Raw genomic sequence first — 142,755 nt, forward strand, 5'->3', positions numbered from 1 at the left:
TTTTAAAGTTTGGCAGTTGTAGGCCTCCTTGTTTATACCATTCTGTAAATTTATCTAGTGCTATCCTTGGTTTCCCCCTTTTCCATAAAAATTTCCTTTTTATTTTCTTTAACTCCTTGAAGAATTTCTCCGTCAAGTGTATTGGCAATGCCTGAAATAGGTATTGTATCCTATTTTAATACAGTTTACCCTTCCTATTAGTGTTAGTGGTAAGTCTTTCCAATGCTCCAAGTGGTCCTGTAATTTTTTTCATTAGTGGATAATAATTGAGTTTATATAGATGGCCGAGGACTTCTAGAAACTACTTGGACGAAAAAGGAACAAATGATGTATGAAGTTGTGCTTTCAAAAATAGACCATGATGATATAGTTGAATGAAGAAACACCTTTCTACCACGATGTTGCAATATATGATTGGAAGAGTGAGAGCTTGTAAAAGACACCTCTTTCAGGAACTTGAAAATGTGTTCATGACAACTTTAAGAAAATTGTATAAACGGGGGGGAAATGTGGAAGAAATTGAATTAATGTTGGACTAAGCAAAAGGGGATGACTCAGCTTAAAACATGTTATTGCAGGGAATGATTAATCAATAGGGGTCTTCCAAGAACAAGCACGTCCAAACAAACTGTTAGATGAGAACAAAATGCTCTCTAATCACCAACCTTTGTGTGTCCTCATGATCACGTTAAACACGTCTTCCTGTAAAGTCGTTTGTCTCAGTAATTTCGTGATCATGTCAAATATGAAAAAAAGGCCTATAAAAGACTCCCATAACATCGGGTCGGGCGAGACTCATGCAGACGCTGGACCTCTGCGGGACACTCCCTCAATAAAACAGAGGCTTGAATCTTACCACTTGCATTAGTTATTTAACTAAGTCGAGAAGAATTTTCGTGACATATTCTAATTCTGATTCTCCTCGAAGCTGGAGGATCTCAGATACTAGATAAACACACTCATATCCTGCCCCGCATTCCCCATTTCACACTCTTAATCCCTTACTTGCGTTGCTCCAGGCCTAGAAACATGGCAGGGTGCGGGAGAAACTGTTGGTAAAATGTGCATGGGAGTGTTTAATTAGTGTCCCTTGTAGCATTGAGCCGTGCCTGCACTGGGCCAAGGGGTGGTGGGGCATCGTAGTGATTTTCCCCTGATCATTGTACGTACCAGTTCATAGTGTGCATGTGTGAGTGTGAGTGCACGTGCCCCTTCCTCCCTCCTCTCCTCCTCCCCACCTTTTCCCTCCTCTCCTCTTCCCCCCTCTCCTGCTCCTTCCTCCCTCCTTTCCTTTTAAAGTTCACCCCTCCTCTGCCCTCCTTCCCTCCCTTCTCCACCTATTACCTCCTGCCTTTGAGTCGGTGTTCCTCCCTCCAGCATTTTGTTCGGGCGCCTGTCGACATTAATCCTCCCCTCGGGCCGGAACCTTGGTTATTTCTCTCTGTCTTTGCTGTATAAAGTTCACTATCTGACCTGCTGAGTCTGCAGACTTTCGTGTTTTACTTCTGATTATCGTTATTTTTAATCAACAAAATCTACCCCTTTAAAAAGCGACAATGAAACCCCTGCAGATTCAGACTGCACGCAAGATGCGCAGCTATGGTAGGGCCCGCCTCCCGCAATGCCTCGCGGCTCGGAAAACGTCCCGTCTCCAATTGGCCAGGTGTGTGCCGAGGCCCGCATGCGCGCGGCCCGGGCGTTGGCCAGGCGCAGGTGGTGGGACGGACGGCAAAGTTGGGAGGGGGCTGAGGGGTGGCGGAAATTGGAAAGAAGACTTGGACGGAACCTCGTTGGACGGCGTGAACGGGCGAGCGGCGACGAGACAAAAAGGCATTTCGGTGTAGGGATTTCGAAAAGCCTGAGCGAAGCGGAGCCTTGGGAGAGGCGTCTTTTCAGCTGTAAGTAACTGGGAGACAATAACAATTTATATCGTCACGTTTTCATTTTAAAAATATTTTATTTATAATACGCGTTTAATTTTAATTGCAAAGGCAACCTGGATTAATTTCAAATCAACGTATAAAATAGTGCAAACTGAATCTTGTTCAATACAGGTTAATAGTCTTATTACAGAGTGAGAGGGAAGGAGAAAGGGGCAGGGGAGGAGAAGAGGAGAGAGTAAGGGGAGGAGAGGTGGGAGGAACGGGGAGGAGGGGAGGGAGAAGGGGTAGGGGAGGGGGAGGGAGGAGGTTGGTCGCGGTTGGGGAGGAGAGGAGGAAGGGGCAGGGGAGGAGAGGAGGAAGGGGCAGGGGAGGAGAGGAGGCAGCGAAGGGAGGAGGGAGGGACAGGTGAAGAGGGAAGGAGAGAGGAAGGGGCGGATGGTGGATAAGGGAAGGAGAAAGGGGAGGAGAAAGGGGAGGAGGAAGATGAGGGGAAGAATGGGAGAAGGGAGACGATGGGAGGAGGGAGGGAGAAGAGGGAAGGAAAAGAATGAGGTAGGAGGCAGAGAGAGGGATGGAGGGAGGAAGAGAGGAAGAGTGGAGAGGGATGGTGGGAAGTGGGAGGGAGGAATGGGGGAAGAGGAAGAGAGGGATGGTGGGGGAAGAGGAAGAGAGGGATGGTGGGGAGGGGGAAGAGGAAGAGAGGGATGGTGGGAGAAGAGAGAGGTGGAGGTGTGGGGGCTGGATGGAGGGAGAGGGGGAGGAGGAGGAGAGAAGAATGGTGGGAGGAAAGGGAGAGGGGGATGGAGGGAGGGGGAGGAGGATGGTGGGGGAGAGCGATGTAGGGAGAGGGGAGGAGGAGAGAGGGATGGATGGAGGGGAGGAGGGAGACAGGAGAGAGGGATGGAGAATAAGGAATGGAGGGAGGGATGAGAGAGGGAGGGAGGTAGGGGAGGATAGGATGAAAGAGGGGAGGAGAGAGGGATGGAGGGAGAGGGGAGATGGAGGGGAGGATTGGAGGGAGAAAGGGCAGGGAAGGGGGAGATGAGGGGCAGGGGAGGAGGGAGGGGCAGGGGAGGAGGGAGGGCAGGGGAGGGGCAGGGGAGGGGCAGGGGAGGGGCAGGGGAGGGGCAGGGGAGGGGGAGAGGAGGGGGAGAGGAGGGAGGAAGGGGCAGGGGAGAGGATAAAGGAAGGGGCAGTGGAAGGAGCAGGGGAGGAGGAGGAGAGCATGGAAGAAGGGGTAGGGGAGGAGGGAGGAAGGGGTAGGGGAGGAGGAGGAAGGGGTAGGGGAGGAGGGAGGAAGGGGCAGGGGAGGAGGAAGGGGGAGGGGAGGAGGAGAGGAGGGAGGAAGGGGTAGGGGAGGAGGAGAGGCGGGAGGAGGAGAGGCGGGAGGAGGAGAGGCGGGAGGAGGAGAGGCGGGAGGAGGAGAGGCGGGAGGAGGAGAGGCGGGAGGAGGAGAGGCGGGAGGAGGAGAGGCGGGAGGAGGAGAGGCGGGAGGAGGAGAGGCGGGAGGAGGAGAGGCGGGAGGAGGAGAGGCGGGAGGAGGAGAGGCGGGAGGAGGAGAGGCGGGAGGAGGAGAGGCGGGAGGAGGAGAGGCGGGAGGAGTTGAGGCGGGAGGAGGAGAGGCGGGAGGAGGAGAGGCGGGAGGAGGAGAGGCGGGAGGAGGAGAGGCGGGAGGAGGAGAGGCGGGAGGAGGAGAGGCGGGAGGAGGAGAGGAGAGAGGGAGGAAGGGGCAGGGAGGAGGGAGGAAGGGGCAGGGGAGGGGGGAGGAAGGGGCAGGGGAGGGGGGAGGAAGGGGCAGGGGAGGGGGGAGGAAGGGGCAGGGGAGGGGGGAGGAAGGGGCAGGGGAGGGGGGGAGGAAGGGGCAGGGGAGGGGGGAGGAAGGGGCAGGGGAGGGGGAGGAAGGGGCAGGGGAGGGGGAAGGGGCAGGGGAGGGGGGAGGAAGGGCAGGGGAGGGGGGAGGAAGGGGCAGGGGAGGGGGAGGAAGGGCAGGGGAGGGGGAGGAAGGGGCAGGGGAGGGGGGAGGAAGGGGCAGGGGAGGGGGGAGGAAGGGGCAGGGGAGGGGGAGGATGGGGCAGGGGAGGAGGAGAGGAGGGAGAAAGGGGCAGGGGAGGAGAGGAGGGTGCAAGGGGTGAGGAGGGAGGAAGGAGCAGGGGAGGAGGAGAGGTGGGAGGAAGGGGAACGGGAGGAGGAGAGGAGGAGGAAGGGGAAGGGATGAAGGGGTAGGGGTGAGAGGAAGGAGGAAGGGGCGGCGAGGAGGAGATGAGGGAAGAGGGGCAAGGGGAGGATATGAGGGAGAAAGGGGCAAGAGAGGAGGGATGAAGGAGGAGAGGAGGGAAGAAAGGGCAGGGGTGGAGGGGAGAAGGGGCAGGGAGGGGGGAGGTGAGGAGACGTGAGAGGGAGCGGCAGGGGAAGAGAGGAGGGAGGAAAGGCATGGGAGAAAGGAGGCAGAGGAGGAGGAGAGAAGGAGGGGAGGAGAGGTGGGAGGGACAGGGTGGGGAGGGGGTAGGGTGGGGCAGGGATGGAGGGAGGAAGGGCCAGGGGAGAGCAGAAGGGAGGAAGGGCCAGGGGAGAGCAGAAGGGAGGAAGGGGAGGGGAGGGAGGAAGGGGAGTGATAATGGAAGGAGAAAGGGGAGAGGAGGGTGGGATAAAGGAGAAAGGGGAGGAAGATGTGGGGAGAGAAGGAAGGGAGGGTTGGGGAAGGAAAGAAGAAATGTAGGTAGAAGAGAGGGATGGAGGATGAGAGGAAGAGGAGAGAGGGATGGTGGGAGAAGAGGGAGAGGAGGAGAGAGGGATAGTGGGAGAAGAGGGAGAGGAGGAGAGAGGGATGTTGGGAAGAGGCAGGAGAAGGAGGAGAGAGATGTAGGGAGAAGAGGGGAGGAGAGGGATGGAGGGAGAAGAGTATAGGAGGTGGAGAAAGGGATGGAGGGTGGAGGGGAGGAAGAGGAGAGAGGGGTGGTGGGAGGAGGAAGAGGAGGAGAAAGGGATGGAGGGGTGGAGGAGTGGGGGCTAGATGAAGGAGAGGGATGGAGGGGAGGAGGAGAGAGCAATGGAGGAGAGAGGGATGGAGGGAGAGGGTGGAGGAGTGAAGGATGGTGGGAGAAGGAGAGAGGGATAGGAGGGGAGGAGAGAGGGTTGGAGGGAGAGGAGTGGGGATGGAGGGAGAAGTGGGTTGGAGGGAGGGGAGGAGGAGGAGTGAGGGACCGAGGGAGAGAAGGATGATGGGAGGAGAGGGGAGGAGGGAAAGCAGGAGGAGGAGAGGGATAGAGGAGTGAGGGATGGAGGGAGGAGGAGGGAAGGGGGATTGAGGGAGGAGAGAGGGATGGAGGGAGGGAGAAGAGGAGAGAGGGGTGGAGGGAAAGGGGAGGATAGAGGGAGGAGGAGAGAGGGAGGAGGAGAGAGGGATAGGGGGAGGAGAGGAGAGAGGGATAGAGGGAGGAAGAGGAGAGAGGGATAGAGGGAGGAGAAGGAGAGAGGGATAGAGGGAGGGATAGAGGGAGGAGGAGCGAGGGATAGAGGGAGGAGGAGGAGAGGGATAGAGGGAGGAGCAGGATAGAGGGAGGAGGAGAGGGATAGAGGGAGGAGGAGAGAGGGATAGAGGGGAGGAGGAGAGGGAGGGAGGGGGAGGAGGGTGAAATGGACGGAGAGGGAGAGGAAGGGATGGAGGGGAGGAGAGAGGTGGAGAGAGGGGAGGAGAGGGATGGAGAGAGGGGAGGAGGGAGAAAATGGAGGGGAGGAGAGAGGAATGGAGGGGGAGGAGAGGTGGGCACTTGTAGCAGTAGGTGGGAGGGTGTAAGGGGGCACTGGGGAGTTTGGCCGGTGGCTCCCTCCTGTCCTGCAGCCTCTTCACCTCTGGAATCACTTCCAAACTCCCTCTCATTCCCGCAGGATATCCATTTGGTGCCATGGGAGACCAATATTCTGATCCATCCTGCATGCGCCTGCGTAGTGGGCTCAGAATCATCGCCCCGCGACGCCGCCAGTGGCCGGAGGGCGAGTCACCAGCACGGAGCATGCGCGGAAGCACCGGGAGGACCCGGCTGCAGCGCCCCTGCCACCCGGAGGCCGGCGGTGCAACCCAGCCGTGGATGACAGTCAAACCGACACTTCCCCGTGGGACCCCGGGAGGAGTGTCCGACCCACGGCGGAGCCGAGGCTGCAAGGGCCTGGGCCTTGTGGGGAAGGGGCGGCCGCACGCATGCACGCTGTGCGGTCTCAGCTTCGGACGACGGGCGTCACTGGAGGGCCACAGCTGCCGAGGGTGTCGGCGAGTGGAGGGCGGCGCATGCGGACTGAGTCCGGAAAGTGCTGGCAGCCCGGAGTGCCGGCGGGTGGAGACCGATGCATGTGCAACCAAGTTGGATGGCCCCGGCGGCCGAGAGCGCCGGCAAGCGGAGCACGGCACATGCGGGATGAGCCCGGAGGGTCGACAAACAGAGCCTGGCGCTCACGCAATCAGCCCGGCGCAACCCCACGTCTGTGCCGTATGCGGCCAGCGGTTCCGGCAGGCCAGCACCCTGCGGTCTCACCGTCTGGTGCACACCGGTGAGCGTCCCTACCGGTGTCATCTGTGCGGCAAGGCCTACGCCCACCGCTCCTCGCACCTCTACCACCGGCGGCTCCACAGCGGTGAGCGGCCGCATCGGTGCCCAGAGTGCCATCAAGGCTTCCTCACCGCAGGTTCGCTGGCACTGCATCAGCTGCAGCATGCCGGCACCCGGCCCTTCCCCTGCCACTGCTGCCCACGGGCCTTCCTCCGCTCGTCGGCGCTGCTGCTCCACTGGCGGGTACACACCGGCGAGCGGCCATATAAGTGCCCGGCATGCGGCCACACCTTCACCCAGTCGTCCAGCCTACACGTGCACCGGCGCCGGCATTGCCCAGTGGAGAGGGTGAACGGCTCTGGCACTTCCCGGCGGAGAGAGGGAGCATCTCTGTCACTGCCTGGCGGAGAGAGGGAACATCTCCAGCACTGCCCGGCGGAGAGGGGAACATCTCTGGCACTGCCCGGCGGAGAGGGGGATCATCTCCGGCACTGCCTGGCAGAGAGAGGGAACATCTCTGCCACTGCCCGGCAGAGAGGGGTAACTGGCTCTAGCACTGCCCGGTGGAGAGAGGGTACATCTCCGGCACTGCCTGGCGGAGAGAGGGAACATCTCCAGCACTGCCCAGCAGAGAGGGGAACATCTCCGGTACTGCCCGGCGGAGAGGGGGAACTGGCTCCAGCACTGCCCGGCGGAGAGAGGGAACATCTCCAACACTGCCCGGTGGAGACAGGGAACATCTCCGGCACTGCCTGGCAGAGAGGGGAACGTCTCCGGCACTGCCTGGCAGAGAGAAGGAATGTCTCCGGCACTTCCCGGCGGAGAGAGGGAACATCTCCGGCACTGCCTAGTGGAGAGAGGGAACATCTCCGGCACTGCCCAGCAGAGAGTGGATTGTCTCTGGCACTGCCAGGCGGAGAGGGGGAACATCTCCGGCACTGCCCAGCAGAGAGAAAGAATGTCTCCGGCACTGCCCGGCGAAGAGAGGGAACATCTCCGGCACTGCCCGGCAGAGAGACGGAACATCTCCAGCAATGCCCAGCGGAGAGAGGGAACATCTCCGGCACTGCCCGGCGGAGAGAGGGAACAGCTCTGGCTGCCAAGCGGAGAGCGAAACATCTCTGGCACTGCCCAGCGGAGAGAGGGAACATCTCCGGCACTGCCCGGCGGAGAGCGGAACATCTCCAGCACTGCCCAGCAGAGAGAAAGAATGTCTCCGGCACTGCCCAGCGAAGAGAGGGAACATCTCCGGCACTGCCCGGCGAAGAGAGGGAACATCTCCGGCACTGCCCGGTGAAGAGAGGGAACATCTCTGGCATTGCCCGGCGGAGAGAGGGAACATCTCTGGCACTGCCCAGCGGAGAGGGGGAACTGGCTCCAGCACTGCCTGGCGGAGAGAGGGAACATCTCCAACACTGCCCGGTGGAGACAGGGAACATCTCCGGCACTGCCTGGCAGAGAGGGGAACGTCTCCGGCACTGCCTGGCAGAGAGAAGGAATGTCTCCGGCACCTCCCGGCAGAGAGAGGGAACATCTCCGGCACTGCCTAGTGGAGAGAGGGAACATCTCTGGCACTGCCTGGCAGAGAGTGGAATATCTCTGGCACTGCCCGGCGGAGAGGGGGAACATCTCCGGCACTGCCCAGCAGAGAGAAAGAATGTCCCCGGCACTGCCCGGCGAAGAGAGGGAACATCTCCGGCGCTGCCCGTCGAGAGCTAAACATCTCCGGCAGTACCCGGTGGAGAGGGGGAACATCTCCAGCACTGCCCGGCGGAGAGCGGAACATCTCCGGCACTGCCCAGCAAAGAGAAAGAATGTCTCCGGCACTGCCCGGCGAAGAGAGGGAACATCTCTGGCACTGCCCGGCGAAGAGAGGGAACATCTCTGGCACTGCCCGGCGAAGTGAGGGAACATCTCCGGCACTGCCCGGCAGAGAGAGGGAACATCTCCAGCAATGCCCAGCAGAGAGAGGGAACATCTCCAGCACTGCCCGGCGGAGAGATGGAACAGCTCTGGCTGCCAAGCGGAGAGGGAAACATTTCCGGCACTGCCTGGCAGAGAGAGAGGGAACATCTCCGGCACTGCCCGGCGGAGAGCGGAACATCCCCGGCACTGCCCAGCAGAGAGAAAGAATGTCTCCGGCACTGCCCGGAGAAGAGAGGGAACATCTCCGGCACTGCCCGGCGAAGAGAGGGAACATCTCCGGCACTGCCCGGCAGAGAGACGGAACATCTCCAGCAATGCCCAGCGGAGAGAGGGAACATCTCCAGCACTGCCCGGCAGAGAGAGGGAACAGATCTGGCTGCCAAGCGGAGAGGGAACATCTCTGGCACTGCCCAGTGGAGAGCGGAACATCTCCGGCACTACCCGGTGGAGGGGTAACATCTCCGGCATTGCCTGGCGGAGAGCGGAACATTTCCGGCACTGCCCAGCAGAGAGAAAGAATGTCTCCGGCACTGCCCAGCGAAGAGAGGGAACATCTCTGGCACTGCCCGGCGAAAAGAGGGAACATCTCTGGCACTGCCCGGTGGAGAGAAGGAACATCTCCAGCAATGCCCAGTGGAGAGTGGGTACATCTCCAGCACTGCCCGGCGGAGAGAGGGAACATCTCCAGCACTGCCCGGCGGAGAGAGGGAACATCTATGGCACTGCCCGGCGGAGAGGGGGAACTGGCTCCAGCACTGCCTGGCGGAGAGAGGGAACATCTCCAACACTGCCCGGTGGAGACAGGGAACATCTCCGGCACTGCCTGGCAGAGAGGGGAACGTCTCCGGCACTGCCTGGCAGAGAGAAGGAATGTCTCCGGCACCTCCCGGCAGAGAGAGGGAACATCTCCGGCACTGCCTAGTGGAGAGAGGGAACATCTCCGGCACTGCCTGGCAGAGAGTGGAATATCTCTGGCACTGCCCGGCGGAGAGGGGGAACATCTCCGGCACTGCCCAGCAGAGAGAAAGAATGTCCCCGGCACTGCCCGGCGAAGAGAGGGAACATCTCCGGCGCTGCCCGTCGAGAGCTAAACATCTCCGGCAGTACCCGGTGGAGAGGGGGAACATCTCCAGCACTGCCCGGCGGAGAGCGGAACATCTCCGGCACTGCCCAGCAAAGAGAAAGAATGTCTCCGGCACTGCCCGGCGAAGAGAGGGAACATCTCTGGCACTGCCCGGCGAAGAGAGGGAACATCTCTGGCACTGCCCGGCGAAGTGAGGGAACATCTCCGGCACTGCCCGGCAGAGAGAGGGAACATCTCCAGCAATGCCCAGCAGAGAGAGGGAACATCTCCAGCACTGCCCGGCGGAGAGATGGAACAGCTCTGGCTGCCAAGCGGAGAGGGAAACATTTCCGGCACTGCCTGGCAGAGAGAGAGGGAACATCTCCGGCACTGCCCGGCGGAGAGCGGAACATCCCCGGCACTGCCCAGCAGAGAGAAAGAATGTCTCCGGCACTGCCCGGAGAAGAGAGGGAACATCTCCGGCACTGCCCGGCGAAGAGAGGGAACATCTCCGGCACTGCCCGGCAGAGAGACGGAACATCTCCAGCAATGCCCAGCGGAGAGAGGGAACATCTCCAGCACTGCCCGGCAGAGAGAGGGAACAGATCTGGCTGCCAAGCGGAGAGGGAACATCTCTGGCACTGCCCAGTGGAGAGCGGAACATCTCCGGCACTACCCGGTGGAGGGGTAACATCTCCGGCATTGCCTGGCGGAGAGCGGAACATTTCCGGCACTGCCCAGCAGAGAGAAAGAATGTCTCCGGCACTGCCCAGCGAAGAGAGGGAACATCTCTGGCACTGCCCGGCGAAAAGAGGGAACATCTCTGGCACTGCCCGGTGGAGAGAAGGAACATCTCCAGCAATGCCCAGTGGAGAGTGGGTACATCTCCAGCACTGCCCGGCGGAGAGAGGGAACATCTCCAGCACTGCCCGGCGGAGAGAGGGAACATCTATGGCACTGCCCGGCGGAGAGAGGGGAATAGGGCTGGCACTGCCTTGTGGAGAGGGGAAAGGGCACTAGCACAGCCTGGCAGAGAGGAGGGATGGCTCTGGCACAGCCCGGCGGAGAGGTGGGACAGCTCCGGCATAGCCCAGCAGAGAGGGAGAATGGGCTCTGGCACAGCCCGGCAGAGAGGGGTATCATCTCCGGCACAGCCCAGCAGAGAGGAGGAATGGGCACCGGCACAGCCCAGTGGAGATGGGAACATCTCTGGCACAGCCCGGTGGAGAGGGGGAACATCTCCGGCACTGCCCGGCAGAGAGACGGAACATATCCAGCAATGCCCAGCGGAGAGAGGGAACATCTCCAGCACTGCCCGGCAGAGAGAGGGGACAGCTCTGGCTGCCAAGCGGAGAGGGAACATCTCCGGCACTGCCCGGCGAAGAGAGGGAACATCTCCGGCACAGCCCGGCAGAGAGACGGAACATATCCAGCAATGCCCAGCGGAGAGAGGGAACATCTCCAGCACTGCCCGGCAGAGAGAGGGAACAGGTATGGCTGCCAAGCGGAGAGGGAACATCTCCGGCACTGCCCGGCGAAGAGAGGGAACATCTCCGGCACTGCCCGGCAGAGAGACGGAACATCTCCAGCAATGCCCAGCGGAGAGAGGGAACATCTCCAGCACTGCCCGGCAGAGAGAGGGAACAGCTCTGGCTGCCAAGCGGAGAGGGAACATATCCGGCACTGGCCAGTGGAGAGCGGAACATCTCCGGCACTACCCGGTGGAGGGGGTAACATCTCCGGCATTGCCTGGCGGAGAGCGGAACATCTCCGGCACTGCCCAGCAGAGAGAAAGAATGTCTCTGGCACTGCCCAGCGAAGAGAGGGAACATCTCTGGCACTGCCTGGCGAAGAGAGGGAACATCTCTGGCACTGCCTGGCGAAGAGAGGGAACATCTGTGGCACTGCCCGGTGGAGAGAGGGAACATCTCCAGCAATGCCCAGTGGAGAGTGGGTACATCTCCAGCACTGCCCGGCGGAGAGAGGGAACATCTCCGGCACTGCCCGGCGGAGAGAGGGAACATCTCCGGCACTGCCCGGTGGAGAGAGGGAACATCTCTGGCACTGCCCAGCGGAGAGAGGGGAATAGGGCTGGCACTGCCGGGTGGAGAGGGGAAAGGGCACTGGCACAGCCTGGCAGAGAGGAGGGATGGCTCTGGCACAGCCCAGCGGAGAGGAGGGACAGCTCCGGCATAGCCCAGCAGAGAGGGAGAATGGGCTCTGGCACTGCCCGGCAGAGAGGGAGAATGGGCTCTGGCACTGCCCGGCAGAGAGGGAGAACATCTCCAGCATAGCCAGGCAGAATGGGGGGTAAATCTCTGGCGCAGCCCAGCACAGGGGGAACATCTCTGGCACAGCCCGGCGGAGAGGGGTATCATCTCCGGCACAGCCCGGCAGAGAGGAGGAATAGGCACTGGCACAGCCCAGCAGAGAGGGGGAAAGGCTCCGGCATTGCCTGGCGGAGAGGGGGAACACCTCCAGCACTGTCTGGCAGAGAGGGGGTTCGGCTCCAGCAACATCTGGTGGAGGAGGATCAGCTCCAGTACTGCTCGGTGGTGGGGGGAGATGGGACCAGTACTGACTGGTGGAGAAGGAGGAGGCCGGCAACTGTCTCGTTACCCCCTCCCCTGTACTTAGCCCCTCCTTATGCTGTTAACCCCTCCCCTTACCTCCCCATCCCAGAAACCCCTTCCTTGTTCCTGTTAACTCCTCCCCATCCCCATTAACCCATCCCCATTCTTTTTGCTCCTCCTCATGACCCCTGTCCCATTAGCCCCTCCTCCCCATCCTGTTAGCCCCTCCTCCCCTTCCCATTAGCTCTTCCCTATCTTGTTAACTTCCCCCCTGGCCCATTAACACATCCCTGTCTTGTTAATATCCGACCCCCTTCCCCCAGGACCTCTCCACTTTCCCCCATCCCGTTCACACCTCCCTGAACTCTTTTTGACAAATCTGAGCAAGTTTATCGAAGATGAGGCCATAGAAGGGGAAGAGTTGTAGATGTCGTATATCAGCAGTGATCTGGAATGTTTTTAACAGTGTGGAGGAGCAGAGGGACCTTGGGGTCCAAATCCATACATCCCTCAAGTCGCCACACAGGTTGATAGGACAATTAAGAAGGCTGATGGGATGCTGGGCTTCATTAATAGGGGGGTTGAGTTCAGGAGTTGGAACTCTACAAGTCTCTGGTGAGACCCCACTTGGAGTACTGTGTTCAGTTCTGGTCACCTCATTACAGGAAGGATGGGGAAGTTGTGGAGAGGGGGCAGAGGAGATTCACCAGGACGTTGCCTGGATTGGGAAACAAGTCTCATGAGCCAAAGTTCGCAGAGCTGGGACTTTTCTCTTTGCGGCATAGAAGGATGAGAGGAGACTTGATAGAGGTCGACAAGATTCTGAGAGGCAGAGACAGGGTGGACAGCCAGCACCTGTTTCCCAGGGTGGGATCAGCAAACACCAGAGCACGTCTGTACAGAGTGAAGGGAGGGAAGTTCAGGACAATGGTTCTCAACCTTTCCACTCACAGACCACTTTACATAATCCCGATGCCATCGGTGCTCTGTGATCAGTAAGGTGTTGCTTAAGTGGGATGTGGGTGGGAAGGGAAGGTTGATAATCAATTTTCTAGATCCATTTGGGACTGAAATATTTTGCTTGAGAAAAATGGTCATTGGCCAATTCCCTTTGGAGTTCCGAAACCGGGCACATCACAAGTCAATGAGGGACAATTAAAACAGCAGTTCTTGACCTTCCCAGAAGGAACCCCTTACTGAGCACAGAGCAGTGATGGGATAGGGATTATTTAAAGTGATCTGTGGGTGGGAAGAGAAAGGTTGAGACCCACTGGTCTCGGGATAAGTTTTTATTTAAGTAAAAACTCAATGCTGGAGAAACTCAGCAGGTCAAACAGCGCACTGTACATCATAAAGATCAAGATCATTTAACCGATGTTTCAGGCCTGAGCCCTTCATCAGGATACGAGCAGGATGTGGGCAGGCAACCAAACAAAAGGGTGGGCAATCCCACAGGTGGGAGGTAATTGGTGGAGGGCACAGCTGCGAACAGGGGGAGGGGGGACGGCTCTGTGAAGGGGGTGGAGAGCTGGAGGAAGGAAGAGGGAAAGGGGGCAAACATGGAGTGGGCTAGCGGACGCCGGAGAGGTGGATGTTAATTCCCTCTGCTTGGAGAGCGCCCAGACGGAATCTTTTACACAGTCATGGTTGCCTGGAACACCTTGCCGGGGGGGGAGGGGAGGGTGGTGGTGGAGGCTGGTACAATCGGGGGCATTTGAAAGGTGCCCAGATGCAAGAAAAATAGAGGGTTGCGGGAGTGAGGAAGGGAAGGTCTTGTGGGGTCGACTTGCATGGGTTCAGCGTAATCTCGTGGGCAACAACGAGGGCTCAGGGTCTATGTATTCACCTCCTGTGGACATTGTGAGACCTGGTGAGGTTCTCCAGCCTTTTTGCTTAACCTCAAGATTCAAGAACCGTCTCCTCAACAGAATGTATATAAACCCTGTCACCAAAATCAAGGAGCTGGTTGGGCGTTGTGTTTTGGAAAATTTTATTTAATTCACATATGCATTTTTTTAAAAGCCTCTACATACGAGTATACTAAAAAAATTAATACAAAGTGATTTTAAAGTTTTTCCCCTCCCCCCCCCCCCAACAACCCACTAGAAACGAAGAAAGGAAACATCCAGATAGTGATTATAAAAACTTACTAAAACTATCCAATAAGATCTAACGTATCTTGATTTGATTTTTAGAAGTCAGAAGATTCAGGTTGGGTGATCACCACTCAATTCGGAGACGTGATTCCCAGTTTTTTTTTAATTTCAAATTTGTTATGGAAATTATATGTTAACCTTTCCAAGGGGGTAAATGGCGACCTATTTCAGTCTGGCTGTATACCCGCTCCCAAATACGCACCTGACTTCCAAGTTACTGCCATACGTTTTCAATCTACCGCTCGGGCTATTCTAACAAATTCTTTTTAATATTTTATGTAAAACCAACACATATGTAACAAACAAAAACAAAACGATATTATTACAAAGCTATTATTAAACCCATGCTGATTTATATAAAAAAGAGAAAAAGGAAACTATAAAAGAAGCCCCCAAACCCCTTCTACCCCTCCTCACTAAAAAAGACAACAAAGAAACTAATTATATATTGAATTTGCCTTAGGAAACGTTCAAAGATCCCAAAAAGCATTTCACAATATTTATTTATTAAGGGAAGACTTCTCTGGTCCAGAGGATTCAAATTAATTATTTATAAATTCAAACCTAGTGTTGGAGCATATAGATATTTACCTCTCAAATTATATGTGTTCTTTTTCTAATCGAATACAACTTTGAATTTCTGTTTGCCATCTTCCTAATGTTAAATGTTGACTATAAATTGTGGCAAAGATAACTGTAATAGAATATTTAGGAATATTCTGGGGAGATAAGTTGGTAAAATAAGAGATTACATACATGCACACACTTTAAACCAGATCTTATTTGAAATATTGGAGAATTCACATTCAGTGACTTTACAGAAACTATGGAGAATGCTATGCACATTTCACAAGTGGCTGTTAATTGAAGTGAATGAATGGACTATTGTCTTTAAAAGCCACAGCAAGAGATAAGCTGTTTCCTAATACCTCTTCACAGAAAGGCCATTGAGAGGTTCTTGTTTACTAAAAAAAAAACACTGACCAAACCCCTACTGTTTGCTGGAGAAGGTTGGGGGATTTGCAAGTGAGAGAGAGAGAAGACAGGCTGTCTGTAAGTTGAGTCTGAGAGAGAGAGAGATAGTGTGTGACACAGAAAGCTGCAACAAGCCAGGAAAAGCTTGTTGGAACTGAAACAGAAGCTCTAGAGTGGCGATGCCTGGAAGTGCTATCTGTCTTGGAATAAGTGGAACAGAAAGGAACTCTGTGGTAGCCAGAATGAAAGAGATTATCGTCTGTAGAACCCTGATGGGGCACATTTCATCAGCAAGACATTGAGGTGATTAATGGTGGTACCTCATTTGTGGAAATCCTGGAACAACACATATCTCTCTGCAAACCTATAATAACTTTCCAGAGTGGTAAACGTTTACCTTTCGAACACCAAAGCCTAGTGAACTTTATACATGTTAAATTCTGTGCACAGTATAAGAATTGCCTGCAACTAGAGAACTTGGAAGAAGGAGAAGTGAGATTGAATTGATCTTAAGAACAGTTCTTAAATTTACACACACATTACATACATGTGTGCTTAGAATTGGAGGGGGGTTAAGTTAGGTTAGTTAAGTTAATAGTGGCAAAGTTAAAGTTTGATTCTGTTTTCATGTTTAAAGATAATCAAAAGCAACTTTTGTTTAAGTAAATATTTGTCGTGAATATCTATTACTGCTGGGTTTTGGGGTCCTCTGGGCTAGTAACAATACTTGCAAATAGAATAAACAATTATCTTCCTGAATTAATTAATATGGATCAAACGGGCTTTGTTAAAAATAGACAAACTGTAGCAGCAGCTACACTGCTACTGAAAGAACACACAACCAGATGGGTTGAGCTCAGTGAGCAGAAAACTGGTTTATTGCTGGGTGCCGGGCTGGACTTATACTTCCACCCTGGACCTGGCTGAGAAATACACTGAGGGGCACCGACGTCACTCAGGCATCACGTGGTCCCCCAGCGCGGGCTTCTGAGCCCTGTGCTGAGAAGGGGAAATCCCCCAACGGCGCCATTTTGGCCGGCTGCCCCGCCACAAGGATTACAAGAGGGGCCGGTTCGCCTGCCTTATGGTAAGCTGCCACACAGTCCCCACCAGAACTGGCGCCAATGTCCTTTTTAGCTGGGCGGCCTCGCTTCTTGGGCTGGGCCACAATTACTGGTTCAGTGGGATTGAGGTGAGCTGGCTTCAGCCTGTCCACAGTAAACAGCTCCCGCCCGCTGCCTTTGTCTAGCGCGAACATAGACTTTAAACACTGGACAACCCTGTACGGTCCTTCATAAGGTCCTGCAGAGGGGCCATGGATGGGCCCTGCTGAATAAAAATGTACTCTGCGGAGTGCAGCTCACTGGAGATGTAAGATGGCCATGTACCATGTCTGGGCAGCAGTGAGGGTGCTAAGGAGTCTAAGTGGGCCCGGAGGTGGGGAAGTAGCTCATGAGGCGACCGCTGGGGTTTGCGAGGCGCATTGATGAACTCACCGGGCAGTGCCAGCAGTGTGCTGTAGACCAGCTCAGCTGATGATGCCTGCAGATCCTCCTTGGGCGTGGAGTGGATGCCCAGGAGCACCCAAGACAGTTCATCCACCCAGTCAGGACCGGTGAGTCAGGCCATAAGTGCCAACAAGGTGGTGGTGACCTCAACCAGGCCATTGGCCTGCGGTGATAGGCTGTGGTGCAGTGTAGCTCTATCCCCAACCTGTTGGCGAGCTGTGCCCAGAGCACAGAGGTGAACTGGGCGCCCCAATCGCTGGTGAGGTGATTCAGAATGCCAAACTTGGTGACCCAACCGTGCAACAGTGCTTGGGAGCAAGAGTCTGTGGAGGTATCTGGCATCGGGATCACCTCGGGCCAACGAGTGGTGCAGTCTACTACCGTGAACAGGTAACGGTTGTCCCGGGAAACTGGGTAAGGGCCCGATTATGTCCATGTGAATGTGGCTGAACTATTCCCGGACATGCTCAAACTCTTGCATAGGTGACCTGGTGTGCCTGTGCACCTTGGACATCTGGCAATGGATGCATGTTCTGGTCCAGCCTGTGATCTGCTTCCACTATGCCACCATACGGACCGAGGACCTGATGAATGGGTGCAAAAGGTCGTGGATGTGATGGAAGACTTTCCTGCGCCATTGCTGAGGAACCACTGGCCGCGGGGTTCACATGGACACATCACACAGGACAGTGCCTTCGCCACTAGGAGTCGGGAGGTCTTGGAACCACCGGCCCATGATGGCAGTCCTGAAGGCTCATGTCTCCTTGTCGGACTTCTGGTCCCGGGAAAGCTGGTTGAGGTCGAGGCCAGGTGTCAGCACGCAGATGGCCGGTCATGAGAGTGCATCGGCGACCACGTTGTCCTTCCCTGCCTTGAGCTGAATGTCGGTGGTAAACTCCGACACGAAGGAGAGGTGATGCTGCTTGCGGGCCGACCAGGGATCTTTTGCCATCACAAGTCCCTGAGTGAGAGGTTTATGGTCAGTGAAGATGGTAAAAGTCCTCCCCTCCAAGAAATAGCAGAAATGTCGCACTGCCAGATACATACCCAGTAATGGTCGAAGGTGCTATATTTGTGCTCTGGTGGGCAGAGAAGCTGGTTGAAGAATGCCAGTGGCTTCTATTGTCCATTCACCTGCTGCTCCAGGATGGCACCGACAGCTATGGCAGAGGCATCGACGGAGAGCGCCATATGCAGGTCGGTGTGTGGGTGGGCGAGCATGGTAACCTTCGAGAGGGTGTCCTTGGTGGCCTCGAATGCACTGCAGGCCACTGGGGTCCAGGTGAGCGTTTTGTGTTTGACCGTGATGAGGGCGAAGAGCGTCTGCATGATGCGCGCGGCTCCTGAGATGAATCGGATATAGAAGTTGACCATACCCGTGAACTCCTGCAGCCCCTTGAGGTTGTCTGGGCCTGGGAACTCCTTCATAGTGGCGACCTTCATAGCGGCGGGCATGGCTCCTTTGGCCGTGATGGTATGGTCCAGGAACTGCATGGACTCTCCCGAACTGGCACTGGGCTGGGTTGATCGTGAGTCTGAAGTTGGCCAGATGGAAAAAGAGGGCATGCACCCGATCCCTGCTGGCAACAAGGATGACATCCAAGAAAATGAAGACGAAATCCAGGTCCCTGCCCACTGAGTCCATGAGGCGCTGGAAGGTCTGAGCAGCATTCTTTAGCCCAAATGGCATGCGAAGGAATTCAAACAAGCCAAAGGAGTTGATGATGGCCGTCTTGGGTAGGTCCTCAGGGTGCACCGGGATTTGGTGATACCCGCACACCAGGTCAACCTTGGAGAAAACCCTCGCACCATGCAGGTTGGCCACAAAGTCCTGGATGTGAGGGATGGGGTAATGGTCAGGAACTGTTGCCTTGTTGAGCCATCGATAGTCTCCACAGGCGCGCCAGCCACTGGACGCTTTCGGAACCAGGTGGAACGGCGAGACCCACGGACTGTCAGAGTGCTGAATAATCCCCAGCTCCAGCAAATGCAAAAATTCTTCCTTCGCCATCTGGAGCTTGTCAGGCAAGAGCCAGCGTGCCTTGGCATGAACCGGTGGACCCTGGGTCGGGATGTGGTGAAACACCCCGTGGTGCGGTGAGGCAGCGGAGAACTGTGTCCTGAGGAGGGCCAGGAACTCATCCAGGATTCGCTGGAACTCATCTCTGGGTGAGCTGATCATGGCCATCTGTGGCTGCTCTGTGCGGAAGGCGTTGAGGTGAGTGGCCTGGAAAGTCCAGGTGTCTAACAGGCACCTACCTCAAATGTCCACCAAGAGGCCATGGGCGAGGAGGAAGTCGGCATCCAGGATGGCAGTTGGAAGGGATGAGATGGTGAACATCCATGAGGACTTTCGCCGGCCAGTCTGAAAGTGGACTGTCTTGTACCCATACATCCAGATCTCTGTGGCGTTGGCCGCACGGAGGGGAGGTCCTTGAGGTCAGTTCCTGGATTCTATGGCCGTGGCCGGGATAATGCTGATCTGGGCCCCAGTGTCAACGAGGAAGCGCCGGCCGCTGACTGAATCCTGCAGGTAGAGGAGTCTGTGTCCTTGGCCAGCTGCCGCAGCCATTAACAGCAGCCGGCCTGGTCGTTTCCCTGGAATGTGCAGGGCTGACAACACTTCCGAGCCTTGGCTCCCCACCATTGGTGGTAGAAGCAGAAGATTGGAGCAGATGCTGTGCCCCTGGTTATACTCTTGGTGGCCCCTGCAGGGTTAGGGTGTTCTACCATAGCGCTAGGGGCAGGCTTGGCATAGTCATGATCTGCTGGACTACCGAGCCCTCTGGGAATCGCTTGAGCCATAGCACTTGGGCCTTCTGAGTAACCTTCCTTGGGTCGGTAAAGCTCTCTTGGGCCAGTAACGGCTGGATGTTGTCAGGGAGATGGTTGAGGAAAATTCGCTCAACGAGTGGACAGTTGGTGTGATCACCCATGAGCGCAGGCATCTCGTCCATCAGCTCCACCGGGGACCTGTCCCCCAAGGCGTCGAGGTGCAGCATCCGAGTGGCATGCTGACACCTGGATAGTCCGAAGGATCCAGTGAGCACTCGCTTGATGGTCCTGTATTTGTCTTCAGTGAGCGGGTGCTGAACGAGGTGCAGCACACGTTTGGCTGTGGCCTGGTCCAGGGTGGTGACCACATGGTAGAATTTGGTTGTGTCAGATGAAATCTGGCGGAGGTGAAACTGTGCCTCCACATGGTTGAACCAGGTCTCCGGCTCCTGACTTAGAAGTCAGGCAGCTTGATGGCTATAGCACTGATCCCAGGTTCGCTCATGTTGGGTTCAAAGATGTTTGAACCAATCAGGGTCACCAATTGTAGCGGCAGCTACACTGCTACTGAAAGAGCACACAACCAGACGGGTTGAGCTCGGTGAGCAGAAAACTGGTTTATTGCTGGCTGCTGGGCTGGACTTTTTACTCCCTGCCCTGACCTGGCTAAGAACCGTGCTGGGGGGGGGGGGGCAACGTCACTTGGGTGTCATGTGGTCCCCCAGCGTGGGCTTCTGAGCCTGGTGCTGAGAAGAAGGGGAAATCCCCGACGGCGCTGTTTTGGCCGGCTGCCCCGCCGCATTGATTACAAGCGGGGCTGGTTCACCTGCCTAGTGGCATGTCGCCACAAAACTTCTGAAAATATAGTTAGGTTATTAAGTATAATTCATTTAGCACAAAAGAAAAAAAGGATTTAAGTGTTGTAGTTACATTGGATGCAGAAAAAGCTTTTGATAGATTAGAATGGGGTTAGATTAGAATGCAGTTTGGTCTTGTGAAAAATTGGGATAATTTTGGGAAGACTTCAATATATTAGTGGGACAGATACAGATTTGTATCTATGAAGATACAGATACCAAAAGATCCCAGAATATTTTTGCTGGGTGATTTATATGACACTGATACTAAATTGAAGTTAGACAAATATCAATGAAAATATTTGAGTGCAGCAATAGCGGTGGCATGGAAATGTATGGCAGTAACATGGAAGTCAGATAATTTTATAAGGTTGGATAGATGGCAGACAGAAATTCAAAATTGTAGACCATTAGAAAAGATTGAACCTTGAAAACAATATTTTATTGTCTTCATTTCTTTGTTAGACCAAATATCAAAAAGTTTATAATTTATTGTGAAAGGATTACACCAATTCTAGTTCAATATCATTTGTGGTGTCTAAAGATTTCTTATTCCCGTTTCGAAGTGTATTTTACTCCATATTTTAGAGAGATGTTTGAATGAAGGAATATCTCTATCTCTATCTCCAATAAAAAGCTTTTCATTCCATTTATATATAAAATTCTCTGATTTCCCTTCTCCTATTTTATTACATTCCAAAAATAGTAGATGGAAACCTCAGCTGTGCTTCTCTGTAATCATATTTAAAATTTGGTCATTGTTGTCTTCCTAATCCAGATTTCTGTTAACTTTTCTAATGCAACTCTTGCTATTTTCCCTTTCCAAATAAATGTCCTTACATACTTATTTAGCACAGAGCTGCTGGCTGACTTCAGGAAGGGAAAGCCAGAGGTGAACGATCCAGTGATCACTGGGGGATCAGAGGTGGGGAGGGGGAGTACATTTAGGTTCACAAGAGTCACCATCTTGGAGGATCTTTCCTGGATCCAATACACCAATGAAATCATAAAGAAAGCCCGTCAGCGCCTTGATTTCCTCGGGAGTTTGCGGAGGTTTGGTTCGACACCAGAACCCCTGGAAAATTTCTACAGAGGCGTGGTGAAAAGTGGAGAGCAGCCGAGTTCCTCCAGCATTTCTAGGTGTTTGTAGACGACATGGAGGATTGGTGGAGGAGCAAGTTGAGGAAACACTGAGGCTGCAGAAGGGCTTGGGACAGATTAGGAGAACGGGCAGAGAAGTTGGAAATGAAATGGTGTCGGAAAGTGGATGGTCACGCAGTTCAGTGGAAAAAATAAACAGGCAGACTGTTTTCTAAATGGGGGAGAAAACTGAAAATCCCCAGATATAAAAGGATCTGGGAGTCCTCATGCGGAATGGCTTGAAGGGAAACTTGCAGGTTGGGCTGGTGGTGAAGAAGGCAAATTAGATGTTGGCGTTTGTTTCAGGAGGAATACATTACAATGTGATGTGGGGGCTTTATAAGGCCCTGGCAAGTCCCGGATGGTAATTGATTACAGTCAAACCATCAACTGCTTCACCTAGTGGGACGTGTACCCACTCCCCCATAGAGCCAACTTGGTCAGTAAGGTCACCAAATACAGAATTTTTTTGACGATTGATCTTAAGTCGGCCTACCATCAACTCCCCCTCCGTCCGACCAATCGAATCTATACCAGATTCGAAGCCGACGGGAAACTCTTCTATTTCCTGTAGATACCCTTCGGTGTTACTAATGGTGATTCTGCCTTTCAGAGAGTAATGGACCGGATGGTGGAGGAACACAGGCTGATGGCAACGTTCCTCTACCTCGACAATGTCACCATCTGCGGCCATGACCAGCAGGACCCCAATGCAAACCTCGCCAAGTTCTTGAGTACGGCTAAGTTACTTAACTTGACATTCAACAAGGACAAGTGCATGTTCAACATGGAGCGCCTGATCCTTGGATGCGTTGAGGCACATGGTGTCATTGCCCCCGACCCTGACCGCATGCAACCACCTCCTGTCCCGAACATCCTGAAGGCGCTGAAAAGATGCCTAGGGCTGTTCTCATACTATGCGTAGTGGGTGCCCAACTATGCCGATAAGGCCCATCCCCTAATTCGGTCAACCACTTTTCCACTATTGGTGGAGGCCCAAGCTGCTTTCAATCAGATTCGAGGAGACATCGCTAAGGCCACGATGCAGGCCGTGGATGAGTCCATTCCCTTCCAGCTGGAGAGAGATGCCTCTGATTTCGCACTGGCTGCCACATTAAACCAGGCAGGCAGGCCGCTAGCATTTTTTACCTGGGCTGCCAGACTCACAGTGCTGTTACATGCCTGTGCCCCCTGGTTTTGAAAATCAAACCTGGAGACAAAGATTCTGTACACAGTATAAACAAATAAAAGAACTGTGAGCAGATAACAAATGTAACAAACTGACTGTGCAATACAGAGAGAACAAAGAAAATCAATAGAGTTCACTTGAGTCCTTAAACAAGCCCGATTGAGTTTGCTGTTGAGGAGTCTGATGGTGGAGGGGTGGCAGCTGGCGGCACCGATTCCTCTTTCCACTAAAGTTCCAACCTATAGACCGGCTGAAGGGAATGCCAGGAGTGGGGACTGGGACTCGAGAGGGCGCTGAAGGCTTCCCGATCGTGTCAGAGGTTGGGATCTGGAGCTCAGCACACTCGCTGACTCTGGGGGGAGGGTGTCTCTCTTTTGCTTCTCTTTCTCGGACTGCAAGAGGCGCTTGCAGGCAATTTCTGCCGATGGTGAGTCTGTCCGCCTCATGGCAGAGGAAAACGAGCTCTGTGCAATATTATGTGAAAATAAATTGCATCTTGCTTCTTGAAACCTCTCTCCTGCCCAGAAATGTCAGCTGAAGCTTGGCTGCATCCCTTCCCAATTTGTTGACCTTCTTGCGACATCTCGGTGACTGACACTTTCCCCAGCCTTTTCATTCAGATGCTGCCTACATTTTGCTCATACCTTGATGAAAGGCTAAAGCCTGAAACATTGGTTATGTATCTTTATCTTTGCTATATTAAAGTACGCTGCTTGACCTGCTGAATTTCTCCAGCATTGCGTTTTTATTTATTTGTTTTGGTGATGGTGTTTGAGGAATATTGGTCACGGGAACCTGCTTGCACTTGAAATGTCGCTGTGGAATCATTTGTATTCAAGAGACATGTTCACCAGAGTGTGATCATACATGTTTAAATCTCAGGGATTTGTGTCACAACTTTGGGTCTTAAAGGACAGGTTGACACAAAATAATCATGAAGAAAGCCTCTACTTCCTCAGGAGTTTGCGGAGGAGAGTCGAGTTGTTCAAGTGACTTTTTTTTTTAAATTTTTTATTTTTCACACCATAAACCACATTAACCATGATACATACATTTTCCTTTTCAAATATATACAGTGTCATTTTCTCCCCCCCTTCCCTCCTCCCATCCCACCCTCCCTACCTCCCCCCCCATCCATTTAAAGTACAAAATCTAAGGTACATTAAACCAGTCAAACAATGTTGTCATTCAATAAAAATAAACAAGAAATTCCACTGAGTCAATTCTTTTCATTTCCTTCTCCTTTCGTTAATTTAGGTAGTGAATGTCCCCGGTAGGTTTTCTCTATTGTGTTTCATGTAAGGCTCCCATATTTGTTCAAATATTTCAATATTATTTCTTAAACTATATGTTATTTTTTCTAATGGAATACATTTATTCAATTCTATATACCATTGTTGTATTTTTAAATTATCTTCCAATTTCCAGGTTGACGTAATACATTTTTTTGCTACGGCTAGAGCTATCTTAACAAATCTTTTTTGTGCACCATCCAAATCAATTCCAAATTCTTTGTTTTTTATGTTACTTAGGAGGAAGATCTCTGGATTTTTTGGTATATTGTTTTCTGTAATTTTATTTAATATTTGGTTTAGATCTTCCCAAAATTTTTCCACTTTCTCACATGTCCAGATTGCATGAATTGTTGTTCCCATTTCTTTTTTACATCAAAAACATCTATCAGATACTGTTGGGTCCCATTTATTTAACTTTTGAGGTGTAATGTATAGCCTGTGTATCCAGTTATATTGCATCATACGTAACCTCGTATTTATTGTATTTCTCATCGTTCCAGAGCATAATTTCTCCCATGTTTCCTTTTTTATCTTTATATTTAAATCTTGTTCCCATTTTTGTTTAGTTTTACCATTTGTTTCCTCATTCTCCTTTTCTTGCAATTTAATATACATATTTGTTATAAATCTTTTGATTATCATTGTATCTGTAATCACATATTCAAAGTTACTTCCCTCTGGTAACTTCAGACTGCTTCCTAATTTGTCCTTCAAGTAGGATCTCAATTGGTAATATGCCAGCGCTGTATCTTGAGTTATATTGTATTTATCTTTCATTTGTTCAAAGGATAATAATCTATTTCCTGAAAAACAATTTTCTATTCTTTTGATCCCTTTTTTCTCCCATTCTCTAAAGGAAAGGTTATCTGTTGTTAAAGGGAGTAACTTATTTTGCATCAATATTAGTTTTGGTAATTGGTAATTTGTTTTATTCCTTTCTACATAAATCTTTTTCCAAATATTGAGTAGATGATGTAATACTGGAGAACTCCTATGTTGTACCAATTTTTCATCCCGTTTATATAATATGTGTTCAGCTATCTTTTCCCCTATTTTATCTAATTCTAATCTAGTCCAATCTGGCTTTTCCCTTGTTTGATAAAAATCTGATAGGTATCTTAATTGTGCGGCTCTATAATAATTTTTAAAGTTTGGCAGTTGTAAGCCTCCTTGTTTATACCATTCTGTTAATTTATCTAGTGCTATCCTCGGTTTCCCGTCTTTCCATAAAAATTTCCTTATTATTTTCTTTAACTCCTTGAAGAATTTCTCTGTCAAGTGTATTGGCAATGCCTGAAATATGTATTGTATCCTTGGGAAAATGTTCATTTTAATACAGTTTATCCTTCCTATTAGTGTTAATGGTAAATCTTTCCAATGCTCTAAATCGTCCTGTAATTTTTTTCATTAGTGGATAATAATTGAGTTTATATAGATGGCCGAGGTTTTTGTTTATTTGTACACCTAGGTATCTTATTGCTTGCATTTGCCATCTGAATGGTGATTCCTTCTTAAATTTTGAGAAATCCGCATTATTCATTGGCATTGCTTCACTTTTATTTACGTTAATCTTGTAACCCGACACTTCTCCATATTCCTTCAATTTCTTATATAATTCTTTTATTGATAGTTCTGGTTCTGTTAAGTATACTATAACATCATCCGCAAATAAACTGATTTTATATTCCTTGTCTTTTATTTTTATCCCTTTTATATTATTTTCTGTTCTTATCAATTCTGCTAGTGCTTCTATAGCTAACGCGAACAATGAGGGTGATAGTGGGCATCCCTGCCTTGTTGATCTGCTTAAGTTAAATTGCTTTGCTATCTATCCATTTAACCGGTATGGACTTGAAGGGCCGACATGGCCTGTTTCCGTGCTGAAAACGGTTATATGGTTATATGGATGCCTGATGCTTTTTTCCTAGCACCTTAAAGTAGGGTTTAGGCCCAAAGTTTCGGGCTTTCTGTCGAGCGTGCAAGACCGACCGGCTGAGTTCCTCCAGTACAATTACAGCGCCTGCAGACTTTTGTGTTTCAACTCTGTCAATCAACACCACTCACGTGTCAATCATTCTACCAATCAATCAACACCTAAATGTGGTCAATCATTCTGCACCGTCATCTGTCAATCAACCCACCCATCTGTCAATCATTCGGCAACCTGACTTGTCAGTCAAACCCACACTCACCTGTCAATCATTCTGCACCCTCACCTGTCAATGAAACTTCGTCCCAAGCACGAGAATTTATCCTCGCCTCCGGTCCTCAACCACTCACCCAGCTAATTACCATAGTGACGTCACGGCGGGCGCAGACCTCACCTCCCGCTGTGACGACACGGTGCCGCCCCGCCGAGGAACGGGCGAGACAGGAAGTAGGCGCGCGGAAGCGGAAGCGGAGCCATTTTGTTGCGGTGAAGACGGAGACGGGGCTGAGGGTGCGAAGCCGCAGGAGGCTGAGGTGGGGGGGGGGGAAAGAGGGGATGGGGAGAGGAAAGGGGGCATGGGGTGGGAGGAGAGGGGTTGGGAGAAGAGTGGGAGGAGAATGGGGTGGGAGGATAGGGGGTGGGCAGAGGGGTGGGAGAGGAGTGGGCAGGAATGTGGGAGGAGATTTGTGGGGCGGAGTGGAGTGGGCAGGGCAGTGAGGCGTGGGATGAGGGGAGTGGGCAGAGCTAGAAGTGGGGAGGAGAGAATGGGAGGATGGGGAGGGAGATGGTGAAGTGGTAGGGTCGAGAGAGAATGATGGGGAGGGGTTTGAAGAATGGGCAGGAGGAGGGTGCCGTGTAGATAGGAGTGGGGGTTGGGAGCGTTGGGAAGTGGTAGTGCATGGTGGTTGAAGAGGGTATAGGGGTCGTGCGGAGGTGGGAAAAGTGTATGGGGAGAGGTGGGCGAAGGGAGGGAGGGGACAGATGTAGGGAAGAGTGAAGTTGGGTTGTGGTAGAGGAAAAGGGAGGAGTTGGGATGGGAGAGGATGATGGGGAGTGGAGGGGACGGATCGGGGTAAGGATGGGAAGTGGGTGGAGGAAGAGAGAGCTGGGAGGAAGTGGGGTGAAGAGGGTCGCGGGGGACTGGATGTGGGGAGGGAAGCAGGAAAGGGGAGGTGGAAGGGAGATGGGCAGGCGAGAGGGGTGGATGGAGTGCAGAAAGACTTGCTTTGACTGTTTCTTGCACGACTTTATTTTTGTATGGTGGTTGATGTGAATATTTGCACTGTGATACTGCCACTAAACGAACTTCGTGACATGTTCATGACAATAAATGCTGATTCTGAGAGAGGAGGCGGGGAGGAAGGAGGGGAGTGTAAGGGGGATAGTTAGAAGGGGCTACAGTGACAGGGAGGGGGGTTTGAATGGGGAACGAGGAGAGGAGGGGGTTACAGTGACAGCAAGTGGGGTTTGAACGGGTGACGAGGAGCAGAGGCGGTTACAGAGACAGAGGAGGGTTTGAACAGGGTACGGGGAGTGGAGGGGGTTACAGAGACGGGAAGGGGGGGTTTGAATAGGGGAACGGGGCGTGGAGGGGGTTACAGAGACGGAGGGCGTTTGAATGGAGACGGGGAGTGGAGGGTGTGATGGAGACCGGGTGGATTTTGAATCGGACGAGTGGAAGGGGTTACAGATAAGGAGGCGTTTTGGGTCCATGGGACAGGAGAAGGTCAGGGTGGGGAGGCCCCTGCCTGCCTGTGTGGGTGTTGGTTTCTCTTGTAATCTCTGTTGCTCAATGAACATCTCTGACCTTGGACTGCACATCCGATTTAAAAAGGCCTTCGACCTCAGCACCTGAGCTTTTGAGCTGAGGCTGTTCCTTGGTTAAAGAACCTCTGGACTTTAGTTCCCCTCTTCTCCCTCTCTCAATGGCCCAACTTTCTCCCTCTCTTTTCCCAATCTTCAGTCGGAAGGAGAGGTGCTCCCTGCTCGTCAGGAACTGACCTTTATTTGTTTGACTGCATTCAACTGAAGGATTGTGGGGGGGCAGGGTCACAGACATGGGGCGGGGAGTGGAAGGGGTTACAGAGACAGGGAGGGGGTTGGAACAGGGGAATGGGGAGTGGAGGGGGTTACAGACAGGGAGGGGGTTGGAACAGGGGAATGGGGAGTGGAGGGGATTACAGAGACAGGGGGGGGGGGGTTTGAACAGGGTGAGAACGTGACTGCACTTGGTTGCAGAAATTCAGGAGTAAAGGTCAACAGATGATTGATTACTCAGTTCCGGCCCTGTAGAATGTGTGTCTGGATTATGGGCACTGGTCCCGGATTATATACATTTCCCTCTGACAGTGGCACCCGCAGTCCCAGCCCCAGGGAGGGTGGGCCTGGATTATGGGCTCCAGTCCCGGAGTATATACATCTCCCCCGACAGTGTGGCTCCCTCAGTCCCGGCTTCGGGGAGGGTGGGCTTGGATTATGGGCCCTGGTCCCAGAATATATACATCTTCCCCCGACAGTGTGGCTCCCTCAGTCCCGGCTTCGGGGAGGGTGGGCTTGGATTATGGGCCCTGGTCCCAGAATATATACATCTTCCCCCGACAGTGGGGCTCCCTCAGTCCCAGCCCTGGGGAGGGTGGGCCTGGATTATGGGCACCTGAGTACATACACACACACACACATATATATATATATATATATATATATATATATATATATATATATATATTTATTCCCCACAGTGATACGGTTCCTTTCATCCCTCACAGAAAGCAGCCATCCCCAACATGCCGAAGATGATTCCCTGGCCTGCTGGCTCCTGAAGCCCCGTCTCCGACACAGCCTGCTGATTCTTCGCCGGACTTTGCAGAGCCCCCTCTGCCTCCTTCAACACCTGAGCCCCATCCAGCCCCTCTCCTGCTCCAAACACCTGCTCCCTCCCGGTCTTTCCTCTTTTCCTGATCCCTCCCTCTTTCCTCCCTCTCATTCTGAACCTCTCCCCTCCTCTCGCTCTCTTCCCCTCTCATTATTCCCTCTCTCCTGTCTCCCACTACCTCTCTTTCCTTCCCCCCTCCTCGCTTTCTCTTTCTCTCTCAACCCCTCCACTCCCTCTCACCAACATGTCGACCTCCTCCCTGCGCCGCCAGATGAAGAACATCGTCCACAACTACTCGGAGGCAGAGATCAAGGTGCGTGAAGCCACCTCCAACGATCCGTGGGGGCCCTCGGGCTCGCTGATGTCTGAGATTTCCGACCTGACCTACAACGTGGCGGCCTTTGCAGAGATAATGGGCATGGTGTGGCGCCGGCTGAATGACCACGGCAAGAACTGGCGACACGTCTACAAGGCACTGACGCTCGCCGAGTACCTGGTGAAGAGCGGCTCAGAGCGGGTGGCCCACCAGTGCCGGGAGAACATTTACGCCGTGCAGACACTGAAGGACTTCCAGTACATTGATCGGGATGGCAAAGATCAGGGAGTCAACGTGCGGGAGAAGGCCAAGCAGCTCGTGGCACTCCTCAAAGATGAGGAGAAGCTGAGGGAGGAGAGAGCCCATGCCCTCAAGACCAAGGAGAAGATGGCGCAGGTGGCTACAGGTACACCTTCCCCCTCTCCCCACCCACTGATACTGCGCTTCCTTAGTCCCAGCCCCAGGGAGGGTGGGCCTGGATTATCGGCCCAGGTCCCAGAGTATATACATCTCCCTCCCGACAGTGTGGCTCCCTCAGTCCCAGCTCCGGGGAGGGTGGGCTTGGATTATGGGCCCCGGTTCCGGAGTGTATACATCTCCCCCCGACAGTGTGGCTCTCTCAGTCCTGACCCCGGGGAGGGTGGGTCTGGATTATGGGCCCCGTTCCCGGAGTACATACATCTCCCTCTGACAGTGTGGCTCCCTCAGTTCCGGCCCCCTCAGTCCCGGCCCTGGTGAGGGTGGGCCTGGATTAGGGGCTCCAGTGTGTTTTCAATGTTTGGGACAAAGACACTTTTTTTCCCTTTATTTGCCCATGTGCTCCATTGTTTTAAATTTGTCATCAAACGATTCATTTGTGATTAAAGTGCACACTCCAGATTTTATTCAAGGTTATTTGTAGACATTTTGAGCATGTAGATATTACAGCACTGTATACTCATCTCAGGGCACCATTACTTCACCAGGGTTTGTAAGTACTTGGGTATGTTTAATTGCTTTGTTGGTGCAGGTATTGATGCTCTGTGATCAGTAAGGGGTTGCTTCAGGCGGTCTATGGGTGGGAAGGGAAGGTTTGAAAACCGCTGTTTTAATCGTCCCTCATTGACCGGGTTGTGCCCAGTTTCAGAACTCCAAGGGAAATGAGCCAATGACCATTTTTCTCAAGTAAAATATTTCAGTCATAATTGAGTCTAAAGCAGCGATTCTCAACCTTCCCTTCCCACTCACAGACCACCTGAAGCAATCCCTTACTGATCACAGAACACCGATGGCATCGGGGTTACTTAAAGTGGTCTGTGAGTGGAAAGAGAAAAGTTGAGAACCACTGGTCTAAGCTTTTGATCACCTCTGGAGTCTGTAGTTGCCATTTCTCAACATGAGCACCAGGGCTGTGGAAGTGAAAGTCAAAGAAGCCATTGTGAGGCTAATTGTAAGAATAAAACTGGAGAGACATTGCCCAAACCCAAGGGTTACCAAAATGAACAAGTTTGGATCATCATCAATGACGACTGTCCACCAAAGACTTCAAGGACAGAGGTGGAGAGGTTCCCCTGCAAGAGGCAAACCCCCCCCAGGAGGGCATGAAAACAGGGCAGTCAGCTTCCCATTGGCCAGGACGTTTTTAAAAGAGCCTAAAAGGTTCTGTGGACAGATGAGACCAAGATGATTCTGTATCAGAGTGATGGCAAGAGCAGAGTGTGGAGGCCTAAGATCCAAGGCCTACCATGTCATCTGTGAAACGTGGTGGTGGAGGTGTTATGGCCTGGGCACGTCTGGCTGCCACAGGTACTGGCACACTTACCTTCACTGCTGATGGCAGAAGCAAAATGAATTCAGAGGCGTAGAGAAACATTTTGTTGGCTCAACTTCAAGCAAATAGCCCCAAATCATTGGACGGCTCTTCAATGATCCCAAACACTGCTAAAGTAACATCCCAAAAACTGGAAGCTCCTTGAAGGGCCAAGCGGGTCACCAGGTCGAAATCCAATTGAGCACATCTTCCATCTGGTGAAGAGAAAGCATGAGGGGACAAGCTCCTTGAAGTAAGCAGGAGCCGAAGATGGCTGCTGTCGGGCCCTGACAGGCCATCACCAGAGAAGATACACAGCACCTGGAGGTGGTGGTGTTTCAAGCAGTCATTGGATATGCAGCAAAGTATGAAACAGGACTACCTCAATGTGCTGTGCATATCATTCCTACAGCACGGAAACAGCCACTCTAGTCTGTGCCGACCCTCATTTCCCTAGTCCCACTGACCTGCTCCCATTCCTTAACCCTCCCGTCCACTTATCCATCCAATTTAATCTTAAAATACATGATCAAGCCCACGGCCCCCTCATCAGATGGGCAGCTCATTCCACACCCCCAGCAACTCTCTGAGTGAAGAGTTTTCCCCTAATATTCCCCCTAAACCTTCCCCCTTCAGTTTAAAATGATGACCCCTCATATTGATCTCCCCCCCACCCCCCCCCAATCTAAGTGGAACAAGTCTACTCACATCCACTCTCTGTACCTCTCATAACCTTGTAAACGATCAAATCTCCTTTCATTCTTCTATACTCCAGGGAATAAAGTCCCAACCTGTTTAACCTTTCCCTGTAACTCAGTTCCTGAAGTCCAGGCAACATACTCTTATCAAATTTCCCCTTGTTCTTCTAGGCTCCAGGGAATAAAGTCCTAACCTGTTTAACCTTTCCCTGTAACTCAGTTCCTGAAGTCTGGGCAACATCCTAGTAAATCTTCTCTTCCTTCTTTCAATCTGATTGATATCCTTCCTGTAGTTCAGGGACCAGAACTGCACACAATATTCCAAATTTGGCCTTAAACAACTTCAACAGAAAATCCCAATTCAATATTTTGATTTATAAAGGCCAAGATACCAAAAGCTTTCTTTACAACCCTGTCCACCTGTGACATCTCCTTCAGGGAACAATGTCTCTGTATTCTCAGATCTTCCTGCCCCTCCACACTCGTCAGTGGCCGACCTTTCACCGTGTACGTCCTTCCTTGGTTTGCCCTTCCAAAATGCAACACCTCACACTTCTCCGCATTAAACCCCATCTGTCACCTTCCAACCCATTCTCCCAGTTGGTCCAGATCCCTCTGCAAGCTTCAAAAATCTTTGCTGTTCACGACATCTCCAATCTTAGTGCCATCTGCAAACTTGCTGATCCAATTCCCCACATTATCATCCAGATCATTGATGTAGACAACAGACCACAATGGTCCCAGCACCGATCCCTGAGGCAACACCACTAGTTCGAGAAGCCAATACTCTCTGATTTATCCCATCCAGCCAATTACGAATCCAGTTTACAACCTCTCCTTGAATACCCAGTGCCTGAATCTTCTGAACTGTGAGACCTTGTCAAAGGCCGGACTAAAGTCCACGTAGACGACATCTGCAGCCTTTCCTTCATCGACCTTCCTGGAAAACTCTACAAGACTCGTTGATTTCTCACTCACAAAGCCATTCTGACTGTCCTTAATCAGCCCCTGACTTTCCAAATACCATCTCTCAGAACTCCTTCTGATAATTTACCCACTACTGACTTTTGGAGCTTATTTTTATACAGCGGGACAACATGAGCCAATCTTCCAGTACCTCCCCCGTGGCCAAGGACAGGGCCCCTGAAATTTCCACACCAAACTCCCTTTATTTGCTGTAAGGCAGCAAGAACCTCCTCCTCCTCCTCCTCCTTAATCTCCATCTGTTCCATGAACCTCCTGCTTGTTTCCCTTCCTTCCTTACACACGATGCCAGTTCCCGAGTAAATAATGATGGAAAAAAACTTTACAATCTTCCCCCCCTCGTGAGGCTGCGTACAGAGATGATCACCCTGATTCTCCAGGGGACAAATTTTGTCCCTTAACGTTTTTATAGAACCCCTTTGGAATTACTTGCCAGAACAGCCTCGTGTCTTCCTTACCCTCCTCATTTCCTCCTTAAGTATTTTCTTGCTTTTTCTGTTCTCTTCAAGTACCTCGTCAGCTCCTTGTCCCCGATACTTGTTATACACCTCCTTCTTTCTCTTAACCAGATCACCAATGTCCCTTGAAAACCATGCCTGGTAACTCTGCCTTTAATCCTGACAGGAACATGCAAACGAGGCTCCCTCAAGATTTCGCCCTTGATGGTCTTCCACTTACCGACCACATCCTTCCCAGAAAACAACTCACCCCAATGCTCATTATGGTGCCGTAAAATGAGGGGATTATGTAAAAAATGCTGTAATTTCTACACAGTCAAACTAAAATGCAAATAACTCTCAATAAAGTCCGTAACATGCACATCAATCACATGCAAGTGGTTTGATTTTATAAATTTAAAAATGTGGAGGACAGAGGCAAGGAAAAAAGTGCCTTTGTCTGAAATATTGTGATGTTTCTCTACCCAACTCACTCTCTATTCCCCACATCACCTTCCTCTCTCTCACTGCCCTCTCTTTCCCAACACCTCCTCTCTCTCTCACCACCCCATCTCTCCCTCATCGCCCCCTCATTCACCACCCTGTCTCTCTCTGTCAACCACCCCACCCCCAACTCATCACCCCCACTCTCTCACCCTCACCACCGCTTCCCCCATCTCTCTCACCCCCCCCCACCAGCCTCCCCAGGCCTGTGCTGACCCAACCCCAGCCCCAGGATGAGGCCTGTGCTCCCCTGAGGACAGGGCCTGTGCTGACCGCCCCCTTCTCCCCTCTGCAGCTTCCACGGCCCCCAGTGCCCCGTCATCCCTGCGGGGTCCAGCCGACATAGACCAGGCCTGGCCACAGAGCTCCGGTGAGGAGGAGCTGCAGCTGCAACTCGCGCTGGCCATGAGCAAGGAGGAGGCCACGCAGGTACGGGGTGGGGTGGGGGGGTGTGGGGGGCACAGAGAGAGGTGAAGGGATGCAGTGGCAGGATGTGGTGAGGGGTTGGAGACAGAAAGGTGTGGGGGAGAGGTGGGAGGAAGACGGGTGAGCAGTGGATAGGGGTGGAGGAAAAGGGGCTTTTCTTTCCAGACAACTCCAATCAAGCACAGGAATGATCGACAACACTCCCCCAGATCACTCTGCTCCACCACACTCCCCCAGATCACTCTGCTCCACCACTCTCCCCCAGATCTCTCCACTTCACCGCACTCCCCCAGGTCCCTCCGCTCCAGCGCACTCCCCCAGATCCCTCCGCTCCACCGCACTCCCCAGATCCCTCCGCTCCATCGCACTCCCCCAGATCCCTCTGCTCCACCACCCTCCCCTCAGGTCTCTATGCTCCAACACACTCCCCCAGAACCCTCTGATCCAACACACTCTCCCAGGTCCCTCTGCTCCAACACACTCGCCCAGGTCCCTCTGCTCCAACACACTCGCCCAGGTCCCTCTGCTCCAACACACTCGCCCAGGTCCCTCTGCTCCAACACACTCGCCCAGGTCCCTCTGCTCCAACACACTCGCCCAGGTCCCTCTGCTCCAACACACTCGCCCAGGTCCCTCTGCTCCAACACACTCGCCCAGGTCCCTCTGCTCCAACACACTCGCCCAGGTCTCTGCTCCAACACACTCCCCTGGGTCCCTTAGCCCCACCACACTCCACTGGAACCATCTGCCCCATCACACTACCATGGATCCCTCTGCCAGACTACACTCCCCCAGATCCATCTGGGTTACAATACACGCCCAGATCCCTCCGCTCCACCGCACGCACCAGATCCCTCCGCTCCACCGCACACCCCAGATCCCTCCGCTCCACCGCACTCCCCAGATCCCTCCGCTCCACCACACTCCCCAGTATCCTCTGCTCCAACACATTACCCAGATCCCTCTGCTCCAACACATTACCCAGATCCCTCTGCTCCAACACATTCCCTCGGGTCCCTCTGCCCCAACACACTCCCCCGGAACCCTCTGCCCCATCACACTACCCTGGATCCCTCTGCCACATGACACTCCGCCAGATCCATCTGGGTTACAATGCATGCCCAGATCCCTCTGCTCCATCACACTCGCCCAGATCCTTCTCCTCCACCGCACTGCCCCAGATCCCTCACTCCCCAGATCCCTCTGCTCTACAACACTCCCCCAGATACCTCTGCTCTACAACACTCCCCCAGATACCTCTGCTCTACAACACTCCCCCAGATTCCTCTGCTCTACAACACTCCCCCAGATTCCTCTGCTCCAAAACATTCCACCAGATTCTTCTGTTCCAATTCGCTCCCTAGAGCCCTCTGCTCGACCGCACTGCACCAGATGCCTCTTCTCCACCGCACTGTCCCAGATCCCTCTGTTCCACCACTGCCCCAGGTCCCTCTGCTCCATCACACTCCCCCAGATCCCTCTGCTCAATCACACTCTCCCAGATCCCTCTGCTCAATCACACTCTCCCAGATCCCTCTGCTCCATCACACTCTCGAAGATCCCTCTGCTCCATCACACTCTCCCAGATCGCTCTGCTCCATCACATTCTCCCAGATCGCTTTGCTGCACCACAGTCACCCAAATATCTCTGCTCCACCACACTCCCCAAGAGCCCTCTGCACCAACGCACTCCCCCAAATCCCTCTGCTCCACCACATTAGCCCAGATCCTTCTGCTCCACCACACTGCCCCAGATCTCATTGCCCCACAGCACTGCTCCAGATCCCTCTGCTCGTCACACATCCCCAGATATTTCGGCTCCAACACACTCCCCCCAATCCCTCTGCTCCAACACACTAACCCATATCCCTCTACTCCGACACACTCCCCCAGATCCCTCTGCTCCAACACACACCACCGGATCACTCTAGTCCCTCACACTCTCCTAGATCGCTCTGCTGGACAGGAGTTACCCAGATCCCTCTGCTCGACCACACTCCCCAGATCCCTCTGCTCCATCACACTCCCCAGATCCCTCTGCTCCATTACACGCCCAAGATCCCTCTGCTCCACACACATCCCAGATATTTCGGCTCCAACACACTCCCCCAGATCCCTCTGCACCAACACACTCCACCAGATGCCTCTTCTCCACCACACTGCCCCAGAATCCTCTGTTCCACCAGTGCCCCAGATCCCTCTGCTCCACACACACCCCCAGATATTTCGGCTCCAACACACTTCCCCAGATATTTCGGCGCCAACACACTCACCCAGATCCCTCTGCTCCAACACTCTCCCCCAGATTACTCTGCTCCAACACACTCCCCCAGATCCCTCCGCTCCAACACACTTCCACAGATCCCTCTGCTCCAACACACTACCCCAGATCCCTCTGCCACAACACACTCTCCCCCAGATTCCTCTGCTCCACAGCACTCACCCAGATCCCACTACTCCAACACACTTCCCCAGATCCCTCTGCTCTACATCACTCCTCCAAATCTCTCTGCTCCAAAACACTCCACCAAATCTCTGTTCCAATTCTCTCCCCAGACCCCTCTGCTCCATCGCACTACACCAGATCCATCTGCTCTACAACACTCCCCCAGATGCCTCTGTCCCAACACACTCCACCAGATCCCTCTGTTACTCTTCACTCCCCCAGTCCCCTCTGCTCCACCGCACTCCACCAGATGCCTCTTCTCCACCGCACTGCCCCAGATCCCTCTGTTCCACCACTGCCACAGATCCCTCTGCTCCATCACACTCTCTGATTCCTCTGCTCCAGCACTCCCCCAGATCCCACTACTCCAACACACTCCCCCAGATCCCTCTGCTGCATCACACTCTCCCAGATCCCTCCGCTCGAACACACTTCCCCAGATCACTCTGCTCCACCACTGCCCCAGGTCCCTCTGCTCCATCACACTCTCCCAGATCCCTCTGCTCAATCACACTCTCGCAGATCCCTCTGCTCCATCACACACTCCCTCATCCCTCTGTTCCATCACACTCTCCCAGATCCCTCTGCTCAATCACACTCTCGCAGATTCCTCTGCTCCATCACACACTCCCTCATCCCTCTGTTCCATCACACTCTCCCAGATCCCTCTGCTCCATCACACTCACCCAGATCCCTCTGCTCCATCACACTCTCCCAGATCCCTCTGCCACACCACACTCTCCCAGATCGCTCTGATCCATCACACTCTCCCAGATCGCTCTGCTCGAACACACTTCCCCAGATCACTCTGCTCCACCACTGCCCCAGGTCCCTCTGCTCCATCACACTCTCCCAGATCCCTCTGCTCAATCACACTCTCGCAGATCCCTCTGCTCCATCACACTCTCCCAGATCGCTCTGCTCCATCACATTCTCCCAGATCGCTCTGCTGCACCACAGTCACCCAAATATCTCTGCTCCACCACACTCCCCAAGAGCCCTCTGCTCCAACGCACTCCCCCAAATCCCTCTGCTCCACCACACTCGCCCAGATCCTTCTGCTCCACCACACTGCCCCAGATCTCATTGCCCCACAGCACTGCTCCAGATCCATCTGCTCGAACACATTTACACAGATCTCTCTGCTCCAACACACCACCCCAGATCCCTCTGCTCGTTACACATCCCCAGATATTTCGGCTCCAACACACTCCCCCCAATCCCTCTGCTCCAACACACTAACCCATATCCCTCTACTCTGACACACTCCCCCAGATCCCTCTACTCCGACACACTCCCCCAGATCCCTCTGCTCCAACACACACCACCTGATCACTCTAGTCCCTCACACTCTCCTAGATCGCTCTGCTGGACAGGAGTCACCCAGATCCCTCTGATCGGCCACACTCCACAAGAGCCCTCTGCTCCACTGCACTCCCCCAGATCCCTCTGCTCCACCACACTCCCCAGATCCCTCTGCCACACCACACTCCCCCAGATCCATCTGGGTTACAATAGACGCCCAGATCCATCTGCTCCACCACACTCGCCCAGATCCTTCTGCTCCACCACATTGCCCCAGATCTCACTGCCCCACAGCACTGCCACAGATCCATCTGCTCAAACACATTTCCACAGATACCTCTGCTCCAACACACTACCCCAGATCCCTCTGCTCACACACATCCCCAGATATTTCGGCTCAAACACACTCCTCCAGATCCCTCTGCTCAAACACACTAACCCATATCCCTCTACTCCAACACACACCACCAGATCCTTCTGCTCCACACATGTCCCCAGATATTTCGACTCCAACACACTCCCCTAGATCCCTCTGCTCCAATACACTCCCCCAGATCCCTCTGCTCCACACACACACACCCAGCTTTTCGGCTCCAACATGCTCCCCCAGATCCCTCTGCTCCAACACACTCCCCCAGATCCCTCTGCTTCACACACTCCCCCAGATCCCTCTGCTCCAACACACTCCCTCAGATCCCTCTGCTCCAACACACTCCCCCAGATATTTCGGCTCCAACACACTCCCCAGATTCCTCTGCCACACCACACTCCCCTAGATCCACCTGGTTACAATAGACGCCCAGATCCCTCTGCTCCACCACACTCGCCCAGATCCTTCTGCTCCACCACACTGCCCCAGATCCATCTGCTCAAACACATTTCCACATATCCCTCTGCTCCAACACTCTCCCCCAGATCCCTCTGTTCCTCCTCAGTCCCCCAAATCCCTCTGCTCCTCCTCAGTCCCCCAGATCCCTCTGCTCCACCACACTCCCCAAGAGCCCTCTGCTCCACCACACTCCCCCAGATCCCTCTGCTCCTCCTCAGTCCTCCAGATCCCTCTGCTCCTCCTCAGTCCCCCAGATCCCTCTGCTCCAACACACTCCCCCAGATCCCTCTGCTCCAACACACTCCCTCAGATCCCTCTGCTCCAACACACTCCCCCAGATATTTCGGCTCCAACACACTCCCCAGATTCCTCTGCCACACCACACTCCCCTAGATCCACCTGGTTACAATAGACGCCCAGATCCCTCTGCTCCACCACACTCGCCCAGATCCTTCTGCTCCACCACACTGCCCCAGATCCATCTGCTCAAACACATTTCCACATATCCCTCTGCTCCAACACTCTCCCCCAGATCCCTCTGTTCCTCCTCAGTCCCCCAAATCCCTCTGCTCCTCCTCAGTCCCCCAGATCCCTCTGCTCCACCACACTCCCCAAGAGCCCTCTGCTCCACCACACTCCCCCAGATCCCTCTGCTCCTCCTCAGTCCTCCAGATCCCTCTGCTCCTCCTCAGTCCTCCAGATCCCTCTGCTCCTCCTCAGTCCCCCAGATCCCTCTGCTCCAACACACTCCCCCAGATATTTCGGCTCCAACACACTCCCCAGATCCCTCTGCCACACCACACTCCCCTAGATCCACCTGGTTACAATAGACGCCCAGATCCCTCTGCTCCACCACACTCCCCCAGATCCATCTGGGTTACAATAGACGCCCAGATCCATCTGCTCCACCACACTCGCCCAGATCCTTCTGCTCCACCACATTGCCCCAGATCTCACTGCCCCACAGCACTGCCACAGATCCATCTGCTCAAACACATTTCCACAGATACCTCTGCTCCAACACACTACCCCAGATCCCTCTGCTCACACACATCCCCAGATATTTCGGCTCAAACACACTCCTCCAGATCCCTCTGCTCAAACACACTAACCCATATCCCTCTACTCCAACACACACCACCAGATCCTTCTGCTCCACACATGTCCCCAGATATTTCGACTCCAACACACTCCCCTAGATCCCTCTGCTCCAATACACTCCCCCAGATCCCTCTGCTCCACACACACACACCCAGCTTTTCGGCTCCAACATGCTCCCCCAGATCCCTCTGCTCCAACACACTCCCCCAGATCCCTCTGCTTCACACACTCCCCCAGATCCCTCTGCTCCAACACACTCCCTCAGATCCCTCTGCTCCAACACACTCCCCCAGATATTTCGGCTCCAACACACTCCCCAGATTCCTCTGCCACACCACACTCCCCTAGATCCACCTGGTTACAATAGACGCCCAGATCCCTCTGCTCCACCACACTCGCCCAGATCCTTCTGCTCCACCACACTGCCCCAGATCCATCTGCTCAAACACATTTCCACATATCCCTCTGCTCCAACACTCTCCCCCAGATCCCTCTGTTCCTCCTCAGTCCCCCAAATCCCTCTGCTCCTCCTCAGTCCCCCAGATCCCTCTGCTCCACCACACTCCCCAAGAGCCCTCTGCTCCACCACACTCCCCCAGATCCCTCTGCTCCTCCTCAGTCCTCCAGATCCCTCTGCTCCTCCTCAGTCCCCCAGATCCCTCTGCTCCAACACACTCCCTCAGATCCCTCTGCTCCAACTCACTCCCCCAGATATTTCGGCTCCAACACACTCCCCAGATCCCTCTGCCACACCACACTCCCCTAGATCCACCTGGTTACAATAGACGCCCAGATCCCTCTGCTCCACCACACTCCCCCAGATCCTTCTGCTCCACCACACTGCCCCAGAGCACTGCAACAGATCCATCTGCTCAAACACATTTCCACATATCCCTCTGCTCCAACACTCTCCCCCAGATCCCTCTGCTCCTCCTCAGTCCCCCAAATCCCTCTGCTCCTCCTCAGTCCCCCAGATCCCTCTGATCTACACACTCCCCCAGATCCCTCTGCTCCACCACACTCCCCAAGAGCCCTCTGCTCCACTGCACTCCCCCAGATCCCTCTGCTCCTCCTCAGTCCCCCAGATCCCTCTGATCTACACACTCCCCCAGATCTCTCTACTCTACTGCACTCCTCAGATCACTCTGCTCCTCAACTTCCCAGAACCCTCTGCCACACCACACTCCCCCAGATCCATCTGGGTTACAATACACGCCCAGATTCCTCTGCTCCACCACACTCCCCCAGATCCCTCTGCTCCACCGCACTCCAACAGGTCTGTCTGCTCCACTGCACTCCCCCAGATCCGCCTGCTTCGCCGCACTCCCCCAGATTCACCTGCTCCGCCGCTCTCCCCAAGAATCCTCTGCTCAGCCGCACTCCCCCAGATTCCACTGCTCCACCACACTCCCAGATCCAAGGTAGGATTTACACATTGAATCGTAGTGCAGAGCGATCTGGGAATAATGTCATAGAACTCGCTAAAAGTGGTGCCACAGGTAGATGGGGCCTTGAAGAGAGCTTTTGGCTTGTTGTCCTTCATGAATCAGAGTATTGAGTTCATGAGTTAGGATGTTATGTTACCAGACATTGATGTAGCTAAATTTTGGAATATTGTAGGCAGTTCTGGTCACTGAACTGCAGGAAGGATATCAGTAAGATTGAATGAGTGCAGAGATCATTCAGTGACTTCAGGAACTGAAATTATCAATTCCAAGAGTCTAGGGAAATGGTCCTTGGGTGGCAAGATGTGCAGGTTTACCACTTTCTTCATTAAATCCTCATCTTCTCCTTCCCCCTCTCTCCATTAATCTTCCCTCTGCTCCCCTCTCCGACCCCCACACCCCATAAATACTCTCCCACCACACCCCCCCCCGTAATCTCTCCACTTCACTCCCCCTCCAACCCTCATACCGCTCTCTCTCTCTTTCTCTCTCTCACCCAGAAATCACCTCCTGTTCAGGGGGACGACCTACAAATGCAGCTTGCACTTAGTCTTAGCAAAGAGGAACACGATAAGGTAATGTGCAGACGGGGCGAGGGGTGGGGGGGCGACTTCATTCTGTATCCTGTCCCCGGAGTGTGTGACAGGACGGGGGAGAGGGAGCTTCAATCTGTGTCCCACCCCGGGAGTGTGTGACAAGATGGGGGAGAGGGGATTCACTCTGTGTCCCACCACGTGAGTGTGTGACGGGATGGGGAGAGGGAGCTTCTCTGTGTCCCACCCCAGGAGTGTGTAACAAGATGGGGGAGAGGGGATTCACTCTGTGTCCCACCCCGTGAGTGTGTGACGGGACTGGGTAGAGGGAGCTTCAATCTGTGTTCCCCCTGGGAGTGTGTGTGACGGGACGGAGGAGAGGGGATTCACTCTGTGTCCCACCCTGTGAGTGTGTGACGGGACGGGGAGAAGGAGCTTCACTCTGTGTCCCACCCCGGGAGTGTGTGACAGGACGGGGAAAAGGGGGCCTTCACTCTATGTCTGACCCTTTCTGCTTCCTCTCTCTGTCCGCGGTGTCCTCAGGAAGAGAGGTTACGAAGAGGTGACGACCTGAGGCTACAGATGGCCATCGAAGAGAGTCAGAAACAGAACATGCACGGCACAGAAAAGGAAAAGGTCAGTGCCCCCTCCTGAGGGAGCGTTGGGAGGGTGGGGAGATGTATATACACATGGGACCAGGACCCATAATCCAGGCCCACCGTCCCCAGGACTGGGAGAGCCGCACTGTCAGGGGAGATGTATATACTCTGGGACCCATAATCCAGGCCCACACTCCCCAGGGCCGGGACTGAGGGAGCCGCACTACCAATGGGGAAGTGGCGGGGATGGATATGTCCACTGACCCTCCTTTTTTTTCCCTCCCCTCCCCACCCCTCCTCAGAGCTCCCTCGTGGATTTGGCCAAAGTCTTCAGCGGTCCGGCCGTGACAACCGACCCCTGGACCGGCGTTGCCGTGGCCCCGGGGCCACCTGTCAGCCTAACCTCTGACCCCTGGGGGTCGCCAGCAACTGCCGACCCCTGGGGACCACTGCCGCAGGTTGTAAACCCGGCACAAGAGAGTTGGGATCCCTTGGGTGAGTCGGGAAGGGGTGGGGGAGAGAGGGAATGGGCGTGTGGGGGAGAGAGGCAGAGGTTTGTGGAAGGGGGCGGATGGGGGAAGAGGGGCAGGTGGGATGAGATGGTGGGGGGAGGTGGAATGGGGAACCTGACTCTGTGGATGGGTCCACCAGGGCTAGTCTGGATGGGCCGATCATACCATTAACTCCCTCTCTTCTCCCCCTTTCCCAGGACCCCGGTCCCTCAGTCCGTCTGAGCCTTGGGCCCCTGTGCCTGTCCCTGGACCTCCTGCGGGTCCTGACCCCTGGGCCCCTGTCGCGGTGCCCGGTGGTAACACCACCACGTTGCCTGCTCTCCATGGCCCCTGGGAACCCAGCCCCTCGTCTGAGACAGGGGCAAAGGCTACAGGTACGGTAGAGAAGGGAAGGGGGAGTGGAGTGGGGTGCGGAATGGGGGAAGGGTGCAAAGGGGGAGGGGGTGAGGGAAAGGGTTAAGGTTAGAAATAGAGGGAAGGGTTGAAGAAGAGAAGGGGTAGAGGAGAAGGGGAAGGGGGTGGGGGGGGAGAGGGATAAGATGATGTGTGAACATCTCCTGGACCAGATGTCAGAAGGTGTGGAGAGAGTCGGTGTGGAAAGGTTGTTTCCCGCAGTGGGAGAGTCTGGGACAAGAGGGCATAACTTCCGGATTGAAGGGCGCCCGCTGAGAACAGAGACGTGGAGGAATTTCTTCAGCCGGAGGGCGGGGAATCTGTTACCATGGGTGATTGCAGAGGCTGGGCCTTAGGTGGATTTAAGGTGGGTTCTTGAGTAGCCAGGGTATGAAAGGGTGTGGGAGGCCGGGCAGTGGGGCCGAGTGAGGAAATGGATCAGCTCGGGGCGGGACAGACTCAATGGGCTGAATGGCTGCTTTCTGCTCCTCCGATGTCGTCTTCTGGGAGGGAGGGAGAGGGGGGGAGGTGGGGGGGGGAGGTGACACCTTGTAACTGCATTGACCCCCCCCCCCCACCCCAAGGAACGATGACCTCCGACCCATTTGTGGACCCAGCGAACCTGGACGACTTCTCAGAGTTTGACTCCTTGCGCCCGTCCCAACTCAGTGTGGAGCTTGCAGTAGGTAGGTGGGCCGGGGGATACACGGGGACAGGTGTGGGAGGTGGGGGAGGGGGAAGGGGAAGTGGGAGGAGGGAAGGGGGGCAGTCATCCCACCTCTGACCCCTCCACTTTCCCCCAACTCCCCCTGACAGCGGACACGCTCCACTCCCCGGACATCCCTCCCCCCAGACTGGGCGCCGGGAGTCCTGACCTCTTCGACCTGTCGGGGGTGGGGTCAGCCCTGCCTGTCGCCCCCACCCCACAGGAGCCCCCTGTCACCCGCAAGACGCCAGAGTCCTTCCTTGGACCCAACGCGGCACTTGTTGATCTGGGGGCACTCGTCCCCAGTGTCCCACGGACCACCAACCCTTTCCACGCAGCTGGTGAGTCGGGGTGGTGGGGAAATGGGGCAATGCTGGAGGGGTAGAAAAAGGGGGAGAGTGGATAGGGGAGATGGAACAGAAGGAGGAGAGTGGGTAAGGGAGATGGGAGGGGGAGATGGGGCAAAGGGGAAGAGTGGGTAGGAGAGATGGGAGAGTGGGTAGGGGAGAGGGGGGAGAATGGATAGGGGAGAGAGGGAAAGGGGGAAATGGGACAGGAGGAGGAGGAGAGAGGGCAGTGAAGATGGGGCAAAAGGGGAGAGGGGATGGAAGATTGCACAGGGGAGGGGGAGAGTGGGCAGGGTAGATGGGACAGGGGAGGGGAGAGTGGGCAGGGTAGATGGGACAGGGGGAGGAGAGAATGGGTAGGGGAGATGGGACAGAGGGGGGAGAGTGGGTAGGGGAGATGGGACAGAGGGGGGAGATGGGACAGAAGGAGGAAGTGGGCAGTGGAGATGGGGCAAAGGGGGAGAGTGGGGATGGGTCAAGGGGAGGGGAGAGTGGGCAGAGACAGGAGAGTGGGTAGGGGAGATGGGATGAGGAGAGTGGGTAGGGGAGATGGGGAGGAAGAGTCTGGGAGACGGGGTAGAGGGGAGGGGAGATGGGGCAAAGGGGGAGGGGAGAGTGGGGTCATGGGGGAGGAAATTGAAGTGGTATATGTGAATGGCCATTAACGCAATCTCCTCTCTCTCTCTCTCTCTACCCATCCCCCTATCCCCCCCCCCCCCCCACCCAAACAGGATCCCCCTCATCCACCAACCCCTTTGGCCGGTCAACCCCACCCCCACCCACTCTGAACCAGCTCCGGGCCAGCCCTGTCCCTCTCGCCCCCTCCGGGTCTCACCCACGCTCTGTCTCCCCACTGCCACCTGCCCTCTCCCCGCTCGTGGCCCCAGTGCTCCCCCTCTCCTCGCACAACGGCTTCCCCCACCAGCCCCCTCCCCCCTCCACCACCACCACCAACCCCTTCCTCCTATAACCAATCCGCCCTGCTGGGGAAGGGAAAGACGTGAGGGAGGAGAAGGAAGGATTACGGTGAGAGGTAAAGGTCGATCCTCTCTCCCCTCTTCCCTCCTCTCTCCCCTCCTCTCTCCCCTACCCTCCCTGCTCCCTCTCTCCTTTCTTTCTCCCAACTCTGTCCCACTTACCCCCTCTTTCTCCTCCCCTCCCAACTCTTACTCACTCTCTCCCCCCCCCACCCCTGTCTTCCCTCTAACTCCTGGGGGAAGGAGACGAAGAATTCTCAAGAATTGTATTTAAATCAGCATTGATGTATCGGCCCCTCTTCTCCTCCCTCATCACCCCCCCGTTGCTATGTCAACTCCCCTCAGGAGGAAGGGCCGAGTCAGGAGGAGGGAAGAGAAATTTATTCTGGCTTCCAGATCCTGGTTCCCGGGGCTTGCGGCTCTGAGAGAGATTCCTAGCGGCAGGCCTTGTCTCTCTACCCCTCCACAACTCCCCACCCCAAAATCGGGGTAAGAGACTGTGCTGATGGGAGTGGTAGGTGAGGGAGGGAAGGGTTGAATTTGGGAAAGTATGGGGAGGGGGGGAGAGAGAGAATATGGGGGTGGGTGAAGAAAGAGTGGGGCAGGGAGAGGGAGGGTGGAGGGAGTGAGTGAGCGGGGGGAGAGTACGGGGGCAAGAGAGCAGGGTCTAAAAGGGGCCAAGATGGAAGCAAGAGAAGGGGCTGAGAAGATGGAGGAGGGGGAGAGAGAAGGGGCTGAGGACAGGGAGCAGGGAGAGGAGTTGGGAGGGAGGAAGGGGAGAGAGAAGGGGCTGAGGACGGAGGAGGGAGAAGAGTTGAGAGGAAGAAAGAAGGGGCTGAGGACAAGGAGCAGGGAGAGGAGTTGGGAGGGAGGAAGGGGAGAGAGAAGGGGCTGAGGATGGAGGAGGGAGAGTTGAGAGGAAGAGAGAAGGGGGTGAGGACAGGGAGGAGTTGAGAGGGAGGAGAGGAAGAGAGAAGAGGCTGAGCATCGTGGGGGAATCCAGTAAGATTCGGGAAGTGGGGACCCGACGGATGTAATGGGGTCAGGGAGCGTGAGAGGAGAGCCTTCCCCCAGACCAGACCCACCCCCTGACCCTAGGGACTGACCCATCCAAACTTGCCCTCCACAACCAGCTCCACCTGGTGGGAGGTGGCCGTCACTACACCGTGACGTTTACATAGCTTTCTCAATGACCGCGCGCAATTACTCTGGTGTAAGATTTTATTTTAATATATCGTTCAGGCAGAACGGGCCTGGTGTATTTTTTGGGGGGGAAGGGGGTTGTAAGGACTGATTATCAAACACCCTTCACTAAAAAGAAAGAAATCTGTGGTAAATTCAACAATGTACAAGAAATGAAAATTAAACCATATATATATATGAAATCTATGTCAAAAATTCTGGAATATACCTTGTGTAACACATTGACAATGGGTAGATGGGGTGGGAGTGTTTGAACAGGGGGACGAGGAGTGGATGGGGTTACAGAGACAGGGAGGGGGCTTGAACAGGGGGATGGGGAGTGGAGGGGTTTACAGAGACGGGGGGGGTTTGAACAGGGGGACGGGGAGTGGAGGGGGTTACAGAGACAGGGAGGGGGGTTTGAAGAGGGGTGTGGGTAACTCTGCAGTCACGTTCCCACCTTTCCCAACTTGAGGATCTACTTCAGAGAGAGAAGGATCGTTCCAGTTTCCAAGAATCTTCCTGGGGGACTTCACATCACAATCAGTCGAAAGAATTATCCAGATTGTTCTCAGTGCAGTCTGACCCACATATAGGTCCCAGTCAATGTGCATGGTGCTCCCGGTGTGGGATACGCAGACGGAAACTGTGCACGGTGCTCCCGGTGTGGGATACGCAGATGGAAACTGTGCACGGTGCTCCTGGTGTGGGATACGGAGAGGGGAACTGTGCACGGTGCGGGGTACAGAGATGGGGAACTGGACGGTGCTCCCTGTGTGGGATACGGAAACAGGGAACTGTGCACGGGGCTTCCAGTGTGGGATACGGAGATGGGGAACTGTGCACGGTGCTCCTGGTGTGGTAAACAGACGGGAAATGTGCATGGTGCTCCCGGTGTGGGTTACAGAAACTGGGAACTGGACAGTGCTCCTGGTGTGTTTATACCCTGACATCACCATGTCAGCATTGCCCTGGTCAACCTCCCAAATAACAATCTCAATCATCATTCATAAGCTTGACTGGTGTCAGCATTACCAAGGGAGCTGGGTGTGTGGAACCAGATTTCAGACGGAGGGTTGGGGTAGGGACTATTGCAATGATTAAGGAACATAACAGCAGAGAGGGGCAGGTGGGATAGATCCATGGATAGGATGGGTTTAGAGGGATTGGGGCAGGTGGGACCAGTGTGGGTGGGATGGATCCATGGCTGGGATGAATTTAGAGGAGTAGGAGCATATGGGCCCAGTGTGGGTGGGACCAATCCATGGATAGGACAGGTTTAGAGCGATAGGTGCAGTGTGGGTTGGAAAGATCCATGGATAGGATTGGTTTAGATGGATAGGGGCACGTGGGATGGATTCATGAATAAAATGGGTTTAGAGGCTAGGGGCTGGTGGGACCAGTGTGCTTGGTAGGAGGTCCATGGGAGTGTTGTGGAGCAGAGGGATTCAGGCATCGATGTCTACCACTCTCCTGCCCTCTGTTTCAGTCAGTTCCTCTTCCATTGCCCCAACTCCTTTCCCTGTTCTCCAACCTCCCCCCCCACTCTCCCCTCCCCTTGCCTCCTTCCAGTCTCCCCTATGCCCACTCCACTCCCTCCATTCGCCCTTCCACTATACACTCCTCCCTCCCCCCCCCCCCCAGGGTTTCACTTTGACCCCAGCGAGTCACGTTTCAGGGAGCAGGAAAGCGTTAAAAGGGCCACTCCCCCCCCCCCATAGATGATGGGGTGGGTGGGGGGGTCCTCTTCTCCCGGAAGCTACAGCCACTCCCAACACCAAAAAACTCTCCTTGGAGACAAGGACAGTTCAAACAGATTGCTGATTTTTATTACGAATAAGTAAAAACCAAAATAAAGACCCCCCCCCTCGTGAACCTCCCTCCTGACCCGTCCACAGCGCCCCTTCCACTCCAGGCCTTCAAACCCCAGTCCTGGTCCTCAAAACTTCTCCCCCAACACCACACACACCCACCATCGGTTCCCTTGGGGGGGATGGGAGAGGGGGGGAATGGTGGGGACGAGAGGAGGGAGGGAAAAAAGGAGGCAGGAACAAAGGGGAGGTAGGAGAAAGGGGTAGAGAGGGGTGGGGGAGGAGAGAGGGAAGAAGGGAGCAGGTAGGGGAAGGAGGATGGATGGAGACGAACACAGGGGATGGGAGAAGAGAGGGCTTATACAAAATCAGAACTAAAAAGGCTGGTGAGCCAGGGAGAGATGGAAGGAGTGGGGGGGGGAGGGAGAGAGAGAGGAAGGGAAGGGGCAAATCTACCAAAAGTCACGGCGATGGTAACAATCTGGCTCGCAGTACTTGGTGACCACAACCCTGTTGGCAAATTTGCGTCCAGCCAGACCCTGCATTGCTTTCTGGCAGTCGAGGATTGAGACGAACTCCACGAAGATCTGCAGAGGGAACGGACAATCTGAGTATGTACCGTAAGACGCACGGGCAGAAAGCGGCCATTCAGCCCATCAAGTTTGCCACACCATTCCATCATGTGCTGATCCATTTCCCCACTTCTCCCCATAAGGACCCATCCAAGGACCTGGCCTCCACCTCCGCCCATGGCAACAGATTTCCCACCCTCCGGTTGAAGAAATTCCTCCACGTCTCCATTCTCAGCGGACGCCCTTCAATCTGGACGTTGTGCCCTCTTGTCCCGGACTCTCCCTCCGTGGGAAACAACCTTTCCACATCGACTCTGTCCATACCTTTCAACGTTCAAAATGCGTCAATGAGATTCCCCCTCATTCTCCTAAATTCCAGCGAACACAGGCCAAGATCCGTCAAATGCTCCTTCCATTCCCGGAATCATCCTGGTGAACCTCTGAACTCTCTCAGCACATCCTTTTGGAAACGAGGAGCCCAAAACTGCTCTCAACATTCCATGTGAGGGCTCAGCAGGGCCTTATAAAGCCCCCATGTCACATCCCTACCCTTGTAATCTATTCATCCTGAAACAAACACCAGCATCGTATTTGCCTTCTTCACCACCAGCTCAACCTGCAAGTTTCCTTTCAGGCCGTCCCACAAGAGGACTCCCAGGTCCTTTTTACATCTGAGGATTTTCAATTTTCTCCCCCATTTAGAAAATAGTCTGCCTGTTTATTTTTCCACCCCGAACTGCGTGACCGTCCACTTTCTGACACCGGGGCACTGTAAAAGGGCTGGATGGCTTGGAGTTTGTCAAATGTGTTTAGGAGGGTTTTCTACATCAATATGTGGAGGTAACAACGAGAGGATGAGGTACTGGATCTCCTCTTGGGGAACCACACAGGGCAGGTGGCAGAGGGGTGTGTAGGTGAATGTTTTGGGTCTAGTGATGATCATGCCATTAGTTTCATGTTGATTATGGAGAAGGAGAGAGAGAACTGCTCTTCAGGTACTAAATTGGAGAAAGGCCAACGTTGAGGAAATGAGGAAGGATCCAGGAGGAGTGGATTGGGGTGAGTTTTCTGGGAAAGATGTGGTCAGTAAGTGGAAGGCCTTCAAGGGCGAAATCTTGAGGATGCCGAGTTTGCATGTTCCTGTCAGGATTAAAGGCAGAGTTACCAGGCACGGTTATCAAGGGACGTTGGTGATCTGGTTAAGAGGGAGGGGTATAATAGGTATCGTCAACAAGGAGCTGATGAGGTACTTGGAGAGAACAGAAAAAGCAAAGATAAGGAAGACACGAGGCTGCTCTGGCAGGTAATATGAAGGTAATTCCAAAGGGGTTCTATAAAAACATTCAGTGACAAAATTGGTCCCCTGGAGAATCAGGGTGGTCATCTCTGTACGCAGCCTCACCGGGGGTGGGGGGTGATTGTAAAGTTTTTTTCCATCAGTATTTACTCGGGAACTGGTCGTGTGTAAGGTAAGGAAGAAAGGAAAACAAGCAGGAGGTTCATGGAACAGATGAAGGAGGAGGAGGTTCTTGCTGCCTTACAGCAAATAAAGGGAGATAAATCCCCTGGGCTGGACATGAGATTCCCTCAGTCCTTCAGGGAGCCTGGTGTGGAAATTGCAGGGGCCTTGTCCTTGACAGGGTCATGGGGAGTGAACAGAGAGACAGGGTCACGGAGTGAACAGGGGGGGGGGGGGGGGAACGACGACCCTGCTGACTAAGGCCAATCAGCATGGTTTTCTGCATGGTTAATCGTGTTTAATGAATCTTGTAGAGTTTATTGAGGAAGTTACCAGGAAGGTAGATGATGGAAAGACTGGATTTTGCCTACATGGACTTTAGTAAGGCCTTTGACAAGGTCCCACATGGGAGATTAGTTCAGGTTCAGACACCAGGTATCCAAGGAGAAGTTGGCTGGATGGGAGAAGCCAGCAATTAGTGGTGGATGGTGCTTCTTGGATTGGAGGCTAGTGATGAGTGATATTGCCTCAGGGATAAGTGCCAGGACCATCGTTGTCGTCTCTATCAATGATCTGGATGACAGAGTAAATCACGAAAATCTGGAGACACCGCGATTGAAGTGAAAACACAAAATGTTGGCGATGCTCAGCAGGTCAAACAGTGTACTTGATGCAGCAAAAGTAGGGCGCAAGCCCAAAACGTCGGTAACCTCGATAAAGGGCCCAAGCCCGAAACATCGGTAACCTCGATGAAGGGCCCAAGACCGAAACGTCGGTAATCTCGATGAAGGGCCCAAGCCCGAAATGTCGGTAGCCTCTATGAAGGGCACAAGGCTGAAATGTCGGCTATGTATTTTTCCCTTTGCTACACAAACAACACTGTATAGCCATGCAGGATTTCACCGGCATTCGGTGTTTTTACTGGATGATAATGTAGTGAATTGCATCAGCCAGGGTACAGATGACTCTAAGGATGGAGGCGCTGTGGACGGCGAGGAAGGTTTGCAGAGGGATTTGGACCAGCTGGAAAAATAGGCCAGAAAATGGCCGATGGAGTTTAATGCATGTTGGAAGGGCAAACAAAGGTAGGACGTGCACGGTGCCCTTCTGACACGTCTTTTCCATCTGCTGCTGTAATTTGTTGGCCACATCCTACCTACTGATTTGAGGTCTGTACATAACAGCGTAACTTACCCCTTGCCATTTCTTAACTCAGACCACAGTGAATTTGACAGTGCGGCTCCCTCAGTCCTGGCCCTGGGGAGGGTGGGCCTGGATCATGGGCTCCAGACCCGGAGTATATCCATCTCCCCCCCAACAGTGCGGCTCCCTCAGTCCCGGCCCTGGGGAGGGTGGGCCTGGATTATGGGCCCCGGACACGGAGTATATCCATCTCCCCCCAACAGTGCGGCTCCCTCAGTCCCGGCCCCGGGGAGGGTGGGCCTGGATTGAGGAGCCTGTGGATGCTCACCTTGCCACAACCCGGCACCTCAAGGCCATCGATAGGCCGGGGGATCTCGATGGATTTGACCATGCCATATTTGCTGCACTCTTCCCTGACATCCTCCACGATCTCCTCATACTCCTCGTCGTCGATCAGCTCGTCCGGGGTAATCATGTTCATGAGGCACAGGATCTCGGTGGGAAGGCCAGCCATTTGAACCTGGGTCGAGACCAGCCCCGGAACTTGCAGGGTGACAGGGGTCTGGTTTATCGTATTCTGGGAAATGGGGGCGGGGTGGGGAGGGATAGTGGGAGCAGAGAGGGAGAGGGAGGGGGGTGGGGAGAGGGGGCAGGGGGGTGAGAGAGGGGGGAGAGGAGGGGGGTAAGGGGACGAGAGAAGTCAGCGTGTTCCGATTGGCTTGATGCCCTCCCAAACTCTTGCTACCCTTCAGCCCCTTCCTCCCCATCTCTCCTTCCACCCCAGCCCGTCCTGTACACCTGTGTCCATGCCTTTTCCCTCTTCCCCTCTGCTCTGGAAATCCTACACTTGAAACAGGGTCAGTGGCTCACCCACACTCCTTCCCCAAGTTGACAGTCCCACAGACCTACACCCCGTCCCAAGGGCGCGTGTGAGAGCGTGCGAGCTAGTGTATGTGTGGCAAGATGTCCCTTTTAAAACTCTTCCCCCATTCCACGAGATCACTCTTTTCCACAGCACTCCTTATCATTCACCGTGTCAGTCCCATACCCCGAGGTCTCTCTGTTCTACAACACTCTCCCAACTGGAGGAAGTGAATAAAGGTGGTGATGAAAGTTTCCACTTTTTGACCCCCACCCTCCCTCCCCTACTCCGTCCTCAAACCCAAGCCCCCTTTCAAAAAGATTCTGGGACACTCCAGCCCGTACCGGCGTTGCATTCTTTGCTCCCACGCTGGCACGTTGTACGATAAGTTTCTTGTCACCCAGCTGCATACCATTCAGTCCCGCAATGGCCTGTGTGGAGAGAGGACAAGGTTGGGAATGGGTCAAAGAGGGTGGGCCTGGATTACGCATCCCAGTCCCGGAGTACATACATCTCCCCCCAACAGTATGGCTCCATCAGTCCCGGCCCCGGGGAGTGTGGGCCTGGATTATGCGCCCCGGTCCTGGAATATATACACCTCCCCCCCGACAGAGTGGCTCTCTCAGTCCCGGCCTCAGGGAGTGTAGGCCTGGATAATGAGCCCCGGTCAACTCCCCCCCGGCAATGCTGCTGCCTCAGTCCCAGCCCCGGGGATGGTGGGCCTGGATTATGGGTTCACTCACCTGATCTGTGACATTGATATCGACGTATTCGCAGAAGGCGTAACCTTTGGAGAGGCCAGTCGCGCTGTCCTTAACGAGGTTGAAGGCTTTTAGGGGTCCGAATGAAGTCAGTAACTCCTTCACCTGGAGAGAGGGTGGGATCTGGTCAGGGGAATGCTGAATTAAGGTCACTGGTAATGACTGAAAATGCCGTCGTAAATTTGGGGTGAGCGCAGGGGACAGGATCCCAGGGAAGAGAGTGTGAGAGGGGAGAGACGGAGTCAGAGGAGCATACAGCAGGGTGAGATGGTCCAAAGGTGTGCCAGAAGGGGGAAAAGAGAGAAGGGTCCAAGGGACTATACGGGATGGAGGGGGAGACAGTGGAAGACAGGGCCACGGGGAGTGAACGGGGGCGGGGGGTCACGGGGAGAGAATGGGGGGGAAGCGGTCACAGGGAGTGAACAGGGGTGAGGCGGGGTCACAGGGAGTGAACAGGGGGAAGATGGGGTCATGGGGAGTGAACAGGGGGAAGGCGGGGTCACGGGGAGTGATCGGGGAAGTTGGGGTCACGGGGTGTGAACGAGGGAGTCGAGGATACGGGGAGTGAACAGGGGAGACGGGAGTGAACGAGAGAGATGGGGATACGGGGAGTGAACGGCGGAGACGGGGTCACGGGGAGTGAACGGGGAAGTCGGGGTCACGGGGTGTGAAGGGGGTAGACAGGGATATGGGGTGTGAATGGGGGAGACGGGAGAGAACAGGGGAGACGGGTATACGGGGAGTGAACGGGGGGAGATGGGATCACGGAGAGTGAATGGGGGAGAGGGGGAGTGAACGGGGGAGACGGGGAGTGAACGGGGGAGACGGGGAGTCAATGGGAGAGACGGGGTCAAGGGGAGTGAACGGGGAGACGGGCTCACAAGGAGTGAAGGGGGGGGATCAAGGGGAGTGAATGGCGGAGACGGGGTCACGGGGAGTGAACGGGGTCACGGGGAGTGAACGGGGTCACAGGGAGTGAACGGGGTCACGGGGAGTGAACGGGGTCACGGAGTGAACGGGGGAGACGGGGTCACAGGGAATGAACAGGGGAGACGGGGTCACAGGGAGATAATGGGGAGATGGGGTCACAGGGAGTGAAAGGGGGAGACGTGTTCACAGGTAGTGAACGAAGGAGACAAGGTCACAGGGAGTGAACGGGGAGGTGGGCTCATGGCGAGTGAATGGGGGAGACGAGGACACGGGGAGTGAATGAGGGGAGACGGGATCACGGGGAGTGAACAGGGGGAGACGGGAACACAGGGCAGGGTGGAGACTGGGTCACAGGGAGTGAACAGGGGTAAAACTGGGTCACGGAGTGAACAGGGGGAGGTCGGGGTGACAGGGAATGAACGGGGCAGACGGGGTCACAGGGAATGAATGGGGGGGGGAAGACTGGGTCACCGGGAGTGAACGGCGGGAGAAGGGGTCACGGGGAATGAACGGGGGAGACAGGGTCACGGGGAGTGAACAGGGGAGACGGGGTCACGGGGAGTGAACGGGGAGACGGGGTCACGGGTAGTGAACGGGGATCATGGGGTCCCAGGGAGTGAACGGGACAGGCGGAGTCGCGGGGAATGAACGGCGGGAGAAAGGGTCACGGAGAGTGAACGGGGTCACGGGGAGTGAACGGGGTCACGGGGAGTGAACGGGGCAGATGGGGAGTGAACGGGGGAGACGGGGTCACAGGGAGTGAACGGGGAGATGGGCTCATGGCGAGTGAACGGGGGAGACGGGGACACAGGGAGTGAATGAGGGGAGACGGGATCACGGGGGTGAACAGGGGGAGACGGGAACACGGGGCAGGGTGGAGACTGGATCACATGGAATGAACAGAGGTAAAACGGGGTCACAGGGAGTGAACAGGGGGAAGACGGGGTGACGGAGTGAACGGGGCAGACGGGGTCACAGGGAATGAATGGGGGGTGGAAGACTGGGTCACAGGGAGTGAAAAGGGGTAAAACGGGGTCACAGGGAGTGAACAGGCGGAAGACGGGGTGACAGGGAGTGAATGGGGGGGGAAGACTGGGTCACTGGGAGTGAACGGCGGGAGAAGGGGTCACGGAGAATGAACGGGGGAGACGGGGTCACGGGGAGTGAACGGCGGGAGAAGGGGTCACGGAGAATGAACGGGGGAGACGAGGTCACGGGGAGTGAACGGGGGGAGACGGTGTTACGGGGAGTGAACGGGGGGAGACATGATCACGGGGAGTGAACGGGGGGGAGACGGGGTCACGGGGAGTGAACGGGGGAGACGGGGTCACGGGGAGTGAACGGGGGAGACGGGGTCACAGGGAGTGAACGGGGGAGACGGGGTCACGGGTAGTGAACGGGGATCATGGGGTCCCAGGGAGTGATCGGGGGAGACGGGGTCACAGGGAGTGAACGGAGGAGACGGGGTCACGGGTATTGAACGGGAATCATAGGATCCCAGGGAGTGATCGGGGAAGATGGGGTCACAGGGAGTGAACGGATGAGACGGGGTCACAGGGAGTGAACAGTGAGACAGGGTCACGGGGGTCACAGGGCGTGAACAGGGGGAGACAGGGTCACAGGGAGTGAATGAGGGAGACGGGGTCACAGGACGTGATCAGGAGAGACGGTGTCACAGGGAATGAACGGGGGAGACGGCGTCACAGTGTGAATGGGGAGATGGGGTCACGGAGTGAACGGGGTGACGGGGTCACGAAGTGAACGGGGAGACGGTGTTACAGGGAGAAAATGGGGAGACGGGGTCACAGGGAGTGAATGAGGAGATGGGGTCACAGAGAGTGAACGAAGAGATGAGGGCACGGGGAGTGAACGGGAAGACGGGCTCAAGGTAAGTGAACGGGGAGACAGGGTCACGGGGAGTCAACGGGGGAGACGGGGTCACGGGGAGTCAACGGGGGAGACGGGGACACGGGGAGTCAACGGGGGAGACGGGGTCACGGGGAGTGAACGGGGAGACGGGGTCACGGGGAGACGGGGTCACGGGGAGTGAACGGAGGGAATACGGGGTCACGGGGAGTGAACGGAGGGAGACGGGGTCACGGGGAGTGAACAGTGGGAGACGGGGTAATGGGGAGTGAATGGGGGCGACATGTTCACAGGAAGTGAACGAGGGAGACCGGTCACAGGGAGTGAACTGGGGGCGGGGGAGACTGGGTAACAGGGAGTGAATAGGGGTGAGACGGGGTCACAGGGAGTGAACAGGGGTGAGACGGGGTCACAGGGAGTGAACAGGGGGAAGACGGGGTCACAGGGAGTGAACGGGGCAGACGGGGTCACAGGGAGTGAACGGGGCAGACGGGGTCACAGGGAGTGAACAGCAGGAGAAGGGGTCACGGGGAGTGAACATGAGTAGACGGAATAACGGGGCAAGGGGGAGACGGGGACACAGGGAGAGAATGGAGGAGACGGGGATACGGGAGTGCACGGTGTCACGGGGAGTGAACGGGTGAGACGGGGGCACGGGGAGTGAACGGGGGAGACGGGGTCACAGGGAGTGAACGGGGGAGACGGAGTCACGGGGAGTGAACGGGGGAGACGGGGTCACGGGGAGTGAACGGGGGAGACGGGGTCACGGGGAGTGAACGGGGGAGACGGGCTCACGGGGAGTGAACGGGGGAGACTGGCTCACGGGGAATGAACGGGGGAGACGGGGTCACGGGGAGTGAACAGGGGAGACGGGCTCACGGGGAGTGAACGGGGGAGACGGGCTCACGGGGAATGAACGGGGGAGACGGGCTCACGGGGAGTGAACGGGGAAGACGGGGTCACGGGGAGTGAACGGGGGAGACGGGGTCACAGGGAGTGAACGGGGAGACGGGGTCACGGGGAGTGAACGAGGGAGACGGGGTCACGGGTAGTGAACGGGGATCATGGGGTCCCAGGGAGTGATCGGGGGAGACGGGGTCACAGGGAGTGAATGGAGGAGACGGGGTCACAGGGAGTGAACAGTGAGACAGGGTCACGGGGTCACAGGGCGTGAACAGGGGGAGACAGGGTAACAGGGAGTGAACGGGCAGACGGCGTCACAGAGTGAATGGGGAGACGGGGTCATGGAGTGAACGGGGAGACGGGTTCATGAAGTGAACGGGGAGACGATGTTACAAGGAGACAACGGGGAGACAGGGTCACAGGGAGTGAACGAGGAGACGGGGAGTGAACGAGGAGATGAGGTCACGGGGAGTGAACGGGGAGACGGGCTCAAGGGGAGTGAACGGAGAGGCGGACTCACGGGGAGTGAACGGGGGAGACGTGGTCACGGGGAGTCAACGGAGGAGACGGGGTCACGGGGAGTCAACGGAGGAGACGGGGTCACGGGGAGTGAACAGGGGAGACGGGGTCACGCTTAGTGAACGGAGGAGACGGGATCACGGGGAGTGAACGGGGGGAGACTGGGGTCACGGGGAGTGAACGGAGGGAATACGGGGTCACGGGGAGTGAACGGAGGGAGATGGGGTAATGGGGAGTGAATGGGGGGAGACGTGTTCAGAGGGAGTGAACGGGGAGACGGGAGTGAACGGAGGAGACGGGGATATGTTGAGTGAACAGGCAGACGGGGTCACGGGGAGTGAACAGGGGTGAGACGGGGGTCACAGAGAGTGAACAGGGGGAAGACGGGAGAACTGGGGGCGGGGGGAGACTGGGTCACAGGGAGTGAACAGGGGGAAGACGGGGTAACGGAATGAACAGCAGGAGAAGGGGTCACGGGGAGTGAACAGGGGTAGACGGAATAACGGGGCAAGGTGGAGACGGGGACACAGGGAGAGAACGGAGGAGACGGGGATACGGGAGTGGACGGGGTCACGGGGAGTGAACGGGGGAGACGGGGTCACGGGGAGTGAACGGGGGAGACGGGGTCACGGGGAGTGAACGGGGGAGACGGGGTCACGGGGAGTGAACGGGGGAGACGGGCTCACGGGGAGTGAACGGGGGAGATGGGCTCACGGGGAGTGAGCGTACGGGGTCACGGGGAGCGTACGGGGTCACGGGGAGCGAAGGGGGTCACGGGGAGCGAACGAGGTCACGGGGAGCGAACGGGGTCACGGGGAGCGAACGGGGTCACGGGGAGCGAACGGGGTCACGGGGAGAGAACGCGGGAGATGGAGAGTGAACGGGGGAGACGGGGAGTGAACGGGGGAGTCAGGGTCACGGGGAGTGAACGGGGGAGACGGGGAAAAGGGAAATGAACAGGGTAGATGGGAGTGAACGGGGGAGACGGGGAGTGAACGGGGGAGACGGGGTGTGAACGGGGGAGACGGGGAGTGAACGAGGTCACGGGGAGTGAATAGGGGAGACGGGGAGTGAACGGGGGAGACGGGGAGTGAACGGGGGAGACGGGAGTGAACGGGAGAGACGTGGAGTGAACGGGGGAGACGGGAAGTGAACGGGGGAGACGGGGAGTGAACGGGGAAGACAGGGAGTGAACGGGGGAGACGGGGAGTGAACAGTGGAGACGGGGTCACGGGGAGTGAATGGGGGAGACGGGGTTACGGGGAGTAAACGAGGTCATGGGGAGTGAACGGGGGAGACGGGGAGTGAATGGGGAGTGAACGGGGGAGACGGGGAGTGAATGGGGAGTGAACGGGGGAGACGGGGAGTGAACGGGGTGGACGGGTAGTGAACGGGGGAGACGGGGAGTGAACAGGGGAGACTGTGTCACGGGTAGTGAACGGGGATCATGGGGTCCCAGGGAGTGATCGGTGGAGACGGTGTCACAGGGAGTGAACGGAGGAGACGTGTTCAGAGGGAGTGAACGGGGGAAACGTGTTCAGAGGGAGTGAACGGGGGAAACGTGTTCAGAGGGAGTGAACGGGGGAGACGGGGAGTGAACTGGGGAGACGGGGTGTGAACGGGGGAGACGGGGAGTGAACGAGGTCACGGGGAGTGAATAGGGGAGACGGGGAGTGAACGGGGGAGACGGGGAGTGAACGGGGGAGACGGGAGTGAACGGGAGAGACGTGGAGTGAACGGGGGAGACGGGAAGTGAACGGGGGAGACGGGGAGTGAATGGGGAAGACGGGGATTGAACGGGGGAGACGGGGAGTGAACAGGGGAGACGGGGTCACGGGGAGTGAATGGGGGAGACGGGGTCACGGGGAGTAAACGAGGTCATGGGGAGTGAACGGGGGAGACGGGGAGTGAATGGGGAGTGAACGGGGGAGACGGGGAGTGAACGGGGTGGACGGGTAGTGAACGGAGGAGACGGGGAGTGAACAGGGGAGACTGTGTCACGGGTAGTGAACGGGGATCATGGGGTCCCAGGGAGTGATCGGTGGAGACGGTGTCACAGGGAGTGAACGGAGGAGACGTGTTCAGAGGGAGTGAACGGGGGAAACGTGTTCAGAGGGAGTGAACGGGGGAAACGTGTTCAGAGGGAGTGAACGGGGGAGACGGTGAGTGAACTGGGGAGACGGGGTGTGAACGGGGGAGACGGGGAGTGAACGAGGTCACGGGGAGTGAATAGGGGAGACGGGGAGTGAACGGGGGAGACGGGGAGTGAACGGGGGAGACGGGAGTGAACGGGAGAGACGTGGAGTGAACGGGGGAGACGGGAAGTGAACGGGGGAGACGGGGAGTGAACGGGGAAGACAGGGAGTGAACGGGGGAGACGGGGAGTGAACAGTGGAGACGGGGTCACGGGGAGTGAATGGGGGAGACGGGGTCACGGGGAGTAAACGAGGTCATGGGGAGTGAACGGGGGAGACGGGGAGTGAATGGGGAGTGAACGGGGGAGACGGGGAGTGAACGGGGTGGACGGGTAGTGAACGGGGGAGACGGGGAGTGAACAGGGGAGACTGTGTCACGGGTAGTGAACGGGGATCATGGGGTCCCAGGGAGTGATCGGTGGAGACGGTGTCACAGGGAGTGAACGGAGGAGACGTGTTCAGAGGGAGTGAACGGGGGAAACGTGTTCAGAGGGAGTGAACGGGGGAAACGTGTTCAGAGGGAGTGAACGGGGGAGACGGGGAGTGAACTGGGGAGACGGGGTCACGGTTGGTGAACGGGGGAGACGGGGTAACGGGGAGTGAATGGGGAGACGGGGTCACGGGAGCGTACGGGGGAGACGGGGTCACGGGGAGTGAATGGGGTAGACGGGGTCACGGGTATTGAACGGGGATCATGGGGTCCCAGGGATTGTTCGGGGGAGACAGGGTCACAGGGAGTGAACGGAGGAGACGGGGTCACAGGGAGTGAACAGTAAGACAGGGTCACGGTGTGTAAGGGCGAGAACAGAGGGAGACAGGGTCACAGGGAGTGAACGAGGGAGACGGGGTCACAGGATGTGAATGGGAGACACGGGGTCACAGGGAATGAACGGGGGAGACGGCGTCACAGAGTGAACGGGGAGACGGCATCTTAGGGAGAGAACGGGGAGACAGGGTCACAGGGAGTGAACGGGGAGACGGAGTGAACGGCAGAGAAGGGGAGTGAACGGGGGAGACAGGGAGTGAACGGGGGAGACGGGGAGTGAACGGGGGAGTCGGGGTCACGGGGAGTGAACGGGGGAGACGGGGATATGGGAAATGAACGGGGTCGATGGGAGTGAACAGGGGAGACGGGTAGTAAACGGGAGAGACGGGGAGTGAACGGGGGAGACGGAGAGTGAACGGGGAGACGGAGAGTGAACGGGGAGACGGGGAGTGAACGGGGAGACGGGGAGTGAACGGGGAGACAGGGAGTGAACGGCGGAGAAGGGGAGTGAACGGGGGAGACGGGGAGTGAACGGGGGAGACAGGGAGTGAACGGGGGAGACGGGGAGTGAACGGGGGAGTCGGGGTCACGGGGAGTGAACGGGGGAGACGGGGATATGGGAAATGAACGGGGGCGATGGGAGTGAACAGGGGAGACGGGTAGTAAACTGGAGAGACGGGGAGTGAACGGGGGAGACAGGGAGTGAACGAGGTCACGGGGAGTGAACGGGGGAGACTGGGAGTGAACGGGGGAGACGGGGAGTGAACGGGTGAGACGGGGAGCGAACGGGGTCACGGGGAGCGAACGTGGTCACGGGGAGCGTACGGGTCACGGGGAGCGAACAGGGTCACGGGGAGCGAACGGGGTCACGGGGAGCGAACGGGGTCACGGGGAGCGAACGGGGTCACGGGGAGAGAACGGGGTCACGGGGAGAGAACAGGTTCACGGGGAGAGAACGGGGTCACGGGGAGAGAACGGGGTCACGGGGAGAGAACGGGGTCACGGGGAGAGAACGCGGGAGACGGAGAGTGAACAGGGGAGACGGAGAGTGAACGGGGGAGACGGAGAGTGAACGGGGGAGACGGAGAGTGAACGGGGGAGACGGGGAGTGAACGGGAGAGTCAGGATCACGGGGAGTGAACGGGGGAGACGGGGAAAAGGGAAATGAACAGGGTAGATGGGAGTGAACGGGGGAGACGGGGAGTGAACGGGGGAGACGGGGAGTGAACGGAGGAGTCGGGGAGTGAACGGAGGAGTCGGGGAGTGAACGGGGGAGACGGGGAGTGAACGAGGTCACGGGGAGTGAACGGGGGAGACGGGGAGTGAACGGGGGAGACGGGGAGTGAACGGGGGAGACGGGAGTGAACGAGGGAGACGTGGAGTGAACGGGGGAGACGGGGAGTGAACGGGGGAGACGGGGAGTTAACGAGGGAGACGGGGAGTTAACGGGGGAGACGGGGAGTGAACGGGGAGACAGGCTAACGGGGTGTGAACGGGGGGATCACGGGGAGTGAACGGTGGAGACGGGGATACGGGAAGTGAACAGGGGAAACGGGGCCACGGGGAATGAACGGCGGGAGAAGGGGTCACGGGGAGAGGACGGGGAGTGGACGGGGGAGACGGGGAGTGAACGCGGGAGACTGAACGGGGAGACGGAGAGTGAACGGGGTCACGGGGAGCGAACGGGGTCACGGGGAGCGAACGGGGTCACGGGGAGCGAACGGGGTCACGGGGAGCGAACGGGGTCACGGGGAGCGAACGGGGTCACGGGGAGCGAACGGGGTCACGGGGAGCGAACGGGGTCACGGGGAGCGAACGGGGTCACGGGGAGCGAACGGGGTCACGGGGAGCGAACGGGGTCACGGGGAGCGAACGGGGTCACGGGGAGCGAACGGGGTCACGGGGAGCGAACGGGGTCACGGGGAGCGAACGGGGTCACGGGGAGCGAACGGGGTCACGGGGAGCGAACGGGGTCACGGGGAGCGAACGGGGTCACGGGGAGCGAACGGGGTCACGGGGAGCGAACGGGGTCACGGGGAGCGAACGGGGTCACGGGGAGCGAACGGGGTCACGGGGAGCGAACGGGGTCACGGGGAGTGAACGTGGTCACGGGGTGCGTACGGGTCACGGGGAGCGAACGGGGTCACGGGGAATGAACGGGGAGACGGAGAGTGAACGGGGGAGACGGGGAGTGAACGGGGGAGTCGAGGTCACGGGGAGTGAACGGGGGAGACGGGGAAAAGGGAAATGAACAGGGAAGATGGGAGTGAACGGGGGAGACGGGGAGTGAACGGGGGAGACGGGGAGTGAACGGGGGAGACGGGGAGTGAACGGGGGAGATGGGGAGTGAACGGGGGAGACAGGGAGTGAACGAGGTGATGGGGAGTGAACAGGGGAGATGGGGAGTGAACGGGGGAGACGGGGAGTGAACGGGGATACGGGGAGTGAACGGGGGAGACGGGGAGTGAACGGGGGAGACGGGGAGTGAACGGGGGAGACGGGGAGTGAACGGGGGAGACGGGGAGTGTACGGGGGAGACGGGGAGTGAACGGGGGAGACGGGGAGTGAACGGGGGAGACGGGGAGTGAACGGGGGAGACGGGGAGTGAACGGGGGAGACGGGGAGTGAACGGGGGAGACGGGGAGTGAACGGGGGAGACGGGGAGTGAACGGGGGAGACGGGGAGTGAACGGGGGAGACGGGGTCACGGGGAGTGAATGTGGGAGACGGGGTCACGGGAAGTGAACGGGGGAGACGGGGAGTAAACGGGTGAGTCAGGGTCACGGGGAGTGAACGGGGGAGACGGGGTAACGGGAAGTGAACGGGGGAGACGGGGAGTGAACGGGGGAGACGGGGAGTGAACGGGGGAGACGGGGAGTGAACGGGGGAGACGGGGAGTGAACGGGGGAGACGGGGAGTGAACGGGTGAGACGGGGAGTGAACGGGGGGACGGGTAGTGAACGGGGGAGACGGGGAGTGAACAGGGGAGACGGGGTCACGGGTAGTGAACGGGGATCATGGGGGCCCAGGGAGTGATCGGGGAGACGGGGTCACAGGGAGTGAACGGAGGAGACGTGTTCAGAGGGAGTGAACGGGGGAGACGTGTTCAGAGGGAGTGAACGGGTGAGACGGGGAGCGAACGGGGTCACGGGGAGCGAACGGGGTCACGGGGAGCGAACGTGGTCACGGGGAGCGTACGGGTCACGGGGAGCGAACGGGGTCACGGGGAGCGAACGGGGTCACGGGGAGCGAACGGGGTCACGGGGAGAGAACGGGGTCACGAGGAGAGAACGGGTTCACGGGGAGAGAACGGGGTCACGGGGAGAGAACGGGGTCACGGGGAGAGAACGGGGTCACGGGGAGAGAACGGGGTCACGTGGAGAGAACGCGGGAGACGGAGAGTGAACGGGGGAGACGGAGAGTGAACGGGGGAGACGGGGAGTGAACGGAAGAGTCAGGATCACGGGGAGTGAACGGGGGAGACGGGGAAAAGGGAAATGAACAGGGTAGATGGGAGTGAACGGGGGAGACGGGGAGTGAACGGGGGAGACGGGGAGTGAACGGAGGAGTCGGGGAGTGAACGGGGGAGACGGGGAGTGAACGGGGGAGACGGGGAGTGAACGGGGGAGACGGGGAGTGAACGGGGGAGACGGGGAGTGAACGGGGGAGACGGGGAGTGAACGTGGTCACGGGGAGTGAACGAGGTCACGGGGAGTGAACGGGGGAGACGGGGAGTGAACGGGGGAGACGGGGAGTGAACGGGGGAGACGGGGAGTGAACGGGGGAGACGGGAGTGAACGAGGGAGACCTGGAGTGAACGGGGGAGACGGGGAGTGAACGGGGGAGACGGGGAGTTAACGGGGGAGACGGGGAGTTAACGGGGGAGACGGGGAGTGAATGGGGAAGACGGGGATTGAACGGGGGAGACGGGGAGTGAACAGGGGAGACGGGGTCACGGGGAGTGAATGGGGGAGACGGGGTCACGGGGAGTAAACGCGTGAGACGGGGTCATGGGGAGTGAACGAGGTCATGAGGAGTGAACGGGGGAGACGGGGAGTGAACGGGGGAGACGGGGAGTGAACGGGGGAGACGAGGAGTGAACGGGGGAGACGGGGAGTGAACGGGGGGGACGGGTAGTAAACGGGGGAGACGGGGAGTGAACAGGGGAGACTGGGTCATGGGTAGTGAACGGGGATCATGGGGTCCCAGGGAGTGATCGGGGGAGACGGGGTCACAAGGAGTGAACGGAGGAGACGTGTTCAGAGGGAGTGAACGGGGGAGACGTGTTCAGAGGGAGTGTACGGGGGAGACAGGGAGTGAACTGGGGAGACGGGGTCACGGTTGGTGAACAGGGGAGATGGGGTCACGGGGAGTGAATGGGGAGACGGGGTCACGGGAGCGTACGGGGGAGACGGGGTCACGGGGAGTGAATGGGGTAGATGGGGTCACGGGTATTGAACAGGGATCACGGGGTCCCAGGGATTGTTCGGGGGAGACAGGGTCACAGGTAGTGAACGGAGGAGACGGGGTCACGGGAAGTGAACGGGGATCATGGGGTCCCAGGGAGTGAACAGAGGAGACGGGGTCACAGGGAGTGAACAGTGAGACAGGGTCACGGTGTGAAAGGGCGTATACAGAGGGAGACAGGTTCACAGGGAGTGAACGAGGGAGACGGGGTCACTGGATGTGAATGGGAGACACGGGGTCACAGGGAATGAACGGGGGAGACGGGGTCACGGGGAGTGAATGGGGGAGATGGGGTCACGGGAGCGTACGGGGGAGACGGGGTCATGGGGAGTGAATGGTGTGGACGGGGACACGGGTATTGAACAGGGATCATGGGGTCCCAGGGATTGTTCGGGGGAGACAGGGTCACAGGGAGTGAACGGAGGAGACGGGGTAACAGGGAGTGAACAGTGAGACAGGGTCACAGGGTGACAGGGCGTGAACAGAGGGAGACAGGGTCACAGGGATTGAACGAGGGAGACGGGGTCACAGGATGTGAATGGGAGACACGGGGGTCACAGGGAATGAACGGGAGAGACGGCGTGACAGAGTGAACGGGGAGACGGCGTCACAGGGAGAGAACGGGGAGACGGGGTCACAGGAAGTGAACAGGGAGTCGGGGTCACGGGGAGTGAACGGGGAGACGGGCTCACGGGGTGTTAACGGGGGGATCACGGGGAGTGAACGGTGGAGACGGGGATACGGGGAGTGAACAGGGGAGACTGGAGTGAAAAGGGCAGACGGGGCTACGGGGAATGAACGGCGGGAGAAGGGGTCACGGGGAGAGGACGGGGGAGACGGGGTCACGGGGAGTGAACGGGTGAGACAGGGTCACCGGGAGTGAACGGGTGAGACAGGGTCACGGGGAGTGAACGGGTGAGACAGGGTCACGGGGAGTGAACGGGTGAGACTGGGGTCACGGGGAGTGAACGGGGGGAGACTGGGGTCACGGGGAGTGAACGGAGGGAATACGGGGTCACCGGGAGTGAACGGAGGGAGATGGGGTCACGGGGAGTGAACGGAGGGAGACGGGGTCACGGAGAGTGAACAGTGGGAGACTGGGTAATGGGGAGTGAATGGGGGGAGATGTGTTCAGAGGGAGTGAACGGAGGAGACGGGGATATAGGGAGTGAACAGGGAGACGGGGTCACGGGGAGTGAACGGGGGGACATGTTCACAGGTAGTGAACGAGGGAGACGGGGTAACAGGGAGTGAACAGTGAGACGGGGTCACGGGGAGTGAACGGGGGAGACAGGGTCACAGGGAGTGAACGGAGGAGACGGGGGGAGACTGGGTCACAGGGAGTGAACTGGGGGCGGGGGGAGACTGGGTCACAGGGAGTGAATAGGGGTGAGACGGGGTCACAGGGAGTGAACAGGGGTGAGACGGGGTCACATGGAGTCAACAGGGGGTAGACGGGAGAACTGGGGGCGGGGGCGACTGGGTCACAGGGAGTGAACAGGGGTGAGACGGGGTCACAGGGAGTGAACAGTAGGAATACGGGGTCAAAGGGAGTGAACAGGGGGAAGACGGGGTCACAGGGAGTGAACGGGGCAGACGGGGTCACAGGGAATGAACAGCAGGAGAATGGGTCACGGGGAGTGAACAGGGGTAGACGGAATAACGGGGCAAGGGGGAGACGGGGACACAGGGAGAGAACGGAGGAGACGGAGATACGGGAGTGCGCGGGGAGTGAACGGGGAAGACGGGGAGTGAACGGGGGGGAGATGTGGTCACAGGAAGTGAATGGGGGGAGACGGGGTCGCACTAAGTGAATGGGGGGAGACGGGGTCGCACTGAGTGAATGGGGGGAGATGGGGTCGCACAGAGTGAATGGGGGAGACGTGTTCAGAGGGAGTGAACAGGGTCCCAGGGACTAAATGGGGGAGACGCGGTCACAGGGAATGAACGGGGGAGACGTGTTGAGAGGGAGTGAACGGGGGCGACATGTTCAGAAGGAGTGAACGGGGGAGACGTGTTCGGAGGGAGTGAACGTGGGAGACGTGTTCAGAGGGAGTGAATGGGGGAGACGAGGTCACGGGCAGCGAACGGGGGAGATGGGGTCACGGGGAGCGAACGGGGATCATGGGGTCCCAGGGAGTGTTCCAGGAAGACGGGGTCACAGCGAGTGAACGGAGGAGACGGGGTCACAGGGAGTGAACGGGGGGAGACGGGGTCACAGGGAGTGAATGGGGGGAGATGGGGTCGCACGGAGTGAATAGGGGAGACGTGTTCAGAGGCAGTGAACGGGGTCCCAGGGACTGAACGGGGGAGACGCGGTCACACGGAATGATCGGGGGAGACGTGTTGAGAGGGAGTGAACGGGGGCAACATGTTCGGAAGGAGTGAACGGGGGAGACGTGTTCGGAGGGATTGAACGTGGGAGACGTGTTCAGAGGGAGTGAACGGGGGAGACGTGTTCAGAGGGAGTGAACGGGGGAGACGGGAGATGGGGAGTGAACTGGGGAAACGGGGTCACGGTTGGTGAACGGGGGAGATGGGGTCACGGGGAGTGAACGGGGGAGACGGGGTCACGGGGAGCGAACGGGGGAGACGGGGTCATGGGGAGTGAATGGGGGAGACGGGGTCACGGGTAGTGAACGGGGATCATGGGGTCCCAGGGAGTGTTCGGGGGAGACGGGGTCACAGGGAGTGAACGGAGGAGACGGGGTCACAGGGAGTGAACGAGGGAGACGGGATCACAGGATGTGAATGGGAGACACGGGGTCACAGGGAATGAACGGGGGAGACGGCGTCACAGAGTGAATGGGGAGACGGGGTCACAGAGTGAACGGGGAGACGGCGTCACAGGGAGAGAACGGGGAGACGGGGTCACAGGGAGTGAACGGAGTTTCGGGGTCACGGGGAGTGAACGGGGAGACGGGCTCACGGGGAGTGAACAGGGGAGACTGGAGTGAAAAGGGCAGACGGGGCTACGGGGAATGAACGGCGGGAGAAGGGGTCACGGGGAGAGGACGGGGGAGACGGGGTCACGGGGAGTGAACGGGTGAGACAGGGTCACCGGGAGTGAACGGGTGAGACAGGGTCACGGGGAGTGAACGGGTGAGACAGGGTCACGGGGAGTGAACGGGTGAGACTGGGGTCACGGGGAGTGAACGGGGGGAGACTGGGGTCACGGGGAGTGAACGGAGGGAATACGGGGTCACCGGGATTGAACGGAGGGAGATGGGGTCACGGGGAGTGAACGGAGGGAGACGGGGTCACGGGGAGTGAACGGAGGGAGACTGGGTAATGGGGAGTGAATGGGGGGAGATGTGTTCAGAGGGAGTGAACGGAGGAGACGGGGATATAGGGAGTGAACAGGGAGACGGGGTCACGGGGAGTGAACGGGGGGACATGTTCACAGGTAGTGAACGAGGGAGACCGGTCACAGGGAGTGAACTGGGGGCGGGGGGAGACTGGGTCACAGGGAGTGAATAGGGGTGAGACGGGGTCACAGGGAGTGAACAGGGGTGAGACGGGGTCACATGGAGTCAACAGGGGGTAGACGGGAGAACTGGGGGCGGGGGCGACTGGGTCACAGGGAGTGAACAGGGGTGAGACGGGGTCACAGGGAGTGAACAGTAGGAATACGGGGTCAAAGGGAGTGAACAGGGGGAAGACGGGGTCACAGGGAGTGAACGGGGCAGACGGGGTCACAGGGAATGAACAGCAGGAGAATGGGTCACGGGGAGTGAACAGGGGTAGACGGAATAACGGGGCAAGGGGGAGACGGGGACACAGGGAGAGAACGGAGGAGACGGAGATACGGGAGTGCGCGGGGAGTGAACGGGGAAGACGGGGAGTGAACGGGGGGGAGATGTGGTCACAGGAAGTGAATGGGGGGAGACGGGGTCGCACTAAGTGAATGGGGGGAGACGGGGTCGCACTGAGTGAATGGGGGGAGATGGGGTCGCACAGAGTGAATGGGGGAGACGTGTTCAGAGGGAGTGAACAGGGTCCCAGGGACTAAACGGGGGAGACGCGGTCACAGGGAATGAACGGGGGAGACGTGTTGAGAGGGAGTGAACGGGGGCGACATGTTCAGAAGGAGTGAACGGGGGAGACGTGTTCGGAGGGAGTGAACGTGGGAGACGTGTTCAGAGGGAGTGAATGGGGGAGACGAGGTCACGGGCAGCGAACGGGGGAGATGGGGTCACGGGGAGCGAACGGGGATCATGGGGTCCCAGGGAGTGTTCCGGGAAGACGGGGTCACAGCGAGTGAACGGAGGAGACGGGGTCACAGGGAGTGAACGGGGGGAGACGGGGTCACAGGGAGTGAATGGGGGGAGATGGGGTCGCACGGAGTGAATAGGGGAGACGTGTTCAGAGGCAGTGAACGGGGTCCCAGGGACTGAACGGGGGAGACGCGGTCACACGGAATGATCGGGGGAGACGTGTTGAGAGGGAGTGAACGGGGGCGACATGTTCGGAAGGAGTGAACGGGGGAGACGTGTTCGGAGGGATTGAACGTGGGAGACGTGTTCAGAGGGAGTGAACGGGGGAGACGTGTTCAGAGGGAGTGAACGGGGGAGACGGGAGATGGGGAGTGAACTGGGGAAACGGGGTCACGGTTGGTGAACGGGGGAGATGGGGTCACGGGGAGTGAACGGGGGAGACGGGGTCACGGGGAGCGAACGGGGGAGACGGGGTCATGGGGAGTGAATGGGGGAGACGGGGTCACGGGTAGTGAACGGGGATCATGGGGTCCCAGGGAGTGTTCGGGGGAGACGGGGTCACAGGGAGTGAACGGAGGAGACGGGGTCACAGGGAGTGAACGAGGGAGACGGGATCACAGGATGTGAATGGGAGACACGGGGTCACAGGGAATGAACGGGGGAGACGGCGTCACAGAGTGAATGGGGAGACGGGGTCACAGAGTGAACGGGGAGACGGCGTCACAGGGAGAGAACGGGGAGACGGGGTCACAGGGAGTGAACGGGGATTCGGGGTCACGGGGAGTGAACGGGGAGACGGGCTCACGGGGAGTGAACGGGGAGACGGGCTCACAGGGTGTGAACGGGGGGATCACGGGGAGTGAACAGTGGAGACGGGGATACGGGGAGTGAACAGGGGAGACTGGAGTGAACACGGCAGACGGGGCCACGGGGAATGAACGGCGGGAGAAGGGGTCACGGGGAGAGGACGGGGAGTGGACGGGGGAGACGGGGAGTGGACGGGGGAGACGGGGAGTGGACGGGGGAGACGGGGAGTGGACGGGGGAGACGGGGAGTGGACGGGGGAGACGGGGAGTGGACGGGGGAGACGGTAGTGGACGGGGGAGACGGGGAGTGGACGGGGGAGACGGGGAGTGGACGGGGGAGACGGGGAGTGGACGGGGGAGACGGGGAGTGGACGGGGGAGACGGGGAGTGGACGGGCGAGACGGGGAGTGGACGGGGGAGACGGGGAGTGGACGGGGGAGACGGGGAGTGGACGGGGGAGACGGGGAGTGGACGGGGGAGACGGGGAAGATGGGGAGTGGACGGGGGAGACGGGGAGTGGACGGGGGAGACGGGGAGTGGACGGGGGAGACGGGGAGTGGACGGGGGAGACGGGGAGTGGACGGGGGAGACGGGGAGTGGACGGGGGAGACGGGGAGTGGACGGGGGAGACGGGGAGTGGACGGGGGAGACGGGGAGTGGACGGGGGAGACGGGGAGTGGACGGGGGAGACGGGGAGTGGACGGGGGAGACGGGGAGTGGACGGGGGAGACGGGGAGTGGACATGGTAACGGGGAGTGAACGGGGTCACGGGGAGTGAACAGGGGAGACGGGGTCACGTAGAGTGAATGGGGGGAGATGGGATCACGGGGAGTGAACGGTGGAGACGGGGATACGGGGAGTGAACAGGGGAGACGGGAGTGTACGAGGCAGACGGGGTCGCAGTGGGTGAACGGCGGGAGAAGGGGTCACGGAGAGTAAACGGGGCAGACGGGGTCACGGGGAGTGAACGGGGGAGACGGGGAAGATGGGGAGTGGACGGGGGAGACGGGGAGTGGACGGGGGAGACGGGGAGTGGACGGGGGAGACGGGGAGTGGACGGGGGAGACGGGGAGTGGACGGGGGAGACGGGGAGTGGACGGGGGAGACGGGGAGTGGACGGGGGAGACGGGGAGTGGACGGGGGAGACGGGGAGTGGACGGGGGAGACGGGGAGTGGACGGGGGAGACGGGGAGTGGACGGGGGAGACGGGGAGTGGACGGGGGAGACGGGGAGTGGACGGGGGAGACGGGGAGTGGACGGGGGAGACGGGGAGTGGACGGGGGAGACGGGGAGTGGACGGGGGAGACGGGGAGTGGACATGGTAACGGGGAGTGAACGGGGTCACGGGGAGTGAACAGGGGAGACGGGGTCACGTAGAGTGAATGGGGGGAGATGGGATCACGGGGAGTGAACGGTGGAGACGGGGATACGGGGAGTGAACAGGGGAGACGGGAGTGTACGCGGCAGACGGGGTCGCGGTGGGTGAACGGCGGGAGAAGGGGTCACGGAGAGTAAACGGGGCAGACGGGGTCACGGGGAGTGAACGGGGCAGACGGGGTCATGGGGAGTGAACGGGGCAGACGGGGAGTGAACGGGGGAGACGGGGTGTGAACGGGGGAGACGGGGAGTGAACGGGGGAGACGGGGAGTGAACGGGGGAGACGGGGTGTGAACGGGGGAGACGGGGAGTGAACGGGGGAGACGGGGAGTGAACGGGGGAGACGGGGAGTTAACGGGGGAGACGGGGAGTGAATGGGGAAGACGGGGATTGAACGGGGGAGACGGGGAGTGAACAGGGGAGACGGGGTCACGGGGAGTGAATGGGGGAGACGGGGTCACGGGGAGTGAATGGGGGAGACGGGGTCACGGGGAGTAAACGCGTGAGACAGGGTCACGGGCAGTGAACGGGAGAGACAGGGTCACGGGAAGTGAACGGGGGAGACGGGGTCACGGGGAGTGAACGAGGTCATGGGGAGTGAACGGGGGAGACGGGGAGTGAACGGGGGAGACGGGGAGTGAACGGGGGAGACGGGGAGTGAACGGGGGGGACGGGTAGTAAACGGGGGAGACGGGGAGTGAACAGGGGAGACTGGGTCATGGGTAGTGAACGGGGATCATGGGGTACCAGGGAGTGATCGGGGGAGACGGGGAGTAAACGGGTGAGTCAGGGTCACGGGGAGTGAACGGGGGAGACGGGGTCACGGGAAGTGAACGGGGGAGACGGGGAGTGAACGGGGGAGACGGGGAGTGAACGGGGGAGACGGGGAGTGAACGGGGGAGACGTCTTCACAGGGAGTGAACGAGGGAGACGGGGTCACAGGGAGTGAATGGGGGAGACGACATCACGGGGAGTGAACAGGGGGAGACGGGAACACGGGGCAGGGGGGAAACGGGTAAAGAAGGAGTGAACGTGGGGTGCGGGGAGACTAGGTCACAAGGAGTGTACAGGGGTAAGATGGGTCACAGGGAGTGAACAGGAGGAAGACAGGGTGACACGGAGTAAACGGGGCAGATGGGGTTACAGGAAATGAATGGGGAGGGGGGACTGGGTCACCGGCAATGAACGGCTGGAGAAGGGGTCACGGGGTGTGAACAGGGGAGACGGGGTCACGGGGAGTGAACAGGGGAGACGGGGTCACGGGGAGTGAACGGGGGAGACGGTGTCACGGGTAGTGAACGGGGAAGACGGGGTCACGGGGAGTGAACGGGGGAGACAGGGTCACGGGTCGTAATCCGGGATCATGGGGTCCCAGGGAGTGATCGGGGGAGATGGGGTCACAGGGAGTGAACGGGGGAGTCGTGTTCACAGGGAGTGAACGAGGGAGACAGGAGACAGGGTCACATGGAGTGAACGGGGAGATGGGTTCATGGGGAGTGAACGAGGAAACGGGGTCACAGGGAGTGAACAGGGGAGACAGGGTCACGGGTCGTGATCCGGGATCATGGGGTCCCAGGGAGTGATCGGGGGAGATGGGGTCACAGGGAGTTAACGGGGGAGACGTGTTCACAGGGAGTGAACGAGGGAGACAGGAGACGGGGTCACATGGAGTGAACGTGGGGTGGGGGGAGACTAGGTCACAGGGAGTGTACAGGGGTAAGATGGGGTCACAGGGAGTGAACAGGAGGAAGATAGGGTGACAGGGAGTGAACGGGGCATACGGGGTCACAGGGAATGAATGGGGGGGGGGGAAGACTGTGTCACCGGCAATGAACGGCTGGAGAAGGGTCACGGGTAGTAATCGGCGATCATGGGGTCCCAGGGAGTGATCGGGGGGAGACGGGGTCACAGGGAGTGAACGGGGGAGATGTGTTCACAGGGAGTGAACGAGGGAGACGGGAGACGGGGACACATGGAGTGAACGGGGAGATGGGTTCATGGGGAGTGAACGAGGAGACGGGGTCACAGGGAGTGAATGGGGGAGACGGGATCACGTGGAGTGAACAGGGGGAGATGGGAACACTGGGCAGGGGGGAGACGGGTACACAGGGAGTGAACGTGGGGTGGGGGGAGACTAGGTCACAGGCAGTGAACAGGGGTAAGAATGGGGACACAGGGAGTGAACAGGAGGAAGACGGGGTGACAGGATTTGAACAGGGCAGACGGGGTCACAGGGAATGAATGGGAGTGGGGGGGTAGACTGGGTCACCGGCAATAAAACGGCTGGAGAAGGATTCATGGGTAGTGAACGGGGGAGACGGGGTCACGGGTAGTGAACGGGGGAGATGGGGTCACGGGGAATGAACGGAGGAGATGGGGTCACAGGGTGTGAACTATGAGACAGGGTCACGGGGTGACAGGGCGTGAACGGAGGGAGACAGGGTCACAGAGAGTGAACGAGGGAGACGGGGTCACAGGGAGTGAACAGGAGAGACGGGGTCACAGGGAATGAACGGGGGAGACGGCGTCACAGGGAGTGAGTGGGGAGACAGGGCCACGGAGTGAAAGGTGAGACGGCGTCACAGGGAGAGAACGGGGAGACGGGGTCACAGGCAGAGAACGGAGAGACGGGGTCACAGGGAGAGAACGGGGAGACGGGGTCACAGGGAGTGAACAGGGAGACGGGGTCACGGGGGGTGAACGGGGAGACAGTGTCACGGGGAGTGAACGAGGGAGACATGTTCACGGGGAGTGAACGGGGAGACGGGGTCACGGGGAATGAACGGGGAGACGGGCTCACGAGGAGTGAACTGGGAGACGGGTTCACAGGGAGTGAACAGCGGAGTCTGGGTCACGGGGAGTGAACAGGGGAGACGGGAGTGAACGGAGGAGACGGGGATACGGGGAGAGAACGGGATCACAGGTAGTGAACTGGGAGACGGGGAGTGAACGGGGCAGACGGGGTCATGGGGAGTGAACGGGGGAGACGTTGTCACGGGGAGTGAACGGGGAAGACGTCGTCACGGGGAGTGAATGGGGGAGATGGCGTCACGGGGAGTGAACGGGGGAGACGGGGTCAAGGGGAGTGAACAGGGGAGACGGGGTTACGAGGTGTGAACGGGGAAACGGGGTCACGGGGAGTGAACGGGGTCACGGGGAGTGAACGGGGTCACGGGGAGTGAACGGGGTCACGGGGAGTGAACGGGGGAGACGGGGAGTGAACTGGGGAGACGGGGTTACGAGGTGTGAACGGGGAAACGGGGTCACGGGGAGTGAACGGGGTCACGGGGAGTGAACGGGGGAGGCGGGGAGTGAACTGGGGAGACGGGGTCACGGGGAGTGAACGGGGGAGACGGGGTCACGGGGAGTGAACGGGGGAGACGGGGAGTGAACGGGGGAGACAGGGTCACGGGTCGTGATCCGGGATCATGGGGTTCCAGGGAGTGATCGGGGGAGATGGGGTCACAGGGAGTGAACGGGGGAGACGTGTTCACAGGGAGTGAACGAGGGAGACAGGAGACGGGGTCACATGGAGTGAATGGGGAGATGGGTTCATGGGGAGTGAACGAGGAGACGGGGTCACAGGGAGTGAACGGGGGTGACAGGGTCACAGGTCGTGATCCGGGATCATGGGGTCCCAGGAAGTGATCGGGGGAGATGGGGTCAAAGGGAGTGAACGGGGGAGACGTGTTCACAGGGAGTGAACGAGGGAGACAGGAGACGGGGTCACATGGAGTGAACGGGGAGATGGGTTCATGGGGAGTGAACGAGGAGACGGGGTCACAGGGAGTGAACGGGGGAGACAGGGTCACGGGTCGTGATCCGGGATCATGGGGTCCCAGGGAGTGATCGGGGGAGATGGGGTCACAGGGAGTGAACGGGGGAGTCGTGTTCACAGGGAGTGAACGAGGGAGACAGGAGACGGGGTCACATGGAGTGAACATGGGGTGGGGGGAGACTAGGTCACAGGGAGTGTACAGGGGTAAGATGGGGTCACAGGGAGTGAACATGGGGTGGGGGGAGACTAGGTCACAGGGAGTGTACAGGGGTAAGATGGGGTCACAGGGAGTGAACAGGAGGAAGACAGGGTGACAGGGAGTGAACGGGGTAGACGGCGTCACAGGGAGTGAATGGGGGGGGGGGGGGGGGGGGGAGACTGTGTCACCGGCAATGAACGGCTGGAGAAGGGGTCACAGGGAGTGAACGAGGAAGACGGGGTCACGGGTAGTGATCGGCGATCATGGGGTCCCAGGGAGTGATCGGGGGAGATGTGTTCACAGGGAGTGAACGAGGGAGACGGGAGACGGGGTCACATGGAGTGAACAGGGAGATGGGTTCATGGGGAGTGAACGAGGAGACGGGGTCACAGGGAGTGAATAGGGGAGACGGGATCACGGGGAATGAACATGGGGAGATGGGAACACTGGGCAGGGGGGAGACGGGTACACAGGGAGTGAACATGGGGTGGGGGGAGACTAGGTCACAGGCAGTGAACAGGGGTAAGATGAGGTCACAGGTAGTGAACAGGAGGAAGACGGGGTGACAGGATTTGAACAGGGCAGACGGGGTCACAGGGAATGAATGGGAGGGGGGGTAGACTGGGTCACCGGCAATAAAACGGCTGGAGAAGGAGTCACGGGTAGTGAACGGGGGAGACGGGGTCACGGGTAGTGAACGGGGGAGATGGGGTCACGGGGAGTGAATGGGGCAGTCGGGGTCATGGGTAGTGATCAGGATCATGGGGTCCCAGGGAATGATCGGGGGAGACGGGGTCACAGGGAGTGAACGGAGGAGATGGGGTCACAGGGTGTGAACTATGAGACAGGGTCACGGAGTGACAGGGCGTGAACGGAGGGAGACAGGGTCACAGGGAGTGAACGAGGGAGACGGTGTCACAGGATGTGATCGGGAGAGACGGGGTCACAGGGAATGAACGGGGGAGACGGCGTCACGGAGTGAGTGGGGAGTCAGGGCCACGGAGTGAACGGTGAGACGGCGTCACAGGGAGAGAACGGGGAGACTGGGTCACAGAGAGAGAACGGGGAGACGGGTTCACAGGGAGTGAACGGGGAGACGTGTTCACGGGGAGTGAACAGGGAGACGGGGTCACGGGGAATGAACGGGGAGACGGGCTCACGAGGAGTGAACTGGGAGACGGGTTCACGTGGAGTGAACAGCGGAGTCGGGGTCACGGGGAGTGAACAGGGGAGACGGGAGTGAACGGAGGAGATGGGGATACGGGGAGTGAACGGGATCACAGGTAGTGAACGGGGAGACGGGGAGTGAACGGGGCAGACGGGGTCATGGGGAGTGAATGGGTGGAGACAGGAACACTGCGAGTGAACAGGGGGTGAAGGGATCACGGGGAGTGAACGGGGGAGACGGGGTCACGGGGAGTGAACGGGGGAGACGGGGTCACGGTGAGTGAACGGGGGAGACGGGGTCACGGTGAGTGAACGGGGGAGACGGGGTCACGGGGAGTGAACGGGGGAGACGGGGTCACGGGGAGTGAACGGGGGAGACGGGGAGTGAACGGAGGAGACGGGGTGTGAACGTGGGAGACGTGGTCACGGGGAGTGAACGGGGATAACGTCGTCACGGGGAGTGAACAGGGGAGACGTCGTCACGGGGAGTGAATGGGGGAGATGGTGTCACGGGGAGTGAACAGGGGAGACGGGGTTACGAGGTGTGAACGGGGAGACGGGGTCACGGGGAGTGAACGGGGGAGACGGGGAGTGAACAGGGGAGACGGGGAGTGAACGGGGGAGACGGGGAGTGAACGGGGGAGACGGGGAGTCAACGTGGGAGACGGGGACACGGCGAGTGAACGGGGAGACGGGTTCATGGGGAGTGAACGGGGAGAGACGGGATCACGGGGCGGAGGGTGGGAGACTGGGTCACAGGGAGTGAACAGGGTTGAGACGGGGTCACAGGGAGGGAACAGGGGGAAGACGGGGTCATAGGGAGTGAACGCGGCAGACGGGGTCACAGGGAATGAACGGGGTGGGGGGGAGACTGGGTCACAGGGAGTGAACGGGGGAGACGGGGAGTGAACGGAGGAGACGGGGAGTGAACGGAGGAGACGTGGTGTGAACGTGGGAGACGGGGTCACGGGGAGTGAACGGGGGTGACGTCGTCACGGGGAGTGAACAGGGGAGACGTCGTCACGGGGAGTGAATGGGGGAGATGGAGTCACGGGGAGTGAACAGGGGAGACGGGGTTACGAGGTGTGAACGGGGAGACGGGGTCACGGGGATTGAACGGGGAGACAGGGTCACGGGGAATGAACGGGGAGATGGGCTCACGAGGAGTGAACTGGGAGACGGGTTCACGGGGAGTGAACAGCGGAGTCGGGGTCACGGGGAGTGAACAGGGGAGACGGGAGTGAACGGAGGAGACGGGGATACGGGGAGTGAACGGGATCACTGGTAGTGAACGGGGAGACGGGGAGTGAACGGGGCAGACGGGGTCATGGGGAGTGAATGGGTGGAGACAGGAACACTGGGAGTGAACAGGGGGTGAAGGGATCACGGGGAGTGAACGGGGGAGACGGGGTCACGGGGAGTGAACGGGGGAGACGGGGTCACGGTGAGTGGACGGGGAGACGGGGAGTGGACGGGGGAGACGGGGAGTGGACGGGGGAGACGGGGTGTGGACGGGGGAGACGGGGAGTGGACGGGGGAGACGGGGAGTGGACGGGGGAGACGGGGAGTGGACGGGGGAGACGGGGAGTGGACGGGGGAGACGGGGAGTGGACGGGGGAGACGGGGAGTGGACGGGGGAGACGGGGAGTGGACGGGGGAGACGGGGAGTGGACGGGGGAGACGGGGAGTGGACGGGGGAGACGGGGAGTGGACGGGGGAGACGGGGAGTGGACATGGTCACGGGGAGTGAACGGGGTCACGGGGAGTGAACAGGGGAGACGGGGTCACGTGGAGTGAATGGGGGGAGATGGGATCACGGGGAGTGAACGGTGGAGACGGGGATACGGGGAGTGAACAGGGGGTGAAGGGATCACGGGGAGTGAACGGGGGAGACGGGGTCACGGGGAGTCGACGGGGGAGACGGGGTCACGGGGAGTGGACGGGGGAGACGGGGAGTGGACGGGGGAGACGGGGAGTGGACGGGGGAGACGGGGAGTGGACGGGGGAGACGGGGAGTGGACGGGGGAGACGGGGAGTGGACGGGGGAGACGGGGAGTGGACGGGGGAGACGGGGAGTGGACGGGGGAGACGGGGAGTGGACGGGGGAGACGGGGAGTGGACGGGGGAGACGGGGAGTGGACGGGGGAGACGGGGAGTGGACGGGGGAGACGGGGAGTGGACGGGGGAGACGGGGAGTGGACGGGGGAGACGGGGAGTGGACATGGTCACGGGGAGTGAACGGGGTCACGGGGAGTGAACAGGGGAGACGGGGTCACGTGGAGTGAATGGGGGGAGATGGGATCACGGGGAGTGAACGGTGGAGACGGGGATACGGGGAGTGAACAGGGGAGACGGGAGTGTACGCGGCAGACGGGGTCGCGGTGGGTGAACGGCGGGAAAAGGGGTCACGGAGAGTAAACGGGGCAGACGGGGTCACGGAGAGTGAACGGGGCAGACGGGGTCACGGGGAGTGAACGGGGCAGACGGGGAGTGAACGGGGGAGACGGGGTGTGAACGGGGGAGACGGGGAGTGAACGGGGGAGACGGGGAGTGAACGGGGGAGACGGGGAGTGAACGGGGGAGACGGGGAGTGAACGGGGGAGACGGGGAGTGAACGGGGGAGACGGGGAGTGAACGGGGGAGACGGGGAGTGAACGGGGGAGACGGAGAGTGAACGGGGAGACGGGGAGTGAACGGGGGAGACGTCTTCGCAGGGAGTGAACGAGGGAGACGGGTGACGGGGTCACAGGGAGTGAACGGGGGAGACGGGATCACAGGGAGTGAACAGGGGGAGACGGGAACACGGGGCAGGGGGGAAACGGGTAAACAGGGAGAGAACGTGGGGTGGGGGGAGACTAGGTCACAGAGAGTGTACAGGGGTAAGATGGGGTCACAGGGAGTGAACAGGAGGAAGACAGGGAGTGAACGGGGCAGACGGGGTCACAGGGAATGAATGTTGGGGGGCGGGGGGAGACTGGGTCACCGGCAATGAACGGCTGGAGAAGGGGTCACGGGGAGTGAACGGGGGAGACGGTGTCACAGGGAGTGAACGGGGGAGACGTGTTCACAGGGAGTGAACGAGGGAGACGGGGTCACATGGCGTGAAAGTGGGGTGGGGGGAGACTAGGTCACAGGGAGTGTACAGGGGTAAGATGGGGTCACAGGGAGTGAACAGGAGGAAGACAGGGTGACAGGGAGTGAACGGGGCAGACGGGGTCACAGGGAATGAATGGGGTGGGGGGGGGGGGGGAGGCTGTGTCACCGGCAATGAACGGCTGGAGAAGGGGTCACAGGGAGTGAACGAGGGAGATGGAGTCACGGGTAGTGATCGGCGATCATGGGGTCCCAGGGAGTAATCGGGGGAGACGGGGTCACAGGGAGTGAACGGGGGAGATGTGTTCACAGGGAGTGAACGAGGGAGACGGGAGACGGGGTCACATGGAGTGAACGGGAAGATGGGTTCATGGGGAGTGAACGAGGAGATGGGGTCACGGGGAGTGAATGGGGAAGACGGGATCACGGGGAGTGAACAGGGGGAGATGGGAACACGGGGCAGGGGGGAGACGGGTACACAGGGAGTGAACGTGGGGTGGGGGAGACTAGGTCACAGGCAGTGAACAGGGGTAATATGGGGTCATAGGGAGTGAACAGGAGGAAGACGGGGTGACAGGGATTAAACAGGGCAGACGGGGTCACAGGGAATGAATGGGAGGGGGGGGAGACTGGCACACCGGCAATAAAACGGCTGGAGAAGGAGTCACGGAGAGTGAACGGAGGAGACGGGGAGTGAACGGGGGAGACGGGGTCACGGTGAGTGAACGGGGGAGACGGGGTCACGGGGAGTGAACGGGGGAAACGGGGAGTGAACGGAGGAGACGGGGAGTGAACGGAGGAGACGGGGAGTGAACGGAGGAGACGGGGAGTGAACGGAGGAGACGGGGAGTGAACGGAGGAGACGGGGAGTGAACGTGGGAGACCGGGTGTGAACGTGGGAGACGGGGTCACGGGGAGTGAACGGGGGAGACGTCGTCACGGGGTGTGAACAGGGGAGACGTCGTCACGGGGAGTGAATGGGGGAGATGGCGTCACGGGGAGTGAACAGGGGAGACGGGGTTACGAGGTGTGAACGGGGAGACGGGGTCACGGGGAGTGAACGGGGGAGACGGGGAGTGAACAGGGGAGATGGGGAGTGAACGGGGGAGACGGGGAGTGAACGTGGGAGACGGGGACACGGCGAAGTGAACGGGGAGACGGGTTCATGGGGAGTGAACGGGGAGAGATGGGATCACGGGGCGGAGGGTGGGAGACAGGGTCACAGGGAGTGAACAGGGTTGAGACGGGGTCACAGGGAGGGAACAGGGGGAAGACGGGGTCATAGGGAGTGATTCGGCAGACGGGGTCACAGGGAATGAACGGGGTGGGGGGGAGACTGGGTCACAGGGAGTGAACGGGGGAGACGGGGAGTGAACGGAGGAGACGGGTAGTGAACGGAGGAGACGGGGAGTGAACGGAGGAGACGTGGTGTGAACGTGGGAGACGGGGTCACGGGGAGTGAACGGGGGTGACGTCGTCACGGGGAATGAACAGGGGAGACGTCGTCACGGGGAGTGAATGGGGGAGATGGAGTCACGGGGAGTGAACAGGGGAGACGGGGTTACGAGGTGTGAACGGGGAGACGGGGTCGCGGGGATTGAACGGGGAGACGGGGTCACGGGGAATGAACGGGGAGATGGGCTCACGAGGAGTGAACTGGGAGACGGGTTCACGGGGAGTGAACAGCGGAGTCGGGGTCACGGGGAGTGAACAGGGGAGACGGGAGTGAACGGAGGAGACGGGGTCACGGGGAGTGAACGGGGAAGACGGGGAGTGAACAGGGGAGACGGGGAGTGAACGGGGGAGACGGGGTCACGGGGAGTGAACGGGGAGACGGGGACACGGCGAGTGAACGGGGAGACGGGTTCATGGGGAGTGAACGGGGAGAGACGGGATCACGGGGCGGAGGGTGGGAGACAGGGTTACAGGGAGTGAACTGGGTTGAGACGGGGTCACAGGGAGTGAACAGGGGGAAGACGGGGTCATAGGGAGTGAACGCGGCAGACGGGGTCACAGGGAATGAACGGGGTGGGGGGGAGACTGGGTCACAGGGAGTGAACGGGGGAGACGGGGAGTGAACGGAGGAGACGGGGAGTGAACGGAGGAGACGGGGAGTGAACGGAGGAGACGGGGTCACGGGGAGTGAACGGGGGAGACGTCGTCACGGGGAGTGAACAGGGGAGACGTCGTCACGGGGAGTGAATGGGGGAGATGGCGTCACGGGGAGTGAACAGGGGAGACGGGGTTACGAGGTGTGAACGGGGAGACGGGGTCACGGGGAGTGAACGGGGGAGACGGGGAGTGAACAGGGGAGACGGGGAGTGAACGGGGGAGACGGGGAGTGAACGGGGGAGACGGGGAGTGAACGGGGGAGACGGGGAGTGAACGGGGGAGACGGGGTCACGGGGAGTGAACGGGGAGACGGGGACACGGCGAAGTGAACGGGGAGACGGGTTCATGGGGAGTGAACGGGGAGAGACGGGATCACGGGGCGGAGGGTGGGAGACAGGGTCACAGGGAGTGAACAGATTTGAGACGGGGTCACAGGGAGTGAACAGGGGGAAGACGGGGTCATAGGGAGTGAACGCGGCAGACGGGGTCACAGGGAATGAACGGGGTGGGGGGGAGACTGGATCACAGGGAGTGAACAGTGGGAGACGGGGTCACGGGGAGTGAACGGGGAAGACGGGGTCACGGGGAGTGAACGGGGGAGACGGCGTCACGGGGAGTGGACAGGGGAGACGGGGTCACGGGGAGTGAACGGGGTCACGGGGAGTGAACGGGGTCACGGGGAGTGAACGGGGTCACGGGGAGTGAACGGGGTCACGGGGAGTGAACGGGGTCACGGGGAGTGAACGGGGGAGACGGGGAGTGAACGGGGGAGACGGGGAGTGAACGGGGGAGACGGGGAGTGAACGGGGGAGACGGGGAGTGAACGGGGGAGACGGGGAGTGAACGGGGGAGACGGGGAGTGAACGGGGGAGACGGGGAGTGAACGGGGGAGACGGGGAGTGAACGGGGGAGACGGGGAGTGAACGGGGGAGACGGGGAGTGAACGGGGGAGACGGGGAGTGAACGGGGGAGACGGGGAGTGAACGGGGGAGACGGGGAGTGAACGGGGGAGACGTCTTCGCAGGGAGTGAACGAGGGAGACGGGTGACGGGGTCACAGGGAGTGAACGGGGGAGACGGGATCACAGGGAGTGAACAGGGGGAGACGGGAACACGGGGCAGGGGGGAAACGGGTAAACAGGGAGTGAACGTGGGGTGGGGGGAGACTAGGTCACAGAGAGTGTACAGGGGTAAGATGGGGTCACAGGGAGTGAACAGGAGGAAGACAGGGAGTGAACGGGGCAGACGGGGTCACAGGGAATGAATGTTGGGGGGCGGGGGGAGACTGGGTCACCGGCAATGAACGGCTGGAGAAGGGGTCACGGGGAGTGAACGGGGGAGACGGTGTCACAGGGAGTGAACGGGGGAGACGTGTTCACAGGGAGTGAACGAGGGAGACGGGGTCACATGGCGTGAAAGTGGGGTGGGGGGAGACTAGGTCACAGGGAGTGTACAGGGGTAAGATGGGGTCACAGGGAGTGAACAGGAGGAAGACAGGGTGACAGGGAGTGAACGGGGCAGACGGGGTCACAGGGAATGAATGGGGTGGGGGGGGGGGGGAGGCTGTGTCACCGGCAATGAACGGCTGGAGAAGGGGTCACAGGGAGTGAACGAGGGAGATGGAGTCACGGGTAGTGATCGGCGATCATGGGGTCCCAGGGAGTAATCGGGGGAGACGGGGTCACAGGGAGTGAACGGGGGAGATGTGTTCACAGGGAGTGAACGAGGGAGACGGGAGACGGGGTCACATGGAGTGAACGGGAAGATGGGTTCATGGGGAGTGAACGAGGAGATGGGGTCACGGGGAGTGAATGGGGAAGACGGGATCACGGGGAGTGAACAGGGGGAGATGGGAACACGGGGCAGGGGGGAGACGGGTACACAGGGAGTGAACGTGGGGTGGGGGAGACTAGGTCACAGGCAGTGAACAGGGGTAATATGGGGTCATAGGGAGTGAACAGGAGGAAGACGGGGTGACAGGGATTAAACAGGGCAGACGGGGTCACAGGGAATGAATGGGAGGGGGGGGAGACTGGCACACCGGCAATAAAACGGCTGGAGAAGGAGTCACGGAGAGTGAACGGAGGAGACGGGGAGTGAACGGAGGAGACGGGGTGTGAACGTGTGAGACGGGGTCACGGGGAGTGAACGGGGGAGACGGGGTCACGGTGAGTGAACGGGGGAGACGGGGTCACGGGGAGTGAACGGGGGAAACGGGGAGTGAACGGAGGAGACGGGGAGTGAACGGAGGAGACGGGGAGTGAACGGAGGAGACGGGGAGTGAACGGAGGAGACGGGGAGTGAACGTGGGAGACCGGGTGTGAACGTGGGAGACGGGGTCACGGGGAGTGAACGGGGGAGACGTCGTCACGGGGTGTGAACAGGGGAGACGTCGTCACGGGGAGTGAATGGGGGAGATGGCGTCACGGGGAGTGAACAGGGGAGACGGGGTTACGAGGTGTGAACGGGGAGACGGGGTCACGGGGAGTGAACGGGGGAGACGGGGAGTGAACAGGGGAGATGGGGAGTGAACGGGGGAGACGGGGAGTGAACGTGGGAGAGGGGAGACGGGTTCATGGGGAGTGAACGGGGAGAGATGGGATCACGGGGCGGAGGGTGGGAGACAGGGTCACAGGGAGTGAACAGGGTTGAGACGGGGTCACAGGGAGGGAACAGGGGGAAGACGGGGTCATAGGGAGTGATTCGGCAGACGGGGTCACAGGGAATGAACGGGGTGGGGGGGAGACTGGGTCACAGGGAGTGAACGGGGGAGACGGGGAGTGAACGGAGGAGACGGGTAGTGAACGGAGGAGACGGGGAGTGAACGGAGGAGACGTGGTGTGAACGTGGGAGACGGGGTCACGGGGAGTGAACGGGGGTGACGTCGTCACGGGGAATGAACAGGGGAGACGTCGTCACGGGGAGTGAATGGGGGAGATGGAGTCACGGGGAGTGAACAGGGGAGACGGGGTTACGAGGTGTGAACGGGGAGACGGGGTCGCGGGGATTGAACGGGGAGACGGGGTCACGGGGAATGAACGGGGAGATGGGCTCACGAGGAGTGAACTGGGAGACGGGTTCACGGGGAGTGAACAGCGGAGTCGGGGTCACGGGGAGTGAACAGGGGAGACGGGAGTGAACGGAGGAGACGGGGTCACGGGGAGTGAACGGGGAAGACGGGGAGTGAACAGGGGAGACGGGGAGTGAACGGGGGAGACGGGGTCACGGGGAGTGAACGGGGAGACGGGGACACGGCGAAGTGAACGGGGAGACGGGTTCATGGGGAGTGAACGGGGAGAGACGGGATCACGGGGCGGAGGGTGGGAGACAGGGTTACAGGGAGTGAACTGGGTTGAGACGGGGTCACAGGGAGTGAACAGGGGGAAGACGGGGTCATAGGGAGTGAACGCGGCAGACGGGGTCACAGGGAATGAACGGGGTGGGGGGGAGACTGGGTCACAGGGAGTGAACGGGGGAGACGGGGAGTGAACGGAGGAGACGGGGAGTGAACGGAGGAGACGGGGAGTGAACGGAGGAGACGGGGTCACGGGGAGTGAACGGGGGAGACGTCGTCACGGGGAGTGAACAGGGGAGACGTCGTCACGGGGAGTGAATGGGGGAGATGGCGTCACGGGGAGTGAACAGGGGAGACGGGGTTACGAGGTGTGAACGGGGAGACGGGGTCACGGGGAGTGAACGGGGGAGACGGGGAGTGAACAGGGGAGACGGGGAGTGAACGGGGGAGACGGGGAGTGAACGGGGGAGACGGGGAGTGAACGGGGGAGACGGGGAGTGAACGGGGGAGTGAACGGGGGAGACGGGGTCACGGGGAGTGAACGGGGAGACGGGGACACGGCGAGTGAACGGGGAGACGGGTTCATGGGGAGTGAACGGGGAGAGACGGGATCACGGGGCGGAGGGTGGGAGACAGGGTCACAGGGAGTGAACAGATTTGAGACGGGGTCACAGGGAGTGAACAGGGGGAAGACGGGGTCATAGGGAGTGAACGCGGCAGACGGGGTCACAGGGAATGAACGGGGTGGGGGGGAGACTGGATCACAGGGAGTGAACAGTGGGAGACGGGGTCACGGGGAGTGAACGGGGAAGACGGGGTCACGGGGAGTGAACGGGGGAGACGGCGTCACGGGGAGTGGACAGGGGAGACGGGGTCACGGGGAGTGAACGGGGTCACGGGGAGTGAACGGGGTCACGGGGAGTGAACGGGGTCACGGGGAGTGAACGGGGTCACGGGGAGTGAACGGGGTCACGGGGAGTGAACGGGGTCACGGGGAGTGAACGGGGTCACGGGGAGTGAACGGGGGAGACGGGGAGTGAACGGGGGAGACGGGGAGTGAACGGGGGAGACGGGGAGTGAACGGGGGAGACGGGGAGTGAACGGGGGAGACGGGGAGTGAACGGGGGAGACGGGGAGTGAACGGGGGAGACGGGGAGTGAACGGGGGAGACGGGGAGTGAACGGGGGAGACGGGGAGTGAACGGGGGAGACGGGGAGTGAACGGGGGAGACGGGGAGTGAACGGGGGAGACGGGGAGTGAACGGGGGAGACGGGGAGTGAACGGGGGAGACGGGGAGTGAACGGGGGAGACGGGGAGTGAACGGGGGAGACGGGGAGTGAACGGAGGAGACGGGGATACGGGGAGTGAACGGGATCACTGGTAGTGAACGGGGAGACGGGGAGTGAACGGGGCAGACGGGGTCATGGGGAGTGAATGGGTGGAGACAGGAACACTGGGAGTGAACGGGGGTGAAGGGATCACGGGGAGTGAACGGGGGAGACGGGGTCACGGGGAGTGAACGGGGGAGACGGGGTCACGGTGAGTGGACGGGGAGACGGGGAGTGGACGGGGGAGACGGGGAGTGGACGGGGGAGACGGGGTGTGGACGGGGGAGACGGGGAGTGGACGGGGGAGACGGGGAGTGGACGGGGGAGACGGGGAGTGGACGGGGGAGACGGGGAGTGGACGGGGGAGACGGGGAGTGGACGGGGGAGACGGGGAGTGGACGGGGGAGACGGGGAGTGGACGGGGGAGACGGGGAGTGGACGGGGGAGACGGGGAGTGGACGGGGGAGACGGGGAGTGGACATGGTCACGGGGAGTGAACGGGGTCACGGGGAGTGAACAGGGGAGACGGGGTCACGTGGAGTGAATGGGGGGAGATGGGGATACGGGGAGTGAACAGGGGGTGAAGGGATCACGGGGAGTGAACGGGGGAGACGGGGTCACGGGGAGTGGACGGGGTCACGGGGAGTGGACGGGGGAGACGGGGAGTGGACGGGGGAGACGGGGAGTGGACGGGGGAGACGGGGAGTGGACGGGGGAGACGGGGAGTGGACGGGGGAGACGGGGAGTGGACGGGGGAGACGGGGAGTGGACGGGGGAGACGGGGAGTGGACGGGGGAGACGGGGAGTGGACGGGGGAGACGGGGAGTGGACGGGGGAGACGGGGAGTGGACGGGGGAGACGGGGAGTGGACGGGGGAGACGGGGAGTGGACGGGGGAGACGGGGAGTGGACGGGGGAGACGGGGAGTGGACGGGGGAGACGGGGAGTGGACGGGGGAGACGGGGAGTGGACGGGGGAGACGGGGAGTGGACGGGGGAGACGGGGAGTGGACATGGTCACGGGGAGTGAACGGGGTCACGGGGAGTGAACAGGGGAGACGGGGTCACGTGGAGTGAATGGGGGGAGATGGGATCACGGGGAGTGAACGGTGGAGACGGGGATACGGGGAGTGAACAGGGGAGACGGGAGTGTACGCGGCAGACGGGGTCGCGGTGGGTGAACGGCGGGAGAAGGGGTCACGGAGAGTAAACGGGGCAGACGGGGTCACGGAGAGTGAACGGGGCAGACGGGGTCACGGGGAGTGAACGGGGCAGACGGGGAGTGAACGGGGGAGACGGGGTGTGAACGGGGGAGACGGGGAGTGAACGGGGGAGACGGGGAGTGAACGGGGGAGACGGGGAGTGAACGGGCGAGACGGGGAGTGAACGGGGGAGACGGGGAGTGAACGGGGGAGACGGGGAGTGAACGGGGGAGACGGGGAGTGAACGGGGAGACGGGGAATGAACGGGGGAGACGGAGAGTGAACGGGGAGACGGGGAGTGAACGGGGGAGACGTCTTCGCAGGGAGTGAACGAGGGAGACGGGTGACGGGGTCACAGGGAGTGAACGGGGGAGACGGGATCACAGGGAGTGAACAGGGGGAGACGGGAACACGGGGCAGGGGGGAAACGGGTAAACAGGGAGTGAACGTGGGGTGGGGGGAGACTAGGTCACAGAGAGTGTACAGGGGTAAGATGGGGTCACAGGGAGTGAACAGGAGGAAGACAGGGAGTGAACGGGGCAGACGGGGTCACAGGGAATGAATGTTGGGGGGCGGGGGGAGACTGGGTCACCGGCAATGAACGGCTGGAGAAGGGGTCACGGGGAGTGAACGGGGGAGACGGTGTCACAGGGAGTGAACGGGGGAGACGTGTTCACAGGGAGTGAACGAGGGAGACGGGGTCACATGGCGTGAAAGTGGGGTGGGGGGAGACTAGGTCACAGGGAGTGTACAGGGGTAAGATGGGGTCACAGGGAGTGAACAGGAGGAAGACAGGGTGACAGGGAGTGAACGGGGCAGACGGGGTCACAGGGAATGAATGGGGTGGGGGGGGGGGAGGCTGTGTCACCGGCAATGAACGGCTGGAGAAGGGGTCACAGGGAGTGAACGAGGGAGATGGAGTCACGGGTAGTGATCGGCGATCATGGGGTCCCAGGGAGTAATCGGGGGAGACGGGGTCACAGGGAGTGAACGGGGGAGATGTGTTCACAGGGAGTGAACGAGGGAGACGGGAGACGGGGTCACATGGAGTGAACGGGAAGATGGGTTCATGGGGAGTGAACGAGGAGATGGGGTCACGGGGAGTGAATGGGGAAGACGGGATCACGGGGAGTGAACAGGGGGAGATGGGAACACGGGGCAGGGGGGAGACGGGTACACAGGGAGTGAACGTGGGGTGGGGGAGACTAGGTCACAGGCAGTGAACAGGGGTAATATGGGGTCATAGGGAGTGAACAGGAGGAAGACGGGGTGACAGGGATTAAACAGGGCAGACGGGGTCACAGGGAATGAATGGGAGGGGGGGGAGACTGGCACACCGGCAATAAAACGGCTGGAGAAGGAGTCACGGAGAGTGAACGGAGGAGACGGGGAGTGAACGGAGGAGACGGGGTGTGAACGTGTGAGACGGGGTCACGGGGAGTGAACGGGGGAGACGGGGTCACGGTGAGTGAACGGGGGAGACGGGGTCACGGGGAGTGAACGGGGGAAACGGGGAGTGAACGGAGGAGACGGGGAGTGAACGGAGGAGACGGGGAGTGAACGGAGGAGACGGGGAGTGAACGGAGGAGACGGGGAGTGAACGGAGGAGACGGGGAGTGAACGTGGGAGACCGGGTGTGAACGTGGGAGACGGGGTCACGGGGAGTGAACGGGGGAGACGTCGTCACGGGGTGTGAACAGGGGAGACGTCGTCACGGGGAGTGAATGGGGGAGATGGCGTCACGGGGAGTGAACAGGGGAGACGGGGTTACGAGGTGTGAACGGGGAGACGGGGTCACGGGGAGTGAACGGGGGAGACGGGGAGTGAACAGGGGAGATGGGGAGTGAACGGGGGAGACGGGGAGTGAACGTGGGAGACGGGGACACGGCGAGTGAACGGGGAGACGGGTTCATGGGGAGTGAACGGGGAGAGATGGGATCACGGGGCGGAGGGTGGGAGACAGGGTCACAGGGAGTGAACAGGGTTGAGACGGGGTCACAGGGAGGGAACAGGGGGAAGACGGGGTCATAGGGAGTGATTCGGCAGACGGGGTCACAGGGAATGAACGGGGTGGGGGGGAGACTGGGTCACAGGGAGTGAACGGGGGAGACGGGGAGTGAACGGAGGAGACGGGTAGTGAACGGAGGAGACGGGTAGTGAACGGAGGAGACGGGGAGTGAACGGGGGTGACGTCGTCACGGGGAATGAACAGGGGAGACGTCGTCACGGGGAGTGAATGGGGGAGATGGAGTCACGGGGAGTGAACAGGGGAGACGGGGTTACGAGGTGTGAACGGGGAGACGGGTTCGCGGGGATTGAACGGGGAGACGGGGTCACGGGGAATGAACGGGGAGATGGGCTCACGAGGAGTGAACTGGGAGACGGGTTCACGGGGAGTGAACAGCGGAGTCGGGGTCACGGGGAGTGAACAGGGGAGACGGGAGTGAACGGAGGAGACGGGGTCACGGGGAGTGAACGGGGAAGACGGGGAGTGAACAGGGGAGACGGGGAGTGAACGGGGGAGACGGGGTCACGGGGAGTGAACGGGGAGACGGGTTCATGGGGAGTGAACGGGGAGAGACGGGATCACGGGGCGGAGGGTGGGAGACAGGGTTACAGGGAGTGAACTGGGTTGAGACGGGGTCACAGGGAGTGAACAGGGGGAAGACGGGGTCATAGGGAGTGAACGCGGCAGACGGGGTCACAGGGAATGAACGGGGTGGGGGGGAGACTGGGTCACAGGGAGTGAACGGGGGAGACGGGGAGTGAACGGAGGAGACGGGGAGTGAACGGAGGAGACGGGGAGTGAACGGAGGAGACGGGGTCACGGGGAGTGAACGGGGGAGACATCGTCACGGGGAGTGAACAGGGGAGACGTCGTCACGGGGAGTGAATGGGGGAGATGGCGTCACGGGGAGTGAACAGGGGAGACGGGGTTACGAGGTGTGAACGGGGAGACGGGGTCACGGGGAGTGAACGGGGGAGACGGGGAGTGAACAGGGGAGACGTCGTCACGGGGAGTGAATGGGGGAGATGGCGTCACGGGGAGTGAACAGGGGAGACGGGGTTACGAGGTGTGAACGGGGAGACGGGGTCACGGGGAGTGAACGGGGGAGACGGGGAGTGAACAGGGGAGACGGGGAGTGAACGGGGGAGACGGGGAGTGAACGGGGGAGACGGGGAGTGAACGGGGGAGACGGGGAGTGAACGGGGGAGTGAACGGGGGAGACGGGGTCACGGGGAGTGAACGGGGAGACGGGGACACGGCGAGTGAACGGGGAGACGGGTTCATGGGGAGTGAAAGGGGAGAGACGGGATCACGGGGCGGAGGGTGGGAGACAGGGTCACAGGGAGTGAACAGATTTGAGACGGGGTCACAGGGAGTGAACAGGGGGAAGACGGGGTCATAGGGAGTGAACGCGGCAGACGGGGTCACAGGGAATGAACGGGGTGGGGGGGAGACTGGATCACAGGGAGTGAACAGTGGGAGACGGGGTCACGGGGAGTGAACGGGGAAGACGGGGTCACGGGGAGTGAACGGGGGAGACGGCGTCACGGGGAGTGGACAGGGGAGACGGGGTCACGGGGAGTGAACGGGGTCACGGGGAGTGAACGGGGTCACGGGGAGTGAACGGGGTCACGGGGAGTGAACGGGGTCACGGGGAGTGAACGGGGTCACGGGGAGTGAACGGGGGAGACGGGGAGTGAACGGGGGAGACGGGGAGTGAACGGGGGAGACGGGGAGTGAACGGGGGAGACGGGGAGTGAACGGGGGAGACGGGGAGTGAACGGGGGAGACGGGGAGTGAACGGGGGAGACGGGGAGTGAACGGGGGAGACGGGGAGTGAACGGGGGAGACGGGGAGTGAACGGGGGAGACGGGGAGTGAACGGGGGAGACGGGGAGTGAACGGGGGAGACGGGGAGTGAACGGGGGAGACGTCTTCGCAGGGAGTGAACGAGGGAGACGGGTGACGGGGTCACAGGGAGTGAACGGGGGAGACGGGATCACAGGGAGTGAACAGGGGGAGACGGGAACACGGGGCAGGGGGGAAACGGGTAAACAGGGAGTGAACGTGGGGTGGGGGGAGACTAGGTCACAGAGAGTGTACAGGGGTAAGATGGGGTCACAGGGAGTGAACAGGAGGAAGACAGGGAGTGAACGGGGCAGACGGGGTCACAGGGAATGAATGTTGGGGGGCGGGGGGAGACTGGGTCACCGGCAATGAACGGCTGGAGAAGGGGTCACGGGGAGTGAACGGGGGAGACGGTGTCACAGGGAGTGAACGGGGGAGACGTGTTCACAGGGAGTGAACGAGGGAGACGGGGTCACATGGCGTGAAAGTGGGGTGGGGGGAGACTAGGTCACAGGGAGTGTACAGGGGTAAGATGGGGTCACAGGGAGTGAACAGGAGGAAGACAGGGTGACAGGGAGTGAACGGGGCAGACGGGGTCACAGGGAATGAATGGGGTGGGGGGGGGGGGGAGGCTGTGTCACCGGCAATGAACGGCTGGAGAAGGGGTCACAGGGAGTGAACGAGGGAGATGGAGTCACGGGTAGTGATTGGCGATCATGGGGTCCCAGGGAGTAATCGGGGGAGACGGGGTCACAGGGAGTGAACGGGGGAGATGTGTTCACAGGGAGTGAACGAGGGAGACGGGGTCACATGGAGTGAACGGGAAGATGGGTTCATGGGGAGTGAACGAGGAGATGGGGTCACGGGGAGTGAATGGGGAAGACGGGATCACGGGGAGTGAACAGGGGGAGATGGGAACACGGGGCAGGGGGGAGACGGGTACACAGGGAGTGAACGTGGGGTGGGGGAGACTAGGTCACAGGCAGTGAACAGGGGTAATATGGGGTCATAGGGAGTGAACAGGAGGAAGACGGGGTGACAGGGATTAAACAGGGCAGACGGGGTCACAGGGAATGAATGGGAGGGGGGGGAGACTGGCACACCGGCAATAAAACGGCTGGAGAAGGAGTCACGGAGAGTGAACGGAGGAGACGGGGAGTGAACGGAGGAGACGGGGTGTGAACGTGTGAGACGGGGTCACGGGGAGTGAACGGGGGAGACGGGGTCACGGTGAGTGAACGGGGGAGACGGGGTCACGGGGAGTGAACGGGGGAAACGGGGAGTGAACGGAGGAGACGGGGAGTGAACGGAGGAGACGGGGAGTGAACGGAGGAGACGGGGAGTGAACGGAGGAGACGGGGAGTGAACGGAGGAGACGGGGAGTGAACGTGGGAGACCGGGTGTGAACGTGGGAGACGGGGTCACGGGGAGTGAACGGGGGAGACGTCGTCACGGGGTGTGAACAGGGGAGACGTCGTCACGGGGAGTGAATGGGGGAGATGGCGTCACGGGGAGTGAACAGGGGAGACGGGGTTACGAGGTGTGAACGGGGAGACGGGGTCACGGGGAGTGAACGGGGGAGACGGGGAGTGAACAGGGGAGATGGGGAGTGAACGGGGGAGACGGGGAGTGAACGTGGGAGACGGGGACACGGCGAAGTGAACGGGGAGACGGGTTCATGGGGAGTGAACGGGGAGAGATGGGATCACGGGGCGGAGGGTGGGAGACAGGGTCACAGGGAGTGAACAGGGTTGAGACGGGGTCACAGGGAGGGAACAGGGGGAAGACGGGGTCATAGGGAGTGATTCGGCAGACGGGGTCACAGGGAATGAACGGGGTGGGGGGGAGACTGGGTCACAGGGAGTGAACGGGGGAGACGGGGAGTGAACGGAGGAGACGGGTAGTGAACGGAGGAGACGGGGAGTGAACGGAGGAGACGTGGTGTGAACGTGGGAGACGGGGTCACGGGGAGTGAACGGGGGTGACGTCGTCACGGGGAATGAACAGTGGAGACGTCGTCACGGGGAGTGAATGGGGGAGATGGAGTCACGGGGAGTGAACAGGGGAGACGGGGTTACGAGGTGTGAACGGGGAGACGGGGTCGCGGGGATTGAACGGGGAGACGGGGTCACGGGGAATGAACGGGGAGATGGGCTCACGAGGAGTGAACTGGGAGACGGGTTCACGGGGAGTGAACAGCGGAGTCGGGGTCACGGGGAGTGAACAGGGGAGACGGGAGTGAACGGAGGAGACGGGGTCACGGGGAGTGAACGGGGAAGACGGGGAGTGAACAGGGGAGACGGGGAGTGAACGGGGGAGACGGGGTCACGGGGAGTGAACGGGGAGACGGGGACACGGCGAAGTGAACGGGGAGACGGGTTCATGGGGAGTGAACGGGGAGAGACGGGATCACGGGGCGGAGGGTGGGAGACAGGGTTACAGGGAGTGAACTGGGTTGAGACGGGGTCACAGGGAGTGAACAGGGGGAAGACGGGGTCATAGGGAGTGAACGCGGCAGACGGGGTCACAGGGAATGAACGGGGTGGGGGGGAGACTGGGTCACAGGGAGTGAACGGGGGAGACGGGGAGTGAACGGAGGAGACGGGGAGTGAACGGAGGAGACGGGGAGTGAACGGAGGAGACGGGGTCACGGGGAGTGAACGGGGGAGACGTCGTCACGGGGAGTGAACAGGGGAGACGTCGTCACGGGGAGTGAATGGGGGAGATGGCGTCACGGGGAGTGAACAGGGGAGACGGGGTTACGAGGTGTGAACGGGGAGACGGGGTCACGGGGAGTGAACGGGGGAGACGGGGAGTGAACAGGGGAGACGGGGAGTGAACGGGGGAGACGGGGAGTGAACGGGGGAGACGGGGAGTGAACGGGGGAGACGGGGAGTGAACGGGGGAGTGAACGGGGGAGACGGGGTCACGGGGAGTGAACGGGGAGACGGGGACACGGCGAAGTGAACGGGGAGACGGGTTCATGGGGAGTGAACGGGGAGAGACGGGATCACGGGGCGGAGGGTGGGAGACAGGGTCACAGGGAGTGAACAGATTTGAGACGGGGTCACAGGGAGTGAACAGGGGGAAGACGGGGTCATAGGGAGTGAACGCGGCAGACGGGGTCACAGGGAATGAACGGGGTGGGGGGGAGACTGGATCACAGGGAGTGAACAGTGGGAGACGGGGTCACGGGGAGTGAACGGGGAAGACGGGGTCACGGGGAGTGAACGGGGGAGACGGCGTCACGGGGAGTGGACAGGGGAGACGGGGTCACGGGGAGTGAACGGGGTCACGGGGAGTGAACGGGGTCACGGGGAGTGAACGGGGTCACGGGGAGTGAACGGGGTCACGGGGAGTGAACGGGGTCACGGGGAGTGAACGGGGGAGACGGGGAGTGAACGGGGGAGACGGGGAGTGAACGGGGGAGACGGGGAGTGAACGGGGGAGACGGGGAGTGAACGGGGTAGACGGGGAGTGAACGGGGGAGACGGGGAGTGAACGGGGGAGACGGGGAGTGAACGGGGGAGACGGGGAGTGAACGGGGGAGACGGGGAGTGAACGGGGGAGACGGGGAGTGAACGGGGGAGACGGGGAGTGAACGGGGGAGACGGGGAGTGAACGGGGGAGACGGGGAGTGAACGGGGGAGACGGGGAGTGAACGGGGGAGACGGGGAGTGAACGGAGGAGACGGGGATACGGGGAGTGAACGGGATCACTGGTAGTGAACGGGGAGACGGGGAGTGAACGGGGCAGACGGGGTCATGGGGAGTGAATGGGTGGAGACAGGAACACTGGGAGTGAACGGGGGTGAAGGGATCACGGGGAGTGAACGGGGGAGACGGGGTCACGGGGAGTGAACGGGGGAGACGGGGTCACGGTGAGTGGACGGGGAGACGGGGAGTGGACGGGGGAGACGGGGAGTGGACGGGGGAGATGGGGTGTGGACGGGGGAGACGGGGAGTGGACGGGGGAGACGGGGAGTGGACGGGGGAGACGGGGAGTGGACGGGGGAGACGGGGAGTGGACGGGGGAGACGGGGAGTGGACGGGGGAGACGGGGGAGACGGGGAGTGGACGGGGGAGACGGGGAGTGGACGGGGGAGACGGGGAGTGGACATGGTCACGGGGAGTGAACGGGGGTGACGTCGTCACGGGGAATGAACAGGGGAGACGTCGTCACGGGGAGTGAATGGGGGAGATGGAGTCACGGGGAGTGAACAGGGGAGACGGGGTTACGAGGTGTGAACGGGGAGACGGGGTCGCGGGGATTGAACGGGGAGACGGGGTCACGGGGAATGAACGGGGAGATGGGCTCACGAGGAGTGAACTGGGAGACGGGTTCACGGGGAGTGAACAGCGGAGTCGGGGTCACGGGGAGTGAACAGGGGAGACGGGAGTGAACGGAGGAGACGGGGTCACGGGGAGTGAACGGGGAAGACGGGGAGTGAACAGGGGAGACGGGGAGTGAACGGGGGAGACGGGGTCACGGGGAGTGAACGGGGAGACGGGTTCATGGGGAGTGAACGGGGAGAGACGGGATCACGGGGCGGAGGGTGGGAGACAGGGTTACAGGGAGTGAACTGGGTTGAGACGGGGTCACAGGGAGTGAACAGGGGGAAGACGGGGTCATAGGGAGTGAACGCGGCAGACGGGGTCACAGGGAATGAACGGGGTGGGGGGGAGACTGGGTCACAGGGAGTGAACGGGGGAGACGGGGAGTGAACGGAGGAGACGGGGAGTGAACGGAGGAGACGGGGAGTGAACGGAGGAGACGGGGTCACGGGGAGTGAACGGGGGAGACGTCGTCACGGGGAGTGAACAGGGGAGACGTCGTCACGGGGAGTGAATGGGGGAGATGGCGTCACGGGGAGTGAACAGGGGAGACGGGGTTACGAGGTGTGAACGGGGAGACGGGGTCACGGGGAGTGAACGGGGGAGACGTCGTCACGGGGAGTGAACAGGGGAGACGTCGTCACGGGGAGTGAATGGGGGAGATGGCGTCACGGGGAGTGAACAGGGGAGACGGGGTTACGAGGTGTGAACGGGGAGACGGGGTCACATGGAGTGAACGGGAAGATGGGTTCATGGGGAGTGAACGAGGAGATGGGGTCACGGGGAGTGAATGGGGAAGACGGGATCACGGGGAGTGAACAGGGGGAGATGGGAACACGGGGCAGGGGGGAGACGGGTACACAGGGAGTGAACGTGGGGTGGGGGAGACTAGGTCACAGGCAGTGAACAGGGGTAATATGGGGTCATAGGGAGTGAACAGGAGGAAGACGGGGTGACAGGGATTAAACAGGGCAGACGGGGTCACAGGGAATGAATGGGAGGGGGGGGAGACTGGCACACCGGCAATAAAACGGCTGGAGAAGGAGTCACGGAGAGTGAACGGAGGAGACGGGGAGTGAACGGAGGAGACGGGGTGTGAACGTGTGAGACGGGGTCACGGGGAGTGAACGGGGGAGACGGGGTCACGGTGAGTGAACGGGGGAGACGGGGTCACGGGGAGTGAACGGGGGAAACGGGGAGTGAACGGAGGAGACGGGGAGTGAACGGAGGAGACGGGGAGTGAACGGAGGAGACGGGGAGTGAACGGAGGAGACGGGGAGTGAACGGAGGAGACGGGGAGTGAACGTGGGAGACCGGGTGTGAACGTGGGAGACGGGGTCACGGGGAGTGAACGGGGGAGACGTCGTCACGGGGTGTGAACAGGGGAGACGTCGTCACGGGGAGTGAATGGGGGAGATGGCGTCACGGGGAGTGAACAGGGGAGACGGGGTTACGAGGTGTGAACGGGGAGACGGGGTCACGGGGAGTGAACGGGGGAGACGGGGAGTGAACAGGGGAGATGGGGAGTGAACGGGGGAGACGGGGAGTGAACGTGGGAGACGGGGACACGGCGAGTGAACGGGGAGACGGGTTCATGGGGAGTGAACGGGGAGAGATGGGATCACGGGGCGGAGGGTGGGAGACAGGGTCACAGGGAGTGAACAGGGTTGAGACGGGGTCACAGGGAGGGAACAGGGGGAAGACGGGGTCATAGGGAGTGATTCGGCAGACGGGGTCACAGGGAATGAACGGGGTGGGGGGGAGACTGGGTCACAGGGAGTGAACGGGGGAGACGGGGAGTGAACGGAGGAGACGGGTAGTGAACGGAGGAGACGGGTAGTGAACGGAGGAGACGGGGAGTGAACGGGGGTGACGTCGTCACGGGGAATGAACAGGGGAGACGTCGTCACGGGGAGTGAATGGGGGAGATGGAGTCACGGGGAGTGAACAGGGGAGACGGGGTTACGAGGTGTGAACGGGGAGACGGGGTCGCGGGGATTGAACGGGGAGACGGGGTCACGGGGAATGAACGGGGAGATGGGCTCACGAGGAGTGAACTGGGAGACGGGTTCACGGGGAGTGAACAGCGGAGTCGGGGTCACGGGGAGTGAACAGGGGAGACGGGAGTGAACGGAGGAGACGGGGTCACGGGGAGTGAACGGGGAAGACGGGGAGTGAACAGGGGAGACGGGGAGTGAACGGGGGAGACGGGGTCACGGGGAGTGAACGGGGAGACGGGTTCATGGGGAGTGAACGGGGAGAGACGGGATCACGGGGCGGAGGGTGGGAGACAGGGTTACAGGGAGTGAACTGGGTTGAGACGGGGTCACAGGGAGTGAACAGGGGGAAGACGGGGTCATAGGGAGTGAACGCGGCAGACGGGGTCACAGGGAATGAACGGGGTGGGGGGGAGACTGGGTCACAGGGAGTGAACGGGGGAGACGGGGAGTGAACGGAGGAGACGGGGAGTGAACGGAGGAGACGGGGAGTGAACGGAGGAGACGGGGTCACGGGGAGTGAACGGGGGAGACGTCGTCACGGGGAGTGAACAGGGGAGACGTCGTCACGGGGAGTGAATGGGGGAGATGGCGTCACGGGGAGTGAACAGGGGAGACGGGGTTACGAGGTGTGAACGGGGAGACGGGGTCACGGGGAGTGAACGGGGGAGATGGGGAGTGAACGGGGGAGACGGGGAGTGAACGGGGGAGACGGGGAGTGAACGGGGGAGACGGGGAGTGAACGGGGGAGACGGGGAGTGAACGGGGGAGTGAACGGGGGAGACGGGGTCACGGGGAGTGAACGGGGAGACGGGGACACGGCGAGTGAACGGGGAGACGGGTTCATGGGGAGTGAACGGGGAGAGACGGGATCACGGGGCGGAGGGTGGGAGACAGGGTCACAGGGAGTGAACAGGGTTGAGACGGGGTCACAGGGAGTGAACAGGGGGAAGACGGGGTCATAGGGAGTGAACGCGGCAGACGGGGTCACAGGGAATGAACGGGGTGGGGGGGAGACTGGATCACAGGGAGTGAACAGTGGGAGACGGGGTCACGGGGAGTGAACGGGGAAGACGGGGTCACGGGGAGTGAACGGGGGAGACGGCGTCACGGGGAGTGAACAGGGGAGACGGGGTCACGGGGAGTGAACGGGGTCACGGGGAGTGAACGGGGTCACGGGGAGTGAACGGGGTCACGGGGAGTGAACGGGGTCACGGGGAGTGAACGGGGTCACGGGGAGTGAACGGGGTCACGGGGAGTGAACGGGGTCACGGGGAGTGAACGGGGTCACGGGGAGTGAACGGGGTCACGGGGAGTGAACGGGGTCACGGGGAGTGAACGGGGTCACGGGGAGTGAACGGGGTCACGGGGAGTGAACGGGGTCACGGGGAGTGAACGGGGGAGACGGGGAGTGAACGGGGGAGACGGGGAGTGAACGGGGGAGACGGGGAGTGAACGGGGGAGACGGGGAGTGAACGGGGGAGACGGGGAGTGAACGGGGGAGACGGGGAGTGAACGGGGGAGACGGGGAGTGAACGGGGGAGACGGGGAGTGAACGGGGGAGACGGGGAGTGAACGGGGGAGACGGGGAGTGAACGGGGGAGACGGGGAGTGAACGGGGGAGACGGGGAGTGAACGGGGGAGACGGGGAGTGAACGGGGGAGACGGGGAGTGAACGGGGGAGACGGGGAGTGAACGGGGGAGACGGGGAGTGAACGGGGGAGACGGGGAGTGAACGGGGGAGACGGGGAGTGAACGGGGGAGACGGGGAGTGAACGGGGGAGACGGTGAGTGAACGGGGGAGACGGGGAGTGAACGGGGGAGACGGGGAGTGAACGGGGGAGACGGGGAGTGAACGGGGGAGACGGGGAGTGAACGGGGGAGACGGGGAGTGAACGGGGGAGACGGGGAGTGAACGGGGGAGACGGGGAGTGAACGGGGGAGACGGGGAGTGAACGGGGGAGACGGGGAGTGAACGGGGGAGACGGGGAGTGAACGGGGGAGACGGGGAGTGAACGGGGGAGACGGGGAGTGAACGGGGGAGACGGGGAGTGAACGGGGGAGACGGGGAGTGAACGGGGGAGACGGGGAGTGAACGGGGGAGACGGGGAGTGAACGGGGGAGACGGGGAGTGAACGGGGGAGACGGGGAGTGAACGGGGGAGACGGGGAGTGAACGGGGGAGACGGGGAGTGAACGGGGGAGACGGGGAGTGAACGGGGGAGACGGGGAGTGAACGGGGGAGACGGGGAGTGAACGGGGGAGACGGGGAGTGAACGGGGGAGACGGGGAGTGAACGGGGGAGACGGGGAGTGAACGGGGGAGACGGGGAGTGAACGGGGGAGACGGGGAGTCAACGTGGGAGACGGGGAGTGAACGGGGGAGACGGGGAGTGAACGGGGGAGACGGGGAGTGAACGGGTGAGACGGGGAGTGAACGGGGGAGACGGGGAGTGAACGGGGGAGACGGGGAGTGAACGGGGGAGACGGGGAGTGAACGGGGGAGACGGGGAGTGAACGGGGGAGACGGGGAGTGAACGGGGGAGTGAACGGGGGAGACGGGGTCACGGGGAGTGAACGGGGAGACGGGGACACGGCGAGTGAACGGGGAGACGGGTTCATGGGGAGTGAACGGGGAGAGACGGGATCACGGGGCGGAGGGTGGGAGACAGGGTCACAGGGAGTGAACAGGGTTGAGACGGGGTCACAGGGAGTGAACAGGGGGAAGACGGGGTCATAGGGAGTGAACGCGGCAGATGGGGTCACAGGGAATGAACGGGGTGGGGGGGAGACTGGATCACAGGGAGTGAACAGTGGGAGACGGGGTCACGGGGAGTGAACGGGGAAGACGGGGTCACGGGGAGTGAACGGGGGAGACGGCGTCACGGGGAGTGAACAGGGGAGACGGGGTCACGGGGAGTGAACGGGGTCACGGGGAGTGAACGGGGTCACGGGGAGTGAACGGGGTCACGGGGAGTGAACGGGGTCACGGGGAGTGAACGGGGTCACGGGGAGTGAACGGGGTCACGGGGAGTGAACGGGGTCACGGGGAGTGAACGGGGTCACGGGGAGTGAACGGGGTCACGGGGAGTGAACGGGGGAGACGGGGAGTGAACGGGGGAGACGGGGAGTGAACGGGGGAGACGGGGAGTGAACGGGGGAGACGGGGAGTGAACGGGGGAGACGGGGAGTGAACGGGGGAGACGGGGAGTGAACGGGGGAGACGGGGAGTGAACGGGGGAGACGGGGAGTGAACGGGGGAGACGGGGAGTGAACGGGGGAGACGGGGAGTGAACGGGGGAGACGGGGAGTGAACGGGGGAGACGGGGAGTGAACGGGGGAGACGGGGAGTGAACGGGGGAGACGGGGAGTGAACGGGGGAGACGGGGAGTGAACGGGGGAGACGGGGAGTGAACGGGGGAGACGGGGAGTGAACGGGGGAGACGGGGAGTGAACGGGGGAGACGGGGAGTGAACGGGGGAGACGGGGAGTGAACGGGGGAGACGGGGAGTGAACGGGGGAGACGGGGAGTGAACGGGGGAGACGGGGAGTGAACGGGGGAGACGGGGAGTGAACGGGGGAGACGGGGAGTGAACGGGGGAGACGGGGAGTGAACGGGGGAGACGGGGAGTGAACGGGGGAGACGGGGAGTGAACGGGGGAGACGGGGAGTGAACGGGGGAGACGGGGAGTGAACGGGGGAGACGGGGAGTGAACGGGGGAGACGGGGAGTGAACGGGGGAGACGGGGAGTGAACGGGGGAGACGGGGAGTGAACGGGGGAGACGGGGAGTGAACGGGGGAGACGGGGAGTGAACGGGGGAGACGGGGAGTGAACGGGGGAGACGGGGAGTGAACGGGGGAGACGGGGAGTGAACGGGGGAGACGGGGAGTGAACGGGGGAGACGGGGAGTGAACGGGGGAGACGGGGAGTGAACGGGGGAGACGGGGAGTGAACGGGGGAGACGGGGAGTGAACGGGGGAGACGGGGAGTGAACGGGGGAGACGGGGAGTGAACGGGGGAGACGGGGAGTGAACGGGGGAGACGGGGAGTCAACGTGGGAGACGGGGAGTGAACGGGGGAGACGGGGAGTGAACGGGGGAGACGGGGAGTGAACGGGTGAGACGGGGAGTGAACGGGGGAGTCGGGGAGTTAACGGGGGAGACGGGGAGTCAACGGGGGTGTGAACGGGGAAGACGGGGTCACGGGGAGTGAACGGGGAGACGGGTTCATGGGGAGTGAACGGGGAGAGACGGGATCACGGGGCGGAGGGTGGGAGACAGGGTCACAGGGAGTGAACGGGGTTGAGACGGGGTCACAGGGAGTGAGCAGGGGGAAGACGGGGTCATAGGGAGTGAACGCGGCAGACGGGGTCACAGGGAATGAACGGCGCGGGGGAGAGACTGGATTACAGGGAGTGAACAGGGGGAGACGGGGTCACGGGGAGTGAACGGGGAAGACGGGGTCACGGGGATTGAACGGGGGAGATGGTGACACGGGGAGTGAACAGTGGGGAGACAGCGACACGGGGAGTGAACAGGGGGGAGTTGGGGTCACGGGGAGTGTACAGGTGGGGAGATTGGGCCAGAAGTAGTGTATAGCGCAGAGACGGGGTTCCATCACACACTCCCTGGGTGGGGCACAGAGGGAAGCACCGTCTCTCCCCAACCGTCACGCACTCCCAGAAGTGGTTCAAGAGGGTCTCACCTGGTCATCATTCAGGTAGTTTGGTAAACCCCCAATGAACAGTTTGTGAGGAGAGTCAGGGACGACAGTGGAAACCACTCCTGTGGAGGAAGAGAGGCAAGGCTCATCAGTCATTCATCAACTGGGGCATCGCGACTTCTCCGCCACACTCACTCACCTCAACAATCCTCCTTTCACACGTCTTTGTAAACTCATCCTCCTGCTCAAACCCACTCCGTCTCTGTAACCCTCTCCACTCCCCGTCCCCAGTTCAAGCACCCCCCTCCCTGTCTCTGTAACCCCATCCACTCCCCATCCCCTGTTCAAAATCCCCCTCCCTGTCTCTGTAACCCCCTCCATTCCCTGTGCCCCTGTTCAAAACACCCTTCCCAGTCTCTGTAATCCTCTGCACTCCCCGTCCCCGTTCAAACCCAATGCATCTCTGTAATCCAGTCCATTCCCCGTGCCCCTGTTCAAACTCCTCTCCTAGTCTCTGTAACCTCCTCCACTCCCCGTCCTCCTTTCAAAACCCCCTCCCTCTCTGTAATCCCCTCCGCTCCCTCTCCCTGTCTCTGTATCTGTATCCCACTCCGCTCCCCGACCCTCTGTTCAACCCCCCCCACCTTATATTCCCCAGCTTTACCAGGAACATAGACGGAAGGATTTTCAGACATTCCAGGGAGGGGCTGATAGTCGTGTGGACGCCGGATCTTAAGCGACTGCCCCTGAAATATGATCCCATCAAACGCCATGGCTTGTGTCGTTTCATCAACGGATCGGAACTGAGGTTGTGGGGGCGGGTACAGAGGAGGGATGGCAAGGGAGAGAGGGAGGGAGGCAAAGGGACGGGAGAGGGTTAGGAGGCAGGGGAGGGAGAGGGTGGCAGGGTGGGGAGGGAGGGGGAGCGAGGCAGGGGGTGGGGTGGGGAGGTGGGATGAGAGGATGTTGAGGGAGGGAGGCGGGGAGGGAGATGGGGTGGGAGAAGCAGGCAGGGAAGGATTTGGGAGGCCGGGGAGGAGGATTTGGGAGGCCGGGGAGGAGGGGTTGGGAGGCCGGGGAGGAGGGGTTGGGAGGCCGGGGAGGAGGGGTTGGGAGGCCGGGGAGCAGGGGTTGGGAGGCCGGGGAGCAGGGGTTGGGAGGCCGGGGAGCAGGGGTTGGGAGGCCGGGGAGCAGGGGTTGGGAGGCCGGGGAGCAGGGGTTGGGAGGCCGGGGAGCAGGGGTTGGGAGGCCGGGGAGCAGGGGTTGGGAGGCCGGGGAGCAGGGGTTGGGAGGCCGGGGAGCAGGGGTTGGGAGGCCGGGGAGCAGGGGTTGGGAGGCCGGGGAGCAGGGGTTGGGAGGCCGGGGAGCAGGGGTTGGGAGGCCGGGGAGCAGGGGTTGGGAGGCCGGGGAGCAGGGGTTGGGAGGCCGGGGAGCAGGGGTTGGGAGGCCGGGGAGCAGGGGTTGGGAGGCCGGGGAGCAGGGGTTGGGAGGCCGGGGAGCAGGGGGTTGGGAGGCCGGGGAGCAGGGGTTGGGAGGCCGGGGAGCAGGGGTTGGGAGGCCGGGGAGCAGGGTTTGGGAGGCCGGGGAGCAGGGGTTGGGAGGCCGGGGAGCAGGGGTTGGGAGGCCGGGGAGCAGGGGTTGGGAGGCCGGGGAGCAGGGGTTGGGAGGCCGGGGAGCAGGGGTTGGGAGGCCGGGGAGCAGGGGTTGGGAGGCCGGGGAGCAGGGGTTGGGAGGCCGGGGAGCAGGGGTTGGGAGGCCGGGGAGCAGGGGTTGGGAGGCCGGGGAGCAGGGGTTGGGAGGCCGGGGAGCAGGGGTTGGGAGGCCGGGGAGCAGGGGTTGGGAGGCCGGGGAGCAGGGGTTGGGAGGCCGGGGAGCAGGGGTTGGGAGGCCGGGGAGCAGGGGTTGGGAGGCCGGGGAGCAGGGGTTGGGAGGCCGGGGAGCAGGGGTTGGGAGGCCGGGGAGCAGGGGTTGGGAGGCCGGGGAGCAGGGGTTGGGAGGCCGGGGAGCAGGGGTTGGGAGGCCGGGGAGCAGGGGTTGGGAGGCCGGGGAGCAGGGGTTGGGAGGCCGGGGAGGTTGAGGGAGGGGGGCCGGGGAGGTTGAGGGAGGGAGGCCGGGGAGGTTGAGGGAGGGAGGCCGGGGAGGTTGAGGGAGGGAGGCCGGGGAGGTTGATGGAGGGAGGCCGGGGAGGTTGAGGGAGGGAGGCCGGGGAGGTTGAGGGAGGGAGGCCGGGGAGGTTGAGGGAGGGAGGCCGGGGAGGTTGAGGGAGGGAGGCCGGGGAGGTTGAGGGAGGCAGGCCGGGGAGGTTGAGGGAGGGAGGCCGGGGAGGTTGAGGGAGGCAGGCAGGGAGGTGGGGAGGGGTTGGGAGGTGGGGGAGGAGTTGGGAGGAGGAGGAGGGAGGCGGGGTAGGGAGAGGGAGGTGGGAGGAGTGAGAGGGAGGGAGGGGAGGCAGGATGAGGGAGGGAGGGGGAGGTGGGGAGGGGCAGGAAGACGTGGAGGGGGTTGGAGGTAGTCGGGGAAAAGCAAAGGGATGGGGGAAGTGGGAGGGAGGCAGGGGGACAGAGGGAGAGGTGGAAGGAGAGGGTGTCAGGCAGGGAGTGAGGGAGAGGGACCATGAACAGAGTTTATTTCACTGTTTCACACCTGCACAACAGAGATACAGACCATTCATCCATTCTCCCCTACTGTCCCAACCACCGTCTTCCAGCCAGTCATGATTGTCTATGTCCATTGTGTCGGTCCCCGTAACCCGAGGTCTCTCTCTTCTACAACACTCCCCACCATTCACCATGTCGGTCCCCATTTACCCGAGGTCTCTCTGTTCTACACTCCCCACTGTTCACCGTGTTGGTCCCCATTCCTCAAGGTCTCTCTGTTCTACAACACTCCCCACCATTCACCATGTCAATCCCTGTAATCCAAGTTCTCAGTTCTACAACACTCCCCACCATTCACCATGTCGGTCCCCGTTTACCCGAGGTCTCTCTGTTCTACACTCCCCACTGTTCACCGTGTTGGTCCCCATTCCTCAAGGTCTCTCTGTTCTACAACACTCCCCACCGTTCACTGTGTCAGTCCCCGTAACCCGAGGTCTCTCTGTTCTACAACACTCCCCACCGTTCACCGTGTTGGTCCCTGTACCCCGAGATCTCTCTGTTCTACAACACGCCCCATCCTCTGAAGGTGGGAATTCACCCACACCTTCCCCAACCTCCTCACCTCAAGAAAGGCAAAGTTCTTGTCCTGGTTAATTTGAACGGCCAGCACAGGGTTGCCTGCTGCCTGCGAGAGAGCCGCTAACCGCATCTGTGCATTGAAGAAGTCTGCCATCGCCTCCTGTTCGGGAGAGGAGCAAATGCACGGAGGATTAACCCCAGAGGTTCAGTCCACTCCACAACCTCACCTCCATCATCACCCCTCGAGGACAAACACTGAGAGAAGAGACAAAGGACGTAGGTGCATGGAAAGGGACGGACAAGGCAGGAAAGTGGATGGAGGGCGAGGGCTGGGAGGGAGGTGGGGCAGAGGAGGTAGAGAGGACGGAGTGGGTGTTAAGAGGGAGAGAGACAACAGGGCAGGAGGGAGGGAGAGAGGATGGAACAGGAGCTGGGAGGCAGAGAGGATGGCGCGGGAGCTGGGAGGGAGTGAGGACGGGGTAGGAATTGGGAGGGAGAGAGGACAGGGCAGGAATTGGGAGGGAGAGAGGACGGGGCGGGAATTGTGAGGGAGAGAGGACGGGGCTGAAATTGGGAGGGAGAGAGGACGGGGCAGGAATTGAGAGGGAGAGAGGACAGGGCAGTAATTGGGAGGGAGAGAGGACGGGGCGGGAATTGGGAGGGAGAGAGGACGGGGCTGGAATTGGGAGGGAGAACGAGGTGGGAGTTGGGAAGGGGGTTGGACCGGATGGGAGTTGGGAGGGAGAGAGGACGGGATGGGTGTTGGGAGGGAGAGAGGACAGGACGGGAGTTGGGAGGGAGGGAGGACAGGACGGGAGTTGGGAAGGAAAGGGGATGCAACGAGCTGGGAGGGAGGGAGGACGACAGGGCGGGAGATGGGAGGGAAGATGGGACAAGGCGGGAGCAGGGAGGGAAGACGGGGCGGGGTGGGACCCAACGGGATTACCTCAGTCACACCGAACGGGATGTTTCCCACGTAGAGGCGCCGTGCCTGTCTGGTCATCTGGCTCCCCACCACGGGAACCTGGGTGGGGGTGACGGCCAGCCCGTCAGGGGTGACTGTGGGCAGCAGCGCAGTTGCCGGGATTTGACCTGCCGCTTTATAAAAAGCAAAACCGGAGACGAGGGAGAGAGGGGAAAAAAATAAAAGTTTAGATGCGGGTCAAGGCAACGTAACGGATCTGAATTCCCCGGCATGGCAAGAGCAAGGCCCATAATCCAGGACCACAACCCCCCCCGCCCCCCAACCCCGGGGCCGGGACTGACGGAGCGACACTGTCAGGGGGAGATGTAATATACTCCAGGACCGGGGCCCATAATCCAGGCCCACCCTCCCCAGGGCCGGGACTGAGGGAACCACAGTGTCAGGGGGAGATTTATATACTCCAGGACCTGAGTCCAAATCCACGCCCACCCTCCCCGGGGCCAGGACTGAGGGAGCCGCACTGTCGGGGGGAGATGTATACACTTCGGAACAGGGCCCCATAATCCAGGCCCTCCCTTCCCAGGGCCGGGACTGAGGGAGCCACACTGTCAGGGGGAGATGTATATACTCTGGGACTGGGGCCCATAATCCAGACCCACCCTCCCCGGGGCTGGGACTGAGGGAGCTGGTCGACAGGCTCGATGGGCCTCACCTTGCATTGCTTTGTACTGCATGGGAGTGATGTGTTCGAATCCCGGTGGGGGAACATCCCAATACTTATAGGGTTTCTTCTTTTGGACACGACGCGGAGATCGACTGTGGGGAGAGAGCAAAGTGATTAGTCATAGAAAGGGATAATTCCCCCCCCCCCCAGCATCACTGATGTTAATGGCCCCCCCCCCTCAATGACTGCTCTACCCCGGGCTCACTAACATTAATACCCCCTCCCTCAGCGCCCCCTCCCATCAACCGGGATCACGGGTACCTGCGCCTCCGGCGTTCCCGGGATGGGCTCCTGCGATCCCGATTTCCCCGCTCCCTGCTGCGGCTCCGCCTCTTCCTGTCTCGGCTACGAGATCGGCTACGACTTTTCTTCTTGTGGCGGTTCTCTTTGTCGCGCTCTGCAATGGGAGAGGGGCAGAAGTCAAAGGTGACCAACCCCTGCTGCAGAGCCATGTCCATTCCCCATTCCGTCTCTGTAACCCCTCCACTCCCCGCCCCCCTATTCAAACCCCCCCTCCCTGTGTCTGTAACCCCCTCCACTCCCCGTCCCCCTGTTCAAACCCCCCTCCCTGTCTCTGTAACGCCCCCCCCTCCACTCCCTGCCCCCTGTTCAAACCCTCCCCCCACCCTGCCTGTTTTTAATGCATTTTAAATGACCCGGCATCCACAACTGCCTGTGGCAACTAATTCCAGATTCCCCACCCTCTGGTTGAAGAAGTCCCTCCGCATCTCTGTTCTAAGAGAACATTCCTAAATTCTAAAGTTGTGCCCTCTTGTCCCAGACTCTTCCACTGTGGGAAACCACTTTTCTGCATCTGCTCTGCCTTTCAACAGGGAGCAATGAGTCAGCGTACAGGAGGGAGATGGAAAACATAGCTGAATGGTGCGCCAACAACCTTGCACTCAACGTCACCGAAACCACGGTTGACTTCAGGAGGGGAAAGCCAGAAGTTTACGATCCAATGATCACTGGGGGATCAGAGGTGGGGAGAGTTCTTTTCAGATCTACACACTAATGGCATCGTGAAGAAAGCCTCGACTTCCTCAGGAGTTTGCGGAGGTTTGGTTCAACACCAGAACCCCTGGCAAATTTCTAGAGGGGTGGTGGAAGGTGTGCTGACCGGGTACATCATTGTCTGGTATGTGGACACCAATACCCCTGAGCGTAAAGCCCTCCAAAATGTAGTGGTCACATGCCAGGACATCATAGGCAAAATCCTCCCCACCACTGAAAACATCTACAGGGAACGCTGCCATCAGAGAGCAGCAGTGATCTTCAAGGATCCCCTCCACCCAGCACACGCTCTGTTCTCACTGATGCCATCAGGAAAGAGGTTGAGGGGCCATAAGACTCGCACCCACCAGGTTCAGGAACAACGGCCACCCCTCAACTATCAGACTCCTCAACAACAGACTCAATCAGGGACTCATTTAAGGACTTTTACTTGTGCACTTTATTGATTTTTTTTCCTCTCTGTATTGCAGTCAGTCTGTTTACATTTCTTTCTTTGTTTACATGTACTTGGAGTACAGTTTTTTTTTTGGTACTACAGGTAGACTATCCGGAACCCTTGGGGTTCCAAATTTCGGATTTTTCTGTATTTCAGAATAAAAGCCAGTTGCCCCAGATTTAAGCCCACCTGAATTGTGCTGCCGTATCCACCCCCACCCCCTTCCAGTTGCGTTGGTGTCTCTCTCCCCACCCCCCCCCTCGCCCACCCAAGTCATGCTAGCATCTCTCTCCCCCCGGCCGCCTGAGTCATGCTACCATCTCTCCCTCCTGCCTGTCCAAGTCTCGCTGGCATCTCTCTCCCCCACGCCCAAGTAAATGTGGTCGGGGCACGGATAGTCGGTCGGCTGAGGCAAGGATACACGGTTGGAGCAACGGGAGCTCAGACAAGCTGGAGACCGGGGCGTTGGGAGTTCGGATCGATGACTGGCTGATGTGAGGATACAGGTCAGGGCGTCAGGAGCTCAGGCTGGCTTGAGGCCAGGGCATAGGGAGCTCAGACGTGCTGGAACCAGGTGACGACTCTGCAGTCGGGGATCGGGAGCTCAGTTGAGAGGGTGGACAGGGCACCAGGAGCTCGAAAGTCATTTTTTAGACCTACAGCACGGTAACAAGCCATTTTGGATCTTGAGCCCGTGCCGCCCAACCCCCCCAGTACATTTCGAACGGTGGGAGGAAACCAGAGCTGCAGGAGAAAACCCACGCAGACACAGGGAGAACGTACAAACTCATTACAGAGAGCACGGGGATTCGAACCCCAATCTCAATAGCTACACTGCCCGATCTCGAGCCTTTCTCAGTTCCTCGATATTGGCCCCTATCCAATGTTGAATCTTGGGGCAGAAGCGGGAAACCTCGGGCTCCAGGGGCAGGAGCGGGGACGGGTCAGGGGGGTGGACCTCGGGCTCCAGGGGCAGGAGCGGGGACGGGGCAGGGGCGTGGACCTCGGGCCCCTGGGGCAAGGGGAGGGACCTCGGGTTCAGTGGCATTTCCTCCCCTCCTATCCCCTTCCCTCCCTTCCTCCTAGGCACACCGGGTGCTGATTCCTCCCCTTAGCCTACTTCCCCGGGGCGTGCATGCAGTAGGCTGAGGGGAGGATTCAAAGTCGGGAGTCTGGCATCAGGAGCTCCGGGGACCAGGGAGACAGGACCCCACCATCTTGCAGCCTATGTTCCACCAGCACGGGGATCAGCGGTGTGTTCGTGTCAGGGATAGGCAGCGGTGGTTGGGAGGTCTTGGTGATCAGCGGAGGCTAGGAAGTTTTTTTTTTCTGGTGAGAATTAAACATTATTTTAATGCTTAAAAAGCCTGCCCTTGTTTAAAAGCTGTTACAACTGATTTGCTGTTGCTACTGGGCTGTTTTTGAACAATGACCAGTTGCCCGAAAAGAAACCATTTATCGGACCTAGGCCCAGTCCCAACCATTTCGGATTGATGGAGTTGTACTGTGCTCTGATCCACCACAGGATGGTCTCAACAGAAATGAATCTGCTGCAGAGTTTTCCATTCAATTCATTGAACAACGTTCTCAGTAACTTTCCTCTGCCTTCCTTAGTCTAGTTTGACTCCTTCTCCTGAAGTCGTGACACAGAACCTCCAGTCACATCCCTACTCCTCGAGTTTTATCCCTAATTCACACTTTTCAAAAATGTAGGCCCTTCCAACTCACGAGCCCCTGCTGCCTAATATCTGGTACGTTTTTGAACGGTGGGAAGAAATCCACGCAGACCCTGGGAAGAGCATACAAACTCCTGGCAGACAGCGTCAGATTCAAACCCTGTCACAAACCCTGATTTTTAGTGCATTAACGGCGTTGCGCTGACCGTGCCGCCCAAATTCCCGGGTGTCAACATCTCCAAGGAACCTTTGGCACTATCGCAAAGAGGGCTTGCCAACAGCTGCACTTGGCGAGAAGTTTGAGTAAACAAGGAACTGCCACCAAAGACACTTGGAAATTTCTACAGCTGTAGCCTGGAGAGCGTTCGGCCCATCGATGACAGTGACACGATTAGAAGGACTCTTACCACCGCCCCCCCCCTCCAAATACATGCCCTTTTTTGCCTGGCGTGGAGCAGCCGATCCACGGAACAGGAAGGGGCGACAGTGATGTGTGAACACGGCCAGCGCCATCACAGCCATCAGTCTCCAGCCGATCGATGACATTGACATGATAAGAAGGACCCTTACCACCGCCGCCACCCCCCCCCCCAGTACGTGCCCTCTTCACACCACTCCCATTGGAAAGGAGGTACACAAGTCTGAAGACGAACGCCCAGCGGCATAAAAACAGCTTCTTCCGCTCGTTCATCAGATTTTTGAACGGACACGACCTCACTTTCTCTACTTTTGGCCAAGTCATTTATTTATTCCTAAATGTTTTATTTGCACTGAGACGCTGCCACAAAACAACAGATTTCGTGCCATGTTCATGACAATGAATTTTGATTCAGAGAAGCCTTCCTATCCATAATTAACATAAAACTAATGGCACTCATATCACTGGACATATACTTCTATCACCTGTCCTGTCTCGTTCCCTAATAGGAGACCCAGTATTGCACTCTCTCTCATTATATTATTTAGAAAACCTTCCTGAACACATTGGACAATCTCGAAGCCATGCAGCCAGAGTTCCAGTCAATATGTAGAAGATTAAAGTCGACTACTCTCACAACCTTACGTTTCCTGCAGCCTTCAGCTTTCTCCCAGAATCAAAATTTATTGTCATAAAATTCGCTGTTTGGCAGCAGCATCAGAGTTCAACTTTACACTTGCATTTCCCACTAAATCAGCCGTTCGGCATCCCGGGATACGAACGGCATTTTTACTGCTCACACTTGACCAAGACACTCCACGGGTTGACACTCTTACCGGTGATGTCACGGCGCATCGAGCAATGGTGGACCTGCCATAAATCCTGATCAATGTATTATCATCTTAGATTTGAACAAAATTAATCACTCCCAATTAAAACATAATTAAGCTTTTCGGAACAGCACAGGGTGAGCCCTTCAGCCCCTGTTATTCAGCCGACCTATATAAACCTTTAGAAGGGACCGTGGGAAAGTGCTAGCAATAAATAGCAATAGAAGGCAATTTTTAAACAGTGTTGGAAAGTTGGTAGCTCTATCGCATACAATTTATAAAGACGGTGAGAAAAAGCGATGGCAGACCTGTCTTCCCAGAATTCCATGCTGCCAAGGCTGTATGCATGGAGCACTCATGGAGGGGTTTCAATATTTAATATTGAAATATTTGAAAACATTTTTTAAATATTCCAAGAAATAGGTTCTTGATTAGCCAGGGTTAAAAGGTTATGGAAAGGCCAGGCAGTGGGGATGAGCTCCTAAATGATCTTAAATTCCACCCTCCAGTTCAGATATGAGCCGTCCCACCAGTCGGTACAGGTCCCCGGCAGCAAGCCCGATGGTCCAGAAACCTGAAGCCCTCCCTCCGGCACCATCTCTTTAGCCACATGTTATGCTGCATGATCCTGTTTCTACCTTCACCAGCACCCATTTCCAGAAGCCATCTTGGAGGTCCTGTCATCCAACTCTATTCGCAGGACCTCATCCATCCTCATGAGCCAAGACACCTGGCTACCCACCCTCCTTCGAGAATGCTGTGAACTCAATCTGAGCTTTCCTCCCCTCATCTTATGCAGATGTCTTCTGGTACTTGCTGTCACTCAGGGAGAAAGGTGCAGGCTGCCCAGCCCATCTAGGCCTCTCAGAATCTTGAGGAGCTCTATTAAGATGCCTCCCACCCTTCTTCGTTCCAAAGAGAAAATCCCGCCGTTTTGCTCACCTTGCCTCGTAAGACAAGTTCTCTAAACCAGGTTGCCTTCTATGCTACCTTCAACACCTCCTCTCTGTGTCATCTGCAAACCCATCCCTCCATTTCTTCACCCAGGTCATTGGCAACAATCACAAAGCGTGAGGGGCAGGGGTCCCAGAAAAGATTCAGACAGAACTCCGCTCATCACTGACCTCCAGGCAGAGCTCATCCCATTTACTCCCGACCCTCTGCTTTCGGCAGGCAGGTCAATTCTGAAGCAGTCTTTCTCACCAGAAGTGTCAGAGAATGAGGGGAGATCTGATAGGGCGGTGCAAAATTGTGAAGGATACTGTGGAAATGAACTATATGAAACAACACCTGTACATGCTGAGATTGTCCAATCTCGGAAGCTAAGTAGGCTCAGGCCTGGTCAGTACTTGGCTGGGAGACGGCCTAGAAACACCAGGTGCCGTAAGGGGCGCTGGACAAAGCGGAAACTCTCTGTCTACCTTAAAGTGGGCAAAAGACAAAGAATTTCAAGGATGTTATATTGTAAATGTACGTGGCAGGTAATGGAAACTTTTACCTTTATAATTACAGGAAGGATGTGGAAGTTTATTCAGAGGAGATGGACCAGGGCACTGCCTGGATTGGGAAACAAGTCTTTATGAGGCCAGGTTGGCAGAGCTGGGATTTTTCTCTTTGGAAGGTAGTAGGATGAGAGGAGACTTGATAAAGATCGGCAAGATTCTGAGAGGCAGAGATAAGGTGGACGGCCAGCGCCCATTTCCCAGGGCGGGATCACCCAACACCAGAGGACATCTGTACAAAGTGAAGGGAGGGAAGTTCAGGGGAGACATCGGGGGGTGGGGGGGGGTTGATTTTTTTTTTTGCACAGAGTTGCGGGGGCCTGGAATTAATGCCTTGCCGGGGATGTTGGTGGAGGCTGGAACATTGGGGGCACATAAATGAAGGAAAAATACAGGGTAGGGAGGGTTTATTTTAGGAAGGGGCATATGGGTCGACACAACATCGAGGGCCAAAGGGCCTGTACCGTTCAGCAGTGTTCTATGTTCTTAAAGCAGGCTTTCCCCACTGAGGTGGGCTAAGTAAAGAATTGGAGGACACAGGTTGAGGGTGTATGGTGAGATGTTTAAAGGGAACATTCGGGGGAATCTTCTTCACACACGGAAGGGTGGAACACGCCGCCAGCTGAAGTGGCTTGAGTTTTAACAGTTAAGAAATATTTCGACAGGCACATGGATGGGAGAGATGTGGAGGGCTAAGGATCGGGGGGTCGGCCCATGCCAGATGGGCCAAAAGGCCTGACTCTGCGCTGTAGTATTCTACGGTTCCATTATTGGCTGTATTGATGACTGGCACCACAGGCATAAAACCTGGACGTGCAAGGGATATACGGTGGATGGGGGAAGTACTGAACCCCAGGGTGTTTTTCTCTCTCTCCCCCCTCACCACCACCACACAAGAGGATGCTGTCCAGTCTGCTGAGTATTTCCCGCCTTTCCGGTGAATCTCCTTCTGCTGCAGAACAGAGGGACCTCGGGGTCCAAATCCAGAGATCTCTCAAGGTGGCCATGCACAGGTGGATGGGGGTGGTTACAAAGGCTTGTGCTGCGCTGGCCTTCATTCGTCGGGGGATGAAGTTCAAGAGCTGTGAGGTGACGTTGCAGCTGTGTGAGACCACCCTTGCAATCAGTTCTAGTCGCTTTATCACAGGACGCTCTGGAGAGGGGGCAGAGGAGATTGACCAGGATGGTTCCCGGATTGGAGAACGCATCTTATAAGGCAAGGTTCGCAGAGCTGGGGGGGGGGGGGGTTTCTCTTTAAAGCGATGATGGATGACAGGCAACTTAATAGAGGGGTAAACAAATATGTGGGGCATGGATAGGGTGGACAGCCAGTGCCTGTTTCCCAGGGCAGAAGTAGTGAGCACCAGAGGGCATGTACAAGGCATGTATATGTAAGGAAATTAGAGGGTCATGTGTGAGGGAGGGAAGGATTAGATTGTGGAGTAGATTTATGTAGGTCAGCTCATTATGGGCCGAATGGCCTGCACTGTGCTGGACTGTTCTGTGTTCTAACCTCCTCTGTTACAAAAGGCCGTATTCTTATTCAGAGACCTCACCCTCTGGACTCTCCCATGTCCAGGAAACATCCTCCCGACGGTCACTCCATCCGTCCTGTCTTGCTGCCTGCGAGGTTTCGATAAGCATTCAACCCCCCGAACCCTCATCAAAACTCTCCCTGAATGCTGAACCTCCTTACGTTTCCTTCCGGCCCAGGATCATGTTGGGAAAACCCCTCAGGACCCTCTCCAAGGCCAGCATCTCATTCCTTCGATCAGGGGAGTTCCAAAATTGATCGCATCCTCTAAATGCGGGCAAAGCCTCAGTGTCACATCCTTGTTTCCACGTTTTAATCGAGAGCAATTTACAAGGGAAAGGAAGAACCACAAAGATGGGTGGTGATGTGGACAGTCTATAGGGTTGCCAGAGGTTACAGAGGGACATTGATAGGACGCAGAGCTGGGCTGAGATGTGGCAGGTGAAGTTTAACCCAGAAAAGGGTCATGGTACGAGGAGCGTTTAACATGGCTTGGCCTGTGCTCGTTGGAATTTAGAATGAGGGGAGATCGCTTTGAAACATTTCAAACGTTGAAGGGTGTAGACAGGGTAGATGTAGAAAGGTTGGTGGAGTCTAGGACAGTGGTTTTCCAACTTTTTCTTTTCACTCATATAAGTAATCCCTATGCTATAGGTGTTCCATTGTTGAGCAAGGGATTACTTAAGGTGGTGTGTGAGTGGGAAGATTAAGTTTGAGAACCACTGTTTTAATTGAACCTAATTGACTTGTGATGTGCATAACTCCAAAGGAAATGGGCCAGTGACAATTTTTCTCCAGCAAATTATTTCAGTCACAAAAGGGTCTAGAGCAGAGTTTCTCAACTTTCCCTTCCCACCCCCATCCCAGCTCCTCCTTCTGGCTATCTATCCCATAGGATGACGTGGTTCCTTTCACTCTGATTGATACGAGGATATCCCACTCCTCGGAAAGCAACATCAAGTGCTTGAATGGATTTAGGTGAGTTGCGGTTGCATGGGAGACATCCCCTCCCAGATCCAGCGGCTGGGAGAAGTTCTGTTGCAAGCTTCGATGCAAGGGATGCCCTCTCCATGTTTGCTTGACGGTTGTCGACCCAAGAGAGGGCTTATCCGACCCTTGACAGGTCTTGTTTTTCATCCTGCAGGGAGTCAAACCACCCTCTGTGCCAGGACAGCCTAGTGGGGGAGCCGGTTTAGTCACCGAACACCCAACAGGTTACATGGTACCAGTAGCACTCAGACGAGTGACCTGGGCTCTGATTAGTAAGGGAAAGTTTGAGAACCATTGTTTTAATCAAACCTAATTGACTCGTGATGTACCTGGTTTCAGAACTCTAAAGGAAATGGGCCAAAGACAATTTGTCTCAATCAAAATACTTCAGACACAATTGGATCTAGAGCAGTGATTCTCAACCTTCCCACTCACATCTCACTTAAGCAATCCCTTACTGATCACAGAGCACTAATGGCATCAGGGTTACTTAAAGTGGTCTGTAAGTGGAAAGAAAAAGGTTGAGAGAAGGATTGAAGGGCGCCCACAAAGAGAGTTGCGGGGGAATTTCTTCGGACAGTGGGTGGTGAGTCTGTGGAGCTTGTTGCCACAGGCATTTGTGGATTGAAGGCAGAGATTGATAGGTTCTCAACTTGTGGCAGAACGGTGAGCGCAATGCAGTTACCGTGCCAGCAACCGGGGTCCAAATCCTGTACTGTCCGTAAGGAGTTTGTAGCTCTCCCCATGTCTGCTTGGGTTTCCTCCCACCCTTCAAAAAGTACCAGGGTGGGGTTGTAGGTCAATTGGGCCGAAAGGGACTGTTACCATGCCGTAGATCTAAATATTTTTTTTAATTAGCCAGGCATTCGAAGGTTTATGGGGAGAAGGGCTGGGCAGTGGAACTGAGTGGGATAATGAATCAGCTCATGATTGAATGCCAGGGCAAACTCGATGGGCTAAATAGCCTATCTCTGGTCCTGGTCCAAGTGTGAGGTTGCTGATTTCAGACGGTCAGACACAACGTCAATGGGAGGACTGAGCGGTGCAGATGAGCTGACAGATCCTGAGGTCCGTGACCACAGGACACTCTCAGCTGACTGCACACTTCGATAGAGATGTCAAGAAGGCGTACGGTGTGTGGGCCTTCGTTAACCGTGGGACTGAGTTCAAGAGCCGCGAGGTCATGTGGCAGCTCTACTGGACCCCACTTGGAATATTGTCGTCTCACTACAGGAAGGATGGGGAGGCTGTGGAGAGGGTGCAGAGGAGATTCACAAGGACGCTGCCTGGATTCAAGAGCACCCCTCACAAGGATAGGTTGAGTGAGCCTGGGTCTTTTCTCCTTGGAGCAACGGAGGGGTGACCTAGTAGAGGTGCACACAATAACGACAGGCAATGATCGTGTGGACGGCCAGAGGCTTTATCCTCAGCGCTGAAATGGCTAACATGAAGGGGCTTCGTTTTAAGGTGCTTGGGAGTAAGGGGATGGGGGCGCGTAGGGGGGAATGCAAGAGGTAAATTCTTCACACAGAGAGGGGTGGGTGCAGGGAATGCGCTGGCGGCCACGATGGTGGAGGCAGGTCCAATAGGGACTATTCTGTGCTGTAGATTTCAACGTTCTACGGGCTGCATGCTTATGGGGTTCATTCAGGAGCCTGAGGGCAGTGGAGCTGGAACTGTCTATGAGCCTGTTCTACTCTAAAATCTCCAACACCACCCCCACCCAAACACTGTCAGGGTTTCCAACCACGGTCGCCAACATATGCTCTTAATGGTTGAGTGCAGTGGGTTGCGGATAAATGAGAGCCACAAGAGTACATTGGTTCAAATGTTTGGGTTTTCACACCAATTTGAAGTAAATTATCTTATTGCTCATGGCAGGAAGGCAGTGATGTTAATGAGACCCAAAGAGAAATCAAACGTTCAATCAGTAATAGTAGAGTTTGGAGGGTGGGGGAGGAGGAGAGAGAGGGAGGGGAGGTCGAAGAGGGGGAGGGGCAAGGAGGTGATGAGAGGATGGTAGGAAGGACCCAGCATCGTGGGAGGGATACAGATGGCAAACCTCACCCAACCAATTCTCCACCTCCTTGCCTCCCACCCCACACCCTGATAAAGCCAGCCCCTGACGTTCTCCCCACATCCTTCCCCTCTTATTCCACTCCCTCCAACGTACCCTCCTACCACCACCTAAACACCCTCTTCCCCTGCTACACCCACCTCCCTCCCTGCTACACCCACCTCCTCCCCATCATTTCACTCCCTCCACCTCCTACCTTCCCTATCTGCACCTCTCTCATTCATTTCATCCACCTCCTCCACTCTCCTACTCCCTTCTCCTCCACACCCTCCTCCCCTCTCCTTTTTCCCCATATCCTTTCCGTTCTTCCTACCCCTCCCACACCCTCCTCCCCTTCACCATCTCCCCACACCCTCATCTCCACTCTCTCCGTCCTTTACTCTACATTCCTCCTCCCCATTTCCACCCACCTCTCTCCATCCTGCAGCCCCTCCTGCCGTCATCTCCTGCACCCCTCCTCCTGTTATCTCCCCATCCCCTTCCCTCTCACTCCCTTTTCCCACTCCATCTATCCCCACTGCTGCCCTCTCCCACCCCGTCCCACTCATCCCAAACCCATCTCCAACACCCACAATCCTCTCCCACCCACACCCCATCGCTCCACTCTCCCTTCTACCATCCCCTCCACTCAGCCAAACCTCTCCACCACCCCTCCTCTTCCCCTCCCCTTTCTCCACTACCACTCCCCTCATCCCACACCTTAGATCCAACTACAAAACCCCTTTCCTCTCTCAACATCCCCCACCCACTCATCTATCCCATCTCTCCCTCCTCTCTTCTACCATCCCTTCCCCTCTCCCTTATCTGCACCCTTAACCAACTACTCCCTTCCCTCCCACTTGCTCCCCCACTACTCCCTCCTATCACTCCAGCCGACCCTCCCTCCCCCCCACACCATTGCCCCTCTCACCTCACTCCTCATCCACGCACCCCCTTCCCTCCTCCTTTTCACCCTACATCTCCCAGTCTCCCCATCCCCACCCTTCCTCACCTCTCCCAACCCCACATCCTGTTCATCTCCCCTTCCCCCACCACCCAACCCACTCATCTCCCTTATCCCACCACCCCTCATCTCACCGTCTCCCCACCCATCACCACCCAACCCACTCATCTCCCTTATCCCACCACCCCTCATCTCACCGTCTCCCCACCCATCTTCCTCTCACCCCACACCATCTCCCCCACATTCACCCCCCATTTTCTCAGCCTCTCCCACCCCTCCCCCTCATTTTCTCCCTTTCTCACCCCTTCATCACTCCCCATCCATCCTTCTCTTTCAACCCCTCTCCTCACTCCCTCTCCACTCCCCTTCCCCTCCAATTGCTCCTCCCCATCTCAACCCCTCCCCATCTGCAAATCCCCCTCCCCATCTCATTCCCCTCTCCACCCCCTTCTCATTCCCCTCTCCACCCCCTCCTCCTTCCCCCACCCTCCTATACACCCTCCATCTCCCCCACTCCCTCCCCATTTCCCCACAACCACCACCCATTTCGCCCTCTCCCCACCAACCACTCCGCCATTTCCCCCACCACCCTTCCCTCTCCCCATTTCCTCCTGTTCCCCACAATCCCCTCCCTCCCCATCCCATCTCCCCTCTCCCTCCCCACCACATCTACCTCTCTCACCTCCTCCATTATCCCCACCCCACCTCCATTACTCCATCATCCTCTCCCCCAGCCTCCCTATCACCACTACCCCTCCCCACCGCATATCCTCCTCTCCCCACCCTCTACCCATCCCTTCCCCCTCTCCCCTCCTCCATTACCCCCTTCCCCTCTCCCATCTCCCCACTTCCATTACCCCATCACCCTCTCCCCACATCTCCCCCTCTCCCCACCCCTTGCCCACATCTCTCCCCTCCTCAATTATCCCCTCCCCCTATCCCCCACCCCCTCCCCCTCTCCCCTACACCCGCACCCCCCCCCCCGCATCTACCCCTCGCCCCTCAGTCAAGGCGTGCGCAGCACAAAGGCCTCGGCCTACAATCCCCCCCCACCTCCGAAGCCTTGGGCCTTGCTGAGTCTCCATCCCCCTTCCCGTGGACGGTCAGTAGTGAAGCCCGGGGCCTACAGCAGCCTCCCGTTCTCACTAGGCCGCGAAGCCTGGGCCTCGAGTGGCCGGCCGGGACACTCACCCTGGCGGTTTTCGTGCAGCTGCTTCTCGAACTCGTCGAACTCGGACATGGTCGGTCGATCGGGCCTCTCCGTCCCCCCCACCCTCGGCGCCGGGTCGCTGCCAGCAGCCGGCTCTGGTCTGATTCTTCCCCCCCACCCCCGGGCTCCGCCGTCCGGTCCCTTCTCGGCGCTTCCCTCGGCGTGCTCCGAGAGCTCGGCGCATGCGCAGCAGCCGCCACTGCCGCCGCTTGGGAGGACCGGGACGGGAGGACCGACCAACTGCGCCTGCGCCGCCCCGCCGGAGCGGGGAGGACCGGCTCAGTGCGCCTGCGCCATCCCGCAGGCGCCTCTGTCCTCCTCCCTCCACCCGGAGGGGTTGGAAAGACTGCTCGTTGCGCCTGCGCCGCCCCGCCGGAGCGGGGAGGACCTGCTCAGTGCGCCTGCGCTTTCCCACAGGAGCGCCTGTCCTCGTCCCTCCACCCGGAGGGGTTGGGAAGACTGCTCGTTGCGCCTGCGCCGGGCCGGACCGGCTCAGTGCGCCTGCGCTTTTCCGCAGGAGTGCCTGTCCTTGTTCCTCCACCCGGAGGGGTTGGCAGGATTGAGCTTCTGCTCCTGCGCCAACCCGCCTGAGTTGGGAGGACCAATGCCCCCTCCCTTGGAATTTGGGAGGACCAGTGGGATAGGTGCAGTCTGGGGGAAGGTCAGGAGCCTGATAGCTGTTGGGATTTATTTTGTCCCCATTAAAAAATATAGATTGTGCATTTACTTTGTCTTCCAAAGAGCTTCACCACACACTTCCCATCTTAAAATATTGATATTTAAAGTATAAACTATTGAAAGAGACTATTAGACAATGGACCATAAAATTAGAAAGCAATTACAAATATGATCATAATTAAAGAATCTTAATCTAATATATATTTGTGCATGTTTGTCCATTTGCCGCCAAAAAAAGTTAAGCCACATTGGCAGAAGCTCTTCACAAGCCCGTAGGGTTAGACAAAGGAGCAAGCAAGAGCAGCAGAGGAACATCTGTCTCGCCTCACGGTTGATGCTTCCAGACCTGCAAGGAGCAGGCAGCAGGAAACCGGACAGCAGCGAAACGTCCGTCTCAGTGCTCAGGCCTCCAGACAGGCAAGGAGCAGGCAGCAAGAAATTGAAAGCTGGCAGTGACTTGCGATTCCTGTCGACAATAATTGTGGTAACATTTGATGCTGAATGTCATGACCATGTTGAATTTCACCTTCAACGTAATCTGAAGTTCTCTTTTTCAATCTTTTCATGAAATTTCAGATTAATAAACAGAAGAGCTGTAGAACACTACAACCCTTTGGTCCTTGACGTTGTGCTGGCCCATTGAGTGGGGGGAGGGGGAGGTGGACCTGGGTCCACGGCCAGATCGGCTGCAATCTCATTGAATGTGGGAGAAGGTTCAACCGGCCGGACACCTCCTGCTCCCGGTTCTGATGCGCTCTCTGCCGGGAAATGCTGCTGCCACCAGTCTCTGCAGATGCCCGCGTTGGACCTCCGCGCAAAATTCTGACTTGCGTCCATTTCGAGGTATGACCGACCCTTCAGCCCCCATTATGGTTGTGAGTACCTGTACTTTAAGTATATTTAGTGAGGCAACCTCCACTGCTTCCTTGGGCAGAGATTTCTGAAGAAAATCAGTTGGGATTTTAAAAATATTTAGTACGTACATGCACGTGGTAGTTTCAGAATTGAAATTAATACAAATGACCAGTTTAAAAATTAAATGTTTACACATTAATTTTGATTTAGACACACAGGCCCTTTCGGCCCTGAAGCTGGGCGCACATTGTGGGGAGTGCCGGGGAGGGGTGTGGGGGGTGGGGCAGAGAGGCCCGCAGCTCTGCTCCTCGCCGTCCACCCTCCGCCTCCCTTCTTCCCAGCCACCGGCAGGATGGGGGGAGAGGGAATGACTGCCGGAGGGCGGAGGATGGAGAGGTCAAATACTGCCTGATGCTGACTCCCCATCTGGTGGGGCCAAGAAGTAGGTTTGGGGGGGTGTGGGTCACCCAGTGCAGTAACTCATGGTGTCACCCCTTCCCCCCACCCACCATCGACCTCCTCCCGTACCTGACCACACAGAATCCTTAGTAATGCTTTTTGTAGGAACATCACTCATGGTGATGGCTGTGTTAAAAAAGATAAAGGTGGATAAATCTCCCGGACCGGACAAAATATTCCCTAGGACACTCAGGGAGGCTAGTGGACAGTTAGTGGGGCCATTAACAGAGATATTTAGGATGTCACTGGCCACAGGGGTGGTACCAAAGGATTGGAGGGTGGCGCATGTGGTTCCTTTGTTTAAGAAAGGGTCCAAATGCAAACCTGGGAATTATAGGCCTGTAAGTCTGACGACTGTGGTGGGCAAGTTGATGGAAAGTGTTCAGAGGGATGCTATTTACAAATTTTTGGAGGTACAAGGATTGATAGGGAGTAATCAGCAAGGTTTTGTCAGGGGTAGATCATGCTTGACAAACCTGATTGAGTTCTTCGAGGGGGTTACAAAAAAGGTTGATGAAGGGAAAGCTGTGGATGTTGTCTATTTGGACTTTAGTAAAGCTTTTGACAAAGTTCCCCACAGGAGGTTAGGAAAAAAGGTGGAGGCATTAGGTATAAATAAGGAGGTAGTGAAATGGATTCAGCAGTGGTTGGATGGAAGGTGTCAGAGAGTAGTGGTAGAAAATTGTTTGTCCAATTGGAGGCTGGTGACTAGTGGAGTTCCTCAGGGTTCGGTCCTGGGTCCACTATTATTTGTTATATATATTAATGATCTGGATGTAGGGGTAGAGAATTGGATAAGCAAGTTTGCGGATGACACAAAGATTGGTGGTGTTGTGGACAGTGAGGTAGATTACCATAGATTAAAAGGTGATTTAGGAAGGCTGGAGGTGTGGGCTGAGAAATGGCTGATGGAATTTAATACAGAGAAATGTGAGGTGCTGCATTTTGGAAAGGCAAATTTAAATAGGTCATACAGTAAAGCCCCCAGAAAGAGGTTCAATGTTGGAAACCTGCAGTCAGACGAAGCGAGAGGAAACTTCCAGGCAAACCTCAAAGCAAAGCTCGACGATGCAACCCGCCTCACGGACCCGTCCTCTGAAACCCTCTGGGATCAGTTGAAGACTACCATACTGCAATCCACTGAAGAGGTACTGGGCTTCTCCTCCAGGAAAAACAAGGACTGGTTTGACGAAAAAAGCCAGGAAATCCAGGAGCTGCTGGCAAAGAAGCGAGCTGCCCACCAGGCTCACCTTACAAAGCTGTCCTGCCCAGAGAAGAAACAAGCCTTCCATCGCGCATGCAGCCATCTTCAGCGCAAACTCCGGGAGATCCAAAATGAGTGGTGGACTAGCCTCGCCAAACGAACCCAGCTCAGCGCGGACATTGGCGACTTCAGGGGTTTCTACGAGGCTCTAAAGGCTGTGTACGGCCCCTCACCCCAAGTCCAAAGCCCGCTGCGCAGCTCAGATGGCAAAGTCCTCCTCAGCGACAAGATCGCCATCCTCAACCGATGGTCAGAACACTTCCAATCTCTTTTCAGTGCCAACCGCTCAGTCCAAGATTCCGCCCTGCTCCAGCTCCCTCAACAGCCCCTAAGGCTAGAGCTGGATGAGGCCCTCACCCAGGATGAGACATATAAGGCAATCGAACAACTGAAAAGTGGCAAAGCAGCAGGTATGGATGGAATCCCCCCAGAGGTCTGGAAGGCTGGCGGCAAAACTCTGCATGCCAAACTGCATGAGCTTTTCAAGCTTTGTTGGGACCAAGGAAAACTACCTCAGGACCTTCGTGATGCCACCATCATCACCCTGTACAAAAACAAAGGTGAGAAATCAGATTGCTCAAACTACAGGGGAATCACGCTGCTCTCCATTGCAGGCAAAATCTTTGCTAGGATTCTACTAAATAGAATAATACCTAGTGTCGCCGAGAATATTCTCCCAGAGTCACAGTGCGGCTTTCGCGCAAACAGAGGAACTACTGACATGGTCTTTGCCCTCAGACAGCTCCAAGAAAAGTGCAGAGAACAAAACAAAGGACTCTACATCACCTTTGTTGACCTCACCAAAGCCTTCGACACCGTGAGCAGGAAAGGGCTTTGGCAAATACTAGAGCGCATTGGATGTCCCCCAAAGTTCCTCAACATGATTATCCAACTGCACGAAAACCAACAAGGTCGGGTCAGATACAGCAATGAGCTCTCTGAACCCTTCTCCATTAACAATGGCGTGAAACAAGGCTGTGTTCTCGCACCAACCCTCTTTTCAATCTTCTTCAGCATGATGCTGAACCAAGCCATGAAAGACCCCAACAATGAAGACGCTGTTTACATCCGGTACCGCACGGATGGCAGTCTCTTCAATCTGAGGCGCCTGCAAGCTCACACCAAGACACAAGAGAAACTTGTCCGTGAACTACGCTTTGCAGACGATGCCGCTTTAGTTGCCCATTCAGAGCCAGCTCTTCAGCGCTTGACGTCCTGCTTTGCGGAAACTGCCAAAGTGTTTGGCCTGGAAGTCAGCCTGAAGAAAACTGAGGTCCTCCATCAGCCAGCTCCCCACCATGACTACCAGCCCCCCCACATCTCCATCGGGCACACAAAACTCAAAACGGTCAACCAGTTTACCTATCTCGGCTGCACCATATCATCAGATGCAAGGATCGACAATGAGATAGACAACAGACTCGCCAAGGCAAATAGCGCCTTTGGAAGACTACACAAAAGAGTCTGGAAAAACAACCAACTGAAAAACCTCACAAAGATAAGCGTATACAGAGCCGTTGTCATACCCACACTCCTGTTCGGCTCCGAATCATGGGTCCTCTACCGGCATCACCTACGGCTCCTAGAACGCTTCCACCAGCGTTGTCTCCGCTCCATCCTCAACATCCATTGGAGCGCTTTCATCCCTAACGTCGAAGTACTCGAGATGGCAGAGGTTGACAGCATCGAGTCCACGCTGCTGAAGATCCAGCTGCGCTGGGTGGGTCACGTCTCCAGAATGGAGGACCATCGCCTTCCCAAGATCGTGTTATATGGCGAGCTCTCCACTGGCCACCGTGACAGAGGTGCACCAAAGAAAAGGTACAAGGACTGCCTAAAGAAATCTCTTGGTGCCTGCCACATTGACCACCGCCAGTGGGCTGATATCGCCTCAAACCGTGCATCTTGGCGCCTCACAGTTTGGCGGGCAGCAACCTCCTTTGAAGAAGACCGCAGAGCCCACCTCACTGACAAAAGGCAAAGGAGGAAAAACCCAACACCCAACCCCAACCAACCAATTTTCCCCTGCAACCGCTGCAACCGTGTCTGCCTGTCCCGCATCGGACTTGTCAGCCACAAACGAGCCTGCAGCTGACGTGGACTTTTACCCCCTCCATAAATCTTCATCCACGAAGCCAAGCCAAAGAAGAAGAAGACAATTGAGGAGTGCAGAGCAACAAAGGGATTTAGGAGTTATGGTAAATAGTACCCTCAAGGCTGATACTCGGGTAGATGGTGTGGTGAAGAAGGCATTTGGAATGTTGGCCTTCATAAATCAGAGTATTGAATTCAAGAGTAGGGAGGTTATGATGAAATTGTACAAGGCATTGGTGAGGCCAAATTTGGAGTACTGTGTACAGTTTTGGTCACCAAATTATAGGAAAGATATAAACAAAATAGAGAGAGTGCAGAGAAGGTTCACGAGAATGTTGACAGGATTTCAGGGTTTGAGTTACAGGGAAAGGTTGTGCAGACTGGGGCTTTTTTCTCTGGAGCGTAGAAGATTGAGAGGGGACTTGATAGAGGTGTTTAAGATTTTAAAAGGGACAGACAGAGTAAATGTGGATAGGCTTTTTCAATTAAGAAAGGGGGAGATTCAAACTAGAGGACATGGTTTAAGATTGAAGGGGGAAAATTATAAGGGGAACATGAGGGGAAATTTCTTTACACAGAGGGTGGTGGGGATGTGGAATGAGCTTCCAGCAGACGTGGTCGAGGCGGGATCATTGGTTACATTTAAGGAAAGACTGGATCGTTACATGGATAGGAGGGGACTAGAGGAGTATGGACCGGGTGCTGGTCAGTGGGACTAGTAGGGTGGGGATTTGCTACGGCATGGACTAGTAGGGCCGAACAGGCCTGTTCTGTGCTGTAAGTGGTTATAGGTGGTTATATGGAATCATAGTTCCCGTAGACCACCGAACATTACAGCAATAGTCGTGAGATAAACAATTGGCAAAATTAAAATTACACCTTTAAATTACACTTTCATATGCACAGCCTCAGTGTATTTACAGATACATAGATTCATGTGGTTAAAGTAAAAATTCGGTAGGAGCAGCTCGTTGGACACGCAAACTGATTCCCTGAAATCAGCAACTGAAGTGTATTTTCGAAGAAATGTGCCTTCCAAGGGAAATACAACAACCAGCCACCACAGAGAGTTGGAATAGGATGGACTCGGAACTCCAAACCCGTCGAGAAATGGGGCCTTTCACTTTGTCCGCCTTTCAATGGCTGCTGCAGCTTTTATCGCCCTCTCTCAGGCTCCGTCTCCATCTCCATTACTGCAAATGTGATATTTCCTTGTGAAAAGTGACCAAAATTACCGAATCTTATTCCCCCTTTTTAAACATATATTTTATTAACTTATTCCAACTGGATTTGGTTGATACTTTTTTCCATTTGAACCCTACTCATAAGGGTTTAATCGACAACATTTATAACTAGTTACTAAGATTGCAATCAAATTCTAATGACAGAATTAAAAGGGCCTGGGAAATGGAACTTCGGTTATATCGTCCAGAGGAATCATGGGAGAAGTTTTTTTTTGGATGGGTTAAAACCTCTTCAATATATGCTCATCGTTCTCTGATGTAGTTTAAAGGGGAACATCAGGCTCATCTGTCGACAGACAAATTGGCCTGTATTCTTTCTAACGTTAGTCCTAGATGTCAGTCAGAGGTGGCTTCTCCAGCTCCTACGTTTTGGTCATGTCCTATGTCGGACAGGCACTTAATAGATATTTTTAAGACTTTGTCAGCTCTACTGGGTACCAGTTTGTAACCTCACGCATCCACTGCTCTTTTTTGGGGATTATACCCCTGCATGTGGGGACAAGTTCCCACGTCCACACATTGTGTCGCGGCCTTTCCTATATTGTTGGCTCGAAGAGCGTTCTTACTGATATGCGGAGATTCTAATCCACCTGCTTTGACTCAGGGGCTCTCTCAAATGATGTCCAGTTTAAGTTCGGGGCTGTCCATTGGACACTTGTGTTAAATTTGAAGAGACCTGGTGACCTTTTATCAATTCTTTCCATGTGACTTAGTTTAGTAGAATTAGTTTCCCTTCCAGGCTATATTTAATTTTCCTTTCTTTCTCTTTGTTGTTTATTTTTAGTCTAAATTCTCAGCGACGGTCACCCAGACTTTTTCTTTTCAGATTAGGTGGGGGGTTTCTTTTCAATCTTTTTATTAAGTTTCAGGTTAGTAAAACATAATAATGATACCAGGAGATTGGGATTGCAATTAATAATGGTTTGCATATCCAAATGGGCAAAACCTGTAAACTGCCTCCCAACCTCTTAAAAGCCAAACCTGAGAAAGAACCAAATTTTATTCAAAGGATATCCCCCTAACAAATAAATGAAATAATATCATATATATCTTCCTGATATTTTTTTCAGGGAAGGGCAGGGCCAAAACATATGTGTCGGGGAAGCCACTTCAGAATGACATCTGTCACAGCTAGGGTTTATATGAGGTGAAAATGGGTGAGCTTATCCTTAAATCTATGGACCATCTTAAACTGCATCAGAGAGTGATGAGCACATATTGAAGAAGATGACTAACTGGGGAATTTTCTCCCATGTCTCTGTAGGTAAGGGTATCTGAAGTTCTCTTTCCCATTCATTCTTTCTCAGAAATTGCTGGACGTATTTTCAGGATCAAATTGATGCTACTAAACTCTTCTGCAGGTGGTATTTTATAATTTTTTTTGGTTTTTTTTGAAGATTTCAGTTGGAGGAGATTAGTACATATTTGTTGCTTCTGGTGTAATGCAAGATGTTACCATGTACTTCTGTGGAAAAGTCGAGTCATGAAATCCTAAAAAATTTCTCAAAAAGGGGAGGGGTCGACATGTCGGATACACTTTTGAGACTTTAAATTCACCGATAAGACCAGATTGACGCTGATTCGGTGTACAAATTGACGCTGAAAGCACCTCCCTACCACCGGCACCGCCACTCCCCGATACCTCCCTGCTGCTGGGTGCTGCCAGAACCGCTCCATGGGTTACCGCTCCTGCCCAGTAGGCCAAGGTTCCTGCTCTTTCGGGAGCACGAAGTCACCACTCAAACTCTGTGGGCCATCTCCACTCCTGCCTGGTAGGCTGAGGTTCCTGGTCCCACAGGGAGCACAATGTCACCGCTCCAGCTCCATGGGCTATCACCGCTCCTGCCCGGTAGGCCAAGGTTCCTGCTACCGCCGGGAGCACGATGTCACGGCTCCAGCTCCGTGGGCCATCGCCACTCCTGCCCGGTAGGCCAAGGCTCCTGCTCCTGCAGGGAGCACAATGTCACCGCTCCAGCCCGGTAGGCTGAGGTTCCTGCTACTGCAGGAAGCACGATGTCACCACTCCAGCTCTGTGGGCCATCATCACTCCTGCCCGGTAGGCCGAGATTCCTGCTTCCGCCAGGAGCATGGTGTCACCACTCCAGCTCCGTGGGCCGTCGCCGCTCCTGCCTGGTAGGCCAAGGTTTTTTTTTAACTTTCTTAATTTAAGCTTTGTTACTTGTGATTGGGGTGTCGGGTTGTTCCTGGGAGGCGCGGACAGCCAGAAAAATGGGCTGTTCACCATTTCCACTGTGGAAGAGGGGACAGAGGGTTGTGTAGCCCAGTTTGCAGATGATACCAAATGGAGTGGAAAAGGAAATTGTACAGAGGATGTGAAGAGGCTGCAGAAGGATCTAGTTAGTGAGTGGACAAAGGTCTGGCAGATGGAGTCCAACATTAATAAATGTGAGGTCATCCACTTTGGCAGGGAAAATAGAAGAGCAGATTATTATTGAAATGGTGAAAGCCTGCAGCCTGCTGTCATGCAGAAGGACTTGGGAGGGCTTGTGCATGAATCACAAAACATTGGGTTGCAGGTACAACAGGTTATTAAGAAGGCAAATGGAATGCTGGTCTCATCGCTGGAGGGATTGAATTCAAGAACAGGGAGGTCCTGCTGCAACTGTACCAGGTCCTGATGAGGCTGCACCTGGAGAGCTGGGTGCAGTTCTGGTCTCCATCCTTGAGAAACGATAGACTGGCCTTGGAGGGAGTCCAGAGGAGGGGCACCAGGTTGATCCCGGAGATGAGGGGGTCGACCTACGAGGAGAGACTCTGTCACCTGCGATTATCCTCACTCGAATTCATAAGAACGAGAGAAGATCTTACAGAAACGTATGAGACACAGCAGTAGTTCTCAACCTCTCTTCTTCCACACACAGACCACTTTAAGTATTCCCTCTGCCATCTGGGCACTGTGATCAGTAAGAGGTTGCTTCAGGTGGTCTGTGGGTGGGAAGAGAAGGTTGAGAACCACTGTTTTAATCATCCCTCATTGACCTGTGATGTGCCGAGTTTCAAAACTCCAAAGGAAATGGGCCAATGACCATTTTTCTCCAGCAAAATATTTCAGTCACAATTGGGTCTAGAGCAGTGATTCTCAGCCTTCCCTTCGCACCCATAGACCATCTGAAGCAATTTCTTACTAATCACAGAGCACCGATGGCAGAGGGATTTCTTAAAGTGGTCTGTAGGCAGAAGGAGAAAGGTTGAGAACCACTGATATAGAGACAGGAAAATGGTTTTCACTGGTAGGTGAGACCCAGAACCAGGGATTGAGATTCAGGAGTCAATTTAAGATGGAGATGAGTAGAAATTGTTTTTCTCCAGAGAGAGTCATGAATCTGTGGAATTCTCTGGCCAGTGAAGCAGTTGAGGCGACTTCATTAAACATATTTAAGGTTCAGTTACATGAAAAAGGAATTCAGGGTTATGGGGAAAAGGCAGGTCGGTGGAGTTGAGATGATGATCAGATCGGCCCTGGCAGAGCAGGCTAGACAGGCCCGATGGCCGACTCCTGCTCCTATTTCTTACATTCTTTTATGCCATAAAACCCTTAAAATGAGGCTGAAAAATGGGGGAAGAACCCCCATAAAATGTTATGAGCACAGAGGACCCCAAAACCCAGCAGCAATAGACATTCACCAAGACAAATGGTTACTTAAACAAACGTTTCTTTTAATTTTCTTTAAACATGAAAACAGAATCAAACTTTAACTTATCTCTATTAACTTAACTAACCCAACTTAACCCACTTCTAATTCTAAGTGCATGTGTATGTAATGTATGTGTAAGATCAGAAAAGTTCTTTGGTTCACAGTCCAATTTCGCTTCTCATTCCTCCAAGTTCACTGGTTGCAGGCAATTTTTATACTGTGCACAGAATTTAACATGTATAAAGTTCACCATGCTTTGGTGCTTGAAAGGTAATAGTTACTGCTCAGGAAGGTTCTTGTCAATTTTCAGAGAGAGATTTGTTGTTCTAGGACACCCACAAATGATGTACTTCCATCAGCCACTTCAGTGTCTTGCCGAAGAAACTTGCCCCCTCAGGGTTCTCCAGATTATACCCTCTTTCTTTCAGGTCACCACAGAATTCCTTCTTGTTTCTCTTATTCCAAGTGAAACATTAGACAGCCAGTCCTCTCCTCTTGCATGAACCACAAGGGCTTGACCAGGCTGTTCTCCAAAATGGGATGTTCTACAAGCCTGGCTGTTTGTCCTTTTCCAGTCCCAACTGCTGTTACTGGCTGTAACACTGTAGAAATGATATCTCTCTCTCTCTCTCTCTCTCTCTCTCTCTCTCTGAGAGAAAGTTTGTTTAACTCTCTCTGCTTGCAAAACCACATGACCCTCTCAGAACAGCAAGTTCTCTTCCAGACAATATGCGACTCCAACAAGCTCTTTCATCTGTTGCCTTTTTGAAAACTTTATTTATGATTTTAGAATACATATATACAAACTAAACCACCGCCCCCCCCACCACAACAAACCCCTCAAGGGGAGAAAAAACAACATTTATCAGTTAATTACATACACTGTGTGATGTGTCAAACTTACAATAAAAAAAATTTAGATATTTCCAAACCCATAAATTCTAAATAAGGTGACCACATCAGAACAAAAAAAGAATAATTATTATGCAAATTATATGTCATTTTCTCCATGTAGATATATGGTCTTAACTCATTGTGCCAGCGGGCTATATTTAATTCCACATTATCTTTCCATGTAATCGCAATACATTTCCATGCTACTGCCAATGCAAAATGAATAAACGCCATCTGAAACTTGTCCAGTCCTAAACCAGTGACTAAAGATACAGCATAACCCAACAAAAACATTAATGGATCCAATGGTAATTTAATCTTAAATAATTCTTCAAAAATTTTTAAATTTTTTTCCTAAATGGTTGAACCTTATCACAAAACCAAACTGCGTGTACAAACGTTCCAGTATGAAGTCCACACTTAAAGCATAAATCTGATCTACTAAAACCATATCTTTTTAATTTCTCGGAGGTCAACTACAACTGATGTAAAAAGTTATAGTTAACTAAACTATATCTTACATTGAATAATTTAGTCAGACCATCCAGACACATAACTTCCCATTCCTCCTGAGATATATCAAAAGATAAATCTTCTTCCCATTTAATTCTAGATTTGCTTAAATCTGGATTATTCATCTTATCTTGTAGTAAGGCATACATGTCCGAAATAAATCTGTTTTGTAACGTGTCTAAAATTAAAAGCTCCAACTTAGTTAATTTATGTAGCGCCATTTCTCTTTCAAAATTATCCATCACCAAAGCTCGCACTTGATAATATACAAATAAAGAATTAAATTTTCCCCTAAGCCTAGTAAAAGAGAGAAACTGTCTGTCTTCAAAACAATCATCGACCACCTTTATACCCTTAGAATCCCAAATCTTTAAATACAAATTATCCATCGAAAAACGAATAACTCTATTTTGATATAACAAGGTTTGGGCTGAAATCGTACTCCCAGAACCTAAAACAAAATTTCTTTTAGTCCAAATTGCTAGTAAATGTCTTAAAACTGGCATATTATATCCCTGTAACAAACAACAATTCCACAAATATAAATTGATGAACCTGAAACTCAGAAATACAAGCCAATTCAATTTTAGCCAAACCAGGAGGTTAAGTAACATCTAACATCCTATTAACAAATTGTAATTGTGCTGCCTTATAATAATTCTGAAAATGGGGCAGTTGAAGTCCCCCTAAAGCATGTTTCCAAGTCAATTTTTGCAATGCTAACCTGGCTAATTTACCCTCCCACAAAAACCTCCTCACCGCAGTATTCAATACCTTTGGAAAAAATACCTTTGGAAGCGGACATGGGATTGATTGAAAGAGATACTTAATATGCGGAAAGATATTCATCTTAATACAATTCACCTGACCTATTAATGTTAGAGGAACATCTTATCTTTTGCCTTTTTGTAAACAACAATCCATTAGTGAAGTCTCCTCGGCTCTCTCCAAAGCTCTTGCAAAGGCTGAGGCCCTGACATGTCTAGCATGGGGCAGAGCTCCAGTATTTTAAATAAGATCTGTTTTAAAGTGTTTGATGTGACCTACACTAAAACCTGCCCCAATTTATCTCCCAACAACATATCTATATTCTCTGTCACATGGCGAAATATAGTTCAGGGTTATGGCCTGAAGAAAGAGGCCCACACCGAGAAAGGGCAGTCAGCACTGAGTTTATCTGGCTATCTGCTCTGCCTTTTATAGGCTGACTGCCGCATCACCACGGGTGTGCCTTGTGATCAACTGGCTGCAGATTGGTCGCCTTGTGATCCGCTAGCCCGGATTGGACGCCCTGCAATCCGCTGCTGGCAATTGGCTGGTTTGGCCTCTGCTGTTGCAGCCTATAACCATATAACAATTACAGTCCGGAAACAGGCCATCTCGGCCCCTCTCGTCCGCACTGATTTAAGTGAACTCCATTAGTCCCACATACCTGCTTCCTGCCCATAACCCTCCAATTACAGTCCGGAAACAGGCCATCTCGACTCCTCTAGTCCGCACCGATTTAAGTGAACTCCATTAGTCCCATCGACATGCTCCCTGTCCATAACCCTCCAATTACAGTCCAGAAACAGGCCATCTTGGCCCCTCTAATCTGCACTGATTTAAGTGAACTCCTCTAGTTCAACCTATCCACTCCCTGCCCATACCCCTCCAATTACAGTCCAGAAACAGGCCATCTCGGCCTGTCCTACACTTCCTGTCCATAACCCTCCAATTCCCTCATATCCATGTACTCATCCAACCTTCTCTTAAATGACAAAATTAACCCTGCTGCAACCACCTCTTCCGGAAAGTCATTCCACTCAGCCACCACTCTCTGAGTGAAGAAGGCCCATCTCATGTTACTTCTCAACTTTTTCCCCCTAACCCTTAACCTATGACCCCTCGCTCCAATCTCACCTACCCTCAAGGGGAAGACCCTATTCACATCTACTCTGTCTATCCCCCTCGTAATTTTATATCCCTCTAACAATCCCCCCTCAACCTTCTATGCTCCAATGAATAAAGACCCAGTCTACTCAATCTTTCTCCATATTCTAGATACTGCAATCCTGGCAACATTTTAGTAAATCTCCTCTGCACCCTCTCTATCTTATTGATATCCTTCCTATAATTTGGGGACCAGAACTGCACAGAGTATTCCAAACTTGGCCTCACCAATGCCTTGAACAGTCTCAATATCACCTCCCAGCTCCTATATTCTATGCATACCAAAAGCCTTCTTCACCACCCTATCTACATGAGAATCCACTTTCAAGGAACGATGAACCATTATTCCAAGGTTCCTCTGCATTCATCAATGCCCTCCCCTTCACTGCATACTTCCTGTTTTGATTATTCTTCCCAAAATGAAGCACCTCACACTTATCTACATTAAACTCCACCTGCCATCTTTCAGCCCACTCTTCTAAGCAGTCCAAATCCTTTTGCAGTCCCCTAAAACCATCCTCACGATCCACAGCTCCCCCTATTTTTGTATCCTGCATATTTACTCACCCAATTTACCACCCCGTCATCCAAATCATTAGTGTAAATGACAAACAACAAGGGACCCAACACGATCCCTGAGCCACACCGCTCGTCACTGGCCTCCATCCTGACAGTTATCCACCATGGCTCTCTGGCCTATCTTCTAGCCAACATTGAACCCATCCGACTATCTCAACATTAATCCGTAGTGACTGAACCTTGCTTATCAACCTTCCATGTGAAGACTTATTGAAAGCCTTACTGAAATCCAGAGAGACCACCCTCTACCCTCATCAATCTTTCTATTGACCTCCTCAAAAAATTCCACAAGATTTGTCAAACATTACCTTCCCCTCACAAACCCATGTTGGCTGTCCCTGATCAATCCCTGCCCCTCTAGATACTTATACATATTATCTCTAAGAATGTTTTCCATTAATTTACCCACCACTGACATCAAATTTACTGACCGATAATTGCAGGGACTACACCTGGAGCCCTCTTTAAAGAGAGGAATGGGACCAACTCACCTCACATGTGGTCTATTCGATCATCGTGTCTTGTGTCTACACAACCCCCCCCCCCCACCTCCCTAGGACCAGTGATAGGAGTGTTGTTTTTCTGGAGGCCGGCCCCTGCACCGTGGGGTGAGTGACCGGCCGGGTAGAATCCAAGTGGGCCAGTTTTAGCTAGCCGACCGTGAAGGTCTCCCCACCCCCCACTGCCAACACACAGGTGGAGCCATTGTGTCTGATGGCGTGGTATGGCCCTTCATAAGGGCCGCTGGAGGGGTGGCCGGTGGGCTGCGTGTCGTACAAATATGTGCCCACAGTCTGTAAAGTTTTCAGGCACGAGAAAAATTTTAACGTTAAACTTTATTGCTACCCGAGGTTCATTGGGTTTACATAATTAATAATAGCCTAAATAATTCTGGAAATTGCTTAAATGTCTAAATTATATGAATAGTAACAGCAGAATTGTCTTGTAAAATTCTTCTGCATTTAATCACAACGTTATTCGCTACAACATTATAAGTCGCTGAGCGGAAGCCCTTTCTGAAAAATTTATTTGTCACTTTTTCCAAAACAAGCATAAGTATCACATCCAGGAAAACACCAATCCTTTTAAATCAAATTTATGCTTTCTTCTCGTGTCCATTCACTTCTTGGATACAAACACTTGGAGAATTTCCTTTCCTCCCACCCCAGAACTTTGAAAATTAAGCAACAACTGAAAGAATTGAACTAGCAAACAGTAAAGAAAAGGTAAGAAGAAAATGACAGCACCTTGCTAGTCTCTCTGATCAACCTTAAGGGCTGTCTTTATGTTATTTAGCCAGCCCTTTGTTTTGGAACTGCGGCCATTGATTATAGCTGCTCACCAACGTGCTCGGGATAAGGCATCTCTCGTTGTCTCATTTGGGCTTCCAAGGGATCACAGTGCCATTTTTTTTTGTTGCTGACAATTTTAATTCAGGCTCAGCTCATAGTCTGCCCACGTCCTCCAAGTTTCCCAATAAATACAGCTCCGGGTCCAGCGGGAAGCCTGTTCCCGCAATCCTAGTTAATGCGTTTGATTGTTCCAACCAAAAGGGTCTTGTAAAGGTTAAAACCTTGTTTTTGATTCTTAGTTAATTTTGTGCTTGTTTCTTTAAGAGAGCTATCGTTTGCAGTGTTACCGCACTGTGACAGAGTACATAGATATATTTTTGGAAAATAAATTGGGAAAGGTTTGTTAGGTCACATACAAACACTTCAAAATAGACATTTGAAATACTGGAGCTCTGCCCCATGCTAGACATAGTGGCTTCTTTCAGCTTTTGGCAAGAGCTTTGGAGAGTGCCCAAGAGACTTCATTAATGGATTGTTGTTTACCAAAGGCCACAGATGAAAAAGCTTGTCCAACCCACTCCTGTCTGGAAGGAGAACTTGCTGTTGTTAGAGGGTAACATGGTTTTCCAAGCAGAGAGTCAACAGGCTTTCTCTCAGAGAGAGAGAGAGAGAGATATACACAGAGATTACTTGTACAGTGTTACAGCCAGCAGAAGAAGCTGGGACTGGAACAGGACAAGCTTACGGAAAGCCCATTTGTAAGATAGCCTGGTCAAAGCCCTTGTGGTTCATGCAAGAGGAGAGGATGGGCTGTCTAATGTTTCACGTAGAATAAGAGAAACAGAAAGGAACTCTGTGATGACCTGAAAGAAAGAGGTTATCATCTGAAGAACCCTGACGGGGCAAGTTTTGTCAGCAAGACTCTGGAGTGGCTGATTAAAAAGGAATCAGTTGTGGATATCCTGGAACAACAAATCTTTCTCTGAAAACTGACAAGAACCTTCCTGAGCTTAGAATTAGAAGGGGGTTAAGTTAGGTTAAGTCAATAGTGATAAGTTAGAGTTTGATCCTGTTTTCATGTTTAAAGATAATTAAAAGCAACTTTTGTTTAAGTAACCATTCATCTTGGTGAATATCTATTGCTGCTGGGTTTATGGGTCCTCTGGGCCCATAACAATAGTGACCATGATGTAATATCCACCCAGGCTACTGGCTTGCTCTCATTCTACAAGATGTGAAGGAAGCATGAGCACGATAAATTTTTCTATCCCTTTAAGTTTTTGTATCTATATATTTCTTTGTATCTCTATCATACATGTCTCTGTGTTACTTGGGAGGCTACTTAAATAACGTAGAGGTGCAAGATTCAGATACAGAAGAGACTTCACTTACTATTGTCGTCCACCATCTCAGGAAACTGTTCGCACACTCACCTATACAGATCCATACACCCCACAGTGGTGCACTACAACGACTACAGTGAGAAGGGTATATTCTTACACAGTTACAAAATAGTTCACATTATCCTGACTATATAACATCCATCCATCTCAAGGTAAAGAAAATTTTAGTGTTGTCACTTTCTTTCCAGTGCATCTTAAATAACTGAACTTTTCCACTAGTTTATTTACACAACTATTTTTGAATGGTTCTTACCAATATTGTACTGGCAGCAGTATGTCCCTTCACCATCTTGTGGATTTGGCTGTGACCATTGGGCTCTGTGTAGCTGGTACATGTGGAGGTGATGTAGCTTATTGTACTTCATCTGACAACTGCTGTGTTGATGTTTCAGTATTAGTGGTTATGATGCCTTCACTTGATATTGGTGTTGCAGGCTTTGCTGGTATTAAACATCTTGTGTTGACCAGATGTGAATTCTGTTCCTCCTCAGCTGATGGCCAGAGTCTGTCTGGACAATGTATGATCTTGGTGTCTCAGCTTCTCTGATGACCTTTGCTGGGGTCCATGTTTTCAACATTGGCTCTTGAATATATCTCACTATATATGTAGTTATGTAGACACCCTCAATATCTATCTATATTTGAATCCCGAGGCTTCGTCTGCACAAGCAAGCGCTGTTGTTTTAGTTGCTGCCGGGTTTTTTTTAAACAGTTGCTGCTTTTGTAAAATGTCCTGGGATTTTAGCCACAATGTGGGGGAGGGGGTGTGAAGTTAGTATTTATGAGCCGGTATCCATAACTTTATTTTGAGAATGCAGCCGTGATAGGAGCTCTTCCACAGTCATGCACGAAGGAGGGGCTGTTTTGGCAAGAGATTGCAGGAAACATCGGCCTGGATAAAGGGCGTGGGCCTTCGTGGGCAGCCTGGAGATCTACCCACCAGGCAATTTCATGGAAATCAATGGCAAATTGGCCAGATAGCAAATCTCATTTATTAAAACAGCACTGGCAGATGTATTGAGATCCCTCTGAAGTCCAGCTCCCCTCTACCCATCATGACTTCATTCTCAGATAAAGTCATCAAAACCTTGGGATTTGAAGCACCAGTGTCAAAATAAATAGATAGAAAGATTGGGTAATTATGACAGCTCCGACCAGAGTATGTGAGAAGGTCCCAAGTGATACGAGCCCAAAGGACCCCAAAACCCAGCAGCAATAGATATTCATAAGACAAATGATTACGTAAACAAACATTGCTTTTAATTATCTTTAAACATGAAAATAGAATCAAACTTTAACTTATCTCTATTAACTTAACTAACCCAACTTAACCCCCTTCTAATTCTAAGTGCATGTGTATGTAATGTGTGTGTAAGTTCAGAAAAGTTATTTGGTTTACAGTCCAATGTCACTTCTCATTCCTCCAAGTTGTAGGCAATTCTTATACTGTGCACAGAATTTAACATTTATAAAGTTCACCAGGCTTTGGTGCTTGAAAGGTAAATCGTTACCGCTCAGGAAGGTTCTTGTCGGTTTTCAGAGAGAGATTTGTTGTTCCAGGACACCCACAATTGATTCCTTTGTAATCAGCCACTTCAGTGTCTTGCCAAAGAAACTTGCCCCCCCAGGGTTCTCCAGATGATATCCTCTTTCTTTCAGGTCACCACAGAATTCCTTCTTGTTTCTCTTATTCCAAGTGAAACATTAGACAGCAAGTCTTCTCCTCTTGCAAGGGCTTTGACCAGGCTGTCTTCCAAAATGGTGCATTCCACAAGCTTGCCAGCTTGTCTTGTTCCAGTCTCAGCTACTTCTGCTGGCTGTAACACTGATCTCAGTCTCTCTCTCTATTTGACTATCTCTGCTTTCAAAACCACATGAACCTCTTAGAACATCTCCTGACAATCTACGGCTCTACCAAGATCTTTCATCTGTGGCCTTTTGTAAACAACAATCCATTAGTGAAGTCTCTTGAGCACTCATCAAAGCTCTTGCAAAAGCTCTAAGGCCCCGATATGTCAAGCATGGGGCAAAGCTCCAGTATTTCAAATAAGATCTGTTTTAAAGTGTTTGTATGTGACCTGCTCAAACAAACCTTTCCCAATTATTCTCCAAAAACACATCTAAATACTCTGTCACACAAGAAATAAATCGAGCTTTAGCTTTGAAGGTCTATTGATACATGGAAGCTGGGCTCATGGAAAAACATTAATTGTTCTGATGAACGACAGGGATGTTTTTATCAAAAAATAATACATTTCTACTGAAACACAGCTCAAAAATTTTATAGACCATGATTTTGGTGTCACCCCCCTCCCCCGCGATGGAGTCACCCGGGGTAGTCCGCAACCCCCCTCCCCCCAGTGGGGCCAAGGCTTGCCTGTGCCACGGCCAGGACCTTCCATCCTCAGCCTCTATCTTCATTGGGGACTCCCCCTCCAGCATCTCATCCACATCGTCTTGCTTCTCCCCCCCCCCACCCTGCCAGAGTGAACCATTCAGCCAAGTTTTCCATCTCCCTCCTGCACGCTTTGTTGCCCCTGTTGAAAGGCATGGACAGAGCAGAAGTAGAATGAGTGCTTCCCATGTTGGAGGATCTCGCAGCACCTCGATCACTTTCCCTGATGGCAGCAGCAAGAACAGAGCATGTGCTGGGTGGTGGGGGTCCTTGATGATCGCTGCTGCTCTCCGACAACAGTGTTCCCCGTAGATGTTCTCGATGGTGGGAAGGGTTTTGCCTGTGATGTCCTGGGCTCTGTCCATGACCTTTTGGAGGGCTTTATTCTCAGGGGTATTGGTATTCTCACCCCAGACCACGATGTACCTGGTCAGCACACTTTCCACCACACCTCTGTAGAAATTTGCCAGGAATTCTGGTGTCGAACCAAACCTCCGCAAACTCGCGAGGAAGTCGAGGCGCTGACGTGCTTTCTTCACGATGCCATTGGTGTGTTGGGTCCAGGAAAGATCCTCCGAGATAATGACTCCCATAAAACTAAATATGCTCACCCTTCCCACTTTGATCCCCCAATGATCACTGGATTGTTCACCTCTGGCTTTCTCTTCCTGAAGTCATGATGAATCAGCTCTTTGGTTTTGGTGACAGCTTCTTGTGGGTGCACCATTTGGCCATTCCTGTATACTGACCCCCCCCCCAAACAGAGTCCAGTCCCGAGCTCCAGATCCAAACCTCTGATGCAATCAGGCAGCTTCCAGTGCCCTTGGCTCCCATTCATGTCCCAGTTCTGATATCTGGTAGCCCCTTCAGCCGGTCCTGAGCTGGTTTCTGGTGGCCCACAGCCCGGCGTGAGTCCCTCAACCACAGCAGCCTGCACAGGTTCCTCGTTGCTGGGGCTGGCCATGCCTCATCGGAGCTCCCTTGGCTCAGCCCCGGCTTCCTGACTGCTCCCTACAGAGGAGCCTCAGCTTTTCCCGAGCCTCCTGCCGCACACCCCCATCTCAGCGATGCTCTGCCTGGTTCGAATGAGGAGAACCCGACTCCAGCGTGTGCACCTCTCCACCTCTCCAACACCCTCCCAACCCCTCCAGGCCTCAGGAGACCCACCCAACCCTCCCAATCTATTGCAGGGACCTCTGTTGAAAGCCTGCATGGAGCTGCCAACATTAAAACCAGGCAGTTGGACCCTTTGGATCAGCACTGAGTCTCCACTCTTCTCTCCTCCTGGGTCCACATTGCCGTTCAGAGAGACTTGGGGCCAAATTCACTGCCAGAAACTTGAGTTCAATTAATTGCCATGTAATTGTACATGTCAGAATCAGGATTTATTCTCATGAACAAATCACGAAATCTGGTGTTTTGTGGCAGCTTCACAGGGCAGACATTCATATTATAACCATCTCACAACATTCATGTAAAAATAACTGCTCAAAAAGTCAGGCTGTGTCTGTGGTTCATTGATCATTCAGGAATCTGATGGCAGTGGGGAAGAAGCTGTCCTTGTGCTCAGCTTCAGGCTCCTGGACCTTTTCCCTGGTAGCAGAGTGAAGGGGGCCTGGCGTAGGGGGTGGGGGTGGGGGTCTTTGAGGATAGAGGCCGCTTTTTGAAGAACCTGCCCCATGTCAATGTCCTCGATGGAGTGGTCTGGAGCTCTCCCTCCCTCTCTCCCCCCATCTCCCCTCCATCTCTCTCTCCCCTCCTCCCTCCATCTCTTCCCTCCTCCTTCCTCTCCCTCCCCTTTCCCCATCTCCCCTCCCTCTCTCCCCCTGCCTCTCTCTTCTCCTTTGGATGTAAATAAGTTAAAGTTGATTGTGATCTGATTATACATCAGAATCTGGATTTACCATCATGAACAAGTCCTGAAATTCAGTGTTTTGCAGCAAATGCTCATATTAAAACCATCTCCCAAAAATTATATAAAAATAAGTGTCCTTATTCCGGAATCTGGTGGCAGTGGGGAAGATGCTCGACTTCAGGCTCCTGGACCCTTTCCCCACTGGTAGCAGAGTGAAGAGGGCCTGGCCTGGGGGGTGTGGAGGGTCCTTGAGGATAGAGGTTGCTTTTTGAAGACCCTGCCTCATGTCAATGTCCTCAATGGAGTGAAGTCTGGTGCCCTTGAATGTTGCAAGCCGAGTGAACGATCCTCTGGAGTTTATTCTTGTCCTGTGCATTGGCTCCAGAGAGTGATGCCACTGGCCAGAATATTCGCGGTCCACCCGCAGAAATTTGAAAGAGTCTTTGGTGACAGACCAAACTTCCTCAGACACCTCACAAACTATAGCCACTAGCGAGCCTGCTCCGTGATTGCATCAACGTGGAGGCTCCAGGACTGATCTTCAGAAGAGTACTGATCTTCAGAAGAGTACTGCACATACAATCTTCTTTGGCTTGGCTTCGCGGACGAAGATTTATGGAGGGGGTAAAAGTCCACGTCAGCTGCAGGCTCGTTTGTGGCTGACAAGTCCGATGCGGGACAGGCAGACACGGTTGCAGCGGCTGCAGGGGAAAATTGGTTGGTTGGGGTTGGGTGTTGGGTTTTTCCTCCTTTGCCTTTTGTCAGTGAGGTGGGCTCTGCGGTCTTCTTCAAAGGAGGTTGCTGCCCGCCGAACTGTGAGGCGCCAAGATGCACGGTTTGAGGCGATATCAGCCCACTGGCGGTGGTCAATGTGGCAGGCACCAAGAGATTTCTTTAGGCAGTCCTTGTACCTTTTCTTTGGTGCACCTCTGTCACGGTGGCCAGTGGAGAGCTCGCCATATAACACGATCTTGGGAAGGCGATGGTCCTCCATTCTGGAGATGTGACCCACCCAGCGCAGCTGGATCTTCAGCAGCGTGGTCTCGATGCTGTCGACCTCTGCCATCTCGAGTACTTCGACGTTAGGGATGAAAGCGCTCCAATGGATGTTGAGGATGGAGCAGAGACAACGCTGGTGGAAGCGTTCTAGGAGCCGTAGGTGATGCCGGTAGAGGACCCATGATTCGGAGCCGAACAGGAGTGTGGGTATGACAACGGCTCTGTATACGTTTATCTTTGTGAGGTTTTTCAGTTGACATACACTATATACGTCAATAAACTCGTTATATCTAACGGTTGTCATAGCTGAACGGTGGTGGTGGAGCCGAGCTCCCTCTGTGACACAAATGCTCTCCATGGCGTGCGCCTCTGACGACCAAGTCCAACTCCTGACCCTTCACGTGTGGCATCGTTCTGTTGCCCAGCGGAGCCGTTCTCACTGACGGGAGAAGGGCCTTGATCTCAGTGGGGGGGAGGGGGGGGGGTTTCCTTCACCACGGGTGTTGATTCATCTAGGAGAGGGGGAAAACTCCTGGTTTCAAACCTCTGCGGTTATGCTCACAGGAAAGGCCTTCGGGGTGCAGCCCCATGGAAAGATTCAGAGTCAGTGTCGCGGAGGCGGCTACCCAGCAACTCCAGCGACATGGCTGGCACCAAACGTTCCTCCTTCCTTTGGGCCTGTCACGTGTGGAGAAGGGAGAGCGGTTGGGGTCCCACTACATGGGCAACAGTCGGATCATCATATCAATTCTGCCCTGGCGTGTGCCCTGGAGAGGCTACTCCAGCTGACCGAAGGCGCAGTGCCAATGGCCGACGACAACCTACCGAGGCCACGACGTTATAATTTTGTTTGAAATGTTGGTTGTGCATCTTTATCTTTATAAAATATACTCTTTGACCTGCTGAGTTTCTCTAGCGTTGAATTTTTACCATAATATTTAACCATCGCTTTAATCCATGGCGGTGGGAAGAACTAGAGCAGCCATGGCGACCTACCTCTCCCAGAAGGCATCACGCGCCAGAAAGGCGGCGGCAGGGGTTGGGGGGGGGGGGGGGGGCGCCTGCGCGTTGGGGAGACGGTGCTTGCGCATTGGAAAGGTGACGCCCAAAGGTGAGAGCGGACGCGTCTGAGGAAGTGGCGGTGAGAAAGGATGCGAGCATTCTGTTGGACCAGGCGGAGGACCGGCGCCAGCATCGGGAAGCGCAAGTCCCCAGAAGTGGAGTCCTCCCCGGCCTCTCACCGCCGCCGTCTCCTGTAAATCAGTCCGCCGCCCCGCCCCCACGTGGGGGAGGGTGGAGGCGCGGGC

At 56.8% G+C, this 142,755-nt stretch overlaps 3 protein-coding genes across 15 annotated transcripts in view; 2 read left to right on the forward strand and 1 right to left on the reverse strand.

Annotated features, from left to right (window-relative positions):
- The first annotated feature begins 26,242 nt into the window (after nt 1–26,242).
- epn1a (epsin 1a) lies at nt 26,243–46,415 on the forward strand. 4 transcript variants are annotated; one of them, XM_069927079.1, is made up of 10 exons: nt 26,243–26,344; nt 28,577–29,405; nt 33,707–33,840; nt 41,464–41,538; nt 42,040–42,132; nt 42,398–42,590; nt 42,805–42,981; nt 43,585–43,686; nt 43,817–44,047; nt 44,785–46,415. In XM_069927079.1, the coding sequence occupies exons 2-10, from the start codon at nt 28,928–28,930 to the stop codon at nt 45,021–45,023; spliced, it is 1,722 nt and encodes a 573-aa protein (XP_069783180.1). In that variant the 5' UTR covers nt 26,243–26,344; nt 28,577–28,927; the 3' UTR covers nt 45,024–46,415. The 4 variants fall into 4 exon arrangements, with proteins under 4 accessions (XP_069783180.1, XP_069783181.1, XP_069783183.1 ...); XM_069927080.1 differs by having other exon boundaries at nt 26,243–26,321; XM_069927082.1 differs by lacking the exon at nt 43,817–44,047.
- Nucleotides 46,238–119,447, reverse strand: LOC138758325 (splicing factor U2AF 65 kDa subunit). 4 transcript variants are annotated; one of them, XM_069927084.1, is made up of 11 exons: nt 119,318–119,447; nt 106,968–107,103; nt 106,695–106,798; nt 106,004–106,149; nt 105,101–105,217; nt 102,549–102,687; nt 101,927–102,006; nt 52,803–52,943; nt 52,404–52,490; nt 51,526–51,774; nt 46,238–48,610 (listed from the first exon to the last, which is right to left on the reverse strand). In XM_069927084.1, exons 1-11 carry the CDS (start codon nt 119,364–119,366, stop codon nt 48,476–48,478), a joined length of 1,383 nt encoding a protein of 460 aa, XP_069783185.1. In that variant the 5' UTR covers nt 119,367–119,447; the 3' UTR covers nt 46,238–48,475. The 4 variants fall into 4 exon arrangements, with proteins under 4 accessions (XP_069783185.1, XP_069783187.1, XP_069783186.1 ...); XM_069927086.1 differs by having other exon boundaries at nt 52,803–52,925; nt 106,004–106,155; XM_069927085.1 differs by having other exon boundaries at nt 51,526–51,759; nt 106,004–106,155.
- A 23,049-nt stretch (nt 119,448–142,496) lies between these two features.
- Nucleotides 142,497–142,755, forward strand: part of isoc2 (isochorismatase domain containing 2) — an 11,860-nt gene continuing 11,601 nt past the window's right edge. For 2 of the 7 annotated variants that reach the window (XM_069922908.1, XM_069922913.1), the window contains exon 1: nt 142,596–142,703. The gene's annotated coding sequence lies outside the window, so the exon portion shown is untranslated. The other 5 variants (XM_069922911.1, XM_069922912.1, XM_069922909.1 and 2 more) reach the window with 4 other exon arrangements.

This window comes from Narcine bancroftii, chromosome 3 (genome assembly GCF_036971445.1).
Source record: "Narcine bancroftii isolate sNarBan1 chromosome 3, sNarBan1.hap1, whole genome shotgun sequence".
In the NCBI taxonomy this organism is placed as follows: domain Eukaryota; kingdom Metazoa; phylum Chordata; class Chondrichthyes; order Torpediniformes; family Narcinidae; genus Narcine; species Narcine bancroftii.

Coding starts and splice junctions, on each gene's coding strand:
- epn1a (XM_069927079.1), top strand. CDS start 28,928: ATGTCGACCTCCTCCCTGCGCCGCCAGATGAAGAACATCGTCCACAAC. Junction 33,841..41,463: donor GCAAGGAGGAGGCCACGCAG/GTACGGGGTGGG, acceptor TCTCTCACCCAG/AAATCACCTCCTGTTCAGGG. Junction 41,539..42,039: donor GCAAAGAGGAACACGATAAG/GTAATGTGCAGA, acceptor CGGTGTCCTCAG/GAAGAGAGGTTACGAAGAGG.
- LOC138758325 (XM_069927083.1), bottom strand. CDS start 119,366: ATGTCCGAGTTCGACGAGTTCGAGAAGCAGCTGCACGAAAACCGCCAG. Junction 106,799..106,967: donor CGGGAACGCCGGAGGCGCAG/GTACCCGTGATC, acceptor CTCTCCCCACAG/TCGATCTCCGCGTCGTGTCC. Junction 51,775..52,403: donor GAGCAAAGAATGCAACGCCG/GTACGGGCTGGA, acceptor CCCATTTCCCAG/AATACGATAAACCAGACCCC.